This window comes from Sander lucioperca, chromosome 8, assembly GCF_008315115.2.
Source record: "Sander lucioperca isolate FBNREF2018 chromosome 8, SLUC_FBN_1.2, whole genome shotgun sequence".
Taxonomy (NCBI): domain Eukaryota; kingdom Metazoa; phylum Chordata; class Actinopteri; order Perciformes; family Percidae; genus Sander; species Sander lucioperca.
This window is the reverse complement of record NC_050180.1, coordinates 25,543,892-25,688,070: the sequence shown is the minus strand read 5'-3', so window position 1 is coordinate 25,688,070 and position 144,179 is coordinate 25,543,892. Positions and strand designations below refer to the sequence as shown.

Below are 144,179 nucleotides of genomic sequence, written 5' to 3'. Positions count from 1 at the left end.
TTCATTGTGGATTTAGTTTCACTAAAGTCATTGCAGGATAATACGATAGACCGACAATTTCACAATAAATCAATAAGTAATCGATAACAAAACAGAGATTACATACCTTACTGGTGATGGAATTTCATAATTTGAATCACTACTGTTATCCAGTTCCTCTCGATCCGGCTGGTGAAGGTCATCGTCTTCCGATGAAGAGTCAATTGGAAAAACAGTTGCCCCACTGTCGTCAAATAGCATATCCAGTACCTCTGCAGTTGTGAACATCTTCTTTTTCTGTCTGCCATTATTTCTTCGAAAAAAAAAACGAGTGTTGTGGATTTCGTAGGGGAAGAATGGATATAATATGTGCGCTCTAGTATCTATGTGTATTTTGCGTAATGCAGTTGAGACGAAAGTCAGACACCGTCAGCGACGCAGGCAGATATCTCAAGAATCCATTGGCCAATTTGGATGATTGACACCTCTATTGAACCGTCAGAGCCAATAGAATTGAATGACACTCTCAAGATCAATGTCAACAACACCAGTGGCCAACCACAACAAGGCTTATACACTGTAGGCCAAGAGATGCCTCCTATTTATTTTATGTTAGAAACCTCCTCCCCGTACTGAAAATGCCGGTAGACTGTCATGAACTGTTTCAAAGGGACACAAAAACATTGGAATAACACTTAGCAGCGTTGATATGCCTTAGAACACAAGGTTTCATCACAAAACAGCAAAGGTAAGACATAATTCATGGTTATGGCTGTATAAAGTGAGGTTACTTTTTTGCTCTTCTTTGCTATCTCGGTGTTTTTTTGTTGTAGAGTGGTAAGACATATACTGTTGGAATCAGCGGAGTTTCCCCTTTCACATGACATATTGTTTGTGCGGATAGTATAAAGAAAAAAAATCGCTAGTGTGACATAATGCTCATGTGCAACATACTTGTGTTTTTCCTGTGTGCTCGTTTAGTTGCTTGGTGTTGGATTTGTATTTTGTGTAGATACAAATGTTATCATGGGTTTAACCAAGTTTCGTCCCGTTAAGCGGATATGCTTCATGAATATGTTGCTATGTGTTTAGCATGCCCATGTATGGTGTTTGCTCTGAGTTACATCACTGCCCCCGATACCGGTTCTAGTGGTTCTAGGAGTGAAAAATTGGCATTCTGAAATTAACATCAACTCATCTTTACTTTAGAATCGATTTTAAATGACCATCCTTTTAGATTCACATATTAAAGAGCATCAATTTAGCGTTTATGTTTTTGGTCAGGGCATCAGATAATATGCACATAAGCTACTTGTTCCCTTGAATTGAATTCCCTTGAATCCTGTTAACTGAACCTACATTTCTCCTTGGTTAATCAACCATGGTCCAACAAACGCATGGCGCCAGAGCCATACCTACCTTGAAAGACCATGATTGAGATAGAAGTAAATGGGATTGCGATTTATGGATTGAGTCTTGTTCGCCTTATGCTGGTAAAATGAGGAACTGCAACCTAATTTCTAGAGTTGAGCCGGATACTCGGCTGAAACGAGTATCCGGTACAGATAAAGCACTTTTGCCAAGTACGAGTATTATACGAGTAATACGAGTCAATATCTGTGCTCGGATTGAATAAAAATCCTCATTGGGTAGCTGACTGTGTCTGTGTTCTGTGATAGGCTAGTCGTCACAGCGCCCCTCCCCTACACACATACAGATTTATTGTGTTGCTGTGTCCCGCTCTGCTCACTCACACAGAACAGCTCTCTCTGTCTCTGTCTCTCCCTCAGTCACTCAGGTTCGCGGATCTTTTCCGTTAACGTTGAGGGTTTCTTCAGCTTCAGGTTTGTTTTTTACTTTGGTTTGTAGTACTTCCTTATTAACCAGTAGAGTTCTGGTAAACATGGGGTTTGTTCAGACGTGGAGCTTGGTAGAATGTGACTCACGTTGCGTCTCTGCCTGTCGGAGATTTTTTTTCTTTTTTAAACCGTCAGCTGGCTCTAAACAGATCTGAAAAACAGCGTTGGACTATTTGATCCGTAGAACACAGTCCCCCCCGCCCCCCTCTCTCTCTTTCTCTCTTTCTCTCTCTCTCTCTCTCTCTCTCTGTCTCTCTCTTACTCACTCACACACACACACACACACACACACATACCTGGTGTGGAAATAAAAAAATCCAAAAAATCACACTGATCATAAAAAAATTAAAAGTTAAAAAAAGAAAGTTATGTTGAGTATGAAAACTCTTGTTCTTTACATTTTACTTCATAATTGCAACCGCATGTGTTGTATTCATTGTTGCAAAACTTGTTCTGTATATAGTTTGTTTGTTATCGTGATCAAAACCATTGATCTGAAGCTCAATGCTGATGCTGTCATGTAAATAGTTTTCTAATCAGCAATAAATATAACAATTTCTGATCAACCCATATCAATTGCATGCTTAAAATAACATACCGGTTAAAGCCCCACCCATTTCAAGACAACCCGACCCACTTCCGGGTTAAATCCCGCCCGCTTCCGGGTTAGGCCCCGCCCAGTCCGAGTACAGATACAGATACAGATAATTCATATGGTTAACAGATACAGATACAGATACAGATAGTGCTGTACTCGCTCATCCCTACTAATTTCAGTGGCTAAGTTCTCCATAGAAGGTTCTAGCGGTTCTCATACACATTTTTGAATGCCCCATCAAAGTGTCTTCAGATGTTGGATGCTGTGTATCATCAACATTTCAAATTGCAGACCCCTCACTCATCACTGTACACTTTACTCCACAGTGAATTTGCCCTCTCTGTCAAATCGCCGGCTCACTCACCTTTATATCTTCATATATAAGGGCATTATAGGCAGTCTCCCATGTTACATATCTGAATTTCTTTCTTACAGATATATGGTGGATGCACAATCCTACTAGCAAGGATTACACCTTCTTTTCCACAAAGTACCACACATGAGGGGATCACTACCCGTACCTTCTGACCAAGGAAGCCCCAGCACCAGCTCACGAAACTTCTATAGGCTACAAACCTGTAACGACTGAGAAAAATGAACATTGGTAGTCAACACTGTATTTATATGTACAATGACAGCGGTCAATAAATGTTTATTGTATCTGTGAAATGTTTCATGTGAATTTATGTGTAAAAATATAATCTGAAATAGTGGCATTGGCTGACTATATTTAGTATATTACGTTGTATGACCTGTGATTGTAAGTAGGTTATTACAGATAAAACTCACTGCTCTATCCCCCGTAGCTGTAAAGGACCATAGTTAGCCCTGTAAATGTTGCATGCATTCTGCAGCAAGAACACATTTAGGCAAACAGGTTGGAAACCTGGATGGTCTATCATGCATGGAGGCCTTTCATCCAGCTGCTGCAACGTCTTATATGCAACTTATTTTGCATATAATAAGGTAAGTATCTGCAGTGGCATGTTGTCTGCAATCATATATTGCAAACCTAAGTGTAGGAAAGATAATGTTACCTGTGGCACCTCCTGGGAGCATATGTTCTCGGGCTCTCTATGTTGTTGTTGTTGTTGTCCAGTGCAGCCAGGCGAAGACGCGCTTCAAAACCCTGTCAATGTTTTGGAGGAGCTGCCTGTTCAGGACAACCTTTTGGAGGCTATTAAAGCAGCCATATTATGCTCATTTTCAGGTTCATAATTGTATTTTAAGGTTGTACCAGAATAGGTTTACATGGTTTAATTTTCAAAAAACACCATATTTTTGTTGTACTGCACTGCTCTCTCTCACTGCTGCAGCTCCTCTTTTCAGCTGGTCTCTGTTTTAGCTACAGAGTGAGACCTCTTTTCTTCTTCTTCTTCTGTACTATCTTTAATTGCACTCGCACATGCCCAGTAGCTCAGATGTAGATCATGTCAGCTAGCTAGCTCCATAGACAGTAAAAGATTATGTATCAATTCATTTTGTCTCAAAATATTGCATACAATACAAAACTGTGTCTAAAATATGCATTAGATTGTATTTGCATGATGTGCATTGTAATGTACATAGTAAGTTATTAATGGACCAATAGTGGTTCATGGTGTTATAAGAGGGAAATGTGGTGGGAGATTAGAGGGCTGTAGCCTACTGTCATGCACTCTCATTTATTGTATCCAAGCACATTATGCATTTTAGGAAATAGAGACAGCTTATATATCGTGTGCATTTAGAGAAAATAGAAAAACATAGTTGAGGTTCTGTGCGTTTTAGAAAATCGAGGCAGATAAATGGAAAATCTGATTGGACGAATGCATCCAATGGGATCACTTGTTAAGTTAGCTGCATGCAAAATGTTAAAACCAAAATAAATAAAGTTGGGGAAAAAAAAGGTTAGCTGCACGTAGGTGAGTTACCCCAGGATGACCATAGATGCACGGAGGATTCACGAGTTTTGCCGTTTACTTTAGGCTAGTGCAGAGTTGGCAGATTTTGTTCCTTGTGGATGCTGATGGATACTGCATGGATGGATACTGCACAGATACCTCTTACTATGGAACTAGCAGCTATTTCTGCGAGTTGAACTCCCTCTCCATCAACAATGTGTCCTGAGACGGTGAACATCAGCTAGCTTCAGGGTGAGTAGAAAGGGACATTGGATTATGTTTACAGACCCGCTGTGGTTTAGTTAGCAGCTAGTAAAAGCATTATTATTGATCTGTGATATCATCGGAGTCATGGTTTATTTATAGGCTACAGTCTATGGTCGGAGTGCTAGCTTGTGGAGTTTGACATAAGTGCTTCCAACATGTTTAGCTGCTAGCCCTTTCCCTAGGTTGGATCATTTGGTATCTAGCTTGGTTTTGTGACTCAATTTCAATAAATGCCCAGTGTGTCAGTCTCAGTTTTGTTGAACGCTATAAAGCCTACACGTTAGGCTTTATTTGTGCGTGTAAGTGAATATGTACGTGTTTTGTGTATTTGACAACAATGTTACATCCAGCCCTTTGCCTAGTAGACTTGCTAGCATGCTGGATAACAGCTAAACATACCTCTCTGTCCTCTGCCTGACGTGAGCGTTTCAATTCAATTCAATTTTATTTATAGTATCAAATCATAACAGTTATCTTGAGACACTTTACAGATAGAGTAGGTATAGACCACACTCTTTAGTTTTCAAAGCCCCAACAATTCCAATAATTCCCCCAAGAGCAAGCATTTAGTGCGACAGCGCCCTGTCTCTGCGGCAGATACCATCGGTGGTGTTAGTACTTGCCGTTGGTCTATCAGTCTGCCCTGTACTGTAGGCTGAAAAGTTGAACATTGATGGAATGGCCTCAGGTTTCAGTCTGTTGGACTCAACCCTCACAAGCGACCCTCTTGTGTCGAAAGTACAGCTCTCTAAATAGTCTGTCCCTAAAAAATGCTTGCTACGGAATCCAGGGGCTGTCGGAGGGCTAGCCAGTTTTAAGGCAGCTAGCCATGACTTGAGGGCTGGTTTCCTTGTAAAAGGTAGCCTGTGGAAATGTATCGTAACCCCAGCTGCCTTAGCCCTATACAATTCATTACTACAGCCAGGGGCAATACAGTATGAACCCCACCAGACCTGTTGGTTTCCGTTTCCTCAGCCATGTCAGCTAGCCTCAGACTCTTTACATGCTATGGCTGCGCTGCTAGTTAGCCACGGAGTAGCTTTTCATGCCAGTGACGTAGCCGATTGTTGAAATCCATCATGGCGGCGCCCGTGTAACAACAACAACACTTTCAACGTATCATTTTATCCCTTTTAACAAATTCAGCCATTTTAATCATTGTACCAATACATTTTTTGTACATCTTGACATGCTACATATGTGTACCAAGTTTCATACTGCAGGGGCTGAATTTTTTTAACTTTGTAGGGGGCGCTAGCTAGTGAGCCATTTTTGTGCGTCTATTCCGAAAACCCTTAAAATACGTACATTTTCACCAGACTTGATTTGACCGCCAATTTTGGTGAGTTTTTGAGTATGTTAAGCCCCTCAAAAAGGCAATTCATTTGCCGCTGTCGGCGCTTGAGCCATAATAAGTTTAATAAATAATTGCATAGCTTGTAGAGATAGATGATAGCTACTGGCCTGGCCTGGCCTGGCACTAGCTAGCTAGACTATCTTTGATGGGCTACAACACTGACTAATATCTAAGTTCCAAAAAAAATAGAAAGTAATTTTTTGACTAACCATTCAGAAGCATCCTGCTGAATTCTCTGAGGGCCAGATGTACTAACTAACCGCTGTTGCGCCCACTTCAGGCGTATTTGTTTCGCAACGTGCGCGTAAAAGCATGGCGAGGTATGTATAAACAGCCCAGTAAGCACACATACGTCGCAGCGACGTATTGGCGATGTAATCAAAATGCATCGGGGATACGTAGTATTTTGGTAGTTTGCTCACTGGCACGACGTCCCCGCGACGTCGCTGCGCTACGTTTCAGCGACATATAACCGCTCTCTCCGCGACGTATACATATATACATCGTTCTAACGTATGCCATACGTCGTAGAGATGCAGGCAATATACATCGTTCTAACGTATGCCATACATCGTAGAGATGTAGGCTTACATACGTCGTTCTAACGTATGCAATACATCGTAGAGAAGTAGGCTTATATACGTCGTTCTAACGTATGCAATACATTGTAGAGATGCAGGCTTATATACATCGTTCTAACATCTGCTATACATCTTACAGATGTGGTCATCTTCCTGTTATAGTACAGATGTCAGGCTCTACATCCACCAGATATCATTTATACAGTCTGCAGATGTCAGGCGCTATATACCGTATGTGTTATCCTAACATACCTTTACTCTTTAAATGTTGATAAAATAAATTACAAATTACTTACCTTAGTACACCGAGAAGATTTTAGATAGGGGGCCTAATTAACATTTTACTGCTATAACTACTACTACTTTATAATAAACTATAGCTACAGTCCAATAATACCAGTCTAATCTGTAGAAATCATAGTCTAGATTAGAAGATGACAAACAATTATTAACCTAATTACTTGAAAACATCTTAAATCACTCTGTAGGATCGCTGGTATAAACAAGACCAGTAAACTTCTCACTTTTTGCTGAACAAATATTTATTTTGAACTATATAATTAATCAATAAACATAAAAAACATTAACAAATATTAAAACATTAAACATTAAAATAAAGAATTATCTTGGCCGTTGGTGGTGGCGATTAGGTGCCAGCCGGAGAAACTCTTTGATGGCCTTCTCGGCCTCCGCTTCCGTAGGCGCCTGGAGGACCGGGTTCCTCATTACTGCTGCTGTAATAAAATAGTTGGATTCTAATTATTATCATACTATTTATTTTGTTTTATCTAGTCTTCTCAGTTTTCTATAGAGGTAAATATAGTATAGAATGGTTTCTGCACAGCAAGTGAATAAGAGACTGGTTTAATTTAGTGGAATATATATATTTAAAAAATTTAATAATTCTGGATTCGCTTCTAGTGAATGTTAAAAATGTTAAAAACGTAACGTTTTAACCAAGGACCCTTTCAGTGTTCGGGCTGGTAAGTTGATATACCCCGAAACAAATTATCCGCTGAAATATAGACGTTTCTTTCGCCATGCAAAGTCTATGTGAAAAGTCTTTCTGGGCCATGGGGTGCTGTACCACCGTTATCCGCTAAGCCCATGGTGGCTTTTAGACTCGGCGCTCTTCCTGGGGGCTTGGCCAGACCACATCCAGATGTTGGGTCTGGGAACTCTCCGTTGACAGGGCTCAATCCGAGGGGCGGGATAAACGGTTGTCTTTCAAACTCCCTCTGCATGCAATAGGATAGCGCTACAACCAGGCTGATCCTGCAAGAGATCATAAAGTAGTATTCACTCAGTTAAATTGCATAAATCTACCACAAACATTCATAAAAAACAACTGTTCAAATATATATATATATATATATACACACACACACCCACAAAAACGTCTCTGGTAAGTAAAAACCTTAACCATCATTTAATGGCCTATCAAAAGACTACAACATTTTTTGTGAAATCAGAGATCTTTCTTACTGTGCATGCATTTTTTTTTTTCCATATTTAGCTTTGCGTTCCCCAATGTCCACACCAAGGCCCAGTATTGACAGCTAGAAACTTTGTATTATGAAATAAGACATCCAAGGGATGCATATAATTCTCCCAGTCTCTGCGTGAAGTAATGTAAACAAAAAATAAGTATACGCAAATTACACACCTCTCCAAGTATGATGAGAATGTCATTTTTCTCCCTGAACAGGATTGGCAACAGCAGGATTGCAGCTCTGAAATCAATCCCTGAAAAATAAGTAAAAAAATAAAAGAAAGTGTATTAGGTGAATGTACAGTGTATTTTGGTTGGTTAGGCCTTATCTTGTCTGAAGACAAATAGAAAAGAAATTAAGCTTAAATGGCTCCACAACACTAGGGGTGACCACGGCTGATCAGTGAGTCACTTACCAGGGACATCTTCGGTGAGGGCAGCCTCTCTTTCCTCCAAAGCCAGATCTGCAAGGGGAGATTTCCTTTGAGTCAGTCTAAGCACTGTGGGTACTAGGATCTTAAAGCCATCTTAAAATCTTCGGCAGATATTCATTCTGCAACACAGCACAAACAACAAACAGGAAACATGTCACAACATTATCATAGGATTTTAAAATTAAATTTCAAAGAGAGCCTTTAGTAATTTAATATGAACTCCAACACAAATATAAGGAAATAAAACATGTAGACAAACCCTGCATGGACTCTTACAATAAAACAATAGTCTTAAAATGTATGGCAAATTAACCATACTGTAACAATACTGTTACAGTAAAAGTCCTGCAGTGTAAATGTTACTTAAGCAAAAGTCTGTAAGTATTATCAGGATAATGTAGTTAAACATTAAAACATGTTAGAAAGTGTAAAGGATCCAACCAGTTGTGTGTTTAATGGACTAATCATCTCAGTTTACTTTAGAATCAAACATCAGATTTTATAAACTACATGTGTTCTGTGAGCAGTAATCTTAATGTGTAAAGTAACTAGTAACTAAAGCTGTAACAGATGAATGTAGTGGAGTAACTAAAGTAACTAGTAACTAAAGCTGTAACAGATGAATGTAGTGGAGTAACTAAAGTAACTAGTAACTAAAGCTGTAACAGATGAATGTAGTGGAGTAACTAAAGTAACTAGTAACTAAAGCTGTAACAGATGATTGTAGTGGTGTAACTAAAGTAACTAGTAACTAAAGCTGTAACAGATGAATGTAGCGGAGTAACTAAAGTAACTAGAAACTAAAGCTGTAACAGATGAATGTAGTGGAGTAACTAAAGTAACTAGTAACTAAAGCTGTAACAGATAAATGTAGTGGAGTAAAAAGTAGAAAGTGGAATGAAAAGAAAAGACTCAAGTAAAGTACAAGTACCTCAACATTTAGACTGAAGTACAGTACTGGAGTAAATGTACTTAGTTACATTCTACCCCTGCGTTCCGACTACAAAGACTGTGCAAGATTATGCATTACAGTGTGTACACCCTAATGCATAATGTTACACTACATAAACTACCGGAGCCAGGTGAATTCAGATCCAGATAAAAACTTCTTCAGTAGTAACCTTTACATTTTATATTATTTATATGTCTATGAGATTATAGAGTTATTTTCCATGGTTCTACTTGGACCTAATGTTATAACAATCACATAACATTACTGTTACCGGTACCTTGATTCCACTGTAGCCTTCTCTGAATGTACCGGGACAGGCTCAACGGAGTGTCACGGTTTCTTTCCACTGCTGTACAAATCGGTTGAATTTGGCTTGCTTCTTAAACGATCCTTCAAAGAGGTATAAAACCATCCTCTCAGTCAATCCATAGTCCACTGCTTCTCCGTCAACTTCATTATCTAACGTACAATACAGAAAAGAAAAACAGCAATGTTAACGACCACTGTGGTAACAGCATAATGTAACGTTACACATTTAAAAGGCACATTATGCAATCACGCTTCTCTATCATCCTCCGTTTGGTCCGGACCTAATATCCATATAAAAACACAAAGTAGGGTGCCCAGATAGCTCAGTTGGTAGAGCGGGCGCCCATATATATAGAGGTTTACTCCTCGATGCAGCGGCCGTGGGTTTGACTCCGACATGCGGCCCTTTGCTGCATGTCATTCCCTTTCATGTCTTCAGCTATCCTGTCTATTAAATGCCCAAAAAATAATCTTTAAAAAAAAAAAAAAAAAAAAAGTATTTAGGCGTACCTCATTAGAGACGCTGGAAAAGTGTCTCTCTCTCTCACACACACACACACACACACACACACACACACACACACACACTATATTAATATAACGTAACGTTAGGCCTATCTTACTTTTTTATTAATGATAATAATCGGGTTATTTTGAAAACAGCAGCTAGCTAGCTAACGTTAAATGTTAAGCTTAGCTAGCTACTCGAAAGGGAGGTTAACCGTTGGTCGGTTCTGTCAGTTAACGTTAACGTGACTGGTGTTGTAACTTGACGTTAGTCTTTGTAGGTTAATTAACGTTAACATTACATGGTTTTACGAAAATGTTCTAAGACAGTTTGACGACAAAATAAAGAATAAATCATCATTTCAAACCCCCACTGGCTACCGATAGTCACATTCCGCCCAAATGGCTTTGCTTTAGCATTAACATATATTTAAGAACAAAAGACTTTTAGGCGGCAAAGACGCTTTTTATCGTTCTCCTCTGACGCAGTCCAGCTAACGTTTTATTGCTAGCGTTAACGTAAGTCAGAAGAAAAGACTTTTCGGCGGCAAAAACGCTTTTTTCTCCTCTGAACCAGTAGTTTTATAGCTAACGTTAATGTTAGCTAGCTATCTCGATGGTCAACTGTAGCTAAGTACCGTTAGCTAGCTAAGTACCATGTCGTAACATGTAGAATGGCAATATGGGACATAATACTGCTAATGTTTTAACTAACTAACCTGTTAACGTTAATAATGGCAATCATCAATGTCGAGTGTAGCTAGCTAATGTTGACAGAGTATGAACTTGGCTAGTGCTAACGGTAAAGTTAACTTCCAACTTTGAATATTAACACCACAAACACAGATTAAAAATGCATATAATTTACCTTTGAATTTACTTCGCTCCTCTTCAGTGACCTTTATTCCAAAACGAAGTAAGCCCGTGATTAAATCCTCCGTTGCTAAATGTCCAAGCGCCATCCTCCTGACTTTGATCGACACTGACGGAGACTGACAGTTGGATCACTGTCGATTCACTCATGTATCCTTCCGCGCTGAAGTATTTATGCTTCCGCCGAGTCGAGCTCTCGTTAGCATGTAGCTAGATCCTTTCAATAGAACACAACTTAAAGCATTAACAATTATTTGTCTGTTTCATTCTAATATAAATAGGGTAAAGGGTTTGAAAATTAAATTCTTCAATAGGCTACTGTTTGTGAATATAAATATAAATTATTACATAGGCCTACTCCTCATTAACATGATTAAAAATGATTCAAAGGGACACTTCACCAAAAAAACATTCTGATTTATTTTGCCATTGTCTACTACGTGAAGACATATGGCTACTCAAAGATAATTTACACAAGTTCAGATTATTATAGAAAATAGCACACTAACACATTAAAAGTTGGTGGGCAGAATTCAGATTCACTGTCCATCACATCAACAGTGTGTGTAGTAAAGATGTCCAGACGCTCATTAAACGATGCTTCCAAATGACACGTGAACAACTGAGGAACTTTTAATACATCGTTCCGACATAGTTAATACGTTGCTGCGATGTATAGATTGCGATCATAATAAGACGTCCAGACGCTCAATAAATGACGCTTCATTATGACCCGCGAACAACTGAGGAACTTTTAATACATCTCACTGACATAGTTAATACGTCGCTGCGATGTATAGATTGCGATCATAATAAGACCTCCAGACGCTCAATAAACAATGCTTCATTATTCTTCTTTATGACCCGCGATCAATTGCAGACGAAGCGATCAATTGCATACGTCGTGCCGACGTATGTGTGCTTACTGGGTAGAGACTCTGCCTTTGTGTATCAGATCCATGTACATGTACTTGTATTCTGCAATATCATTCACTAAACTTGTTATTAACTTTAACTGGACGAATCTTGGTCTTGATTTGATTCCTGAGTTTTATTTCTCTGATCTACCAGTAAACGAACACAAAATAGTGACCAAAGAATTGGAGTCAGATTAAGCCTGGCCTTTTTAGGGCCAGACCGGTCAAATCGGTCACATTTTAGACATAAAATCCTTCATGGTGACCCCGACGTTGCTGGTGACAGATCAATTCACTCTTCCACTTGTAGCTGTCCAGATTTTTTTGGCTGTCTTCACATCTCAGACTCTCTGCTCTTCGGGTCCAATCAGCCGACACAACTTAAAAGGTAAGAGATGCCTGTTGTCTCTTAAGGCGAGACACGGCAGGCAAAAACATCGTTTTTTTTTCACTGGTCAATTTTGAGATTTTGGGCTATTTGTCTTCAATAACATGTCTTCTTTCAGACTTGTGGTGAAATAAAGTCCGAAATACACATTTAGGTCTTTATTTTACTACACTTTGTCTGTTTGCGGCGGTAGATTTCACCTAAATTCAACAAAAGTTGGCGTTCTAAATCATCGCGCTGCTCCGCGATCGCTGTCTGCACCCTGTCGTCACATATACCGTTGGAAAGCTCTCTTTCTCCTGTACAATGCTCGGATCCAAATATGGTCATTTCCTTTTTATCAGCAACCAATCGTGAAAGTAAAAGGGGGGAGTTAACTCAAAATGCGCAATCTCATTGGCTGATGCCAATTTCTGACAACATGATTCGTTCAGAATCGTCATGTGACACGCTCTGACATTTCCGCGGTAGCTCAAAATGTTGAAAGAAGTGCGTCGAAAACGGTCCAAAATCACCTCAGAGAAGACAAAAACAGTTGTTATTAGCAAGAAGACACAGGGGATCACAAACTAAGACAGCAGATGACGAAATGCCTTCACATAGTACGTCGATGTTTAAACTATCGTTCAGAAAACAGGAGTGTTCAGACAGCGGAGGTAATCAGTCTCTCTCTCTCTCTCTCTCTCTCTCTCTCTGAGAGAAAGTCATAGCCTACATGTCCTATATTAAATATTTGTCACATATATATTACACTGTACTGATCGCAATACAACACACTATATTACAAAACAATTACATTACACAACAGTTACAGTTTTGTATAATATAATTACTATATAATAGGCTACTAAACAAATCTGTAATTTTGCGATCCTAAGTGGTGTGAGTCCCTCAGGCTGTAGCAGGCAGATCCATATGTATCTGTCAGTGGAGCTGCTGTCACCTCTCCTAGGAGAACTATCAGCTTCTCTTCTGGTGTTAACTTTTTTAGGCTATTTTTTCAAAGTGTAAATCTCTTAGTGAAGATAGTTTTTCCCAGTGGAGGAGGAAGTGCATCTCTGTCTGACCCAGCTGGTGGTCACTGAGCCTGTATTTAGTCAGGATCCGTCTCTTCTTTGTATCTCTGACAGTGTGAAGATAATCTGTCAAATAATAATTTAGTCTACTTTGTTTGCTTTCTCCAATGTTCTAAATATTGGTCTTTTGAATGAGTCATAATTAGTTTTGTTCTGTTGTGTTATGAACCAGTGCTGATGGGAGCCTGGTTAGTTATCTTCACCATCAGCTGACTGAGAGGACTGGTTCTGGTTAGTTATCTTCACCATCAGCTGACTGAGGGGACTGGTTCTGGTTAGTTATCTTCACCATCAGCTGACTGAGAGGACTGGTTCTGGTTAGTTAGCTTCACCATCAGCTGACTGAGGGGACTGTTTTGTGGGAAAAGTAAGCTGGAGCAGCAGCAAGTATGGCCATGAAGGTGCCTCTGCCATGCTTTCTGTTATGGAGAAGTTGTGGCTTCAGAGCACAGTTGTGATGGTCAATTCAATGAGAGAAACTGATATGCTCAGGACCTCAAAAGCTGAGGCCGTCACAGCTGCCAGTGTAAAACATAGGCGCAAGAGTCTAAGCACAGCTAAAATATATATGGTGCTGGAATGGACAGTTAGACTTTAAAAAGCTGTTACGTCCATTGTTGGTCTTGTTCTGTGTCCATACAACTGTCCAGCGTGGGTTTTGTCTGCAACTTTGTGCATGATATGCCAATATTAATTAATTGAGTTACTGCAGTTGTAGGCCTTATATGCCTGCCATTTTATTAAATAATCAATTTCCATGAGCTTGAAATATTCTATATTATTATCACTAAGGGCCTGGGCATTTATTCTGTTTTTGAGCAATTTTTCCAATAGAAATGTATTAAATTCCACTATTTAAATCTTTAAATGCCGTTTTCTCAAAATGAGTTTTTTGTCATTCTCCAGTATAAACATCTCAGCCTATGTAGCACCTATGTACACCAAACTTTCCAGTTATACACTTAGTAGTATTCTGAAGATATTTACAGAGGGATTTGTTAATAAATCATTCCTGCCCTGATTTATGTGAAATTTTAAGCTAAAAAAGGCTATGGACAGTATATTTTGATTTCCTAGGTAATGAAAGCATCCATCCATCCATCCATCCATCCATCCATCCAACCGAAAATATATGCAAAATCGCGCATATTTAATGAGAAAATGCCTAATTTGCATAATTAAACATAAACATTTCAAAAACTTGTAATACATTTTTTTTATATACTTGTGTAAGTAATCAACTGAGGAAGTTTCATGGAGATATCTATTATTTAAAAATGTTAGCCTATTCACCTGTAGTGTCTCGCCTTAAGACCGAATTTCTCTGGGTGAGTGTGTGACATCTGAGCATTTCAATTTGGCTGTAATTTGGTGAATGATATCGCATGCCTAGGCTCCTTGACTGAGGAGTGTAGTCTAGTGATTTGAGCATTTCAAATTGGGCTTAAAAAGCGCTGTGGATGTTATTGCCATGATGATGCCTCTTTGACTGTGACTGAGTTTGAAGGGAGATGATGCCTCTTCAGCTGTGACCGTTTGTTTGAAGGGAGTGATTTTTAGATGGTCGAGTACCAGATTTACAGTGCTCGTGCAAAATCTGATGTTGAATGAATGTTTCATGCATGTTAGAATTCTTACTTCGACGTTGCATATGGGATTCCATGGCTGGATATGGAGTGTTTTCCCCTGAACACTTGACCTTTGAGCCATGAGGTCACAGCGAGATCTTTTGAGGAATTGAGGGCATTACCTCTAGTGAAAGTTTCCCTGTTTTGTTCTCTGAAAAGTGTCTCAGTGTGTAAAATCACTGACAGGTCGCTGCCGCAGGTAGCTCGGGTGAAATCCATATATCAGCTTTTTATGAGAACAAACAGAAGTCTGACAAAGGTGTCTCTGGTGTGATAACAATCATCAGACAAGGGTACGCGGCTCGAGTGCAGTCTATACACGCAACCTGGCCTTTTTCAGAAATATCAGAATGCAAAAAAAACAAAAAAAACAAACTGTGAACATGTGTGCTACATTCTGGGTGAAATAAGAGAATTGTTTTGCCGTTGTGACCATACGGCTGAGTTTGTTGTTGTGCACTGTGTGCTACATCCTGGGTGTCGTGACCGTACACTCTGGGTGAATTAAGTGAATTGTTTTGCCGTTGTGATCATATGGCTGGATCTATAATTTCCATGACCGTGTAATTATACGTAATAGCTATTACACGAACCGTGACCGAGCTTCCTGATCCAATTGGTACTGTCTTCCTTTGTATTTTTCTTGTGACTGCTGACATTGCTGTTGTGCCCGGTGGTTGAGATATTGTGCAAGGGCATTCAGTTTCCCTTTTTCTTCTCTCTGCAAAGTGCATGAAAAACATTGTGGACACGCAGTAAGGACTCAGATTGATTAGTACGAGTGTCGAATTAACTGTAAACGGAGCTCTGGGCACTCCGGTCTCTAAACCCAGGTGCTAACGTTTTTTCTGGTGGCAGTGTGTTGGTTCATAGTTGTTTGCTGTGTTTTGTGTAATATCTGGTGCTGTTTGTCAGTTTTACTTGTTCTTGTGTGTCATTTTTATAGTCTGTTTTGCTTGTGTGATATCTGATTGTTTTACATGTGCTGATTGTGGTTGAGCTGTTTTGGTTGTCTTTGTCTGTTTCTCTGTGTACGTGTGAGGTTTTGTAGTTTGGGGTTAACTGTGCATATTAAGTAGATAATATTATAGAAGATACCCCGGGGAGAAGTTGATAACTCCCCGTCTCAGATCGGTACACTATTGATCGAATCATCTAATTTTTATATATAATAGAATAATACCTATATGACTGTTAATAGAATACAATAATCTACTTACCTTAGACCGCTGCTGAGTGTCATTTCTATAACTCTTACACCTGACTCTCATTAATGATCATTGTGATACGGGTAACATTGTATAAGGTTAAAATCCTATGAAACACCATAGTGATAGTTACTCATGATATAAGGTGTCCCCCACAACTATAAGACACCGTAGACGTTGTTTAACACTGCTATAAAGGTGTCCTTTACAGCCATAAGACAGACATTAGTTAAATGTACGGTTAAATATCTTCAATAAGGTGTTTTCTATAGCCTCAATTGACGAATAAACCGATATCACTGATCAAGAGTCTTCAGTAACATGGTTCGCTGATTTTTGGGTGTTTTGTTGGTATGAATTCCTCAGTAAGCGAGGAAACACTCTGAACTATATTGTCATATACTTTGTATAAAAAATACATATATAAATAAAATAAACGACTGTTGTGAGTTAGTCAGTTAGGTTGCTTGGCGGTAGAAAGTGTATGTCGCTGTGACAGAAGGACAGTTTTTGGTGAGGTGTAAAGAGATAGGAAGACTGTGAAAAGCTTACGGGACAATCTAAGACAGTTGGCTGCCTGGAGAGAAAGACGTTTGTCAGGCGGCAGTTAGTGAGTGAGAGGATCAGATTACATGTCGCTGTAGCAGCGGGGAGGGGCCTGCCATGGTCCGTTGTTCCTGTGCTATTTCGACGCACACACACACTCTTTCTTACGCTCGGCCCCTGTTATGCTGTAATGATTTGCCTTCTCCCCGTTTTTACCACTCTTTACTATAATACTATATCTCTGGTATACTTCAGGGGACACACGTTTGTGGTAGACCTGACATATTCAGTTTATTACTGATATAGGCCTACCTATAATCTAATAGTAATAATAATAATAATAACGATACTAATTGGAATAGACTTTATTTGTAATGCATTTTGCATTTAGAACTAATCTCAAAGTGCTACGGTTCATAATAGAATATACCTGTTTGGTATATTAAAGAGGGAGGAAAACAGAGTGGAACTGTCTCAGACTCAGACAGCAGTCAGAGCGTGACTGGATCAGGTTACAGGTGGGCGTTTCCGGCGGGGAGGAGCTGTCTGTTAGTGAGCGGCTGCAGCAGTCTGAGTGTTCAGCACACGAATATAACAGCTTAAACTGTAACACACAATCACAATGTTTTTCTTGAACATAAATAACTTGAATTGGCAAAAATGACCTTTGAAAAAGATTGGAACATGTTGGCTGCATTAACTCTGAACGCCGAAGTTACGAAACGGAAAGATGAGTTAAAGCGAAAACTTAAAGCGTTAAAAATTGATTACCAGGAAAATGGCATGTTACCCGCGGATGGAAGCAATGACCCAATAACCTGGGAGATGATGGAGACACTACTCCAGTGTGAATTAAAAGTGGAAAACGACCTGAAAAAAGAACTAGAAAAAACGTCCGTGTTTAATAAATGCACGTTGAAGAAAAAAATTTCAAAACAGGATGAGAAAAGGAGATTGGCGTACAAATTGAGCACATTGATTGACACCCACAAGAACAAAAAATCAAAGAAAATCAAAAACTCTGAAAATAGCACCACAGCAATGATAAACTGGCATTCAACCTCTCCCCCTCCTTCCTGTCCTCCCGCAACCCCAGTCACGCAGTTCTCGCCTAGTGACCCATTCGTTCCGTCCTCACACTCTCCACCCCTACCCATGCCAGCCTCAGCTAATCAGTGCCTAGTTACACTCACCCACTTAGGACAGACATATGAAATAAATGGTAACATTACTGTAGGAGTAGAAGGGACAACAGCAAATGACTCAGCGATGGAAGTCTCACGTGATAGAGTGTTGGAAGTGGCCAGACAGCACTATCATCAGTATGGAATGCCTGCTGATTCCCGTGATGCGAAAGAAATGTCACCGCCTTCACCCCTTTCCTCCTGGACACATAATCCTGGAATCTCCACACCTGACTTAACGTATCAGTACATGGCTGGAGAACCATTACGGAAAGTCACCATAATGACACCACCTAGTTTGCTAGATACAGGCATAAGCAGTTTTTGTTATCCATCAGCAGTACCATCACAGTCACAGACCTCACAGTTACCACAGCAACATCAGGCACATACAATGGCTCCTCTAATGGTTAATCCTATGGACCCTACACATGCTACATATAAGCCTTGGGGACACACAGATATGGAGGCACTCCTAAGGAAGTTGCCAGATGTGCATCATGGAGCAGAGCCCTGGATTAGGGAGATGGAGAGATACACAAGAGGTGAACATTTGGCCTTAGGGGATATTAGAGCTTTAATAAGCGCATCCTCATCAATTGCCTTGCTGGCGAAAGTAGAAACAGAGGCTAAAACCTCTAATGCCCCTGATGGCATCTCTTTTACGGGATTCAGAAGAGCAGTATGGAAGGCCATGAGGGCCATATTTCCCTCTGCAGGAGGGGAGGCATTGTTAGCTAAAATAGAGCCAAAATCTGATGAAACACCTGAACAATACGCTAGACGTGCACAAACCGATTGGGTTGACGTGACTGGCACCCACCCTAACCACAATCTTGCCACTAGATTGTTATTTAAAGCTGCAATTATGGCTGGCATTTCTGACTATGTGCAACAGGCTGTAAAAGACACGCAGGGACAGTCACGCTTGCCTATTGATGAATGGATGGATCTAGTGTGTCATCACATGAATAGGGAGAGAGCGAAGGCCAAAAAAGAGGATGACTCTGTCTCTAGCATACAGTTTCGCATGCTTAAAATACTACTGAAACAGGTGGAAGATACCCTTCATAAGGCAAAGAAAGCAGAACCAGATATTCAGGCCCCACAAATGGAGCCTCAGATGCTACCTCCTTCTCAGCAACAGGCACCCCAAATGGCCCAGCCCCCACCTTACAGGTCTCTAGCTCAATATGCTTATCAGCCTCCTCGGGGTCAGTTCTATAGGCATGGTAGAGGAACAGGTTTATCACATGCTGGATATCAGAGGCAGCCACAAAACCTGTCACACCGTCTGTGTTATGCGTGTGGTAAACCAGGACATTACCGCAGATCCTGTCGATACAGTAGGCGGATGCACAAGGCTCAACGCAGCAGGGCGTGTATTTTCCTCCCCAGCCAACAGGGCCCCCGGTGCCAAAACCAACAGGCTCCACAATGGCCCCAACCCTAATGAGGCTGCCCAATAAACCCCGCGGCCCCACAAATTGGTCTTGGAGGTCCGAAGTTGACGTGTCAAATTCTTAGTGCTCCTGTAGATATGCTGGTTGGCTGCGGTTACATGTGTCGCTGGATTGTATAGACTTACATATCAATAGTTACTCTTCACTCAGAAGTCAAATTGACCATTGACCTACTCTTTGCCTTTCCTCTGAACTATATATAGATGACAGTTTTCTATTTCTATTCTTATTAATGACGGAAAATATGCCTTCCCATAATGCCATTAGCTGATGGAAATTGTGAAATTAAATTGTAATAACTCGTGAAACGCACATTTGATTAAAAGTTATAAAGGTTAACTTCCACAATCGATTTCCTACCTGAAAACAGTATTTATCCGTGTTTACTTTCGGTATGCTTTTTCTCTGTCCCTGTTGGGCCAGATGAAAAAGGGAGGGGTAGATTTTAAGTTTAGAAACATTAAGAAACATTTTGAGTTCCCCCTCCCTGACCTCTCAGTGGTTTGGTCCACTGCCTGCTGCACATTAGGATCTGCCCTCGACTCACAGCCACATCAGATAGTGACAGGAATGTAGTAAATAGGTGGTTCAAGGCTATTTTATTCATATTAGTCATTAGATGAAGATGACTCTTTTCTCAAATAGTAATTAATAAATTAGTCATAAAAAGTCAAATAAAAGTTTGTTATGTTAGTATAATATAATGTCACGTTAGTTCATATTTTAGGAGGTGTGTGGCTGTCAGGGTGAGCAGATGATCTTTACCAGCGGCTCACTAATTTACATTATGATCAGCTAACTTAACAATTGTATAAAACCATTGTATTTCTTTTATATGGGGACACTTTCAAACTAAATCATTATGTGTTAAGGTATTTTTGTCGCTTGATTGTAAACTTCAAAATAAATGCATGGCTTTAAAGAAGAATATTTTGGTAAATTTCGTCAGCTTTTTCATTGAATCGAGAGAAACACTGAAAAGAAGGATAATGGTACAGTCTGTGCTACACTAATTATAGTATTAAGATTTTCCTCTGTGCATACATGACCTCTACCAGTATAGTTGTGGCTGTATTATTTGTGTCCCCTTAAAAATTGCTCTTCGGAAATGTTATGTATTGTCCTCATTATTGATTATAAGTCTCCAACCATTTTTTTTCAAAAAATAATGTTTGCTAACCTTTCCAAATTTGAACCTCCAGCAGGCAGTCCATTTTTGCTTTGTGTCAAATGACGTCTGGCTAGCCTCATTACCAGAACAGGACTGACACTCCTAATATTCTTGTCTGCGCAAAGACATGAGGTCAGTAACAACTAAATTGCTAACTGTGGCAGACAATAATGTGTTGGGACTAAATTCTACCTCAGGAGGGTAACCACTTATATGAAATGCTATAACACAAGCACCATAACCTAGAAACTTTAAGACAACTAATGTTACTTTTGTATACATCACTAATTTAAGATTTCAAAGCCAAAAAACCAGTCAGTATCGGGATTTTGTAAATGCGTTCAGATATTCTTGTAATCTGATATATTCTACTAAAAAAGACGAATTAGGAGTTCCTCTGTATAAACAAAACATATGAACTATGGTGTTTTATTATTTGAACTGCCTAACAGTCATACCTATAAGCCATGCTGAATGGATTACTTTGTTTGAAACACTTATTTGTTTGATTTGACCGTTTTGATCTTTCTTTTTCGAAAATATGAGCACTTTTCTGCATTACTATTTTTGTTTATTTTTCCTCACCTTTGGGGCATGTTATTTTTATTACATACATTTTTTACGTAGGTTTTATTTGATTTGAATTATTGCTGGCGTCAGCCCATTGTTTGCAGTTTTACTTTAGTACTTCTTTGCACAAATGATTTGACTTCTTCCTATCTGCATTTTCTTACTCTGTTGCCTAAGGTCAACTACAGTGAAATGTTTCACTGTTGTCAGATCAGACGTAGATTGGCTGTGCGTTCACATAGCATAGTGGAACTCCTCCTTTCTTTACCAAACGCTCTGAAGACGCTATTGCCCACACAGACATGAAGCGTTTCCCCCCACAAACCTATTATTGTGGAGTTGTCAGAACTGTTCTAAGTTGATAAATGATCTACTGCATGATGGTGACTGATATAGTTGCTGTGTCTTGTACAGTCCCACAGTCCTGACAGTTTCACTCAGACTCCTCCCTGTCATGCCTCCATCTGTCTCAGCTGTGTTGAGGTTTGCTTAGTTTTGAAAACTAATATACCTGAGTCTCACAATGTCTACTTCATTTCGCACTCTCTTCTTGTTGCTTATTGCTCTGAGTTGTGCTTAGGTCTGAAAAAGAGGGTTTTAAGTTCCGAGACACAAGGGCTGTCTCGTACATGGATATTATCAGGACCTAGCTGAGGGTTTAGCTTGCTTTTATTTATTTTCTATTTTTAGGTTGGGGCACGTGTGTCAAACTCAAGGCCAGCTGGTCAAATAGATTTTTATCTGACCCGCATATCACGTTTGGTTTACAATAATTTTGGCCCACCTAAAGTTTAGTGCGTTTTCTTTGTATTTTGTTGCTTTTTTCAAACTTTTGGCCACTTTCTTCTATAATGGCTAACAGCATTTTTGCTTACTTTTTTACGTTTTGTATTTCTATCCAACTATGTATGAGAAGATTATGCGAGGCATTTCATTTTTGATTAAATAAAAGCATGTAGACAATCTACATGTCTGGCCCTTGATGTGGTTCTCCTTTCTCCTTGGTGAACTTGGGTTTGACACCCCTGGTCCACATTGTATGTTGTGTGCTGCTCGGTGTCTTCCCAGTGCAGTGGCTCAAATTTCTAGGTTGACTACAAACGGGGTGTGGTTTCTTAGTGGGCCCTCTGGGAACAGTCAGGGTGGGGCTTCCCAGATGCGCAGACACACGCACACACTCACATTTGACAGTCAAACATAAATCGTGATATTGTTGCTTACACTTAGCACCACTGTACTGTGGTACATTTTAACTTGCTTTCTATATTTGTTACTTTCTTTCTAATACAACTAGCTCTAGGGTGCATTTTAACTGATGTTTTTTATAAACACTGGACAGCACTGTTACTTTCTGTTGTGACCCAAATCATATGTGAAATACATCTGTTGTCTTCGCCATTTTTCGAGCTCCTTACCCTGAAAGGGAGATGGAACACTGCCCCCTGCTATATATTCTGAATGCATTTGCATATTAAACTGGGCCTACGTGTAGGGCGTACTAACACCTTGATATTACCTACCTAGTGTATGGAATAACAAGTTATCACCATATCCTAAAGATTGTTTTTGTGGTTCTACAAATCATGTTTTAATGCTAAACATGCATGGGCCGTGGTGAATCCTTAAGATTTACTGTATCTGTGGATGGCTACTTTAGAGGCTACTTTCCCTGGAGGCCAGTGAGCAGTGGGGATTTATATTTGCTAATAATATACTGGACTTATGTTAACACTTTAATTTAAAAAAAAAAAAAAAACAATAATAACTTTCAATTAATTCAGGACTCCCTCCTTGCATTAACTCTGAGGACCCCCGAGGGGCCACTTACCACATATTGAAGATCCCTGAAATAGACAACATGTTTTGTTTGATTCATCTCAGTTCATTGGTTGAGATTAGAATTGAAGCCATTTCAGGTAGATATGAGATTTAATTTTAAAGAGCTGTTCCATTAGACTCTGCTGGGTTTGTTAGTAACGCTACATACAGACTCTGTATTATTTGAACTTACTATATGACACATCTTTTTACACTATGTAGTGCATTTTGGTGAACATTAATTTACCTTCTGTTATTTTATATAGCGTTTGCTATTGTGACAAAGGAGCGTGTTTAAAAAAAAAAATAAAAATAATAATTTTGATTTGTTAATGAGTCATGAGTTTGCATGCCTCAAAAGAGGGATAGCATAGCATACCAAATTTAAATAAAGTGTTTTAATAAATTACGTGTTATTTTGGGTATTTAGTTTTCTGGATTTAAAAAAAAAAGAAAGTTTAAATTTGTTTTTACCAATTATTTTTGTTTGTTTTCATCGATATCGCCGAAAATTCTGTTTGTTTGTTTGTTTTATGGCTAAAAATTCTGTTTTGTTCTGTTTGACTTAACATCAGGAACCCGGTGGCTAGGTGCTCCTTCAAGTGATAAAGCGAAACATATGGTCCAGCCTTAGATGGAATCATATCAAGCCCTACTCTCTACTGCTACCACTTTGAAATCACTGAAAGGATCACCTGGATTCACCTCCATCACCAATTGGTACCATGTGTTCCAACACTCTCACACAGATTCCGAGGGTTACAAAGCCGACACCGAGCAGACGTCCAGATGGACCTTAGTTAGAAAACCGTCAAATGGCCAGTCACCTAGTTGGGATAGTATAGTGACAGTGAGGAATGTAAACAAAGCAGACCAGGGTATCTCTTGGGTGTGTTTAGATGTAGCTGGAAAAGACCCATGTGAGAGAATTGCTATCCGCGTACAAGAACCTCCAATCAATGAACCCGAAACAACCTTTATTTTGCAAGATCAAATTGTCACCTATCCAACCGACTTGACCCGCAAAGATAAAACAGCTATGGAATAATTGCATAAGCATGCTCCACAGTAAGACCCTATTCAAAATTAAAAACAACAAAAATGATGTCACAGGTTTGCAATGTATCTTTAGTCTGTTTAGCTATGCACTCTCTAAACCTCACACCTAAAAGGAAAATACAGGTCATTGAGTTTACTGTTTCCTTCAGTAAATATTGTCTCACCTGTTACTTAAACCTTTTCCAGGTAATGACACCTGCTTCTCGAGAACAGGAGGGGAAAAAGTGTGCATCTCCTAAGCTCGTCTTGGTGTTAACATCACTACTGACATAGGTAACCACTTGGCCTCATGGTTTGTTAATCAAAGTGCCAGTAGAGCTGAGGTGTAGGGCTGTGTGGAGGCAGTTCGACGATGTATCTTCCATGCTCCACAAGCTGCACCTGAACCTGTCCCGTACCGAGCAAGGAGGGGCACTCCTGGTAGCACTTTTGATGACAGATTGTACATGTGTGATAAAGCTTGATGCACCCAGAGGCATATGTACCAGACAAGTTTATTGCACGCAATCAAATTTGGCGCGGGCGTTTGAGTCATTCTTTTCTGGTGGGAAGCAGTAAACAAAATTTGAATTGTATTACAGCGTTTTGCTAAATACACATGGGATGCGGAGAAGGGCATTGCTAAACCAGCTGAGAACAACTTCTCTGATGGCTTGAAAAAATTTGTAGAAAAATTCAATATTTAACGTTGATATTAATGCTTAAGTTACGTACAATGTGAGTCTGTAGCCAATTGGATGCATGGAATGTTTAAAGGATGAAAAGACATGATAATGTCAATATTGATTTCCATAGCTGTGTTTATTGGTATCCTCATCTGCTGCAGGTGTTGAGCAATACCCTGTCTCAGAACTCTAATCAATAGATTGATAACTACGGCCCTATCAAAAGAGGGTGCTCCCCCACCCTACCAAATGGTAGCCACCCAAGAAGCCCCGCTTCCAAGTTATCTTAATTAACAATTTTTACGAGATTGATACTTCCTCAGAGGAAGAAGTCTAGTTCGCTGGGTCCAAATTCATCTCCTGTCACCACCCAGTGCCCCCTCTCTATCCAATTCCCATCCGTCCTATCTCCAACTGTTTTTCTATCCTCTTTTCCTGATCCTACTTTGTTTCACAGTTTTGCACGTGGCCTCAATAGGCCTTTTGATTTGAATTAATGAAACTGAAAAGCTAAAAACATAAGTCTAATCTTAGTAGTTTTGTTGTCAGTATAGCCTTAAGCAAGACATAGATTTGAAGAGTGGTTTTACAATTTTAATAGAAGTAGATGTTTATGTTGAAATTTTTGCTGTTCCATTATGTTTAGAGATTTCCACAAAAATAAATGTAACCACCAAGTATAGTCATAGACAGCAATGTATTCTGCAGCTTACACTAGCAGCTAAATTCTACATATAGGTTACACGCACCACACCGCACTGCCATTTTTATTACCAGTATCGTAGTCCATTTTTTTTTCTCTCTTTTTTATGTTGTTAATCATCTTATATTGTGTCTAGGTTAACAGTTAGGTAGTTAGAGATTAGGTAGTTTTTATGTTACATAGCGTTTGCTATGTAAAAAGAGGGATATGAAATTCTTCTAAAATTTTTAGTTTCACACTTATTACAGTATGCACCGCGTGAGCAGTGCATAAAGAGGGATTGTTAGAATATATTTTGTGAAAGTGTTGAGAAAAGATTTTAGAGTTCATGGGGCTGACCTCAATGTCTGTTTCCCTGGGTTAAAGGAAGGGTGAGAAAGAAACTCTCTGATCAGGGGAGGGAACAAGGCAAAACAATTGTCAGCACTATGCAAGCGCGGGATTTGTGACACTGTATGGAAATGACCTGGCTCTCATGAAAACTCCTTAAAGTTTGCTGGAGATTAAAACACAGGTGTTCAAGATCCAACAATAGCAGCTTGCTTCTTCTGAGCTGAGAATTGGAAGTCAAGGTCATGTTTTTATACAGTGTTACAAATTAGTCAGGAGCCGGCTGGAGCCAGAAGATCTGGACCGGATCCAAACTGATGAGGGCACCACCAGGGATGGGACAGAAATGGATAAATAGACAGTATTTTAACTTAGCAGCACCTGATGCCAGGGGAAACTCTGTCAGTTCGTTAGGAGATAGAGACTCTGCCTTTGTGTATCAGATCCATGTACATGTACTTGTATTCTGCAATATCATTCACTAAACTTGTTATTAACTTTAACTGGACGAATCTTGGTCTTGATTTGATTCCTGAGTTTTATTTCTCTGATCTACCAGTAAACGAACACAAAATAGTGACCAAAGAATTGGAGTCAGATTAAGCCTGGCCTTTTTAGGGCCAGACCGGTCAAATCGGTCACATTTTAGACATAAAATCCTTCAGTTAGCATCACAGGATATTATGGTACAGACTGTGTGTTTCTAGCCAGAATAAACAGCACCATCTCTTGAGCTGCAATATTTTTGAAGAATCGTGGTTCGTAGCAGCCCTGATGCCAGCACAGCAGTGGGCAGTTTGAAATGCAGTTTGCAGTGAAAGCAAGAATGGTTGCATTGATCACAGTTTGCAACTTTTCCCTCTGACAGGTAAATGTAGTCTATGTTAGTGTGGATGTTTTAGAACTCTGTTCTAAAATTTGTTAAATCTTTTGCAACTATGCACTGACTGCATGCACACAGACATAAACAGCTACTTAGAACAAGCATTTGTTGGTCCTTGTGCAGTTGGGTGTTCAGGCATTAATCACCCCCTAGGGTTGCCCAATTAACTGAAACAATATGGTCAGATGCCATAACCAAATCCTCGGAGCTGCAATTTTTTTGTTAAAGTTAAAATATTATATCCATATTAAATGATGCAATACAATGCTACACTGATGCCCTGGCAAACAAGTTGGCAAATATTCTCTGGATGTTAGGGAACATGTTTGTTTAGTATAGACCCCAACAAAAAGCATCAAATATATTATTTTTCATTGAAAATGAAATGCAACAACTAACGGTACAAAGGTAAATCAATAAACATATTTTGTAGGCATATCATACACCCCTAAAACCCACCTATATTTTTCCTGCCCATCTGGCCACTGTGATAATTATATAATTATCTGGAAGCCAACCTCTTGTTATTTGAGAATTCTGAAAACTTACCGACAACTGGGCAGCATTTAAGATCTTGCCGTTATTTTTGTTTTTTTTTAACTGATGAGGCCCAGTTGGGGTTTTTCACTTTCTCCTGTTTGTTTTTTTGCTTCTGCTTATTGGGGAGGCAGGACAGGCAGGCAAAACATGTTTTTCTGTTGAGCCGGTTGGGAGCCTGGCAGGAAGGGCATGGCTTCAGTTTTGGTTTTGTCATTTCTGCAAATGAGAATTAAACATGTAAGGATTATTTACACTGTGATATTAAAATGAGGCATTACTTGTTAACGTCAGCTCACGGTTTTACTGAACCAGCAAAGTACACAGCAGCATTAAGTAACATCTGCTCTATTCATTTATTCATAAAAACATCTAACAATTTAAATCCTTTCAGTACAGAAAGACTATAGTTGATTTGAAACACAAAAAAGATACAGTTTGAACAATTGCAAAAAGCCTAATTTAAACAAATTATCATTTATCTGTGGCTGGAATTGTAATTATTATCCTTTATTTGAGGTAAGTAATTGTAAATAATTCCATAAGCCACCATGCCACCTTAGAGAAAATTATCTTAATTGAGCTAAGTAAAACAACTTACTAAGAACTAGTAACTGATGTATTACACTAATGTTTGATTTTAAATCTACTAACAAATATAATTAGATACATTGCATTTTGTAACTGTCTAAACAACATATTTACTGTGTTTCTCTGCCACTACTTCAGCAACACATCTGGCCAATATTTTAGTAAATCTACTGTTATTACTAATTACATTAACCACATGTTGAGATGGACTAAGACAGACAAAAGCAGTAGGAAAACTTCTGAGGCTATATCAAGTTCAATTTACTGTAGAAAATTGAGGAACAGCACCACACAATAGTAAAGTCAAAATAGTTAATCTGCTGTTTGTGGCTTTTCAAAGTTAGTGCTTAGGTGATAACGTGTTGAAATTTCCCGTGATTGTACCCGTTATGATGATATACGTGACAATAAGCTAGGCATAAAGAATCACTTGATTTGCTAAAAGCAGCTAACGTTACCTTAGCCTACTGCAGGTTTCAATTGTTGGAGGAGCTAGTATTTTTATTAACGTTTTACATCATTCATCGTCCCATTAAACTGCTACCTGCACGGTGAAAGGTTTGGACAACAACTTATTGACCTATTAGATCTCTGTGGTGATAATTGTATGTTGTTATTTTACTTACCGAGTTGAAATGTGTGCAGAGGCGCCGTCGAGAAGTGCGCAGGGCAGAGAGGCAAGAGCAGCGCAGGTACGTCATCATGCTTTTTGGCTCAGTCATTGGTTGCGCCCAGGTTGCGCCTTGAAATGTCAGCGGCAACGAAGTCAAAGTTGAGATATGAACTTTGAGCGCCGCGCTCGGCGGCAATTCCGAACGGTGCGCGACCTATGCGACGCCAAGGATAGCGCTCTAGCGCTCCCTCTAGTTGGGCGGCACCGCTATCCCCATAGGAAAACAATGAAAGTCCAGCGCAGAGCGGTTTCACTGCGGCGGGTTTACACGAAATAATGGCAAATGCGTTTCTTAAACATTTAAACATTTACACCAGAGTTAAATGAAGCTATGCAATGTTACAAGTAGTTATATGATTAATTAATCAAATATTGTAGCACAGTGTATAAAGCCTATATATCATTTATTTACAAATAATATGCTATGTCTCGTCAGTGTGACGCATATTCGGCAAAACTGCTGGCGAAAATCTTATTTATAGAGTCAATGATAAAAATAAACAGTTGTGAAAAAGGAGGAGCTGTTATTTTGCCTCTCTCTATGTTTAATGTTATACACATATCATTTATTATGTTATTTTTTATTCCTATTGTGGGCCAGTCATCACCGAGAGCAGCTTGAATTGCCATGGTCCCCTGTCGTCTATATTTTACGAGGACGGGGCTCCATTAAAGTCTATCGGACTACCCTGCACGTTCGAATATTACTCCGAGGGGTGCCCATTACGTTGAATCGTTACGCCAAAGGGTCCTGAGCAAGCGTTCACATGTTACAACTTGGGAGTGAGAACGTGTTGCATCATACCATGTTAGTAAAAAGCTAACCTCCGTAGTTACGGGAAACGCACCCCTGGGCTGAAGTGCATGTTTTACCTCCCCTGCTCAAGTGTGCACCCGACAAAAGTCACTCTGTTGTCCAGTCTCTGCCTCAACATACATACATTCCAATAATGACTCATGAGCCAGATGAATATGAAACTTAAGCGTGATAGCCTAATGAAATGTATTTGTAACAAAATACAAAATACATGTGCTGAAGTGCACACCTGAATGCAACCTGTGTTGTTGCTTTATTTTAGTAAAATGCTGATTTGTTTATTTATTTAAATATATAAACTAGAGCACCTATTCATCGAAAGTGTTGGAAGTAGTTTTCAGCTAAAGAGACACTGAAAACATGTTTTAATCTGAATACTATTAACATTGCATAACAATGCAAATTGCATATCAATATAAATATATACATATATACATACATACATATACATATAGGATATAAATACCTATATAATCAACAACTACACATTATCAAAGTGGAATAAAACATGAATTTGTTAATTGGGCTATAATAAGACCACGTCGGCTATGTAATCGCTGACAACTGGGACAATTTCACAGTGACAGGGTTTGACATTAACTTTTTGAGGCACTTTTATAATTTTTTTTTGTGTTTTGCTAATGCAGAATTGGAACAAACCGTTGAAAGCATCCAAACACTATCAACATTAATAAAATTCAGTTGAAACAGTAGAAACAAACGTGTCCCAACAATAGATTTCCCCTTCAACAAGAAAAAAAGAAAGGATCTCCAGATTCCATGATACAAAGTAATACTTTGCACGCCGGTGTGCAGTGTATCACCAGAGGTGGTGACTTGAACGTATACTATATCTAAAATAATTTTTATGTCACATTTATGTTGAATTGACATCGAAGCTTGATATTGAATGATATCAAAATAGCATCAAAATGACATCATCATGACATCCTGACATCAAATAGATGTAGAATTGACATTTGTGATGGTTGGGACATTTTTGTTACCTGTTTCTGTTGCCTGTATTATTTATTTCTGTATGTTCCTTGTTGTTGTATATTTTATTCTCTATATTTCTGCCCCTATTTTGTATATGTTCTCTGGTTTTGTATATTCCTGTTATTTCTGTTCCTTATTCCCCTGTTCATTGTGTTTCTGTTTATTCCGCTTTAGCTGTGTTCTTTGTATTGTGCATTCCTGTTCTGTTTCCTGTTTTATTTTGATAGTCTGTTTTCTGTCTTGTCATGTCCAGCTTTACTTTGTGTTTTCCCGCCTTGGTTGATTGTCCTGCCCCGCCCTGATGTGTTTCACCTGTTGTCTCACCTGTTCCTGGTTTGCTCGTCTCCTAGTTTATTTAGCCTCTGTGTTTCAGTTTGTGTCTGTTTCGTGTCCGTTGCCCTGCCTGCGTAAGTTGTTTTGCCCGCTCTGTTAGTTTGTATCCTGACAGTTTGTTTCAGCCTTGTGTTTTTTTGTAGTTTTCCCAGTGAGTTTTTCCTGTGGTTTTCCAGTCCTTGTACTGCCGTTTTTTGTTAAAATAAATCCTCGTGTTCAACCCTCTGCCTGCCTGCTTACCACAGCAGGAGACGAGGACTGTTCGCAGTCCACTACATTTATTTCTGCCTTTTTTTTTTTTTTTTACTGATGCTGTGTTCTAGTCACTCTTGACAAACACAATTGATTAGAGAATGGTGGCAATGAAAGCCAGGATATTGTAGAGATATTTTCATTATATAGATGTGCTCTTTTATTACTAAAGTAGGAAGTTAAGTTTAATATATGTTCATTGCAGAGTTGCGCGCATACTATGAGAAAGATGGTTACAATTATCCAGAGGGCGCACACTTGCGTCCTTTGTACATGGGAGAATAACATTCTAGTTGCACAGAATGGGTTAGTTTAAAGCTTTGAATGCAGTTTAATATAGTTTAGAAATATGATCGTATGTTAGAACCTGTTTAGTTTCAGACAGAGAAATAGACCGAACAGGAGATAGCTGTTAGGTTGATACATGTGTGTTCAAGGTTATGAAAAGTAAGAAAGAGGAAGTTACAGTTAAACCACAAAGAGTAACAACTGGTATGTGTGAGCGTGAGATAGCTGAAGAAGACTGCCTAGAGACGAGACAGGATGACGCCATCAACGAAGAAGATAAAGTTGAGGGATAGGTCAGGAATCGGGGTCACAATTTGGGAAAGGCTTCGTGGACCAAAGCTCTGTACTTACTGTCTGGTTGCTAGGGATACGTAGTCTCATTGTGAACCCACGTGTGTTCTGTAAACTTAATTGCTGAACTTTATCGTCTCAGATTCCATCCTTGAGCTTTGGTGCCATTTTAACCCATAAACAAATGCGCTGGAATTATAAGGTAAAATTGGAGTCATAACTTTAGGCCTCCGGGCCAGAACCAGTATTTGGACGTAGATAATTCCTTCAATATCCATCAAACTACATCCAGAACAAGCCGACTAAGTGGGGATACAAGCTGTTTGTTCTGGCTGATTCCAGTTGTAGATACACGTGGAACTTTTATGTTTATGAAGGGAAGTCATCTGGCTCTGGAAAGGGATTGAGTTATGAGTCAGTGATGTCCCTCATGGATTTTGAATCTCTGGGCACAGGTTATCTGCTCTATGTGGACAACTTCTACACTAGTTCTCACCTTTTTCAGGAACTTCTAAAAAAGAAGATTGGGGGATGTGGTACAATACGGTCAAACAGAGTTGGTTTCCCTAAGACCAAGGCCAATGATTTCCCCAGGGGTACTCCTCGTGGCAGCATAAGGTGGATCAGGGACATGGAAGGGCTGTTTGTGAAGTGGATGGACACCCGAGAAGTCGTCATGTGTTCCACCATCCACAAGGCCTTTAATGGTGATACAGCCCGAAGAAGAGTGAAGACAGCTGGGACGTGGGTGGAGGTTGATGTCACTATCCCAGCCGCAGTTCAGGACTACAACCAGCACGTGGGGAGCGTTGACCTGTCAGATGCTCTTTTAGGGTATTACAGCCACAAGACCAGGAAGTGGTACCGGACTTTTTTCTTCCACTTTGTGGACATCGCTGTGGTGAACGCCCTGTACCAGCGATGCCAGAGGGATCCTTCTGTAACTAACGTAACTTAAAGCATCAGTGAGAATATCACAATAACCTGTATTAATGATATTTAAGCACTAGAAATCAGGATTAGGTTCGGCTCTTAAAGTGAATTGGCTACAACCACTGTTTGAATAGCAAAAGCAGTGTCAAAACATTTATTTTAACATTCCACAAGGATCGTGAATCATACATAGAAAAAAAACAACAACAATCAGAAATCCCCCCAAAACAGTCAGTCAGTCTAAAAGAAAAAAACAGTCCAGTTAATCAGTTCAATGTTCAACTCAGTTGAGTTTCAGTTCAGTTCCTGTGAAGTTTGTTGAATAAAAGGCCTTGTTTCCCGGGCAGTGTGTGATAACGTTGGAGATCTCATAAATCTTATCTGTATGATGTATCCAAAAGCGTGCAGTCCACCAGCTCGGCGGGTTGATGGCTACTGGTTACAGTCACTCCCCAGAATCGCAGAGTTACTGGATCACTGGCTCGCCGTAGAATCTCTCTCTCTCTCAACAGTGGCAGAATATGCAACAAAAAAAAACAATCTGCATACAGCAATGCAAAATATCTAATTAGTAGCTGTACATGGCCTTATCACTAACACATTCAAAATCACTGTAACTCAAATTCAATTCTATATCACTCAGTTTAAACATGAATATGATGCACTGTGTAACATACCACCTTAAATATGACTTAAAACACAGTCAGTAAAAATACACGTGCATAGTGCTACATTTTACAGGTTTAAACATGTTGTAGGATTTTAGCTAAAATGTGACCGATTTGGCCCTAAAAAGGCCAGACTTAATCTGACTCCAATTCTTTGGTCACTATTTTGTGTTCGTTTACTGGTAGATCAGAGAAATAAAACTCAGGAATCAAATCAAGACCAGGATTCGTCCAGTTCAAGTTAATAACAAGTTTAGTGAATGATATTGCAGAATACAAGTACATGTACATGGATCTGATACAAGGCAAAGTCTATCTCCTAACGGACCGAGAGAGTTTCCCCTAGCATCAGGCGCTGCTAAGTTAAGATACTGTCTATTTATCCATTTCTGTCCCATCCCTGGTGGTGCTCTCATCAGTTTGGATCTAGTCCAGATCTTCTGGCTCCAGCCGGCTCCTGACTAATCTGTAACACTGTATAAAAACATGACCTTGACTTCCAATTCTCAGCTCAGAAGAAGCAAGTCGCTATTGTTGGATTTTGAACACCTGTGTTTTAATCTCCAGCAAACTTTAAGGAGTTTTCATGAGAGCCAGGTCATATCCATACAGTGTCACAAATCCCGCGCTTGCAAAGTGCTTACCATTGTTGTCTCGTTCCCTCCCCCGATCAGAGAGGATCTTTCTCACACTCCCTTTATAATGTCTAATCACTGTAAAACTAGATGGCCTCTCAGGGAAACAGAGGCACTGAGGTCAGCACCATGAACTCTAAAACCTTTTCTTAACACTTTCACAAAATATATTCTAACAATGTCTAATCTAGAAAGTTACTGAACTCATTAAAATCATATAGCCACGAATAGGACGGCAAAAGACGTTGCAAACATTCTTTATGACGGCTCTAAGCCTCAAAACATTAGCCCGTTAGAGTAAACTCGTAGCTGAATAAACATACATAAATTCACGTTACGCCATCTCATCATTAACAACGCACATGTATGCAACAAAATGGCGTTCCAAATTGCAACGGTAGATTAGCAAAGATAAACATATCAATCATCTCTGACTGTTTTTTTTTTTTTTAAATGGTCAAAGGACATAACAGGAACCGCAAAGAAACATAAAATGCACATAGTATACAATTATTAGGATAGCTTATCTTTCGGGTTTTAATCAAACTAAGGTGGCATGCTAGCAAGTAGTTTCCCTCCTGTTGTACTCACCGGAGATTCTTAAACTTATCCAAAGGGAAAAAAAAAAGTGTAAACAGCAGTTCACAATACTAAGGCTTCTTGCCACTTTTACTAGTTAATATTAATACTGAAATGGATTCCTCCTGTGTGTTAAGTGGTCCGTTTCACTATATTTATCTCACTCTGTCTTCATCTAACGATTCACTTGACGAAAGGGGAAAAAGAAAAAAGGAGTCGCTCATCTTCTTTAGCTACGCAACATAGAGTGGCTCAGCCAACAAACATGAAGCAGCGCCATCTAGGGGAATGGAAAATCACAGCAATTGCAATACTTTGGCCCTGTGCATTTTAGGTGGGCTACACTTCCATGACACAGAAGGAATGGCCCTTGTTGAGGAGCTTGCAGACCTAGGCTCTGTGTCAACATCAACAAGGTCCAGATTCACTGGATGCACCCAGCAGCTTTGCACAAGCCCTTCTACTTCTCAGCGGGACTAGGGAGTAGTATGAAAAGCAGAAAATCCGCTTAGGGAGGGTGGTCGGGGTGGTGGATGGGTCAAACAACATAGGACTTTCACCCCGGAGACCGGGGATCACGTCCTGCGTGTTGCAGTTCCTTTCCGCGTTATTCTCTTCCTAACCACATTCGTCCCGTTGTGTGACGGTTCCTTTCCCAGTTCTTTTTTTATGGTTCCTTCAACCATCCCGTTGTTGTGGCGTTTCATGTCCCCGTTGTTGCGTGCCACAGAGAGCGCGGATCGTGTCCCGGCGCCCAGGGACCGCATCCCCGTGTGGCGGTCCGTCCTGTTGTTGTCGCGGGAGTGTGGCGTTTAATGTCCCCGTTGTGAAACGGTCGAAAATCGTGACCTGTACACGTATCAATAAATAAAAATAACGTGACTATTTACGAACTGGCGTGAGAGCGGGTTGATATGAGAGAGAAATTTGGTAATCATTGACCATTGTTTAGGTACATTACACCACGTTAAGCTTTTTCCTCGCCATAGGCGCCAATGAAGAAGAAAACGTTAACGTGAGAGAACTTCTATAAAGAAGAGTGTTCACGACCACGTTAAGCTTTTTCACATTAAGCGTTTTAGAATGTCCCGTTCATGGGAGTGATGGCTGGTGTCAGAAGCCTTTGCAACGCAAATAGTAGCCGTGTAACAAATAAAGCCTGCACGTAAAAACCAAAGTAGCACAAATGTTTCTTTTAACGGCACAAATCAGCACAAACGTAGCACAAACGATTGAGACTTTTTTTGGGGAGATTTGGACATTAATGGGGGGCTGGGTGACGTCACGCGTGTAACCTATAAAGCGTTATAACTTAAAAAACATAGTAGCACAAATGTTTTTTTGGGGGGGCTGGGTGATGTCACTGGCCAGAAAATGTAAAGTTTAATTACTTAAAACACTTAACAGCACAAACGCAAATTTTTACGGCACAAACCGGCACAAACGTAGCACTAACGAATAGCAGTGTTTTTAATAATTTTTGGATGACATGGGGGGCCAGCTTCACACAGGTTGTATAAGCCCATTTTGTGCATTTAACAATCTGTTATACTGACTTTTAAGTAGGTCTAGTTGACTATGTTTTCAGAGTCTTACTAAGGAGAAAACATCTACAAGGAAATAGAAGAACACACCAGAAAGAGAGACGCTATTAATTGTCATTTCGTTCTTAAGGAGCCTTCTATCTACGAAACAGTATATTATGACGATCGGGCTGAGTTTTACAGACAGGCATTATCTAGATTTATTGGAAAAACAGAAGATAGACGTTTATTTACGTTAGCTTTTTCATAGTGCACTCCGTCATTCATTGATGTTGTCAGCCTTAAAATACTTGACGTGTTTACATCAAGCCATGTCATTTAGCCTACTGGTACTTGCGTGGAGATCAAGTCACTTTCTTCTGGTTGAAAAATTTCTGCAAGCAAATTTGTCAAAACTCAAACACTGTACTACTAAATACCTGTATATTGTAAGGGGTGTCATTTTTCTCAATGACCCAAACGGCTTGGCCCTTACTACACAGCCTGCCTTGCTTGTCCTGACTGAAAAATAATATAGCCTATGAGCTAGATGACTTAATCTTGTCCAATAAAACACCTACTGATTAACACGATATGTCACAAGCTATGTTTCCATCCACACGTTTTTATCCGAATTAAGTGATATCGAATGAAAAATGCTTCACGGAAACAGTAAAATTCGGTTGAATTTCATGAATATCGACTCAAAAGAAATACGTTCGGTCTCATCGGATTTTCTCTTGATCGATATACGGCTTATGCGATAAACGCTGATGGAAACGTTATTTGCCGAATCAATACTGAATTGCAATTAAGTTTTAGGTCATTTTATGGTTGCAACCCGCCACAAAACGAAGAAGAAAAAGTTTTAGTTCATTTCCGCCCAGTATTTCCGCTCTGTTTGCACACATGGCGGATGTCAACAAAGACAGATGTAAGTGGACGAACAAGGAGACGAGATACTTTTTGAATTTAATTTACCAGAAAAATATAACGGCTATTTTAGATAGCAAAAATCTAAGAAATGCCATAATTTATCAGGAACTCGCGAAGGAAATGGCCAACAAAGGTTATGACAAGCCGTGGGACGTCCTCCGAAGTAAATGGAAGGCGCTCAAACAGCGATACATGTCTCAAAAAAGAGAGTTGTCTCGCAGCGGTGCCGGAGGGAAAATAAAAGGCAGGTTCGACCTTTTTGATGAGATGGATCAGATCCTCAGCCAAAGGCCCATCGTAGCTTCCTTGGCTTCTAATATTAACAGCTCAGGTAAGATATCATGTTATCGTTCTCATTTACTTTGAGGAACGCGTTAAGCATTGATCCGGACTGTACGTCATTTCACGTTTGTATCTTGTTCATTTTAGCCGAGACTTAAATTACTGATGAGAAACGGAGCACTGATGAGGGAGACGTTACAGACTCTACAGGTATGAAGATTATTTTCCAATTAAATTCATGTTTTAAGCATTAGTGAATAAACCCCACATGTATATCTTTAAAAAGAAATCAATACTGGGGCTTTACATTGTGTATGGTTAGGGTTGCTCAAATTGTTTTACCATATACATGAATGCATAAGCTGCACATTATGTATCCCTGAACAGGGGAAGGCAAAGCCTGACTTGAGTTAGAAACAACAGTGACTGTTAAGCTGTTTTTCAATAAAAGGCAATAAAACAGAAACTACATGAGGAAATATAGCACTGCAAATAACAAAGTGCAACCAAAACATTTTATGCAAACTTAAATAAACTTGTGTAGATATAATGTGTTGTATGACTAATACAACCAACCATATTTTCACTACCAACTTCACTCTAAGAACATTATTCTTTTTATAGAAGAGTCAGGAGATGGAACATACAGCTTGAGCGATGCCAACGTGTCTCCAACTATGGAAGCACTAGACAAATCCTTGCCCATTGAAGAATCGGCCACACCGAGTAACCCACCAAAATTATGGCAACGCCAGTCAAAGAGAGACCCAAGAAAGAATGATGCAGGGGAGATAAGAACCTTCTACATGTCCTTTCTCGATCAACAACGTGAGCAGGCAGCATAAGATCAAAAATCATTGGAGTCCATCACCACGGCCATTTCACAGGCAGTTCAGTGTCTTGAGCGGTGTGCCAATGCAGCCGAGAGGCATGCAGAAGCCACTGAAGTCATAGCTGGGATGAGCCGACAACAAAGTAGGGGCAATTACAATACATTTCAAGGCCAACACCAATTTACCTACCACCACGCTCCCCACCCACCCACTCCCCAACGACCCACATCTGATGCTGCACACTCATCTCCTCACATGGAACCTAACTTGCCATTCACTGCTCATATTAACTTACAGTAGAGTAAGTTGTTAAAGGTGGAGTCCGCGATTCTGGAGAATGCTTGTTGTCAACATCAGTAAATATCTCCTCACGATCCGCTATCTGTCCAAACTTTGTGCGCTAAAAAAACCTGGTGTTAATGCACAGCCTACGCTCTGTAAACTGGTATGTAAACAAAGGGGCCATTGTAGCTAGCAACATGCCGATTTACAGAGCCTAGGCTATGTATTAACACTGAACTTTTTTCAGCGCACACACAGTACGGACAGGTAGTGGATCGTGAGGTGATATTCACTGATTTTGACAAAAAGTGATTTTGACAACAAGCTTTCTCCAGAACGGACTCCACCTTTTTAAGAGCCAAATCATTGGGTGAGGGGAATAAAGTTCCAGAATTTGTTACTGATCGTGTTACTGATATCAAACTGATATTAACTTTGTTGCTGCACTCTTGTTTCTCTCTGACCACCATCATCAGTGCTGCATTCTGCACGTACAACAGTCTTTTCCTCATTTTGCATGACTAAGCTGTCAGTACTTTTCCACTAAACACACAATACTATTCAACTTATAATTTGTATTCTCATAAAGCACAGCCAGCTTGACTGATTATATCTATTTCTAACAAATCCCCCTTTTCACACCTCAGGTGTGAATACTACTAAGCTTAGAATTATATGGCCCTCAAACTGGTAAACAATTGGCCGCACTAGGGGAAAAAAGAAGCAAGGTTAATATAGCATAGCATTACATTGGTGATTCACTTCCTTCATTATCCGAATCGGTCTCATCATCATCCTCCATCCCCAACAGGGGCATGGAGTACGCTGGAGGAGCATCTTTCTGGGGATCTTTTTCTTTTTTTTTTTTTGGTCAGGGCCACTTCAATCCATCTGTTCACCAGAGTGCGACAACAAGGGACGCAACGGCATCCACAACACACCAATATGCCCAGAAACACTGCCACGGACTTATGTCAGCATGGAGAGCACAATTGCTTTGTATCTTACCAAAAACATCCTCCAGCCAACCGGTGATGGGGTTTTCAGCCACACCCGAGTTCTCTGCTAGCTCGTTGGCTAGGGAGGTCAACCCCTCCAAGGCTCTAGTGATGCTACCATCCGGGGCAGTATCACTGGGAATAAATGTACAACAAGCATCTCCAAACATGTGGCACACACCCCCTTTTTCTGCCAACAACATATCTAGTGCCATAGGGTTCCAAGTCCCTTACTCTGATTGTTAAACATCGGCTTTGTGACATTGGGAGCGAACGAAGATGTGTTGTAGGTGTACATACAAAACTTCTCAGGTAGGTGTCCCACATCTATGGTAGAGCTGTTGGATTGTGTGATGCAAGTATAGTTACCAGGGTAGGCGACCACTCCTGGAGGCGGTCGTGTTGCTCGCACTCTGGGACACAGGAGAGACAGGGTCCTGCAGACATCACTTTCCATGGTCACATCACTGTAAAGACTTAACATACAATTATAACCAATAGGGTCGTCCACCGGTGAGAGTGGGAATGGTACTGTCCCCAAATGAGGTCTTGCTTTAGCACAGATAACACAGTCAGACATTTTATGCGTTCTAGCAGTATAGTCTGGGTTCACTCCCTTGGCCTGATTGCCTAAGTTTGAACGGGAGTGGCATTGTTGATCAAATCAGCTCTAACTTCCCTCAAATCACGGGAAGGTGTAGATGCTGGGGCACAATGTGTCAGGTGGTGCCAAGCAGCTCCTGCCTTGCCTTTTACTTGGACAGAGTGTGAGGTAACCTCCCTCACTTCGTACGGTCCAAGCCACCTGGGCTCGGTCCACTTTCTCTTGTGGACTTTCACTCGCACCCAGTCACCTACCTTGACACTGCTCCGGGGCTCCTCTTCTCCCCGGGTCTGTGCTCTGGCGACCTGTTCAGATAAAACTGAAACAAGACTGGTCAATGCCTTCATATAGTCATCATATTCTTGTTTACACACATCCAGGGATGGCATATGACCTCCATCCCTGGGTGGGCCTGGCATTTTTCTTCCAGTCAATACCTCATGAGGAGACAAGTGTTTGTCGGATCCTGGGGAACTGCGCATGGACATAAGAGCTAACGGCAGTGCTTCTACCCATGTTAGTTTTGTACCTTCACACGCTTTAGCGATTTTTCTTTTCAGTGTCTGGTTGACCCTCTCCACTAATTCCTGTGTAATTAGCAAAACGCTTTAATACAATTCAAATTTTGTTTACTGCTTCCCACCAGAAAAGAATGACTCAAACGCCCGCGCCAAATTTTATTGCGTGCAATAAACTCGTCTGGTAGATACGCCTCTGGGTGCATCAAGTTTTATCACACATGCACACTCTGTCATCAAAAGTGCTACCAGGAGTGCCCCTCCTTTCTCGGTACGGGACAGGTTCAGGTGCAGCTTGTGGAGCATGGAAGATACATCGTCGAACTGCCTCCACACAGCCCTACACCTCAGCTCTACTGGCACTTTGATTAACAAACCATGAGGCCAAGTGGTTACCTATGTCAGTAGTGATGTTAACACCAAGACGAGCTTAGGAGATGCACACTTTTTCCCCTCCTGTTCTCGAGAAGCAGGTGTCATTACCTGGAAAAGGTTTAAGTAACAGGTGAGACAATATTTACTGAAGGAAACAGTAAACTCAATGACTTGTATTTTCCTTTTTAGGTGTGAGGTTTAGAGAGTGCATAGCTAAACAGACTAAAGATACATTGCAAACCTGTGATATCATTTTGTTGTTTAATTTTGAATAGGGTCTTACTGTGGAACATGCTTATGCAATTGTTCCATAGCTGTTTTATCTTTGCGGGTCAAGTCGGTTGGATAGGTGACAATTTGATCTTGCAAAATAAAGGTTGTTTCGGGTTCATTGACTGGAGGTTCTTGTACGCGGATAGCAATTCTCTCACATGGGTCTTTTCCAGCTACATCTAAACACACCCAATAGATAACCTGGTCTGCCTTGTTTACATTCCTCACTGTCACTATACTATCCCAACTAGGTGACTGGCCATTTGACGGTTTTCTAACTAAGGTCCATCTGGACGTCTGCTCGGGGTCGGCTTTGTAACCCTCGGAATCTGTGTGAGAGTGTTGGAACACGTGGTCCCAATTGGTACAGTACTCTGTGCAGATATAGGCTTGATCGGTAGCCCTTCCTCTCGCTTTGCACACAAATTGTTGGCCTGAACATGGGTCCACAGTAAATGACTGCATTCTGCCCCTGGTTAATGTAATCGAGTGGGTTGCATGTTGACTTTGTTTTATTCGTTGATGGTCATGGGTAGGCATGGTTGGTATGCTCGGTTCTGTATCAGTGGTCAGATTCAGCGTCAGATTCGTAGTATTGATTTTGGTTATTTTCCTGTTTTTTAGCAGCTGCAGGGCGTGCCATATTATTGGTGGCAGTATAATTAGTGCAGCTAAGAAGAGGAAACACATCGTTCCCCTGAGACCGCACAGTCCTGGAAGTCTAAAAGGATGCCACGGGCGTCTGCGGTCCATTTTTGTTCTGGGCTTCTGGTTAGAGACTCCTTACTGATGAGTCTAGTTCACTTTCTCCTCTAATATGGTTGAGGGATGCAATCTATATATATAGATATACGTATATATGTATACATATATATTTTCTTCACTGGGTTTGAGACGATCCACTAATAACACTTTTCTAGTCTAAAAGACCCCCTTTGTAGCCCAGACTCCCCTCTCCCACTTCGGATCACTGAGACTAGACTCCTCAGCCCGCTCTGTCTCCCCCAGACAACCCAAATACCTTATTACAGTGTGATGAAGGTGAATCCAGGTGATCCTTTCAGTGATTTCAAAGTGGTAGCAGTAGAGAGTAGGGCTTGATATGATTCCACCTAGGGCTGGACCATATGCTTCGCTTTATCACTTCAAGGAGCACCTAGCCACCGGGTTCCTGATGTTAGGTCAAACAGAACAAAACAGAATGTTTAGCCATAAAACAAACAAGCAAACAGAATTTTCAGCGATATCGATGAAAACAAACAAAAAGAATTGGTAAAAACAAATTTAAACATTTAAATCCAGAAAACAAAATAAAAATCCAAAATATCCAAAATAACACGTTATTTATTAAAACACAATATCCAAAATAACACGTTATTTATTAAAACACTATTTAAATTTAGTAATTTAGTATGCTATGCTATCCCCCTTTTGAGGCATGCAAACTCATGACTCAATAATAAATAAAAATTAGTGTTTTTCTTTTTCTTTCTTTTTTAAACACCCTCCTCTGTCACAATAGCAAAAGCTGTATAAAATAACAGAAGGTAAATAAATGTTCACCAAAATGCACTACATAGTGTAAAAAGATGTGTCATATAGTAAGTTCAAATAATACAGAGTCTGTATGTAGCGTTACTAACAAACCCAGCAGAGTCTAATGGAACAGCTCTTTAAAATTAAATCTCATATCTACCTGAAATGGCTTCAATTCTAATCTCAACCAATGAACTGAGATGAATCAAACAACAACAAAAAAATTATCTATTTCTGAGATCTTCAATATGGGGTCAGGGGCCCCTCGGGGGTCCTCAGAGTCAAGGTTGACAGTTTTTTTTTTTTTTTTTTAAATGTTATCATGAGCCCCGTATATTATTAGCAAATATAGATCCCCACTGCTCACTGGCCTCCAGGGAAGGTAGTCTCTAAAGTAGCCATTCACAGATACAGTAAATCTTAAGGATTCACCACGGCCCATGCATGTTTAGCATTAAAACATGATTTGTAGAACCACAAAAACAATCTTTAGGATATGGTGATAACATGTTATTCCATGCACTAGATAGGTAAATATCAAGGTGTTAGTACGCCCCACACATAGGCCCAGTTTAATATGCAAATGCATTCATAATTTATAGCAGGGGGCAGTGTTCCATCTCCCTTTCAGGGTAAGGAGCTTGAAAAATGGCAAAGACAACAGATGTATTTCATATATGATTTGGGTCGCAACAGAAAGTAATAGTGCTATCTGGTGTTTATGAAATCATCATGAATTAAAAATGTTCCCTAGAGCTAGTAGTAGGAAGAATAAAGTAACAAAATCAAATCAAAAATGTACCTCAGTGTATTAACAGCATTGCTAAGTATGAGCAACAGGAGCACAATTTATGTTTGACTGTCAAATGTGAGTGTGTGCGTGTGTCTGCGCATCTGGGAAGCCCCACCCTGACTGTTCCCAGAGGGCTCACTAAGAAACCACACCCCGTTTGTAGTCAACCCTGAAATTTGAGCCACTGCACTGGGAAGACACCGAGCAGCACACAACACACAAATGTGGACCAGGGGTGTCAAACCCAAGTTCACCAAGGGCCACACCGGAAAAGGAGAACCACATCAAGGGCCAGACATGTAGATTGTCTACATGCTTTTATTCAGTCAAATATTAAATGCCTTGCATAATCTTCTCATACATAGTTGGATAGAAAAACAAGACGTAAAAAAGTAAGCAAAAATGCTGCTAGCCATTATAGAAGAAAATGGCCAAAAGTTTGGAAAAAGCAACAAAATACAAAGAAAACGCACTAAACTTAGGTGGGCCAAAATTTATTGTAAACCAAACGTGATATACAGGTCGGATAAAAATCTATTTGGCCAGCTGGCCTTGAGTTTGACACACGTGCCCCAACCTAAAAATAAAAAATAAATAAAAGCAAGCTAAACCCTCAGCTAGGTCCTGATAATATCCATGTACGAGACAGCCCTTGTGTCTCGGATCTTAAAACCCTCTTTTCCAGACCTAAGCACGACTCAGAGCAATAAGCAACAAGGAAAGAGTACGAAATGAAATAGACATTGTGAGGCGCAGGTATATAGCCTATGAGATATAATTTTCCAAAAGTGTCAACGCAGGTGAGACAGATGGAGGTACGACAGATATGAGTGAAACTGTCAGGACTGTGAGACTGCACAATACACAACAGCTGTATTAGTCACCGTCATGCAGTAGATCATTTATCAACTTGGAACAGTTCTGACAACTCCACAATAATAGGTTTGTGGGGGGGGAAACGCTTCGTGTCTGTGTGGGCAATAGCGTCTTCAGAGCGTTTGGTAAAGAAAGGAGGAGTTCCTCCATGTTATGTGAACGCACAGCCAATCTACGTCTGATCTGACAACAGTGAAGAAAACATTTCACTGTAGTCGATCTTAGCCAACAGAATAAGAAAATGCTGCTGGAGGTTCAAATTTGGAAAGGTTAGCAAACATTATTTTTTGAAGAAAAATGGTTGGAGACTTATAATCAATAATGACGACAATACATAACATTTCCGAAGAGTAATTTTTAAGGGGACACAAATAATACAGCCACAACTATACTGGTAGAGGACATGTATACACAGAGGAAAATCTTAATACTATAATTAGTGTAGCATAGACTGTACCATTATCCTTCTTTTCAGTGTTTCTCTCGATTCAATGAAAAGCTGACGAAATTTACCAAAATATTCTTCTTTGAAGCCATGTATTTATTTTTAAGTTTACAATCAAGCCACAAAAATCCCTTAAAACATAATGACTTATTTTGAAAGAGTGTCCCCTTGTGACATCTTTCTCTACATCCTTTTTTCCATTCTGTGTCGCCACTCGTGCCTGACTCTCTGCTCTGACATTCAAAGTTCTCAATACACTCATCTTACTGAGTACCTTTTTTCCTGTCTCAACCCATTTTTTCTGCTGTTCCCCCGGTGCTTTCTTCCCCAGTTTCACCAACAGAAAAGCTTTCAGTTCTTCCATTTCAGCACTGTATGCACAATCTCTCACTTCTTTATGCTATGATACAGTCCCCAACAGCACCCGAAACACACTATATATAAGAAACCGTATATTATTTTTCAACGAACAATTGTCTCTGCGCAAAGCTTGTATTTCTCTTTTCAAAGTGTCAATTTGACTCTGTAACGTCGATGTCTGTCTCTTGTCCTGCTGTATGTTGCTCCCAAAATCTTAGTCTAGCTCTAAACTCACTTCACACAATGAACCTTCACTAGTAATTGTTTCCACTTCAAACTGTGCCTTATTAATTTTATCCTCTTCACAGTATACCTCAAAATCAAACAGCGCTCTGGTAATTTTATTCTCTTCACAATATACTTCAAAATCTGCCTCTGTATCGAAATGTAAAACGTTTTCATGTCATTGCATTGAATTCACAATCATTGGCTTTTTACGTGTAGGCCTATCTACCAACCAACCGACTGCGATTCCTCTAATTAATCCAAATTAAACCAACTCTCAGATTTTTCTAACCAAGAGCTTTTTACAGTGTCATTTCATCCAATGTACTCAACTTTCCGATCAATTGTGGATCAAAAGCCTTTTAAGAGTCTCTGATTTTATCCAATGTACTCAACTTTCCGATCAATTTGGACCAAAAGCTTTTTACGAGTCTCTTGTTAGCCAATTTATAGGTCTCGTCAGACCATTGAACCTTCGAAGGTTTACCTCTTTGATTTTAGTTTTGCCCAACTCTCCGGTCTCAACAAACCAAGAGCTTTTTTACAGGTCTAATTTAGAATTAATTTATTTTTCCCAACTCCCCGGTCATGGCGGACCAGGAGCTTTTTTACAGGCTAATTTAGTTGGGCCTTGCACTGAAAGGGCGAAGGAACCTATTGTTTTTCATAAGATTATTAGGGCCCGAGCACGAAAGTGCAAGGCCCCAATGGAGCCTTGCACTGAAAGTGCGAAGGAACCTATTGTTTTTCATAAGATTATTATTAGGGCCCGAGCACGAAAGTGCAAGGCCCCAACGGTGCCTTGCACTGAAAGTGCGAAGGAACCTATTGTTTTTCATAAGATTATTAGGGCCCGAGCGCCGACAGCGGCGAAGGCCCTATTGGAACTGAAGGAATTATTATTATTCTTTTCCCGGCAAATGAATTGCCTTTTTGAGGGGCTTAACATATTCAAAAACTCACCAAATTTGGCGGTCGCATAAAGTCTGGTGAAAATTTACGTATTTTAAGGGTTTCAGGAATAGGCGCGCAAAAATGGCTCGCTAGCGCCCCCTACAATGTTAAAAAAATTGAGCCCCTGCAGTGCATTTAACGTAGACTCACGAAACTTGGTACACATATGTATCATGTCAAGATGTACAGAAAACGTCATTGAAGTCATACCCTAAGTCCAACAAGAAGTCCGCCATTTTGATTTCAAAGTTCGAAATTAGTGCGATTTTGGCCGTTTCCACATGTCGTACTTTAACGAACTCCTCCTAGAGATTTCATCCGATCAACTTCAAATTTGGTCTGTGCCATCTTAAGACATTAAAGATGAAAAGTTGTTAAAAGAAAAACTTTTCGTCATAGGGCATGGCCGTGGCGGGGCGGCCATTTTGTGCGTTTCGCCGCCGACACAGGAAGTGGGTGTAACTCGAGTGTACATTGTCCGATTGGCTCGAAACTTTTCAGGATTCATAAGAGTCCAACCCTGAGGACAAATAAAGGCCGATATTTACTTAAAGTCATAGCGCCCCCTAGTGGCAACAGGAAGTAGGCCCAAAAGACAAGGTGCTATACTTTAACGAACTCCTCCTAGAGATTTCATCCGATGGACTTCAAACTTGGTCTGTATCATCCCAACACCTTAAAGATGAAAAGTTATTAAAAGAAAAAGTTTTCGTCAGACGGTGTGGGCGTGGCGGCCATTTCGAGTGTTTAGCGATGAACAAAGAAGTTGTTGTAACTTGAGTGTACGTTGTCGTATCTGCCCGAAAATTCTCACGATTGACAAGGGTCCAGGCCTGAGGACACCTACAGGCCATATTTGACTTTTGGTCATAGCGCCCCCCGCTGGCAACAGGAAATGCGCCTTATATGACAAACATCATCCGATTTACATGAAACTTAGAATGTGTGGTCTACTTGTGATAATGAGCCGGCCCTTATAATATAACCACGCCCACTTACCCAGGCCACGCCCCCTTTCATAATATTTGAACCGTTTAAGGTAGAGTCTTGTGTGAGGTGTCATTGAACTCAGCAGAGAGTTGCTTCTTCATTGGTGATGGTTTGGCCCGCCCCCTATGCTTAAGCCACGCCCCCTTTCATGAATGCTGATCCATCTAAGGTAGAGTCTTGTGTGAGGTGTCATTGAACTCAGCAGAGAGTTCCTTCTTCATTGGTGATCGTTTGGCCCGCCCCCTATGCTTAAGCCACGCCCCCTTTCACAGCTAATGAACTGTGGCGTAGAGTCTTGTGTGAGGTGTCATTGAACTCAGCAGAGAGTTGCTTCTTCATTGGTGATGGTTTGGCCCGCCCCCTATGCTTAAGCCACGCCCCCTTTCATAACATTTGAACGATTTAAAGTTGACCATTGTGTGAGGTCTCAGTGAACTCAGCAGAGAGTTCCTTCTTCATTGGTGATGTTTTGGCCCGCCCCCTATGCTTAAGCCACGCCCCCTTTCATAACATTTGAACCGATTAAGGTAGACCCTTGTGTGAGGTATCATTGAACTCAGCAGAGACTTCCTTTTTAATTGGTGATGGGTTGACCCGGCCCCTATAATTTAGCCACGCCCCTTTTATAACTGGTGACCCATTTAAGGAAGAGTCTTGTGTGAGGTGTCATTGAACTCAGCAGAGAGTTGTGTCTTCATTGGTGATGGTTTGGCCCGCCCCCTATGCTTAAGCCACGCCCCCTTTCATAACATTTGAACCATTTAAAGTAGGGTCTTGTGTGAGGTGTCATTGAACTCAGCAGAGAGTTGCTTCTTCATTGTTGATGGTTTGGCCCGCCCCCTATGTTCAAGCCACGCCCCCTTTCATAAATGCTGACCTATCTAAGGTAGAGTCTTGTGTGAGGTATCATTGAACGCAGCGGGGAGTTCCCTTTTCATTGGTGACGATTTGCGGTGTCTGAGTGCCTCGCAAATGCACGGTCGCAAGGAGCGGCGATCGCCGCTAACCCCGACGCGCGCAGAGGAGCGAGGGCCCGTCCATCGCTGTTTGCAGCTTTAATTATTATTATTATTCTTTTTCCCGGCAAATGAATTGGCTTTTTTATAGGCTTAACATATTCAAAAACTCACCAAATGTGGCAGTCGCATCAAGTCTGGTGAAAATGTACGTATTTTAAGGGTTTCGGGAATAGGTGCGCAAAAATGCCTCACTAGCGCCCCCTACAATGTTAAAAAAATTGAGCCCCTGCAGTGCGTTTAACGTAGACTCACGAAACTTGGTACACATATGTATCATATCGTCATTGAAGCCATACCCTAAGCCCAACAGGAAGTCCGCCATTTTGATTTCAAAGTTCGAAATTAGTGCGATTTTGGCCATTTCCACATGTCGTACTTTAACGAACTCCTCCTAGAGATTTCATCCGATCAACTTCAAATTCAGTCTGTGCCATCTTAAGACATTAAAGATGAAAAGTTGTCAAACGAAAAACTTTTCGTCATAGGGCATGGCCGTGGCGGGGCGGCCATTTTGTGCGTTTCGCCGCCGACACAGGAAGTGGGTGTAACTTGAGTGTACATTGTCCGATTGGCTCGAAACTATTCAGGATTCATAAGAGTCCAACCCTGAGGACAAATAAAGGCCAATATTTACTTAAAGTCATAGCGCCCCCTAGTGGCAACAGGAAGTAGGCCTAAAAGTCAAGGTGCTATACTTTAACGAACTCCTCCTAGAGATTTCATCCAATGTACTTCAAACTTGGTCTCTATCATCCCAACACCTTAAAGATGAAAAGTTATTAACGCTTGTGTTGTCCTTGGGGGTCACCCAAGCAGCTGGGACGGGCGCTCGTCGCGCCGCTCATGGAGAGGAGGAGACGCCTCCCTCGCACGGAGGCGTCCGCCGCTCTCGTCAGAGCCGCGACGAGAGGGCCCGCCGAGGGCCCGCGACGACCGGAGGGCGAGCGGGAACCGCCCGCGCCGAGAGCGGCCGGCGAGAGGAAGAGGTGTTAGCTCTGTCCCAGGAGCAATGACCGCAAAACGAACGCCGTCTGCGCCGGCTGCCGGAGGTACGTCTGCGGGAGCTGTGCACGGGCCTATTGTGCGGAATGTGTGAGCCTGTAGCCTTCTCTGCTGCTCGTCTGAGGGCGGACTTCCGGGGTGCGCCGGTCGTAAAAACAAACAAACAAACAAATAAAACATTAAGCATGACTCTGCATTACTCTGCATTTTACCCATGCCTCGATCCTTCGGGTCTCTGGGACCCTCCCTTCATTTCATTTCATTTCATTGCATTTCATTTCACATGGACCGCCTCGCCTCGTCCTAGGGGTCGCAGAGACCCCTGTGTATGTCATTGTGTCGCATGCACGCACCTAACTCGCACAAGGCCGAAGGACCACACAAAGGTTAACACAACTCGGACTACCTTACTAATTTCTTATTTCCCTTATGCAAAAGTTAATAAACACTCAACAAAATAATCAGTTCACACTTTTTAGTGTTCATCAGGTTCATCACAAACAGCAAAGGAAACTCTGCCGCAATGTGCATGTTTTCTGTGCTACTAGTTTCAAGTATATATTTAGAACAAGTGACCAAGGAGAGAGACATAGTTTCACTAAGATTTTTTATTTATTTTGCAATCTTTTTTATAAAAAAATCTCGACATCTTCACACTAAACTGAAAAAGGCTGTTGCTGCAATTTTGTTAATTTTACAGGAAAAAACACTTATTATTGTTGGATGTAATACTGTACAATACCATAGCCTACCTGTAAACAAACCTAATGATACAGTATTTTTATTTTTGCAGATTGTTTTATGGATGAGGGTAAGGCAGAGGAGGACACATGTTGTTTGGGCATACCACCGCTCACACTACTGGTGGGACACAGTTGTGCCAGATTTCACCCCAACACAGTTTGTTCAAAACTTTCGAATGTCCCGGGAGTCTTTGGAATACATATGCGATCAGGTCAGGCATCTCATGGGCAGAAGGAACACAAACTACCGTATGTCTGTTCCAGTGAAAAAACGCGTTGCAATTGCTCTCTGGAAGCTGGCTACCAGCATTGAGTATAGGACCATTAGCCACCTTTTTGGGGTAGGTCTAAGCACAGTGTTCAACTGTGTTCAAGATTTCTGTGACTCTGTCATAAGGGTCTTGCTCCCTATACACATCACCACTCCAGATGCTGCTAAGCTGGTTGAAATTGCCACCTTCTTCCTTAACCGCTGGAGAATCCCACAGTGTGTTGGTGCAATAGATGGAAGCCACATCCCGATCATTGCACCCGAGGAGTATCCCCGTGACTATTTCAACAGGAAAGGGTGGCACTCGATTATATTGCAAGGAGTTGTGGATGGCAGAGGCCTGTTTTGGGATGTGTGTGTGGGCTATGCAGGGAGTGTGCATGACGCAAGAGTGCTAAGACAATCACATTTATGGGAGCAACTAAGTGATGGGGAATTATTTGGACAAAACAAAAGGATCATCTCTGGCATTAATGTTGGACACTACCTTATCGGTGACCCCGCCTACCCAATGCAGAATTGGCTTATGAAGCCCTTCTCCGACACTGGAAGACTGTCACCTGAACAACACACCTATAATTACTGTTTGAGCAGTGCGCGTTCGGTTGTAGAGATGGCTTTTGGAAGGTTAAAGGGCCGTTGGAGATGTCTCCTCAAGAGAAATGACTGCAAGCTGGAGCTCAGCAAGAAAATGACATTGACCTGCTGTGTGCTTCATAATATTTGTGAAGAGCATGGTGACAATTTCATTGTGGAGCACGTGGACAGGGAGTCAAACCTTCAACCTCCAGGTCAGGCATTACCTGAGCATGGTGAGCCAGAAGGGGCAGATAATAGAGCAGCCTTAATAAACTATTTCAGTAGAGAGGAGTAATTGTTTTTACAGTAATTGTTGTACATCATTACTGCCAGTTTCTACCTACCTGTTTCTACCCGTTTCCTTCAACATTATCTCTAAAATGCATCTGACAGAAAAAAGGCATTCAAAATACATATTTCATGGTGTTAATTTGATTACACTTTGTCTATTTGCGCCTGTATATTTCTTCTAAATGCACCAAAAGTTGGCAGTAGTAAATGCCTTATTTGCATATTTAGACATGAGAAATTTCAGAAAACTTGTAATACAAAAAAAGAATTGTCTTAATGTCATTAATCAACTGGGGAGGTTTCATGTGTTCAATGTTTTTACCTGTTATGTGTAACGTGTATCTGTTGATTATCCCTGTCATTTTGGATAGGTAGTTAATGTGGAATACATTCATCAAATTGTATCTTTTAACTGGTTGTACCTGGGTGTGTTGTGCCAAATGAGGTGTGTTTGCACGGCACGTTAACATATTTAAAACTGTTGTTTTTCTACATATTTTCTATTAATATCCAGTCTGGTATAGTATTATCCGACTTGTTGGAATAGAGAAGGTTGAGAATGTTGTTAAATATAAAAACATTTGTTTATTGGCATAAACAATCAAATAATAAATAAATAACATGTTAATTAAATTAAAACATAGTCTATATTTTTGCTTGCGCCTCCATCACTGCCACCATGCGCCCCATGAGCCCAAGCAGAGCACTTGTGTCTGCCTCCATCTTTGCTGTCATGTCCTTGTTGAGCTGCAAGAACTTATCCTCAGCCTTCTCCATGTACTCCAACAGCCCCTCATTTTCACGCTGTCTTTTTCCTGTGCAGAAAACAAACAAAACCGAAATGTGTGATTAGATGACAATGTAAAACTATCTATATACCTGTGTACTACTAGTTCAAGTCCACAAATTACTGCAGATAAGCTTCAGTTTGTTTTATACTGGCTGCCATCATTTAAACTAACAATTTATCTGCTAACAAAGCGCCTGCATGTTGACCTTAGTTGACCTACCTATGGTTTCAATAGGACATACTAACCCTCCATTTTGGGACTAAGTTAAATTCTTGTTGGACAAAATGTAAGCTATGAGGCTATGTAGAACATGTAAACATTAAGGAAACGCTTAATACATAGCACAAAATAGCTTACCTCGTCTGGCTTGCCGTGATGACACGGAGGCAGATGGTACCGGCGAGCTGCAGGCCTGTGGTGATGGTGCTGGTAGCTCTGTGTCATCGTCAACATCCCCTTCCTCACCAGTGACTGACAACTCTATAAACAACCAAAACAGGGAGGAGGTTTAGTTTATAAAGCTCTTTCATGACATACTTTTCACAATAAGACCTGAGTCACCGTTATGAAACATCCCTCTTTTTCTTTTGCCTAAAAAAATATTAGGTGATTTAGCTGTTAAGTGTCATAAATAAAAAATCTTCAAATTCAATTCTCATAACAGTAAATAAAACCGGTTGTGTGTTTGCTCCTCCTAATCATCCCCTGATGTAAGCTGCAGACTGCATACAGAGCATGTATTATTTTTATCAGTGAGCAAACCTCCCTGCTGAATGTTGGTTTGGCTTTTAAAAGTGTTGCACAAACGGGACATTTTGTTGGCGAATAACCGTCAAATCAAAATCTGATGCATGGACTAAATAGTTGAGGAGTACAAAAGTCAAAAAGTAACGTTACCTGAAAACAGCGTGTAGTTTGTTTTTAGCATCACACATCACACTTCCAGTCACTATATCAGACCACTACTACGGTCACAAACATTGTGCCAAAACATGAACAATAACGTTGCTGTCAATGGGCTTATGTTAGCTAGCTAGCTACCGACCGTTAAACGGTTTTAAAATAGTAACTTTAGTACAGCGTAAACGTTTAGCTACTGTAACCAGCTAGCTACGTTTGCTAACGGTAGCTTGCTACACTTTGCTTGTCGTCACCTAACTAATGTTAACAATGCGAATATAACATTGAAACAAGACATAGCTGGCTACACAGTTAAAAAAAATACATGATTGCCATTGACACATATGAAATATAAGACCCACCTGAAGCTTTGTAATTTTCGGCTTCTCCTCCTTTCACCATAGCCTCTAACAAGGCTGTAGCGGAGTTAAGTGCCCCGGTGGTTTGGCATGCCAGTCGGTCACCAGGTATGGAGTCCAGGACGTCGAAGTATGGGGATCTTCTTTGCCGACCTCCGCTACCACTTCACCCAAGCTCCTTTTTTTGGTCCCGATAATCTTTTTTTAATTTTTTAATTTTGTTTATCAGTTGTTCTACACTCCTCTGGTAACCCGCTATAAACATCTCATTCTGTAGCCTTTCAAACACGGGTTTTGTCCGCACAGCTCCATCCAATTTATCTTGAATTTCTGTGGAGGACCACAAAGCCAGCAGACAGTTGGTTTCCTCCACAGACCACGGTTGTTTGGGTTTTCCGTCCATGTCCAAAGTTAACGTCAACAGCTGTCTATGGTTAACAGCTGACCGGTGTTTTAAAAATGGCGTCCCGAAGTTTTTGTTTTCGAACGTCACGGCACCTGACGTAACCGGTTCTTATCTCTAGACCAGCGCAAAGTTGGTGTTGAGTTGGAACCTGTTTTCTTGGCCCAGAGCCAGATTTTTTGTGTGTGGAAAAGCAAAGAACCGGTTTGATTTTGGCACTGACTCCGAAACAGCACCAGAACTGCCTTGGTGGAAAAGACATATCAGAGGTCGATTTGCGTTTCAGGGTATGGCTCTCGTTTGTCGCCAAATCCCTAATTTAAAGTCCACCTTACAGTTAAGGTGGTGGAAACAAGGCATATTTGTTCATGCAAAAAGTAGAAGAATGGGTAATAGGCAATGAAGCCATTTATCTTCTTTGATTTTCTCCAAAAAATGAAGACTTTGCTCTTGGCAGTCGATTTGCGTTTCAACCTATCTGACTTCTGAATGCCCTGAGATCCCCTAACAAGTTTAGGAGGAAGCAAAAGTGTAGTATAGGATTTTGGCCCCTTTGCAGAACCTGCTTCAACTGCAATCAACAGAAAAATATGAGGAACAAACAAGCAGGACATGCCTCTCGTGGCTCGCTGGTCTAGGGGTATGATTATCACTTAGGGTGCGAGAGGTCCCAGATGAGACCACTTTGCTTAGAAGAGGATGCATGGATTGAATGATGTTGCTTATTTATCAAGTGGGATGCAAAAGAGAGTGTCATCGGTGTGGCAAGTTCATCACGATTTTACTATCACAGAATCGAGTCTGAGTTTTGGTACAACGTTCTGTGTCAAATGTTTCCTGTTGTCCAATGTTATCGGAAAGCTAAATCTGTCAGTGAAGCCATGGAAAGAGCCCGTGCAAAACAAACAACTTGGCCGTTGCCTTGCATGTCATTGACAGACCGGAGCAGCATTTCCTTGATGGAAAATTGTTAAAACTCTATTTTATGTGGCTCGTTGGTCTAGGGGTATGATTTTTGCTAGAAAGTTTATATGAGTTGATCAAGTCACAGTTACACACTAAGCTTTTTCATTACGATTCTGCTGTCACTTTTGACTGAAATATTCAAATTCGAATTTTGGTTAAATGTTTTGCGTCAAAGTATGGTGTCGTCCAATGTAATCTGAAAGCTGAATCTGGCAGTGGAGCCATGGAAAGAGCCCATGCCAAACAATGTAATCAGAAAGCTGAATCTGGCAATGGAGCCATGGAAAGAGCCCATGCCAAACAAACTACTTGACCATTGCCTTTCAAATCTGTGACAGATCGGAGCCGCATTTCCTTGATAGAAATTTGCTAAAAAGCTGTTTTACGTGGCTCGTTGGTCTAGGGGTATGATTTTCGCTTCGGGTGCGAGAGGTCCCAGATGAGACCACTTTGCTTAGAAGAGGATGCATGGATTGAATGATGTTGCTTATTTATCAAGTGGGATGCAAAAGAGAGTGTCATCGGTGTGGCAAGTTCATCACGATTTTACTATCACAGAATCGAGTCTGAGTTTTGGTACAACGTTCTGTGTCAAATGTTTCCTGTTGTCCAATGTTATCGGAAAGCTAAATCTGTCAGTGAAGCCATGGAAAGAGCCCGTGCAAAACAAACAACTTGGCCGTTGCCTTGCATGTCATTGACAGACCGGAGCAGCATTTCCTTGATGGAAAATTGTTAAAACTCTATTTTATGTGGCTCGTTGGTCTAGGGGTATGATTTTTGCTAGAAAGTTTATATGAGTTGATCAAGTCACAGTTACACACTAAGCTTTTTCATTACGATTCTGCTGTCACTTTTGACTGAAATATTCAAATTCGAATTTTGGTTAAATGTTTTGCGTCAAAGTATGGTGTCGTCCAATGTAATCTGAAAGCTGAATCTGGCAGTGGAGCCATGGAAAGAGCCCATGCCAAACAATGTAATCAGAAAGCTGAATCTGGCAATGGAGCCATGGAAAGAGCCCATGCCAAACAAACTACTTGACCATTGCCTTTCAAATCTGTGACAGATCGGAGCCGCATTTCCTTGATAGAAATTTGCTAAAAAGCTGTTTTACGTGGCTCGTTGGTCTAGGGGTATGATTTTCGCTTCGGGTGCGAGAGGTCCCGGGTTCAAATCCCGGATGACCCCTAAGGTCAACGTCTTGTAAATGCCAAATCCCTAATTTAAAGTCCACCTTACAGTTAAGGTGGTGGAAACAAGGCATATTTGTTCATGCATAAAGTAGAAGAATGGGTAATAGGCAATGAAGCCATTTATCTTCTCCCCGTTACGACTCGCAGGACAAACGGGATCACTTTATCCGAAAGTAAGGATTCTTTCGGCCTCCCAACTGTCCCGGGACGCCGCGCCGCCGGGGGGGGGGTCCTAAAAATAGCGGATCGAGGGCCGGGCCGGCGCGGAGGGCCGGGCGCCGGTCCGGCCCTCGATCCGGGACCGTGTCTGCGGTCCCAGGCCCGTCTCCGGCCGGGCGGCGCCAAACCTATCGTTTTTTCAAAACGTTCCCGTTTGTCCCGTTTCGGGACCTGTTCCGACTTCGGCCACCAGGTGGCGCATTTTTTATCTCCCCGCGGGACAATCGGGAACACTTATGACAAAAGGGAACACGGGCTCATCCGAAATGTCCCGAAATGTTCCCAATTGTCCCTCGGACAAACGGGAACACTTTCGGGACAAACGGGAACACTTTTAGAAGTGCCGAAGGACAAACGGGAACACTTATGACATTTGGGAAGGACGATCGGGAACACTTTCGGCCATTCGGGAAGGACAATCGCCGGGACCGTCGCCCCATTGAGTCGCGTGCCAAATGTCCGAGGGAGGCCAACAACGTCCCAAACGGCAAAAGTGTTCCCAAAATCGCGCCGCCCGCCAGGGAGGAGACACAGGGCAAGGCTGCCGAGGTCTCCTTTCCCGGCGACTTCGCCCCTGCCCCCTGGATTGCCGGCGAAGCATCGGGAGGTCTTTCCGCCGCTCGGGAACACGCGTAGAACCACGTCGGTTTGGACGCGGCGGCACTTGGCGCGTCTGCTGAGGAAGCTAGGCCATTGACTGTTCCCAAGTGTGTCCCCTCCCCGAATGGCAATAGTGTTCCCAAATGTCCTCTGACCTTTGGGTCTTTTTAAATTTGGGACACTTGGGAACAAATCTTCCATTTGGGAAGGACAACTGGGAACACTTTGTCCATTTGGGAAGGACACTTGGGAACAGTCAACCCACTATTAAAAACATGCCAAATGTCCTGGGTAGGGCTTGCTCCTACATTACTTAAACATTGGGACATTTGGCCTGTTTTCAACAGGGGACTTGACTGTTCCCAAGTGTCCCCCCCAAATGGCAAAAGTGTTCCCAAATGTCCTCTGACCTTTGGGTATTTCTAATTTGGGACACGTGGGAACAATTCTTCCATTTGGGACGGACAACTGGGAACACTTTTTCCATTTGGGAAGGACAATTGGGAACACTTTTGCCATTTGGGAATGGCAATTGCAATCACTCAACCACCCTATTAAAAACAGGCCAAATGTCCTGCTTTGGGCTTTCAACACTTTATTTATAGAAAATAAGTCATTATTTAGGGTAACTAACTCATCATTTACAGAAACTAAGTCATTATTTAGAGAAACTAAGTCAGTTGTTGTAGATACTATGTCAGTTTTTGTAGATACTAAGTCAATTTTTAGACAAACTGTCGTTGGACATTTGGGAACACTTTTGCAACTTGGCAAGGACAATTGGGAACAATTTTGCCATTTGGGAAGGACAATTGGGAAAACTTTTGCCATTTGGGAAGGACATTTGGGAACACTTCTTCCATTTGGGAAGGACACTTGGGAACACTCAACCGCCCTATTAAAAACAGGCCAAATGTCCCGGGTCGGGCTTTGAACACTTGTATCACTTTGGGTTTTTTTTTGTGCCCCTGGTATACTAACTGACTTCCAGGGACAGTAGGGGAGGCCAGACCGGAGCTGAGCCCACTCGCAGGCTTCACAGTCGGCCAGCGCTTAGCATGGCTTCTCAGGAGGATAGGACATTTGGGAACACTTCTTCCATTTGGGCAGGACACAAATTTACATAAACCGGTAATTTCAGCACATGTGCTGAAGTTACCGGAATATGTAAACCCTTTGGTTTTTTTGGGAACACTTTTGCCATTTGGGAAGGACAATTGGGACAATTGGGAACACTTCTTTCATTTGGGCAGGACACAAATTTACATAAACCGGTAATTTCAGCACATGTGCTGAAGTTACCGGAATATGTAAACCCTTTGGTTTTTTTGGGAACACTTTTGCCATTTGGGAAGGACAATTGGGAACACTTTTGCCATTTGGGAAGGACAATTGGGAACACTTTTGCCATTTGGGAAGGACAATAGGGAACACTTTTGCCATTTGGGAAGGACAATTGCAATCACTCAACCACCCTATTAAAAACAGGCCAAATGTCCTGATTTGGGCTTTCAACACTTTATTCAGAGAAACTAAGTCATTATTTAGGGAAACTAACTCATTATTTAGGGTAACTAAGTCATTATTTAGGGTAACTAAGTCATTATTTAGAGAAACTAAGTCATTATTTGTAGATACTAAGTCAATTTTTAGACAAACTGTCGTTAATTGGTAAACGTAAGGGAATCAATTAATTAATTAGGGAAACTGATAGGAATTTAGGACATTTGGGAACATTTTTGCAACTTGGGAAGGACAAAAGGGAACACTTTTGCCATTTGGGAAGGACAATTTTGCCATTTGGGAAAAAGGGAACACTTTTGCCATTTGGGAAGGACAATTGCAATCACTCAACCACCCTATTAAAAACAGGCCAAATGTCCTGATTTGGGCTTTCAACACTTTATTCAGAGAAACTAAGTCATTATTTAGGGAAACTAACTCATTATTTAGGGTAACTAAGTCATTATTTAGGGTAACTAAGTCATTATTTAGAGAAACTAAGTCATTATTTGTAGATACTAAGTCCATTTTTAGACAAACTGTCGTTAATTGGTAAACGTAAGGGAATCAATTAATTAATTAGGGAAACTGATAGGAATTTAGGACATTTGGGAACATTTTTGCAACTTGGGAAGGACAAAAGGGAACACTTTTGCCATTTGGGAAGGACAATTGCAATCACTCAACCACCCTATTAAAAACAGGCCAAATGTCCTGATTTGGGCTTTCAACACTTTATTCAGAGAAACTAAGTCATTATTTAGGGAAACTAACTCATTATTTAGGGTAACTAAGTCATTATTTAGGGTAACTAAGTCATTATTTAGAGAAACTAAGTCATTATTTGTAGATACTAAGTCCATTTATAGACAAACTGTCGTTAATTGGTAAACGTAAGGGAATCAATTAATTAATTAGGGAAACTGATAGGAATTTAGGACATTTGGGAACATTTTTGCAACTTGGGAAGGACAAAAGGGAACACTTTTGCCATTTGGGAAGGACAAAAGGGAACACTTTTGCCATTTGGGAAGGACAATTGGGAACACTTTTGCCATTTGAGAACCACCCTATTAAAAACAGGCCAAATGTCCTGATTTGGGCTTTCAACACTTTATTCAGAGAAACTAAGTCATTATTTAGGGAAACTAACTCATTATTTAGGGTAACTAAGTCATTATTTAGGGTAACTAAGTCATCATTTAGAGAAACTAAGTCATTATTTGTAGATACTAAGTCAATTTTTAGACAAACTGTCGTTAATTGGTAAACGTAAGGGAATCAATTAATTAATTAGGGAAACTGATAGGAATTTAGGACATTTGGGAACATTTTTGCAACTTGGGAAGGACAAAAGGGAACACTTTTGCCATTTGGGAAGGACAATTGGGAACACTTTTGCCACTTGAGAACCACCCTATTAAAAACAGGCCAAATGTCCTGATTTGGGCTTTCAACACTTTATTCAGAGAAACTAAGTCATTATTTAGGGAAACTAACTCATTATTTAGGGTAACTAAGTCATTATTTAGGGTAACTAAGTCATTATTTAGAGAAACTAAGTCATTATTTGTAGATACTAAGTCCATTTTTAGACAAACTGTCGTTAATTGGTAAACGTAAGGGAATCAATTAATTAATTAGGGAAACTGATAGGAATTTAGGACATTTGGGAACATTTTTGCAACTTGGGAAGGACAAAAGGGAACACTTTTGCCATTTGGGAAGGACAATTGGGAACACTTTTGCCATTTGAGAACCACCCTATTAAAAACAGGCCAAATGTCCTGATTTGGGCTTTCAACACTTTATTCAGAGAAACTAAGTCATTATTTAGGGAAACTAACTCATTATTTAGGGTAACTAAGTCATTATTTAGGGTAACTAAGTCATTATTTAGAGAAACTAAGTCATTATTTGTAGATACTAAGTCAATTTTTAGACAAACTGTCGTTAATTGGTAAACGTAAGGGAATCAATTAATTAATTAGGGAAACTGATAGGAATTTAGGACATTTGGGAACATTTTTGCAACTTGGGAAGGACAAAAGGGAACACTTTTGCCATTTGGGAAGGACAATTGGGAACACTTTTGCCATTTGGGAAGGACAATTGCATTCACTCAACCAGCCTATTAAAAACAGGCCAAATGTCCTGATTTGGGCTTTCAACACTTTATTCAGAGAAACTAAGTCATTATTTAGGGAAACTAACTCATTATTTAGGGTAACTAACTCATTATTTAGGGTAACTAAGTCATTATTTAGAGAAACTAAGTCATTATTTGTAGATACTAAGTCCATTTTTAGACAAACTGTCGTTAATTGGTAAACGTAAGGGAATCAATTAATTAATTAGGGAAACTGATAGGAATTTAGGACATTTGGGAACATGTTTGCAACTTGGGAAGGACAAAAGGGAACACTTTTGCCATTTGGGAAGGACAATTGGGAACACTTTTGCCATGAAACCACCCTATTAAAAACAGGCCAAATGTCCTGATTTGGGCTTTCAACACTTTATTCAGAGAAACTAAGTCATTATTTAGGGAAACTAACTCATTATTTAGGGTAACTAAGTCATTATTTAGGGTAACTAAGTCATTATTTAGAGAAACTAAGTCATTATTTGTAGATACTAAGTCCATTTTTAGACAAACTGTCGTTAATTGGTAAACGTAAGGGAATCAATTAATTAATTAGGGAAACTGATAGGAATTTAGGACATTTGGGAACATTTTTGCAACTTGGGAAGGACAAAAGGGAACACTTTTGCCATTTGGGAAGGACAATTGGGAACACTTTTGCCATTTGAGAACCACCCTATTAAAAACAGGCCAAATGTCCTGATTTGGGCTTTCAACACTTTATTCAGAGAAACTAAGTCATTATTTAGGGAAACTAACTCATTATTTAGGGTAACTAAGTCATTATTTAGGGTAACTAAGTCATTATTTAGAGAAACTAAGTCATTATTTGTAGATACTAAGTCCATTTTTAGACAAACTGTCGTTAATTGGTAAACGTAAGGGAATCAATTAATTAATTAGGGAAACTGATAGGAATTTAGGACATTTGGGAACATTTTTGCAACTTGGGAAGGACAAAAGGGAACACTTTTGCCATTTGGGAAGGACAATTGGGAACACTTTTGCCATTTGGGAAGGACAATAGGGAACACTTTTGCCATTTGGGAAGGACAATTGCAATCACTCAACCAGCCTATTAAAAACAGGCCAAATGTCCTGATTTGGGCTTTCAACACTTTATTCAGAGAAACTAAGTCATTATTTAGGGAAACTAACTCATTATTTAGGGTAACTAAGTCATTATTTAGGGTAACTAAGTCATTATTTAGAGAAACTAAGTCATTATTTGTAGATACTAAGTCCATTTTTAGACAAACTGTCGTTAATTGGTAAACGTAAGGGAATCAATTAATTAATTAGGGAAACTGATAGGAATTTAGGACATTTGGGAACATGTTTGCAACTTGGGAAGGACAAAAGGGAACACTTTTGCCATTTGGGAAGGACAATTGCAATCACTCAACCACCCTATTAAAAACAGGCCAAATGTCCTGATTTGGGCTTTCAACACTTTATTCAGAGAAACTAAGTCATTATTTAGGGAAACTAACTCATTATTTAGGGTAACTAAGTCATTATTTAGGGTAACTAAGTCATTATTTAGAGAAACTAAGTCATTATTTGTAGATACTAAGTCCATTTTTAGACAAACTGTCGTTAATTGGTAAACGTAAGGGAATCAATTAATTAATTAGGGAAACTGATAGGAATTTAGGACATTTGGGAACATTTTTGCAACTTGGGAAGGACAAAAGGGAACACTTTTGCCATTTGGGAAGGACAATTGGGAACACTTTTGCCATTTGAGAACCACCCTATTAAAAACAGGCCAAATGTCCTGATTTGGGCTTTCAACACTTTATTCAGAGAAACTAAGTCATTATTTAGGGAAACTAACTCATTATTTAGGGTAACTAAGTCATTATTTAGGGTAACTAAGTCATTATTTAGAGAAACTAAGTCATTATTTGTAGATACTAAGTCCATTTTTAGACAAACTGTCGTTAATTGGTAACGTAAGGGAATCAATTAATTAATTAGGGAAACTGATAGGAATTTAGGACATTTGGGAACATTTTTGCAACTTGGGAAGGACAAAAGGGAACACTTTTGCCATTTGGGAAGGACAATTGGGAACACTTTTGCCATCTGACAACCACCCTATTAAAAACAGGCCAAATGTCCTGATTTGGGCTTTCAACACTTTATTCAGAGAAACTAAGTCATTATTTAGGGAAACTAACTCATTATTTAGGGTAACTAAGTCATTATTTAGGGTAACTAAGTCATTATTTAGAGAAACTAAGTCATTATTTGTAGATACTAAGTCCATTTTTAGACAAACTGTCGTTAATTGGTAAACGTAAGGGAATCAATTAATTAATTAGGGAAACTGATAGGAATTTAGGACATTTGGGAACATTTTTGCAACTTGGGAAGGACAAAAGGGAACACTTTTGCCATTTGGGAAGGACAATTGCAATCACTCAACCAGCCTATTAAAAACAGGCCAAATGTCCTGATTTGGGCTTTCAACACTTTATTCAGAGAAACTAAGTCATTATTTAGGGAAACTAACTCATTATTTAGGGTAACTAAGTCATTATTTAGGGTAACTAAGTCATTATTTAGAGAAACTAAGTCATTATTTGTAGATACTAAGTCCATTTTTAGACAAACTGTCGTTAATTGGTAAACGTAAGGGAATCAATTAATTAATTAGGGAAACTGATAGGAATTTAGGACATTTGGGAACATTTTTGCAACTTGGGAAGGACAAAAGGGAACACTTTTGCCATTTGGGAAGGACAATTGGGAACACTTTTGCCATTTGAGAACCACCCTATTAAAAACAGGCCAAATGTCCTGATTTGGGCTTTCAACACTTTATTCAGAGAAACTAAGTCATTATTTAGGGAAACTAACTCATTATTTAGGGTAACTAAGTCATTATTTAGGGTAACTAAGTCATTATTTAGAGAAACTAAGTCATTATTTGTAGATACTAAGTCCATTTTTAGACAAACTGTCGTTAATTGGTAAACGTAAGGGAATCAATTAATTAATTAGGGAAACTGATAGGAATTTAGGACATTTGGGAACATTTTTGCAACTTGGGAAGGACAAAAGGGAACACTTTTGCCATTTGGGAAGGACAATTGGGAGCACTTTTGCCATTTGGGAAGGACAATAGGGAACACTTTTGCCATTTGGGAAGGACAATTGCAATCACTCAACCACCCTATTAAAAACAGGCCAAATGTCCTGATTTGGGCTTTCAACACTTTATTCAGAGAAACTAAGTCATTATTTAGGGAAACTAACTCATTATTTAGGGTAACTAAGTCATTATTTAGGGTAACTAAGTCATTATTTAGAGAAACTAAGTCATTATTTGTAGATACTAAGTCCATTTTTAGACAAACTGTCGTTAATTGGTAAACGTAAGGGAATCAATTAATTAATTAGGGAAACTGATAGGAATTTAGGACATTTGGGAACATGTTTGCAACTTGGGAAGGACAAAAGGGAACACTTTTGCCATTTGGGAAGGACAATTGCAATCACTCAACCACCCTATTAAAAACAGGCCAAATGTCCTGATTTGGGCTTTCAACACTTTATTCAGAGAAACTAAGTCATTATTTAGGGAAACTAACTCATTATTTAGGGTAACTAAGTCATTATTTAGGGTAACTAAGTCATTATTTAGAGAAACTAAGTCATTATTTGTAGATACTAAGTCCATTTTTAGACAAACTGTCGTTAATTGGTAAACGTAAGGGAATCAATTAATTAATTAGGGAAACTGATAGGAATTTAGGACATTTGGGAACATTTTTGCAACTTGGGAAGGAAAAAAGGGAACACTTTTGCCATTTGGGAAGGACAAAAGGGAACACTTTTGCCATTTGGGAAGGACAATAGGGAACACTTTTGCCATTTGGGAAGGACAATTGCAATCACTCAACCACCCTATTAAAAACAGGCCAAATGTCCTGATTTGGGCTTTCAACACTTTATTCAGAGAAACTAAGTCATTATTTAGGGAAACTAACTCATTATTTAGGGTAACTAAGTCATTATTTAGGGTAACTAAGTCATTATTTAGAGAAACTAAGTCATTATTTGTAGATACTAAGTCAATTTTTAGACAAACTGTCGTTAATTGGTAAACGTAAGGGAATCAATTAATTAATTAGGGAAACTGATAGGAATTTAGGACATTTGGGAACATTTTTGCAACTTGGGAAGGACAAAAGGGAACACTTTTGCCATTTGGGAAGGACAATTGGGAACACTTTTGCCATTTGAGAACCACCCTATTAAAAACAGGCCAAATGTCCTGATTTGGGCTTTCAACACTTTATTCAGAGAAACTAAGTCATTATTTAGGGAAACTAACTCATTATTTAGGGTAACTAAGTCATTATTTAGGGTAACTAAGTCATTATTTAGAGAAACTAAGTCATTATTTGTAGATACTAAGTCCATTTTTAGACAAACTGTCGTTAATTGGTAAACGTAAGGGAATCAATTAATTAATTAGGGAAACTGATAGGAATTTAGGACATTTGGGAACATTTTTGCAACTTGGGAAGGACAAAAGGGAACACTTTTGCCATTTGGGAAGGACAATTGGGAACACTTTTGCCATTTGAGAACCACCCTATTAAAAACAGGCCAAATGTCCTGATTTGGGCTTTCAACACTTTATTCAGAGAAACTAAGTCATTATTTAGGGAAACTAACTCATTATTTAGGGTAACTAAGTCATTATTTAGAGAAACTAAGTCATTATTTGTAGATACTAAGTCCATTTTTAGACAAACTGTCGTTAATTGGTAAACGTAAGGGAATCAATTAATTAATTAGGGAAACTGATAGGAATTTAGGACATTTGGGAACATGTTTGCAACTTGGGAAGGACAAAAGGGAACACTTTTGCCATTTGGGAAGGACAATTGGAGACACTCACCCACCCTATTAAAAACAGGCCAAATGTCCTGGGTTGGTCTTCCCTAACACTGTACTTCCCTTATTTCAAAAATGGGACATTTGGCCTGTTTTTGATAGGGGGACTGACTGTTGCCAAGTGTCCTTCCCAAATGGCAAAAGTGTTCCCAAATGTCATTTCCCACCTGGAGGACTTTTGGATGCATTTCTGGCCTCAAACCTGAACCAGAAAAATGGCAATTTTTCAACTTTCTGCTACAGCCCTGGTTTTTGAGTATGTTGTTGCCAGCTCTGTATGGAGTAAAATGAAGGTGGTTTGGACATGCTAGCACTTAGCATGGCTGCACAGGAAGGTCGGCCATTTGGGAACACTTTTGCCATTAGGGAAGGACAATTGGAAACACTCACCCACCCTATTAAAAACAGGCCAAATGTCCTGGGTTGGTCTTCCCTAACACTGTACTTCCCTTATTTCAAAAATGGGACATTTGGCCTGTTTTTGATAGGGGGACTGACTGTTCCCAAGTGTCCTTCCCAAATGGCAAAAGTGTTCACAAATGTCATTTCCCACCTGGAGGACTTTTGGATGCATTTCTGGCCTCAAACCTGAACCAGAAAAATGGCAATTTTTCAACTATCTTCTACAGCCCTGGTTTTTGAGTATGTTGTTGCCAGCTCTGTATGGAGTAAAATGAAGTTGGTTTGGACATGCTAGCACTTAGCATGGCTGCACAGGAAGGTCGGCCATTTGGGAACACTTTTGCCATTTGGGAAGGACAATTGGAAACACTCACCCACCCTATTAAAAACAGGCCAAATGTCCTGGGTTGGTGTTTCCTAACACTGTACTTCCCTTATTTCAAAAACGGGACATTTGGCCTGTTTTTAATAGGGTGGTTGAGTGTTCCCAATTGTCCTTCCCAAATGGCAAAAGTGTTCCCAAAAAAACCAAAGGGTTTACATATTCCGGTAACTTCAGCACATGTGCTGAAATTACCGGTTTATGTAAATTTGTGTCCTGCCCAAATGGAAGAAGTGTTCCCAAATGTCCTATCCTCCTGAGCAGCCATGCTAAGCGCTGCCCGACTGTGAGGCCTGAATGTGGGCTCAGCCCCAGTCTGGCCTCCCTTCCCGTCCCTGGAAGTCAGTTAGTATACCAGGGGCACGAACATTTTTTCAAACACCCACATCCATCAGGAGGTGTGTGGGCCGGGGAGGGTGCCCGACTGTGAGGCCTGAATGTGGGCTCAGCCCCAGTCTGGCCTCCCCTCCTCTCCCTGGAAGTGTCCATTTGGCAAGTGTCCTTCCCAAATGGAAGAAGTGTTCCCAAATGTCCTTCCCAAATGGAAGAAGTGTTCCCAAGTGTCCCAAAATATAAGGGGCCAAAGGTCAAAAGGCCATTTCCAATGCTAATAATTTTTTTTTCACATTTAACATTGAAATAATGGCCTGGAACCTGTTCCATGTTGAAGAGGGCGTCCTGAATAATGGATGACTAATTTTTGGTGGACCTGGACCCATGGGAAGGGCCCCTACTGGCTCCTCAAAAAGGTTTCTGGACATTTGGGAACATTTCTTCCATTTCCCATGGCATTTTCAAAAAATATAAATATTCATAATTAATAAAGGAAAGCCCCCAGAGACCCTAGATTTCGCACAGTAGCGGGCTGCGGGCCCCTCTATAAAAGCGCACAATTATTTTTGCTCCAAAGCGTCTAGAAAAAGAAAAGTCCCGTTCAAAATTCAAAAGGCCTGTTTTTAATAGGCTGCTTGAGTGTTCCCAAGTGTCCTTCCCAAATGGAAGAAGTGTTCCCAAATGTCCTATCCTCCTGAGCAGCCATGCTAAGCGCTGCCCGACTGTGAGGCCTGAATGTGGGCTCTGCCCCAGTCTGGCCTCCCCTCCTATCCCTGGAAGTCAGTTAGTATACCAGGGGCATGAAAAAAAAACCCAAAGTGATACAAGTGTTCAAAGCCCGACCCGGGACATTTGGCCTGTTTTTAATAGGGCGGTTGAGTGTTCCCAAGTGTCCTTCCCAAATGGAAGAAGTGTTCCCAAATGTCCTTCCCAAATGGAAGAAGTGTTCCCAAGTGTCCCAAAATATAAGGGGCCAAAGGTCAAAAGGCCATTTCCAATGCTAATAATTTTCTTTTCACATTTAACATTGAAATAATGGCCTGGAACCTGTTCCATGTTGAAGAGGGCGTCCTGAATAATGGATGACTAATTTTTGGTGGACCTGGACCCATGGGAAGGGCCCCTACTGGCTCCTCAAAAAGGTTTCTGGACATTTGGGAACATTTCTTCCATTTCCCATGGCATTTTCAAAAAATATAAATATTCATAATTAATAAAGGAAAGCCCCCAGAGACCCCAGATTTCGCACAGTAGCGGGCTGCGGGCCCCTCTATAAAAGCGCACAATTATTTTTGCTCCAAAGCGTCTAGAAAAAGAAAAGTCTAGTTCAAAATTCCCCCAAAACATGGCCTTGAGGATCGGTACGTCCAACACAATGTTTAAATATAGTTTTGAACGGAGAAACTTTTGTTCTGAGCATGCCAGCGCTCCGAAACTTTAATATGTTGTTGCCGGGCCCAAATGGGGCGGGGCCACGTTGGTTTGGAGTTGCTAGCACCTAGCGTGCTCGCGTGGGAGGCGGGACAAATGCAATTACAAATGAATGGGAGGATTTTATAAGGGAAAATGAATGGGAAATGTTCCCAAATGTCCGACCTTTAAACAGCCGTATTTCTTCCAAAAACGGCGCTACGTGCATGAAACCTGCACGCGAGCGGCCGTCACAAACCATAGATTAAACGTGTAGGGCGTGGTAACCGTAGACCATCAGGAATCCTATATGCTCAAGGCAAAGGTCCTGGGGGCTGGAACCAAGCCAATATTGTAGCCACGCCCCTCTTATGCAACATACTTGAAATTTGTTTCAATATTTCAATGACAAGTATCATTTTTTCACTTGTACTTGTTGGGTTTATAAGGGTTTTTTTTCCATTTGGGAACACTTTTGACATTTGGGAACACAAGGGGGTGTGCGAGCCGGGCAGGGTGTCCGACCGTGAGGCCTGATTGCAGGCTAAGCCCCGGTCTGGGCTCCCTTCCTCTCCCTGGAAGTCAGTTAGTATACCAGGGGCACAAAAAAAAAAATAAGGATTCAACGCCCGACCCAGGACATTTGGCCTGTTTTTAATAGGCTGCTTGAGTGTTCCCAAATGTCCTTCCCAAATGGCAAAAGTGTTCCCAAATGTCCTACCTAAAAAGAAGGGGTCAGGACATTTGGGAACACTTCTTCCATTTGGGAAGGACATTTGGGGGGAGGCAACTCCCCTATTAAAAACAGGCCAAATGTCCCATTTTGCACTAAGGGAAAGGCCTAAAAAATGTTTCATGAAATGGAAAAAGTGTTCCCAAATGTCCAGACCCCTTCTGGGGGAGCCAGTAGGGGCCCTTCCCATGGGTCCAGGTCCACCAAAAATTAGTCATCCGTTATTCAGGACGCCCTCTTCAACATGGAACAGGTTCCAGGCCATTATTTCAATGTTAAATGTGAAAAATAAATTATTAGCATTGGAAATGGCCTTTTGACCTTTGGCCCCTTATATTTTCGGGACACTTGGGAACACTTCTTCCATTTGGGAAGGACATTTGAGAACACTTCTTCCATTTGGGAAGGACATTTGGGGGGAGCCAACCCCCTATTAAAAACAGGCCAAATGTCCTGGATCGGTGGGGCTTTCAATACTTTGTTAAATTTTTTTGGACTTTTTTTCGTGCCCCTGGTATACTAACTGACTTCCAGTCAGAGGAAGGGAGGCCAGAACGGGGCTTAGCCTGCAATCGGGCCTCGCGGTCGGACACCCTGCCCGGCTCGCACACCCCCTGATGGATGTGTGGACTCTGGCATTTTTAGGTAGGACATTTGGGAACACTTTTGCCATTTGGGAAGGACATTTGGGAACACTCAAGCAGCCTATTAAAAACAGGCCAAATGTCCTGGGTCGGGCGTTGAATCCTTTTTTTTTTTTTTTGTGCCCCTGGTATACTAACTGACTTCCAGGGAGAGGAAGGGAGCCCAGACCGGGGCTTAGCCTGCAATCAGGCCTCACGGTCGGACACCCTGCCCGGCTCGCACACCCCCTTGAGTTCCCAAATGTCAAAAGTGTTCCCAAATGGAAAAAAAAACCCTTATAAACCCAACAAGTACAAGTGAAAAAATGATACTTGTCATTGAAATATTGAAACAAATTTCAAGTATGTTGCATAAGAGGGGCGTGGCTACAATATTGGCTTGGTTCCAGCCCCCAGGACCTTTGCCTTGAGCATATAGGATTCCTGATGGTCTACGGTTACCACGCCCTACACGTTTAATCTATGGTTTGTGACGGCCGCTCGCGTGCAGGTTTCATGCGCGTAGCGCCGTTTTTGGAAGAAATACGGCTGTTTAAAGGTCGGACATTTGGGAACATTTCCCATTCATTTTCCCTTATAAAATCCTCCCATTCATTTGTAATTGCATTTGTCCCGCCTCCCACGCGAGCACGCTAGGTGCTAGCAACTCCAAACCAACTTGGCCCCGCCCCATTTGGGCCCGGCAACAACATATTAAAGTTTCGGAGCGCTGGCATGCTCAGAACAAAAGTTTCTCCGTTCAAAACTATATTTAAACATTGTGTTGGACGTACCGATCCTCAAGGCCATGTTTTGGGGGAATTTTGAACTAGACTTTTCTTTTTCTAGACGCTTTGGAGCAAAAATAATTGTGCGCTTTTATAGAGGGGCCCGCAGCCCGCTACTGTGCGAAATCTGGGGTCTCTGGGGGCTTTCCTTTATTAATTATGAATATTTATATTTTTTGAAAATGCCATGGGAAATGGAAGAAATGTTCCCAAATGTCCAGAAACCTTTTTGAGGAGCCAGTAGGGGCCCTTCCCATGGGTCCAGGTCCACCAAAAATTAGTCATCCATTATTCAGGACGCCCTCTTCAACATGGAACAGGTTCCAGGCCATTATTTCAATGTTAAATGTGAAAAGAAAATTATTAGCATTGGAAATGGCCTTTTGACCTTTGGCCCCTTATATTTTGGGACACTTGGGAACACTTCTTCCATTTGGGAAGGACATTTGGGAACACTTCTTCCATTTGGGAAGGACACTTGGGAACACTCAACCGCCCTATTAAAAACAGGCCAAATGTCCCGGGTCGGGCTTTGAACACTTGTATCACTTTGGGTTTTTTTTTCGTGCCCCTGGTATACTAACTGACTTCCAGGGAGAGGAGGGGAGGCCAGACTGGGGCTGAGCCCACATTCAGGCCTCACAGTCGGGCAGCGCTTAGCATGGCTGCTCAGGAGGATAGGACATTTGGGAACACTTCTTCCATTTGGGAAGGACACTTGGGAACACTCAAGCAGCAAATGGAAGAAGTGTTCCCAAATGTCCTTCCCAAATGGAAGAAATGTTCCCAAGTGTCCCAAAATATAAGGGGCCAAAGGTCAAAAGGGCATTTTCAATGCTAAAAATTTTTTTTTCACATTTAACATTGAAATAATGGCCTGGTACCTGTTCAGTGTTGAAGAGCGCGTCCTGAATAACGGATGACTAATTTTTGGTGGACCTGGACCCATGGGAAGGGCCCCTACTGGCTCCTCAAAAAGGTTTTTGGACATTTGGGAACATTTCTTCCATTTCCCATTGCATTTTCAAAAAATATAAATATTCATAATTAATAAAGGAAAGCCCCCAGAGACCCCAGATTTCGCACAGTAGTGGGCTGCGGGCCCCTCTAGAAAAGCGCACAATTATTTTTGCTCCAAAGCGTCTAGAACAAAAAAAGTCCCGTTCAAAGTTACCCCAAAAAATGGACTTGAGGATCGATACGTCCAACACAATGTTTAAATATAGTTTTGAACGGAGAAACTTTTGTTCTGAGCGTGCCAGCGCTCCGAAACTTTAATATGTTGTTGCCGGGCCCGAATGGGGCGGGGCCAAGTTGGTTTGGAGTCGCTAGCACCTAGCGTGCTCGCATGGGATGCGGGACAAATGCATTTAGAAATGAATGGGAGGATTTTATAAGGGAAAATGAATGGGAAATGTTCCCAAATGTCCGACCTTCAAACAGCCGTATTTCTTCAAAAAATGGAGCTACGCGCGTAAAACCTGCACGCGAGCGGCCATCACAAACCATAGATTAAACGTATAGGGCGTGGTAACCGTAGACCATCAGGAATCCTATATGCTCAAGGCAAAGTTCCTGGGGGCTGGAACCAAGCCAATGTTGTAGCCACGCCCCTTTTATGCAACATACTTGAAATTTGTTTCAATATTTCAATGACAAGTATAATTTTTTCACTTGTACTTGTTAGGTTTATAAGGGTTTTTTTCCATCTGGGAACACTTTTGACATTTGGGAACATCAGGGGGTGTGCGAGCCGGGCAGGGTGTCCGACCGCGAGGCCTGATTGCAGGCTATGCCCCGGTCTGGCCTCCCTTCCTCTCCCTGGAAGTAAGTTAGTATACCAAAAAAAAAAGGATTCAACGCCCGACCCAGGACATTTGGCCTGTTTTTAATAGGGTGGTTGAGTGTTCCCAATTGTCCTTCCCAAATGGAAGAAGTGTTCCCAAATGTCCTTCCCAAATGGAAGAAGTGTTCCCAAGTGTCCCACAATGTCAAACGTAAAGGTCAAAGAAGCCATTGTCAAAGGTCACGAAGCAATTTTCAATGCTAATATGCTGTTTCCCACACTTAACAGTAAAATAACGGCCTGGAACCTGTTCGATGTTACCGAGGGCGCTGTGGAGAATAAATGACCAAATTTTGGTGGTCCTAGACCCGTGGGAAGGGTCCCTACTGGCTCCCCCAGAAGGGGTCAGAAAACACTTTTGAAAGCCCGGGACACTTGGCCTGTTTTTCATAGGGAGGTTTTAGTGTTATCAATTGTCCTTCCCAAATGGCATAAGTGTTCCCAATTGTCCTATGCACCCCCCCCCCCTTAAAAATGGCAAAAGTGTTCCCGATTGGCAAAAGTGTTCCCGATTGTCCTATGCACCCCCCCTCTTCAACCACCACCAGACCCCCCCCAAGACCCCCAAGACCCCCACCCAGGCCACTGTAACCCCCCCCTTTCAAATGACAAAAGTGTTCCCGATTGGCAAAAGTGTTCCCGAATGTCCTATGCACCCCCCTCTCCCACTACCCCCCAAGACCCCCCCCCCCAGGCCATTGCAGCCCCCACTCAGTTATTGCCACCAATTTTATACCAATTTTATACCCAAGTGTCAAAAGTGTACCCAATTGTCCCAAGCACATCTGCCCCCTACTGGCCATCACTCCTGCACCCCCTTACCACGTATTCCCAATCATCAATATCGTTCCGAATCGTCAGATTCAAAAACAGCGCCTCCAACGGCCCAAACGGTGGTCGGTGCATGCGTTCCCAAATTGCATAAGTGTGCCCAAATCGGCAACCCAAATGGCCAGAATGTGCCCAAAAAATCAACGCGTGTATGGCAAATGTCCCAAAACGCCGACCACATTTCCATTGGGGTACGTTTCGGCCAATGGCAATACCTTGCAATGCAAAATCAGGGACAATTGGGAATATATTCCTTATTTGATTTTATCCAAAAAATGAAGACTTTGCTCTTGGCAGTCGATTTGCGTTTCAACCTATCTGACTTCTGAATGCCCTGAGATCCCCTAACAAGTTTAGGAGGAAGCAAAAGTGTAGTATAGGATTTTGGCCCCTTTGCAGAACCTGCTTCAACTGCAATCAACAGAAAAATATGAGGAACAAACAAGCAGGACATGCCTCTCGTGGCTCGCTTGTCTAGGGGTATGATTATTACTTAGGGTGCGAGACGTCCCAGATGAGACCACTTTGCTTAGAAGAGGATGCATGGATTGAATGATGTGGCTTATTTATCAAGTTGGATGCAAAAGAGAGTGTCATCGGTGTGGCAAGTTCATCACGATTTTACTATCACAGAATCGAGTCTGAGTTTTGGTACAACGTTTTGTGTCAAATGTTTCCTGTTGTCCAATGTTATCGGAAAGCTAAATCTGTCAGTGAAGCCATGGAAAGAGCCCGTGCAAAACAAACAACTTGGCCGTTGCCTTGCAAGTCAATGTCAAGTCAGCCTTCAAGTGACAGATCGGAGCCGCATTTCCTTAAAAGAAATTTGCTAGAACGCTGTTTCACGGGGCTCGTTAGTCTAGGGGTATGATTCTCCCTAGAAAGCTTATATGAGTTGATTAAGTCACAGTTACACACTAAGCTTTTTCATTACGATTCTGCTGTCACTTTTGACTGAAATATTCAAGTTCGAATTTTGCTAAAGTGTTTTGCGTCAAAGTATGGTGTCGTCCAATGTAATCTGAAAGCTGAATCTGGCAGTGGAGCCATGGAAATAGCCCATGCCAAACAAACTACTTGACCATTGCCTTTCAAGTCAGTGACAGATCGGAGCCACATTTCCTTGATAGAAAATTGCTAACTAAAACTCCATTTTACGTGGCTCGTTGGTCTAGGGGTATGATTCTCGCTTTGGGTGCGAGAGGTCCCGGGTTCAAATCCCGGACGAGCCCTAAAATCTGGTAAATACCAAATTCCTCATTTAAAGTTGGCATTAGAAACAAGTCGGCACATGGTGGAATCTAGGTGTATTTGCTCACGCACAAAGTAAAAGAATTGGCAATGAAACACATAATCTCTTTCTAATTTAATTCAAAAACTGAAGACTTTGGTCTCAGCAGTCGATTTGCATTTGAACCTATCTAGCATTGGAAGGCCCTGGGATCTCCTAACCCTTCTTGTAAGTAAGATGAAATGCCAGGTAAGTAACGTGCAGCTGAGAATGGTGTAGGGAAATGGTCATTGTGCTGGAATCCATTATTTTTACATCTTTTCTAAAGTCGAAGAAAGAGTAATGGGCAATATAGCCATTAAACCTTTCTGATTTAATCCGAAAACTGAAGACTTCGCTCTCAGAGGTCGATTTGCATTTCAGGGTATGGCTCTCGTTTGTCGCCAAATCCCTAATTTAAAGTCCACCTTACAGTTAAGGTGGTGGAAACAAGGCATATTTGTTAATGCAAAAAGTAGAAGAACGGGTAATAGGCAATGAAGCCATTTATCTTCTTTTCTTTTATCCAAAAAATGAAGACTTTGCTCTTGGCAGTCGATTTGCATTTCAACCTATCTGACTTCTGAATGCCCTGGGATCCCCTAACAAGTTTAGGAGGAAGCAAAAGTGTAGTATAGGATTTTGGCCCCTTTGCAGAACCTGCTTCAACTGCAATCAACAGAAAAATATGAGGAACAAACAAGCAGGACATGCCTCTCGTGTCTTGCTGGTCTAGGGGTATGATTATCACTTAGGGTGCGAGAGGTCCCAGATGAGACCACTTTGCTTAGAAGAGGATGCATGGATTGAATGATGTTGCTTATTTATCAAGTGGGATGCAAAAGAGAGTGTCATCGGTGTGGCAAGTTCATCACGATTTTACCATTACAGAATCGAGTCTGAGTTTTGGTACAACGTTTTGTGTCAAATGTTTCCTGTCGTCCAATGTTATCGGAAAGCTAAATCTGTCAGTGAAGCCATGGAAAGAGCCCGTGCAAAAGAAACAACTTGGCCATTGCCTTGCATGTCATTGACAGACCGGAGCAGCATTTCCTTGATGGAAAATTGTTAAAACTCTATTTTACGTGGCTCGTTGGTCTAGGGGTATGATTCTTGCTAGAAAGCTTATATGAGTTGATCAAGTCACAGTTACACACTAAGCTTTTTCATTACGATTCTGCTGTCACTTTTGACTGAAATATTCAAATTCGAATTTTGGTTAAATGTTTTGCGTCAAAGTATGGTGTCGTCCAATGTAATCTGAAAGCTGAATCTGGCAGTGGAGCCATGGAAAGAGCCCATGCCAAACAATGTAATCAGAAAGCTGAATCTGGCAATGGAGCCATGGAAAGAGCCCATGACAAACAAACTACTTGACCATTGCTTTTCAAGTCAATGTCAAGTCAGCCTTCAATTGACAGATCGGAGCCGCATTTCCTTAAAAGAAATTTGCTAAAACGCTGTTTCACGGGGCTCGTTAGTCTAGGGGTATGATTCTCCCTAGAAAGCTTATATGAGTTGATTAAGTCACAGTTACACACTAAGCTTTTTCATTACGATTCTGCTGTCACTTTTGACTGAAATATTCAAGTTCGAATTTTGGTAAAGTGTTTTGCGTCAAAGTATGGTGTCGTCCAATGTAATCTGAAAGCTGAATCTGGAAGTGGAGCCATGGAAATAGCCCATGCCAAACAAACTACTTGACCATTGCCTTTCAAGTCAGTGACAGATCGGAGCCACATTTCCTTGATAGAAAATTGCTAAAACTCTATTTTACGTGGCTCGTTGGTCTAGGGGTATGATTCTTGCTAGAAAGCTTATATGAGTTGATTAAGTCACAGTTACACACTCAGCTTTTTCATTACGATTCTGCTGTCACTTTTGACTGAAATATTCAAATTCGAATTTTGGTTAAATGTTTTGCGTCAAAGTATGGTGTCGTCCAATGTAATCTGAAAGCTGAATCTGGCAGTAGAGCCATGGAAATAGCCCATGCCAAACAATGTAATCAGAAAGCTGAATCTGGCAATGGAGCCATGGAAAGAGCCCATGCCAAACAAACTACTTGACCATTGCCTTTCAAATCTGTGACAGATCGGAGCCGCATTTCCTTGATAGAAATTTGCTAAAACGCTGTTTTACGTGGCTCGTTGGTCTAGGGGTATGATTCTCGCTTAGGATGTCCCGGATTTAGTCCCAGACGAGCCTTTAGGCTAAATTCTGGTTAATACCAAATCCTGCATTTAAAATCCACATTAGAACTAAGTTCACCCAGGTGGTGGAAACTAGGCAATATAACCATTAACCTTTTCAGATTTAATCCGAAAACTGAAGACTTGGCCCTCAGCAGTTGATTTGCATTTCAACCTATCTGGCCTTGGAATGCCCTGGGTTCCCCTAACAAGATTGGGAGGAAGCAAAAGTAGAGTGAAGCATCTGGGTGACAATGCAGAGCATGCTTCCACTGCAACCAACAGAAATAACTGGGAAACATATAAAGAACAAACGAGCAGGATATGGCACTCGTGCATTCGGTGCCATGGAAAGAGCCCATGACAAACAAACTACTTGACCATTGCTTTTCAAGTCAATGTCAAGTCAGCCTTCAAGTGACAGATCGGAGCCGCATTTCCTTAAAAGAAATTTGCTAGAACGCTGTTTCACGGGGCTCGTTAGTCTAGGGGTATGATTCTCCCTAGAAAGCTTATATGAGTTGATTAAGTCACAGTTACACACTAAGCTTTTTCATTACGATTCTGCTGTCACTTTTGACTGAAATATTCAAGTTCGAATTTTGGTAAAGTGTTTTGCGTCAAAGTATGGTGTCGTCCAATGTAATCTGAAAGCTGAATCTGGCAGTGGAGCCATGGAAATAGCCCATGCCAAACAAACTACTTGACCATTGCCTTTCAAGTCAGTGACAGATCGGAGCCACATTTCCTTGATAGAAAATTGCTAAAACTCCATTTTACGTGGCTCGTTGGTCTAGGGGTATGATTCTCGCTTTGGGTGCGAGAGGTCCCGGGTTCAAATCCCGGACGAGCCCTAAAATCTGGTAAATACCAAATTCCTCATTTAAAGTTGGCATTAGAAACAAGTCGGCACGTGGTGGAATCTAGGTGTATTTGCTCACGCACAAAGTAAAAGAATTGGCAATGAAACACATAATCTCTTTCTAATTTAATTCAAAAACTGAAGACTTTGGTCTCAGCAGTCGATTTGCATTTGAACCTATCTGGCATTGGAAGGCCCTGGGATCTCCTAACCCTTCTTGTAAGTAAGATGAAATGCCAGGTAAGTAACGTGCAGCTGAGAATGGTGTAGGGAAATGGTCATTGTGCTGGAATCCATTATTTTTACATCTTTTCTAAAGTCGAAGAATGAGTAATGGGCAATATAGCCATTAAACCTTTCTGATTTAATCCGAAAACTGAAGACTTCGCTCTCAGAGGTCGATTTGCGTTTCAGGGTATGGCTCTCGTTTGTCGCCAAATCCCTAATTTAAAGTCCACCTTACAGTTAAGGTGGTGGAAACAAGGCATATTTGTTAATGCAAAAAGTAGAAGAACGGGTAATAGGCAATGAAGCCATTCATCTTCTTTGCTTTTATCCAAAAATGAAGACTTTGCTCTTGGCAGTCGATTTGCATTTCAACCTATCTGACTTCTGAATGCCCTGGGATCCCCTAACAAGTTTAGGAGGAAGCAAAAGTGTAGTATAGGATTTTGGCCCCTTTGCAGAACCTGCTTCAACTGCAATCAACAGAAAAATATGAGGAACAAACAAGCAGGACATGCCTCTCGTGGCTTGCTGGTCTAGGGGTATGATTATCACTTAGGGTGCGAGAGGTCCCAGATGAGACCACTTTGCTTAGAAGAGGATGCATGGATTGAATGATGTTGCTTATTTATCAAGTGGGATGCAAAAGAGAGTGTCATCAGTGTGGCAAGTTCATCACGATTTTACCATTACAGAATCGAGTCTGAGTTTTGGTACAACGTTTTGTGTCAAATGTTTCCTGTCGTCCAATGTTATCGGAAAGCTAAATCTGTCAGTGAAGCCATGGAAAGAGCCCGTGCAAAACAAACAACTTGGCCGTTGCCTTGCATGTCATTGACAGACCGGAGCAGCATTTCCTTGATGGAAAATTGTTAAAACTCTATTTTACGTGGCTCGTTGGTCTAGGGGTATGATTCTTGCTAGAAAGCTCATATGAGTTGATCAAGTCACAGTTACACACTAAGCTTTTTCATTACGATTCTGCTGTCACTTTTGACTGAAATATTCAAATTCGAATTTTGGTTAAATGTTTTGCGTCAAAGTATGGTGTCGTCCAATGTAATCTGAAAGCTGAATCTGGCAGTGGAGCCATGGAAAGAGCCCATGCCAAACAAACTACTTGACCATTGCCTTTCAAGTCAGTGACAGATCGGAGCCACATTTCCTTGATAGAAAATTGCTAAAACTCCATTTTACGTGGCTCGTTGGTCTAGGGGTATGATTCTCGCTTTGGGTGCGAGAGGTCCCGGGTTCAAATCCCGGACGAGCCCTAAAATCTGGTAAATACCAAATTCCTCATTTAAAGTTGGCATTAGAAACAAGTCGGCACGTGGTGGAATCTAGGTGTATTTGCTCACGCACAAAGTAAAAGAATTGGCAATGAAACACATAATCTCTTTCTAATTTAATTCAAAAACTGAAGACTTTGGTCTCAGCAGTCGATTTGCATTTGAACCTATCTGGCATTGGAAGGCCCTGGGATCTCCTAACCCTTCTTGTAAGTAAGATGAAATGCCAGGTAAGTAACGTGCAGCTGAGAATGGTGTAGGGAAATGGTCATTGTGCTGGAATCCATTATTTTTACATCTTTTCTAAAGTCGAAGAATGAGTAATGGGCAATATAGCCATTAAACCTTTCTGATTTAATCCGAAAACTGAAGACTTCGCTCTCAGAGGTCAATTTGCGTTTCAGGGTATGGCTCTCGTTTGTCGCCAAATCCCTAATTTAAAGTCCACCTTACAGTTAAGGTGGTGGAAACAAGGCATATTTGTTAATGCAAAAAGTAGAAGAACGGGTAATAGGCAATGAAGCCATTTATCTTCTTTGCTTTTATCCAAAAAATGAAGACTTTGCTCTTGGCAGTCGATTTGCATTTCAACCTATCTGACTTCTGAATGCCCTGGGATCCCCTAACAAGTTTAGGAGGAAGCAAAAGTGTAGTATAGGATTTTGGCCCCTTTGCAGAACCTGCTTCAACTGCAATCAACAGAAAAATATGAGGAACAAACAAGCAGGACATGCCTCTCGTGGCTTGCTGGTCTAGGGGTATGATTATCACTTAGGGTGCGAGAGGTCCCAGATGAGACCACTTTGCTTAGAAGAGGATGCATGGATTTAATGATGTTGCTTACTTATCAAGTGGGATGCAAAAGAAAGTGTCATCGGTGTGGCAAGTTCATCACGATTTTACTATCACAGAATCGAGTCTGAGTTTTGGTACAACGTTTTGTGTCAAATGTTTCCTGTTGTCCAATGTAATCTGAAAGCTAAATCTGTCAGTGAAGCCATGGAAAGAGCCCGTGCAAAACAAACAACTTGGCCGTTGCCTTGCATGTCATTGACAGACCGGAGCCACATTTCCTTGATAGAAAATTGCTAAAACTCTATTTTACGTGGCTAATTGGTCTAGGGTTATGATTCTTGCTAGAAAGCTCATATGAGTTGATTAAGTCACAGTTACACACTAAGTTTTTTCATTACGATTCTGCTGTCACTTTTGACTGAAATATTCAAATTCGAATTTTGGTTAAATGTTTTGCGTCAAAGTATGGTGTCGTCCAATGTAATCTGAAAGCTGAATCTGGCAGTGGAGCCATGGAAAGAGCCCATGCCAAACAAACTACTTGACCATTGCCTTTCAAGTCAGTGACAGATCGGAGCCACATTTCCTTGATAGAAAATTGCTAAAACTCCATTTTACGTGGCTCGTTGGTCTAGGGGTATGATTCTCGCTTTGGGTGCGAGAGGTCCCGGGTTCAAATCCCGGACGAGCCCTAAAATCTGGTAAATACCAAATTCCTCATTTAAAGTTGGCATTAGAAACAAGTCGGCACGTGGTGGAATCTAGGTGTATTTGCTCACGCACAAAGTAAAAGAATTGGCAATGAAACACATAATCTCTTTCTAATTTAATTCAAAAACTGAAGACTTTGGTCTCAGCAGTCGATTTGCATTTGAACCTATCTGGCATTGGAAGGCCCTGGGATCTCCTAACCCTTCTTGTAAGTAAGATGAAATGCCAGGTAAGTAACGTGCAGCTGAGAATGGTGTAGGGAAATGGTCATTGTGCTGGAATCCATTATTTTTACATCTTTTCTAAAGTCGAAGAATGAGTAATGGGCAATATAGCCATTAAACCTTTCTGATTTAATCCGAAAACTGAAGACTTCGCTCTCAGAGGTCAATTTGCGTTTCAGGGTATGGCTCTCGTTTGTCGCCAAATCCCTAATTTAAAGTCCACCTTACAGTTAAGGTGGTGGAAACAAGGCATATTTGTTAATGCAAAAAGTAGAAGAACGGGTAATAGGCAATGAAGCCATTTATCTTCTTTGCTTTTATCCAAAAAATGAAGACTTTGCTCTTGGCAGTCGATTTGCATTTCAACCTATCTGACTTCTGAATGCCCTGGGATCCCCTAACAAGTTTAGGAGGAAGCAAAAGTGTAGTATAGGATTTTGGCCCCTTTGCAGAACCTGCTTCAACTGCAATCAACAGAAAAATATGAGGAACAAACAAGCAGGACATGCCTCTCGTGGCTTGCTGGTCTAGGGGTATGATTATCACTTAGGGTGCGAGAGGTCCCAGATGAGACCACTTTGCTTAGAAGAGGATGCATGGATTTAATGATGTTGCTTACTTATCAAGTGGGATGCAAAAGAAAGTGTCATCGGTGTGGCAAGTTCATCACGATTTTACTATCACAGAATCGAGTCTGAGTTTTGGTACAACGTTTTGTGTCAAATGTTTCCTGTTGTCCAATGTAATCTGAAAGCTAAATCTGTCAGTGAAGCCATGGAAAGAGCCCGTGCAAAACAAACAACTTGGCCGTTGCCTTGCATGTCATTGACAGACCGGAGCCAGCATTTCCTTGATAGAAAATTGCTAAAACTCTATTTTACGTGGCTCATTGGTCTAGGGTTATGATTCTTGCTAGAAAGCTTATATGAGTTGATTAAGTCACAGTTACACACTAAGTTTTTTCATTACGATTCTGCTGTCACTTTTGACTGAAATATTCAAATTCGAATTTTGGTTAAATGTTTTGCGTCAAAGTATGGTGTCGTCCAATGTAATCTGAAAGCTGAATCTGGCAGTGGAGCCATGGAAAGAGCCCATGCCAAACAAACTACTTGACCATTGCCTTTCAAGTCAGTGACAGATCGGAGCCACATTTCCTTGATAGAAAATTGCTAAAACTCCATTTTACGTGGCTCGTTGGTCTAGGGGTATGATTCTCGCTTTGGGTGCGAGAGGTCCCGGGTTCAAATCCCGGACGAGCCCTAAAATCTGGTAAATACCAAATTCCTCATTTAAAGTTGGCATTAGAAACAAGTCGGCACGTGGTGGAATCTAGGTGTATTTGCTCACGCACAAAGTAAAAGAATTGGCAATGAAACACATAATCTCTTTCTAATTTAATTCAAAAACTGAAGACTTTGGTCTCAGCAGTCGATTTGCATTTGAACCTATCTGGCATTGGAAGGCCCTGGGATCTCCTAACCCTTCTTGTAAGTAAGATGAAATGCCAGGTAAGTAACGTGCAGCTGAGAATGGTGTAGGGAAATGGTCATTGTGCTGGAATCCATTATTTTTACATCTTTTCTAAAGTCGAAGAATGAGTAATGGGCAATATAGCCATTAAACCTTTCTGATTTAATCCGAAAACTGAAGACTTCGCTCTCAGAGGTCAATTTGCGTTTCAGGGTATGGCTCTCGTTTGTCGCCAAATCCCTAATTTAAAGTCCACCTTACAGTTAAGGTGGTGGAAACAAGGCATATTTGTTAATGCAAAAAGTAGAAGAACGGGTAATAGGCAATGAAGCCATTTATCTTCTTTGCTTTTATCCAAAAAATGAAGACTTTGCTCTTGGCAGTCGATTTGCATTTCAACCTATCTGACTTCTGAATGCCCTGGGATCCCCTAACAAGTTTAGGAGGAAGCAAAAGTGTAGTATAGGATTTTGGCCCCTTTGCAGAACCTGCTTCAACTGCAATCAACAGAAAAATATGAGGAACAAACAAGCAGGACATGCCTCTCGTGGCTTGCTGGTCTAGGGGTATGATTATCACTTAGGGTGCGAGAGGTCCCAGATGAGACCACTTTGCTTAGAAGAGGATGCATGGATTTAATGATGTTGCTTACTTATCAAGTGGGATGCAAAAGAAAGTGTCATCGGTGTGGCAAGTTCATCACGATTTTACCATCACAGAATCGAGTCTGAGTTTTGGTACAACGTTTTGTGTCAAATGTTTCCTGTCGTCCAATGTAATCTGAAAGCTAAATCTGTCAGTGAAGCCATGGAAAGAGCCCGTGCAAAACAAACAACTTGGCCGTTGCCTTGCATGTCATTGACAGACCGGAGCCACATTTCCTTGATAGAAAATTGCTAAAACTCTATTTTACGTGGCTAATTGGTCTAGGGTTATGATTCTTGCTAGAAAGCTCATATGAGTTGATTAAGTCACAGTTACACACTAAGTTTTTTCATTACGATTCTGCTGTCACTTTTGACTGAAATATTCAAATTCGAATTTTGGTTAAATGTTTTGCGTCAAAGTATGGTGTCGTCCAATGTAATCTGAAAGCTGAATCTGGCAGTGGAGCCATGGAAAGAGCCCATGCCAAACAAACTACTTGACCATTGCCTTTCAAGTCAGTGACAGATCGGAGCCACATTTCCTTGATAGAAAATTGCTAAAACTCCATTTTACGTGGCTCGTTGGTCTAGGGGTATGATTCTCGCTTTGGGTGCGAGAGGTCCCGGGTTCAAATCCCGGACGAGCCCTAAAATCTGGTAAATACCAAATTCCTCATTTAAAGTTGGCATTAGAAACAAGTCGGCACGTGGTGGAATCTAGGTGTATTTGCTCACGCACAAAGTAAAAGAATTGGCAATGAAACACATAATCTCTTTCTAATTTAATTCAAAAACTGAAGACTTTGGTCTCAGCAGTCGATTTGCATTTGAACCTATCTGGCATTGGAAGGCCCTGGGATCTCCTAACCCTTCTTGTAAGTAAGATGAAATGCCAGGTAAGTAACGTGCAGCTGAGAATGGTGTAGGGAAATGGTCATTGTGCTGGAATCCATTATTTTTACATCTTTTCTAAAGTCGAAGAATGAGTAATGGGCAATATAGCCATTAAACCTTTCTGATTTAATCCGAAAACTGAAGACTTCGCTCTCAGAGGTCAATTTGCGTTTCAGGGTATGGCTCTCGTTTGTCGCCAAATCCCTAATTTAAAGTCCACCTTACAGTTAAGGTGGTGGAAACAAGGCATATTTGTTAATGCAAAAAGTAGAAGAACGGGTAATAGGCAATGAAGCCATTTATCTTCTTTGCTTTTATCCAAAAAATGAAGACTTTGCTCTTGGCAGTCGATTTGCATTTCAACCTATCTGACTTCTGAATGCCCTGGGATCCCCTAACAAGTTTAGGAGGAAGCAAAAGTGTAGTATAGGATTTTGGCCCCTTTGCAGAACCTGCTTCAACTGCAATCAACAGAAAAATATGAGGAACAAACAAGCAGGACATGCCTCTCGTGGCTTGCTGGTCTAGGGGTATGATTATCACTTAGGGTGCGAGAGGTCCCAGATGAGACCACTTTGCTTAGAAGAGGATGCATGGATTTAATGATGTTGCTTACTTATCAAGTGGGATGCAAAAGAAAGTGTCATCGGTGTGGCAAGTTCATCACGATTTTACTATCACAGAATCGAGTCTGAGTTTTGGTACAACGTTTTGTGTCAAATGTTTCCTGTTGTCCAATGTAATCTGAAAGCTAAATCTGTCAGTGAAGCCATGGAAAGAGCCCGTGCAAAACAAACAACTTGGCCGTTGCCTTGCATGTCATTGACAGACCGGAGCCACATTTCCTTGATAGAAAATTGCTAAAACTCTATTTTACGTGGCTAATTGGTCTAGGGTTATGATTCTTGCTAGAAAGCTCATATGAGTTGATTAAGTCACAGTTACACACTAAGTTTTTTCATTACGATTCTGCTGTCACTTTTGACTGAAATATTCAAATTCGAATTTTGGTTAAATGTTTTGCGTCAAAGTATGGTGTCGTCCAATGTAATCTGAAAGCTGAATCTGGCAGTGGAGCCATGGAAAGAGCCCATGCCAAACAAACTACTTGACCATTGCCTTTCAAGTCAGTGACAGATCGGAGCCACATTTCCTTGATAGAAAATTGCTAAAACTCCATTTTACGTGGCTCGTTGGTCTAGGGGTATGATTCTCGCTTTGGGTGCGAGAGGTCCCGGGTTCAAATCCCGGACGAGCCCTAAAATCTGGTAAATACCAAATTCCTCATTTAAAGTTGGCATTAGAAACAAGTCGGCACGTGGTGGAATCTAGGTGTATTTGCTCACGCACAAAGTAAAAGAATTGGCAATGAAACACATAATCTCTTTCTAATTTAATTCAAAAACTGAAGACTTTGGTCTCAGCAGTCGATTTGCATTTGAACCTATCTGGCATTGGAAGGCCCTGGGATCTCCTAACCCTTCTTGTAAGTAAGATGAAATGCCAGGTAAGTAACGTGCAGCTGAGAATGGTGTAGGGAAATGGTCATTGTGCTGGAATCCATTATTTTTACATCTTTTCTAAAGTCGAAGAATGAGTAATGGGCAATATAGCCATTAAACCTTTCTGATTTAATCCGAAAACTGAAGACTTCGCTCTCAGAGGTCAATTTGCGTTTCAGGGTATGGCTCTCGTTTGTCGCCAAATCCCTAATTTAAAGTCCACCTTACAGTTAAGGTGGTGGAAACAAGGCATATTTGTTAATGCAAAAAGTAGAAGAACGGGTAATAGGCAATGAAGCCATTTATCTTCTTTGCTTTTATCCAAAAAATGAAGACTTTGCTCTTGGCAGTCGATTTGCATTTCAACCTATCTGACTTCTGAATGCCCTGGGATCCCCTAACAAGTTTAGGAGGAAGCAAAAGTGTAGTATAGGATTTTGGCCCCTTTGCAGAACCTGCTTCAACTGCAATCAACAGAAAAATATGAGGAACAAACAAGCAGGACATGCCTCTCGTGGCTTGCTGGTCTAGGGGTATGATTATCACTTAGGGTGCGAGAGGTCCCAGATGAGACCACTTTGCTTAGAAGAGGATGCATGGATTGAATGATGTTGCTTACTTATCAAGTGGGATGCAAAAGAAAGTGTCATCGGTGTGGCAAGTTCATCACGATTTTACCATCACAGAATCGAGTCTGAGTTTTGGTACAACGTTTTGTGTCAAATGTTTCCTGTCGTCCAATGTTATCGGAAAGCTAAATCTGTCAGTGAAGCCATGGAAAGAGCCCGTGCAAAACAAACAACTTGGCCGTTGCCTTGCATGTCATTGACAGACCGGAGCAGCATTTCCTTGATGGAAAATTGTTAAAACTCTATTTTACGTGGCTCGTTGGTCTAGGGGTATGATTCTTGCTAGAAAGCTTATATGAGTTGATCAAGTCACAGTTACACACTAAGCTTTTTCATTACGATTCTGCTGTCACTTTTGACTGAAATATTCAAATTCGAATTTTGGTTAAATGTTTTGCGTCAAAGTATGGTGTCGTCCAATGTAATCTGAAAGCTGAATCTGGCAGTGGAGCCATGGAAAGAGCCCATGCCAAACAAACTACTTGACCATTGCCTTTCAAGTCAGTGACAGATCGGAGCCACATTTCCTTGATAGAAAATTGCTAAAACTCCATTTTACGTGGCTCGTTGGTCTAGGGGTATGATTCTCGCTTTGGGTGCGAGAGGTCCCGGGTTCAAATCCCGGACGAGCCCTAAAATCTGGTAAATACCAAATTCCTCATTTAAAGTTGGCATTAGAAACAAGTCGGCACGTGGTGGAATCTAGGTGTATTTGCTCACGCACAAAGTAAAAGAATTGGCAATGAAACACATAATCTCTTTCTAATTTAATTCAAAAACTGAAGACTTTGGTCTCAGCAGTCGATTTGCATTTGAACCTATCTGGCATTGGAAGGCCCTGGGATCTCCTAACCCTTCTTGTAAGTAAGATGAAATGCCAGGTAAGTAACGTGCAGCTGAGAATGGTGTAGGGAAATGGTCATTGTGCTGGAATCCATTATTTTTACATCTTTTCTAAAGTCGAAGAATGAGTAATGGGCAATATAGCCATTAAACCTTTCTGATTTAATCCGAAAACTGAAGACTTCGCTCTCAGAGGTCAATTTGCGTTTCAGGGTATGGCTCTCGTTTGTCGCCAAATCCCTAATTTAAAGTCCACCTTACAGTTAAGGTGGTGGAAACAAGGCATATTTGTTAATGCAAAAAGTAGAAGAACGGGTAATAGGCAATGAAGCCATTTATCTTCTTTGCTTTTATCCAAAAAATGAAGACTTTGCTCTTGGCAGTCGATTTGCATTTCAACCTATCTGACTTCTGAATGCCCTGGGATCCCCTAACAAGTTTAGGAGGAAGCAAAAGTGTAGTATAGGATTTTGGCCCCTTTGCAGAACCTGCTTCAACTGCAATCAACAGAAAAATATGAGGAACAAACAAGCAGGACATGCCTCTCGTGGCTTGCTGGTCTAGGGGTATGATTATCACTTAGGGTGCGAGAGGTCCCAGATGAGACCACTTTGCTTAGAAGAGGATGCATGGATTTAATGATGTTGCTTACTTATCAAGTGGGATGCAAAAGAAAGTGTCATCGGTGTGGCAAGTTCATCACGATTTTACCATCACAGAATCGAGTCTGAGTTTTGGTACAACGTTTTGTGTCAAATGTTTCCTGTCGTCCAATGTAATCTGAAAGCTAAATCTGTCAGTGAAGCCATGGAAAGAGCCCGTGCAAAACAAACAACTTGGCCGTTGCCTTGCATGTCATTGACAGACCGGAGCCACATTTCCTTGATAGAAAATTGCTAAAACTCTATTTTACGTGGCTAATTGGTCTAGGGTTATGATTCTTGCTAGAAAGCTCATATGAGTTGATTAAGTCACAGTTACACACTAAGTTTTTTCATTACGATTCTGCTGTCACTTTTGACTGAAATATTCAAATTCGAATTTTGGTTAAATGTTTTGCGTCAAAGTATGGTGTCGTCCAATGTAATCTGAAAGCTGAATCTGGCAGTGGAGCCATGGAAAGAGCCCATGCCAAACAAACTACTTGACCATTGCCTTTCAAGTCAGTGACAGATCGGAGCCACATTTCCTTGATAGAAAATTGCTAAAACTCCATTTTACGTGGCTCGTTGGTCTAGGGGTATGATTCTCGCTTTGGGTGCGAGAGGTCCCGGGTTCAAATCCCGGACGAGCCCTAAAATCTGGTAAATACCAAATTCCTCATTTAAAGTTGGCATTAGAAACAAGTCGGCACGTGGTGGAATCTAGGTGTATTTGCTCACGCACAAAGTAAAAGAATTGGCAATGAAACACATAATCTCTTTCTAATTTAATTCAAAAACTGAAGACTTTGGTCTCAGCAGTCGATTTGCATTTGAACCTATCTGGCATTGGAAGGCCCTGGGATCTCCTAACCCTTCTTGTAAGTAAGATGAAATGCCAGGTAAGTAACGTGCAGCTGAGAATGGTGTAGGGAAATGGTCATTGTGCTGGAATCCATTATTTTTACATCTTTTCTAAAGTCGAAGAATGAGTAATGGGCAATATAGCCATTAAACCTTTCTGATTTAATCCGAAAACTGAAGACTTCGCTCTCAGAGGTCAATTTGCGTTTCAGGGTATGGCTCTCGTTTGTCGCCAAATCCCTAATTTAAAGTCCACCTTACAGTTAAGGTGGTGGAAACAAGGCATATTTGTTAATGCAAAAAGTAGAAGAACGGGTAATAGGCAATGAAGCCATTTATCTTCTTTGCTTTTATCCAAAAAATGAAGACTTTGCTCTTGGCAGTCGATTTGCATTTCAACCTATCTGACTTCTGAATGCCCTGGGATCCCCTAACAAGTTTAGGAGGAAGCAAAAGTGTAGTATAGGATTTTGGCCCCTTTGCAGAACCTGCTTCAACTGCAATCAACAGAAAAATATGAGGAACAAACAAGCAGGACATGCCTCTCGTGGCTTGCTGGTCTAGGGGTATGATTATCACTTAGGGTGCGAGAGGTCCCAGATGAGACCACTTTGCTTAGAAGAGGATGCATGGATTTAATGATGTTGCTTACTTATCAAGTGGGATGCAAAAGAAAGTGTCATCGGTGTGGCAAGTTCATCACGATTTTACTATCACAGAATCGAGTCTGAGTTTTGGTACAACGTTTTGTGTCAAATGTTTCCTGTTGTCCAATGTAATCTGAAAGCTAAATCTGTCAGTGAAGCCATGGAAAGAGCCCGTGCAAAACAAACAACTTGGCCGTTGCCTTGCATGTCATTGACAGACCGGAGCAGCATTTCCTTGATGGAAAATTGTTAAAACTCTATTTTACGTGGCTCGTTGGTCTAGGGGTTATGATTCTTGCTAGAAAGCTCATATGAGTTGATCAAGTCACAGTTACACACTAAGCTTTTTCATTACGATTCTGCTGTCACTTTTGACTGAAATATTCAAATTCGAATTTTGGTTAAATGTTTTGCGTCAAAGTATGGTGTCGTCCAATGTAATCTGAAAGCTGAATCTGGCAGTGGAGCCATGGAAAGAGCCCATGCCAAACAAACTACTTGACCATTGCCTTTCAAGTCAGTGACAGATCGGAGCCACATTTCCTTGATAGAAAATTGCTAAAACTCCATTTTACGTGGCTCGTTGGTCTAGGGGTATGATTCTCGCTTTGGGTGCGAGAGGTCCCGGGTTCAAATCCCGGACGAGCCCTAAAATCTGGTAAATACCAAATTCCTCATTTAAAGTTGGCATTAGAAACAAGTCGGCACGTGGTGGAATCTAGGTGTATTTGCTCACGCACAAAGTAAAAGAATTGGCAATGAAACACATAATCTCTTTCTAATTTAATTCAAAAACTGAAGACTTTGGTCTCAGCAGTCGATTTGCATTTGAACCTATCTGGCATTGGAAGGCCCTGGGATCTCCTAACCCTTCTTGTAAGTAAGATGAAATGCCAGGTAAGTAACGTGCAGCTGAGAATGGTGTAGGGAAATGGTCATTGTGCTGGAATCCATTATTTTTACATCTTTTCTAAAGTCGAAGAATGAGTAATGGGCAATATAGCCATTAAACCTTTCTGATTTAATCCGAAAACTGAAGACTTCGCTCTCAGAGGTCAATTTGCGTTTCAGGGTATGGCTCTCGTTTGTCGCCAAATCCCTAATTTAAAGTCCACCTTACAGTTAAGGTGGTGGAAACAAGGCATATTTGTTAATGCAAAAAGTAGAAGAACGGGTAATAGGCAATGAAGCCATTTATCTTCTTTGCTTTTATCCAAAAAATGAAGACTTTGCTCTTGGCAGTCGATTTGCATTTCAACCTATCTGACTTCTGAATGCCCTGGGATCCCCTAACAAGTTTAGGAGGAAGCAAAAGTGTAGTATAGGATTTTGGCCCCTTTGCAGAACCTGCTTCAACTGCAATCAACAGAAAAATATGAGGAACAAACAAGCAGGACATGCCTCTCGTGGCTTGCTGGTCTAGGGGTATGATTATCACTTAGGGTGCGAGAGGTCCCAGATGAGACCACTTTGCTTAGAAGAGGATGCATGGATTTAATGATGTTGCTTACTTATCAAGTGGGATGCAAAAGAAAGTGTCATCGGTGTGGCAAGTTCATCACGATTTTACCATCACAGAATCGAGTCTGAGTTTTGGTACAACGTTTTGTGTCAAATGTTTCCTGTCGTCCAATGTAATCTGAAAGCTAAATCTGTCAGTGAAGCCATGGAAAGAGCCCGTGCAAAACAAACAACTTGGCCGTTGCCTTGCATGTCATTGACAGACCGGAGCCACATTTCCTTGATAGAAAATTGCTAAAACTCTATTTTACGTGGCTAATTGGTCTAGGGTTATGATTCTTGCTAGAAAGCTCATATGAGTTGATTAAGTCACAGTTACACACTAAGTTTTTTCATTACGATTCTGCTGTCACTTTTGACTGAAATATTCAAATTCGAATTTTGGTTAAATGTTTTGCGTCAAAGTATGGTGTCGTCCAATGTAATCTGAAAGCTGAATCTGGCAGTGGAGCCATGGAAAGAGCCCATGCCAAACAAACTACTTGACCATTGCCTTTCAAGTCAGTGACAGATCGGAGCCACATTTCCTTGATAGAAAATTGCTAAAACTCCATTTTACGTGGCTCGTTGGTCTAGGGGTATGATTCTCGCTTTGGGTGCGAGAGGTCCCGGGTTCAAATCCCGGACGAGCCCTAAAATCTGGTAAATACCAAATTCCTCATTTAAAGTTGGCATTAGAAACAAGTCGGCACGTGGTGGAATCTAGGTGTATTTGCTCACGCACAAAGTAAAAGAATTGGCAATGAAACACATAATCTCTTTCTAATTTAATTCAAAAACTGAAGACTTTGGTCTCAGCAGTCGATTTGCATTTGAACCTATCTGGCATTGGAAGGCCCTGGGATCTCCTAACCCTTCTTGTAAGTAAGATGAAATGCCAGGTAAGTAACGTGCAGCTGAGAATGGTGTAGGGAAATGGTCATTGTGCTGGAATCCATTATTTTTACATCTTTTCTAAAGTCGAAGAATGAGTAATGGGCAATATAGCCATTAAACCTTTCTGATTTAATCCGAAAACTGAAGACTTCGCTCTCAGAGGTCAATTTGCGTTTCAGGGTATGGCTCTCGTTTGTCGCCAAATCCCTAATTTAAAGTCCACCTTACAGTTAAGGTGGTGGAAACAAGGCATATTTGTTAATGCAAAAAGTAGAAGAACGGGTAATAGGCAATGAAGCCATTTATCTTCTTTGCTTTTATCCAAAAAATGAAGACTTTGCTCTTGGCAGTCGATTTGCATTTCAACCTATCTGACTTCTGAATGCCCTGGGATCCCCTAACAAGTTTAGGAGGAAGCAAAAGTGTAGTATAGGATTTTGGCCCCTTTGCAGAACCTGCTTCAACTGCAATCAACAGAAAAATATGAGGAACAAACAAGCAGGACATGCCTCTCGTGGCTTGCTGGTCTAGGGGTATGATTATCACTTAGGGTGCGAGAGGTCCCAGATGAGACCACTTTGCTTAGAAGAGGATGCATGGATTTAATGATGTTGCTTACTTATCAAGTGGGATGCAAAAGAAAGTGTCATCGGTGTGGCAAGTTCATCACGATTTTACTATCACAGAATCGAGTCTGAGTTTTGGTACAACGTTTTGTGTCAAATGTTTCCTGTTGTCCAATGTAATCTGAAAGCTAAATCTGTCAGTGAAGCCATGGAAAGAGCCCGTGCAAAACAAACAACTTGGCCGTTGCCTTGCATGTCATTGACAGACCGGAGCCACATTTCCTTGATAGAAAATTGCTAAAACTCTATTTTACGTGGCTAATTGGTCTAGGGTTATGATTCTTGCTAGAAAGCTCATATGAGTTGATTAAGTCACAGTTACACACTAAGTTTTTTCATTACGATTCTGCTGTCACTTTTGACTGAAATATTCAAATTCGAATTTTGGTTAAATGTTTTGCGTCAAAGTATGGTGTCGTCCAATGTAATCTGAAAGCTGAATCTGGCAGTGGAGCCATGGAAAGAGCCCATGCCAAACAAACTACTTGACCATTGCCTTTCAAGTCAGTGACAGATCGGAGCCACATTTCCTTGATAGAAAATTGCTAAAACTCCATTTTACGTGGCTCGTTGGTCTAGGGGTATGATTCTCGCTTTGGGTGCGAGAGGTCCCGGGTTCAAATCCCGGACGAGCCCTAAAATCTGGTAAATACCAAATTCCTCATTTAAAGTTGGCATTAGAAACAAGTCGGCACGTGGTGGAATCTAGGTGTATTTGCTCACGCACAAAGTAAAAGAATTGGCAATGAAACACATAATCTCTTTCTAATTTAATTCAAAAACTGAAGACTTTGGTCTCAGCAGTCGATTTGCATTTGAACCTATCTGGCATTGGAAGGCCCTGGGATCTCCTAACCCTTCTTGTAAGTAAGATGAAATGCCAGGTAAGTAACGTGCAGCTGAGAATGGTGTAGGGAAATGGTCATTGTGCTGGAATCCATTATTTTTACATCTTTTCTAAAGTCGAAGAATGAGTAATGGGCAATATAGCCATTAAACCTTTCTGATTTAATCCGAAAACTGAAGACTTCGCTCTCAGAGGTCAATTTGCGTTTCAGGGTATGGCTCTCGTTTGTCGCCAAATCCCTAATTTAAAGTCCACCTTACAGTTAAGGTGGTGGAAACAAGGCATATTTGTTAATGCAAAAAGTAGAAGAACGGGTAATAGGCAATGAAGCCATTTATCTTCTTTGCTTTTATCCAAAAAATGAAGACTTTGCTCTTGGCAGTCGATTTGCATTTCAACCTATCTGACTTCTGAATGCCCTGGGATCCCCTAACAAGTTTAGGAGGAAGCAAAAGTGTAGTATAGGATTTTGGCCCCTTTGCAGAACCTGCTTCAACTGCAATCAACAGAAAAATATGAGGAACAAACAAGCAGGACATGCCTCTCGTGGCTTGCTGGTCTAGGGGTATGATTATCACTTAGGGTGCGAGAGGTCCCAGATGAGACCACTTTGCTTAGAAGAGGATGCATGGATTTAATGATGTTGCTTACTTATCAAGTGGGATGCAAAAGAAAGTGTCATCGGTGTGGCAAGTTCATCACGATTTTACTATCACAGAATCGAGTCTGAGTTTTGGTACAACGTTTTGTGTCAAATGTTTCCTGTTGTCCAATGTAATCTGAAAGCTAAATCTGTCAGTGAAGCCATGGAAAGAGCCCGTGCAAAACAAACAACTTGGCCGTTGCCTTGCATGTCATTGACAGACCGGAGCCACATTTCCTTGATAGAAAATTGCTAAAACTCTATTTTACGTGGCTAATTGGTCTAGGGTTATGATTCTTGCTAGAAAGCTCATATGAGTTGATTAAGTCACAGTTACACACTAAGTTTTTTCATTACGATTCTGCTGTCACTTTTGACTGAAATATTCAAATTCGAATTTTGGTTAAATGTTTTGCGTCAAAGTATGGTGTCGTCCAATGTAATCTGAAAGCTGAATCTGGCAGTGGAGCCATGGAAAGAGCCCATGCCAAACAAACTACTTGACCATTGCCTTTCAAGTCAGTGACAGATCGGAGCCACATTTCCTTGATAGAAAATTGCTAAAACTCCATTTTACGTGGCTCGTTGGTCTAGGGGTATGATTCTCGCTTTGGGTGCGAGAGGTCCCGGGTTCAAATCCCGGACGAGCCCTAAAATCTGGTAAATACCAAATTCCTCATTTAAAGTTGGCATTAGAAACAAGTCGGCACGTGGTGGAATCTAGGTGTATTTGCTCACGCACAAAGTAAAAGAATTGGCAATGAAACACATAATCTCTTTCTAATTTAATTCAAAAACTGAAGACTTTGGTCTCAGCAGTCGATTTGCATTTGAACCTATCTGGCATTGGAAGGCCCTGGGATCTCCTAACCCTTCTTGTAAGTAAGATGAAATGCCAGGTAAGTAACGTGCAGCTGAGAATGGTGTAGGGAAATGGTCATTGTGCTGGAATCCATTATTTTTACATCTTTTCTAAAGTCGAAGAATGAGTAATGGGCAATATAGCCATTAAACCTTTCTGATTTAATCCGAAAACTGAAGACTTCGCTCTCAGAGGTCAATTTGCGTTTCAGGGTATGGCTCTCGTTTGTCGCCAAATCCCTAATTTAAAGTCCACCTTACAGTTAAGGTGGTGGAAACAAGGCATATTTGTTAATGCAAAAAGTAGAAGAACGGGTAATAGGCAATGAAGCCATTTATCTTCTTTGCTTTTATCCAAAAAATGAAGACTTTGCTCTTGGCAGTCGATTTGCATTTCAACCTATCTGACTTCTGAATGCCCTGGGATCCCCTAACAAGTTTAGGAGGAAGCAAAAGTGTAGTATAGGATTTTGGCCCCTTTGCAGAACCTGCTTCAACTGCAATCAACAGAAAAATATGAGGAACAAACAAGCAGGACATGCCTCTCGTGGCTTGCTGGTCTAGGGGTATGATTATCACTTAGGGTGCGAGAGGTCCCAGATGAGACCACTTTGCTTAGAAGAGGATGCATGGATTTAATGATGTTGCTTACTTATCAAGTGGGATGCAAAAGAAAGTGTCATCGGTGTGGCAAGTTCATCACGATTTTACTATCACAGAATCGAGTCTGAGTTTTGGTACAACGTTTTGTGTCAAATGTTTCCTGTCGTCCAATGTAATCTGAAAGCTGAATCTGGCAGTGGAGCCATGGAAAGAGCCCGTGCAAAACAAACAACTTGGCCGTTGCCTTGCATGTCATTGACAGACCGGAGCAGCATTTCCTTGATGGAAAATTGTTAAAACTCTATTTTACGTGGCTCGTTGGTCTAGGGGTATGATTCTTGCTAGAAAGCTTATATGAGTTGATCAAGTCACAGTTACACACTAAGCTTTTTCATTACGATTCTGCTGTCACTTTTGACTGAAATATTCAAATTCGAATTTTGGTTAAATGTTTTGCGTCAAAGTATGGTGTCGTCCAATGTAATCTGAAAGCTGAATCTGGCAGTGGAGCCATGGAAAGAGCCCATGCCAAACAAACTACTTGACCATTGCCTTTCAAGTCAGTGACAGATCGGAGCCACATTTCCTTGATAGAAAATTGCTAAAACTCCATTTTACGTGGCTCGTTGGTCTAGGGGTATGATTCTCGCTTTGGGTGCGAGAGGTCCCGGGTTCAAATCCCGGACGAGCCCTAAAATCTGGTAAATACCAAATTCCTCATTTAAAGTTGGCATTAGAAACAAGTCGGCACGTGGTGGAATCTAGGTGTATTTGCTCACGCACAAAGTAAAAGAATTGGCAATGAAACACATAATCTCTTTCTAATTTAATTCAAAAACTGAAGACTTTGGTCTCAGCAGTCGATTTGCATTTGAACCTATCTGGCATTGGAAGGCCCTGGGATCTCCTAACCCTTCTTGTAAGTAAGATGAAATGCCAGGTAAGTAACGTGCAGCTGAGAATGGTGTAGGGAAATGGTCATTGTGCTGGAATCCATTATTTTTACATCTTTTCTAAAGTCGAAGAATGAGTAATGGGCAATATAGCCATTAAACCTTTCTGATTTAATCCGAAAACTGAAGACTTCGCTCTCAGAGGTCAATTTGCGTTTCAGGGTATGGCTCTCGTTTGTCGCCAAATCCCTAATTTAAAGTCCACCTTACAGTTAAGGTGGTGGAAACAAGGCATATTTGTTAATGCAAAAAGTAGAAGAACGGGTAATAGGCAATGAAGCCATTTATCTTCTTTGCTTTTATCCAAAAAATGAAGACTTTGCTCTTGGCAGTCGATTTGCATTTCAACCTATCTGACTTCTGAATGCCCTGGGATCCCCTAACAAGTTTAGGAGGAAGCAAAAGTGTAGTATAGGATTTTGGCCCCTTTGCAGAACCTGCTTCAACTGCAATCAACAGAAAAATATGAGGAACAAACAAGCAGGACATGCCTCTCGTGGCTTGCTGGTCTAGGGGTATGATTATCACTTAGGGTGCGAGAGGTCCCAGATGAGACCACTTTGCTTAGAAGAGGATGCATGGATTTAATGATGTTGCTTACTTATCAAGTGGGATGCAAAAGAAAGTGTCATCGGTGTGGCAAGTTCATCACGATTTTACTATCACAGAATCGAGTCTGAGTTTTGGTACAACGTTTTGTGTCAAATGTTTCCTGTCGTCCAATGTTATCGGAAAGCTAAATCTGTCAGTGAAGCCATGGAAAGAGCCCGTGCAAAACAAACAACTTGGCCGTTGCCTTGCATGTCATTGACAGACCGGAGCCACATTTCCTTGATAGAAAATTGCTAAAACTCTATTTTACGTGGCTAATTGGTCTAGGGTTATGATTCTTGCTAGAAAGCTCATATGAGTTGATTAAGTCACAGTTACACACTAAGTTTTTTCATTACGATTCTGCTGTCACTTTTGACTGAAATATTCAAATTCGAATTTTGGTTAAATGTTTTGCGTCAAAGTATGGTGTCGTCCAATGTAATCTGAAAGCTGAATCTGGCAGTGGAGCCATGGAAAGAGCCCATGCCAAACAAACTACTTGACCATTGCCTTTCAAGTCAGTGACAGATCGGAGCCACATTTCCTTGATAGAAAATTGCTAAAACTCCATTTTACGTGGCTCGTTGGTCTAGGGGTATGATTCTCGCTTTGGGTGCGAGAGGTCCCGGGTTCAAATCCCGGACGAGCCCTAAAATCTGGTAAATACCAAATTCCTCATTTAAAGTTGGCATTAGAAACAAGTCGGCACGTGGTGGAATCTAGGTGTATTTGCTCACGCACAAAGTAAAAGAATTGGCAATGAAACACATAATCTCTTTCTAATTTAATTCAAAAACTGAAGACTTTGGTCTCAGCAGTCGATTTGCATTTGAACCTATCTGGCATTGGAAGGCCCTGGGATCTCCTAACCCTTCTTGTAAGTAAGATGAAATGCCAGGTAAGTAACGTGCAGCTGAGAATGGTGTAGGGAAATGGTCATTGTGCTGGAATCCATTATTTTTACATCTTTTCTAAAGTCGAAGAATGAGTAATGGGCAATATAGCCATTAAACCTTTCTGATTTAATCCGAAAACTGAAGACTTCGCTCTCAGAGGTCAATTTGCGTTTCAGGGTATGGCTCTCGTTTGTCGCCAAATCCCTAATTTAAAGTCCACCTTACAGTTAAGGTGGTGGAAACAAGGCATATTTGTTAATGCAAAAAGTAGAAGAACGGGTAATAGGCAATGAAGCCATTTATCTTCTTTGCTTTTATCCAAAAAATGAAGACTTTGCTCTTGGCAGTCGATTTGCATTTCAACCTATCTGACTTCTGAATGCCCTGGGATCCCCTAACAAGTTTAGGAGGAAGCAAAAGTGTAGTATAGGGAATCCATTATTTTTACATCTTTTCTACTTCTCACTTTGCTTAGAAGAGGATGCATGGATTGAATGATGTGGCTTATTTATCAAGTGGGATGCAAAAGAGAGTGTCATCGGTGTGGCAAGTCATCACGATTTTACTATCACAGAATCAGTCTGAGTTTTGGTACAACGTTTTGTGTCAAATGTTTCCTGTTGTCCAATGTATCCATCCATCCATCTTCTTCCGCTTATCCGGTAACGGGTCGTGGGGGTAGCAGCTCCAGCAGGGGACCCCAAACTTCCCTTTCCCGAGCCACATTAACCAGCTCCGACTGGGGGATCCCGAGGCGTTCCCAGGCCAGGTTGGAGATATAATCTCTCCACCTAGTCCTGGGTCTTCCCCGAGGCCTCCTCCCAGCTGGACGTGCCTGGAACACCTCCCTAGGGAGGCGCCCAGGGGGCGTCCTTACCAGATGCCCGAACCACCTCAACTGGCTCCTTTCGACGCGAAGGAGCAGCGGCTCTACTCCGAGCTCCTCACGGATGACTGAGCTTCTCACCCTATCTCTAAGGGAGACGCCAGCCACCCTCCTGAGGAAACCCATTTCGGCCGCTTGTACCCTGGATCTCGTTCTTTCGGTCATGACCCAGCCTTCATGACCATAGGTGAGGGTGGGAACGAAAACTGACCGGTAGATTGAGAGCTTTGCCTTCTGGCTCAGCTCTCTTTTCGTCACAACGGTGCGATACATTGAGTGTAATACCGCACCCGCTGCGCCGATTCTCCGACCAATCTCCCGCTCCATTGTCCCCTCACTCGCGAACAATACCCCAAGGTACTTGAACTCCTTCACTTGGGGTAAAGACTCATTCCCTACCTGGAGAAGGCACCCCATCGGTTTCCTGCTGAGAACCATGGCCTCAGATTTAGAGGTGCTGATCCTCATCCCAGCCGCTTCACACTCGGCTGCGAACCGATCCAGTGAGTGCTGAAGGTCACAGGCCGACGATGCCATCAGGACCACATCATCCGCAAAAAGCAGCGATGAGATCCCCAGCTCATCAAACTGCAACCCCTCTCCACCCCGACTACGCCTCGATATCCAGAGGCCAACTCTCACCTGAAACGAGTCCGACTTACTGCCGAGAACCCGGACACAGCTCTCGCTTTGGTCGTACAGAGATTGGATGGCCCTGAGAAGGGACCCCCTCACCCCATACTCCCGCAGCACCTCCCACAGTATCTCCCAGGGGACCCGGTCATACGCCTTCTCCAGATCCACAAAGCACATGTAGACCGGTTGGGCATACTCCCAGGCTCCCTCCAGGATCCTTGCGAGAGTAAAGATCTGGTCCGTTGTTCCACGACCAGGACGGAATCCGCATTGTTCCTCTTCAACCTGAGGTTCGACTATCGACCGAACCCTCCTTTCCAGCACCTTGGAGTAGACTTTACCGGGGAGGCTGAGAAGTGTGATACCCCTGTAATTGGCACACACCCTCTGGTCCCCCTTTTTGAAAAGGGGAACCACCACCCCGGTCTGCCACTCCTTAGGCACCGTCCCCGACTTCCACGCAATGTTGAAGAGGCGTGTCAGCCAAGACAACCCCTCCACACCCAGAGCTTTAAGCATTTCTGGACGGATCTCATCAATCCCTGGGGCTTTGCCACTGTGGAGTTATTTAACTACCTCAGCAACTTCCACCAGGGAAATTGACGACAATCCCCCATCATCCTCCAGCTCTGCCTCTACCATAGAGGGCGTATTAGTCGGATTTAGGAGTTCCTCAAAGTGCTCCTTCCACCGCCCTATTACCTCCTCAGTTGAGGTCAACAGCGTCCCATCCTTACTGTACACAGCTTGGATGGTTCCCCGCTTTCCCCTCCTGAGGTGGCGAACGGTTTTCCAGAAGCACCTTGGTGCCGACCGAAAGTCCTTCTCCATGTCTTCTCCGAACTACTCCCACACCCGCTGCTTTGTCTCTTTCACGGCAGAGGCTGCAGCCCTTCGGGCCCTTCGGTACCTTGCAACTGCCTCCGGAGTCCTCTGGGATAACATATCCCGGAAAGACTCCTTCTTCAGTCGGACGGCTTCCCTGACCACCGGTGTCCACCACGGTGTTCGTGGGTTACCGCCCCTTGAGGCACCTAAGACCCTAAGACCACAGCTCCCCGCCGCATTGTCCACTCGGGTTCAATGCCCCCAGCCTCCACAGGGATGCACGAAAAGCTCCGCCGGAGGTGTGAGTTGAAAGTCTGTCGGACAGGGGCCTCCTCCAGACGTTCCCAATTTACCCGCACTACCCGTTTGGGCTTACCAGGTCTGTCCAGAGTCTTCCCCCACCCTCTGACCCAACTCACCACCAGATGGTGATCAGTTGAAAGCTCTGCCCCTCTCTTCACCCGAGTGTCCAAAACATACGGCCTCAGATCAGATGAAACGATTATAAAATCGATCATTGACCTTTGGCCTAGGGTGCTCTGGTACCAAGTAAACTTATGAGCATCCCTATGTTCGAACATGGTGTTCGTTATAGACAATCCATGACTAGCACAGAAGTCCAACAACAAACAACCACTCTGGTTTAGATCAGGGAGGCTGTTCCTCCCAATCACGCCTCTCCATGTGTCTCCATCATTTCCCACGTGCGCGTTGAAGTCCCCCAGCAGAACTATGGAGTCCCCTACTGGAGCCCCATACAGGACTCCATTCAAGGTCTCCAAGAAGGCCGAATACTCCGAGCTCTTGTTTGGTGCATACGCACAAACAACAGTCAGAGTTTTCCCCCCCACAACCCGCAGGCGTAGGGAGGCGACCCTCTCGTCCACCGGGGTAAACTCCAACGTAGCGGCGCTCAGCCGGGGGCTTGTGAGTATCCCCACACCCGCCCGGCGCCTCACACCCTGGGCAACTCTGGAGAAGAAAAGAGTCCAACCCCTATCCAGGAGTATGGTTCCAGAACCGAGACTGTGCGTAGAGGTAAGCCCCACCAGATCCAACTGGTAGCGCTCCACCTCCCGCACAAGTTCCGGCTCCTTCCCCCACAGAGAGGTGACGTTCCACGTCCCCAGAGCCAGCGTCTGCCGCCCGGGTCTGGTCCGTCGAGGCCCCTGACCTTCACTGCCACCCATGTGGCAGCGCACCCGACCCCTGCGGTTCCTCCCACAGGTGGTGGGCCCATGGGTTGGAGAGATAGGTGCCACGTAGCTATTTCGGGCTGTGCCCGGCCGGGCTCCGTGGCAAACCCGGCCACCAGGGGCTCGCTGACGGGCCCTCCATCTGGGCCTGGCTCCAGACGGGGGCCCCGGGCTTCCTCCGGGCAGGGTCACTCCATCTCTACCTCGTTTTTTCATAGGGTTTTTGAACCATTCTTTGTCTGGCCCCTCCCCTGAGACCACTTTGCCTTGGGAGAACCTACCAGGAGCACAAAGCTCCAGACAACACAGCCCTCAGGTTCATAGGGACACACAAACCTCTCCACCACGATAAGGTGATGGTTCCAGGAGAGGTGTCCAATGTTATCGGAAAGCTAAATCTGGCAGTGAAGCCATGGAAAGAGCCCGTGCAAAACAAACAACTTGGCCGTTGCCTTTCATGTCATTGACAGACCGGAGCAGCATTTCCTTGATGGAAAATTGTTAAAACTCTATTTTACGTGGCTCGTTGGTCTAGGGGTATGATTCTTGCTAGAAAGCTTATATGAGTTGATCAAGTCACAGTTACACACTAAGCTTTTTCATTACGATTCTGCCGTCACTTTTGACTGAAATATTCAAATTCGAATTTTGGTTAAATGTTTTGCGTCAAAGTATGGTGTCGTCCAATGTAATCTGAAAGCTGAATCTGGCAGTGGAGCCATGGAAAGAGCCCATGCCAAACAATGTAATCAGAAAGCTGAATCTGGCAATGGAGCCATGGAAAGAGCCCATGCCAAACAAACTACTTGACCATTGCCTTTCAAATCTGTGACAGATCGGAGCCGCATTTCCTTCATAGAAATTTGCTAAAACGCTGTTTTACGTGGCTCGTTGGTCTAGGGGTATGATTCTCGCTTTGGGTGTGAGAGGTACCAAATTCCTCATTTAAAGTTGGCATTAGAAACAAGTCGGCACATGGTGGAATCTAGGTGTATTTGCTCATGCACAAAGTAAAAGAATTGGCAATGAAACACATAATCTCTTTCTAATTTAATTCAAAAACTGAAGACTTTGGTCTCAGCAGTCGATTTGCATTTGAACCTATCTGGCATTGGAAGGCCCTGGGATCTCCTAACCCTTCTTGTAAGTAAGATGAAATGCCAGGTAAGTAACGTGCAGCTGAGAATGGTGTAGGGAAATGGTCATTGTGCTGGAATCCATTATTTTTACATCTTTTCTAAAGTTGAAGAATGAGTAAAGGGCAATATAGCCATTAAACCTTTCTGATTTAATCCGAAAACTGAAGACTTCGCTCTCAGAGGTCGATTTGCGTTTCAGGGTATGGCTCTCGTTTGTCGCCAAATCCCTAATTTAAAGTCCACCTTACAGTTAAGGTGGTGGAAACAAGGCATATTTGTTAATGCAAAAAGTAGAAGAACGGGTAATAGGCAATGAAGCCATTTATCTTCTTTGCTTTTATCCAAAAAATGAAGACTTTGCTCTTGGCAGTCGATTTGCATTTCAACCTATCTGACTTCTGAATGCCCTGGGATCCCCTAACAAGTTTAGGAGGAAGCAAAAGTGTAGTATAGGATTTGGGCCCCTTTGCAGAACCTGCTTCAACTGCAATCAACAGAAAAATATGAGGAACAAACAAGCAGGACATGCCTCTCGTGGCTTGCTGGTCTAGGGGTATGATTATCACTTAGGGTGCGAGAGGTCCCAGATGAGACCACTTTGCTTAGAAGAGGATGCATGGATTGAATGATGTTGCTTATTTATCAAGTGGGATGCAAAAGAGAGTGTCATCGGTGTGGCAAGTTCATCACGATTTTACTATCACAGAATCGAGTCTGAGTTTTGGTACAACGTTTTGTGTCAAATGTTTCCTGTTGTCCAATGTTATCGGAAAGCTAAATCTGTCAGTGAAGCCATGGAAAGAGCCCGTGCAAAACAAACTACTTGACCATTGCCTTTCAAATCTGTGACAGATCGGAGCCGCATTTCCTTGATAGAAATTTGCTAAAACGCTGTTTTACGTGGCTCGTTGGTCTAGGGGTATGATTCTCGCTTAGGATGTCCCGGATTTAGTCCCAGACGAGCCTTAAGGGTAAATTCTGGTTAATACCAAATCCTTCATTTAAAATCCACATTAGAACTAAGTTCACCCAGGTGGTGGAAACTAGGCAATATAACCATTAACCTTTTCAGATTTAATCCGAAAACTGAAGACTTGGCCCTCAGCAGTCGATTTGCATTTCAACCAATCTGGCCTTGGAATGCCCTGGGTTCCCCTAACAAGATTGGGAGGAAGCAAAAGTAGAGTGAAGCATCTGGGTGACAATGCAGAGCCTGCTTCCACTGCAACCAACAGAAAGAACTGGGAAACATATAAAGAACAAACGAGCAGAATATGGCACTCGTGGATTTGGTGCCATGGAGAGAGCCCATGACAAACAATGTAATCAGAAAGCTGAATCTGGCAGTGGAGACATGGAAAGAGCCCATGCAACCAAACTACTTGACCATTGCCTTTCAAGTCAGTGACAGATCGGAGACAGGTTCATTACGATTCTGCTGTCACTTTTCACTGAAATATTCAATTTGAATTTTAGTTAAATGTTTTGCGTCAAAGTATGGTGTCGTTCAATGTAATCTGAAGGCTGAATCTGGCAGTGGAGCCATGGAAAGAGCCCATGCCAAACAAACTACTTGACCATTGCCTTTCAAGTCAGTGACAGATCGGAGCCACATTTCCTTGATAGAAAATTGCTAAAACTCTATTTTACGTGGCTCGTTGGTCTAGGGTTATGATTCTTGCTTTGGGTGCGAGAGGTCTGGGTTTCAAATCCCTTACGAGTCCCAATGGTGAAATCTATTTAATACCAAATTCCTAATTTAGAGTTGGTATTAGAATCAAGTCTGCCCACATGGTGGTAACAAGACATATTTGTTCATGCAAAAAGTAGAAGAATGGGTAATACACAATAAAGAAGACTTTGCTCTCGACAGTCCATTTGCGTTTCAACCTATCTGACCTCTGAATGCACTGGGATCCCCTAACAGGTTTAGGATGAAGCAAAAGTGTAGTATAGGATTTTGGCCCCTTTGCAGAACCTGCTTCAACTGCAATCAACAGAAAAATTTGAGGAACAAACAAGCAGGACATGCCTCTCGTGGCTCGCTGGTCTAGGGGTATGATTATTACTTAGGGTGCGAGAGGTCCCAGATGAGACCACTTTGCTTAGAAGAGGATGCATGGATTGAATGATGTGGCTTATTTATCAAGTGAAGGCTGAACCTGGCAGTGGAGCCATGGAAAGAGCCCATGCCAAACAATGTAATCAGAAAGCTGAATCTGGCAGTGGAGACATGGAAAGAGCCCATGTAACCAAACTACTTTACCATTGCCTTTCAAGTCAGTGAGAGATCGGAGCCAGGTTCATTACGATTCTGCTGTCCCTTTTGACTGAAATATTCAAATTCAAATTTTGGTTAAATGTTTTGCGTCAAAGTATGGTGTTGTCCAATGTAATCTGAAAGCTGAATCTGGCAGTGGAGCCATGGAAATAGCCCATGCCAAACAAACTGCTTGACCATTGCCTTTCAAGTCAGTGACAAATCGGAGCCACATTTCCTTGATAGAAAATTGCTAAAACTCTATTTTACGTGGCTCGTTGGTCTAGGGGTATGATTCTTGCTAGAAAGCTTATATGAGTTGATCAAGTCACAGTTACGCACTAAGCTTTTTCATTACGATTCTGCTGTCAGTTTTGACTGAAACATTCAAATTCGAATTCTGGTTAAATGTTTTGCGTCAAAGTATGGTGTCGTCCAATGTAATCTGAAAGCTGAATCTGGCAGTGGAGCCATGGAAAGAGCCCATGCCAAACAATGTAATCAGAAAGCTGAATCTGGCAATGGAGCCATGGAAAGAGCCCATGCCAAACAAACTACTTGACCATTGCCTTTCAAATCTGTGACAGATCGGAGCCGCATTTCCTTGATAGAAATTTGCTAAAACGCTGTTTTACGTGGCTCGTTGGTCTAGGGGTATGATTCTCGCTTAGGATGTCCCGGATTTAGTCCCAGACGAGCCTTAAGGGTAAATTCTGGTTAATACCAAATCCTTCATTTAAAATCCACATTAGAACTAAGTTCACCCAGGTGGTGGAAACTAGGCAATATAACCATTAACCTTTTCAGATTTAATCCGAAAACTGAAGACTTGGCCCTCAGCAGTCGATTTGCATTTCAACCTATCTGGCCTTGGAATGCCCTGGGTTCCCCTAACAAGATTGGGAGGAAGCAAAAGAAGAGTGAAGCATCTGGGTGACAATGCAGAGCATGCTTCCACTGCAACCAACAGAAAGAACTGGGAAACATATAAAGAACAAACGCCATTTTAAGTGGCTCGTTGGTCTAGGGGTATGATTCTCGCTTCGGGTGCGAGAGGTCCCGGGTTCAAATCCCGGACGAGCCCTAAGGGCAACGTCTTGTAAATGCCAAATCCCTAATTTAATGTCCACCTTACAGTTAAGGTGGTGGAAACAAGGCATATTTGTTCATGCAAAAAGTAGAAGAATGGGTAATAGGCAATGAAGCCATTTACCTTCTTTGATTTTATCCAAAAAATGAAGACTTTGCTCTTGGCAGTCGATTTGCGTTTCAACCTATCTGACTTCTGAAGGCCCTGAGATCCCCTAACAAGTTTAGCAGGAAGCAAAAGTGTAGTATAGGATTTTGGCCCCTTTGCAGAACCTGCTTCAACTGCAATCAACAGAAAAATATGAGGAACAAACAAGCAGGACATGCCTCTCGTGGCTCGCTTGTCTAGGGGTATGATTATTACTTAGGGTGCGAGACGTCCCAGATGAGACCACTTTGCTAAGAAGAGGATGCATGGATTGAATGATGTGGCTTATTTATCAAGTGGGATGCAAAAGAGAGTGTCATCGGTGTGGCAAGTTCATCACGATTTTACTATCACAGAATCGAGTCTGAGTTTTTGTATAATGTTTTGTGTCAAATGTTTCCTGTTGTCCAATGTTATCGGAAAGCTAAATCTGTCAGTGAAGCCATGGAAAGAGCCCGTGCAAAACAAACAACTTGGCCGTTGACTTTCATGTCATTGACAGATCGGAGCAGCATTTCCTTGATGTAAAATTGTTAAAACATTGTTGTACGTGGCTTATTGGACTAGGGGTATGATTCTCGCTTAGGATGTCCCGGATTTAGTCCCAGACGAGCCTTAAGGGTAAATTCTGGTTAATACCAAATCCTTCATTTAAAATCCACATTAGAACTAAGTTCACCCAGGTGGTGGAAACTAGGCAATATAACCATTAACCTTTTCAGATTTAATCCGAAAACTGAAGACTTGGCCCTCAGAGGGTCGATTTGCATTTCAACTAATCTGGCCTTGGAATGCCCTGGGTTCCCCTAACAAGATTGGGAGGAAGCAAAAGTGGAATGAAGCATGTGGGTGACAATGCAGAGCCTGCTTCCACTGCAACCAACAGAAAGAACTGTGAAACATATAAAGAACAAACGAGCAGGATATGGCACTCGTGCATTCGGTGCCATGGAAAGAGCCCATGACAAACAAACTACTTGACCATTGCTTTTCAAGTCAATGTCAAGTCAGTCTTCAAGTGACAGATCGGAGCCGCATTTCCTTGAAAGAAATTTGCTAGAACGCTGTTTCACGGGGCTCGTTGGTCTAGGGGTATGATTCTCCCTAGAAAGCTTATATGAGTTGATTAAGTCACAGTTACACACAAAGGTTTTTCATTACGATTCTGCTGTCACTTTTGACTGAAATATTCAAATTTGAATTTTGGTTAAATGTTTAGCGTCAAAGTATTGTGTCGTCCAATGTAATCTAAAAGCTGAATCTGGCAGTGGAGCCATGGAAAGAGCCCATGGCAAACGCTCTACTTGACCATTGCCTTTCAAGTCAGTGACAGATCGGAGACACATTTCCTTGATAGAAAATTGCTAAAACTCTATTTTACATGGCTCGTTGGTCTAGGGGTATGATTCTTGCTAGAAAGCTTATATGAGTTGATTAAGTCACAGTTACACACTAAGCTTTTTCATTACGATTCTGCTGTCACTTTTGACTGAAATATTCAAGTTCGAATTTTGGTAAAGTGTTTTGCGTCAAAGTATGGTGTCGTCCAATGTAATCTGAAAGCTGAATCTGGCAGTGGAGCCATGGAAATAGCCCATGCCAAACAAACTACTTTACCATAGCCTTTCAAGTCAGTGACAGATCGGAGCCACATTTCCTTGATAGAAAATTGCTAAAACTCTATTTCACGGGGCTCGTTAGTCTAGGGGTATGATTCTCCCTAGAAAGCTTATATGAGTTGATTAAGTCACAGTTACACACTAAGCTTTTTCATTACGATTCTGCTGTCACTTTTGACTGAAATATTCAAATTCGAATTTTGGTTAAATGTTTTGCGTCAAAGTATGGTGTCGTCCAATGTAATCTGAAAGCTGAATCTGGCAGTGGAGCCATGGAAATAGCCCATGCCAAACAAACTACTTGACCATTGCCTTTCAAGTCAGTGACAGATCGGAGCCACATTTCCTTGATAGAAAATTGCTAAAACTCCATTTTAAGTGGCTCGTTGGTCTAGGGGTATGATTCTCGCTTCGGGTGCGAGAGGTCCCGGGTTCAAATCCCGGACGAGCCCTAAGGGCAACGTCTTGTAAATGCCAAATCCCTAATTTAATGTCCACCTTACAGTTAAGGTGGTGGAAACAAGGCATATTTGTTCATGCAAAAAGTAGAAGAATGGGTAATAGGCAATGAAGCCATTTACCTTCTTTGATTTTATCCAAAAAATGAAGACTTTGCTCTTGGCAGTCGATTTGCGTTTCAACCTATCTGACTTCTGAAGGCCCTGAGATCCCCTAACAAGTTTAGCAGGAAGCAAAAGTGTAGTATAGGATTTTGGCCCCTTTGCAGAACCTGCTTCAACTGCAATCAACAGAAAAATATGAGGAACAAACAAGCAGGACATGCCTCTCGTGGCTCGCTTGTCTAGGGGTATGATTATTACTTAGGGTGCGAGACGTCCCAGATGAGACCACTTTGCTAAGAAGAGGATGCATGGATTGAATGATGTGGCTTATTTATCAAGTGGGATGCAAAAGAGAGTGTCATCGGTGTGGCAAGTTCATCACGATTTTACTATCACAGAATCGAGTCTGAGTTTTTGTATAATGTTTTGTGTCAAATGTTTCCTGTTGTCCAATGTTATCGGAAAGCTAAATCTGTCAGTGAAGCCATGGAAAGAGCCCGTGCAAAACAAACAACTTGGCCGTTGACTTTCATGTCATTGACAGATCGGAGCAGCATTTCCTTGATGTAAAATTGTTAAAACATTGTTGTACGTGGCTTATTGGACTAGGGGTATGATTCTCGCTTAGGATGTCCCGGATTTAGTCCCAGACGAGCCTTAAGGGTAATTCTGGTTAATACCAAATCCTTCATTTAAAATCCACATTAGAACTAAGTTCACCCAGGTGGTGGAAACTAGGCAATATAACCATTAACCTTTTCAGATTTAATCCGAAAACTGAAGACTTGGCCCTCAGCAGTCGATTTGCATTTCAACCAATCTGGCCTTGGAATGCCCTGGGTTCCCCTAACAAGATTGGGAGGAAGCAAAAGTAGAGTGAAGCATCTGGGTGACAATGCAGAGCCTGCTTCCACTGCAACCAACAGAAAGAACTGGGAAACATATAAAGAACAAACGAGCAGAATATGGCACTCGTGGATTTGGTGCCATGGAGAGAGCCCATGACAAACAATGTAATCAGAAAGCTGAATCTGGCAGTGGAGACATGGAAAGAGCCCATGCAACCAAACTACTTGACCATTGCCTTTCAAGTCAGTGACAGATCGGAGACAGGTTCATTACGATTCTGCTGTCACTTTTCACTGAAATATTCAAATTTGAATTTTGGTTAAATGTTTTGCGTCAAAGTATGGTGTCGTTCAATGTAATCTGAAGGCTGAATCTGGCAGTGGAGCCATGGAAAGAGCCCATGCCAAACAAACTACTTGACCATTGCCTTTCAAGTCAGTGACAGATCGGAGCCACATTTCCTTGATAGAAAATTGCTAAAACTCTATTTTACGTGGCTCGTTGGTCTAGGGTTATGATTCTTGCTTTGGGTGCGAGAGGTCTGGGTTTCAAATCCCTTACGAGTCCCAATGGTGAAATCTATTTAATACCAAATTCCTAATTTAGAGTTGGTATTAGAATCAAGTCTGCCCACATGGTGGTAACAAGACATATTTGTTCATGCAAAAAGTAGAAGAATGGGTAATACACAATAAAGAAGACTTTGCTCTCGACAGTCCATTTGCGTTTCAACCTATCTGACTTCTGAAGGCCCTGAGATCCCCTAACAAGTTTAGCAGGAAGCAAAAGTGTAGTATAGGATTTTGGCCCCTTTGCAGAACCTGCTTCAACTGCAATCAACAGAAAAATATGAGGAACAAACAAGCAGGACATGCCTCTCGTGGCTCGCTTGTCTAGGGGTATGATTATTACTTAGGGTGCGAGACGTCCCAGATGAGACCACTTTGCTTAGAAGAGGATGCATGGATTGAATGATGTGGCTTATTTATCAAGTGGGATGCAAAAGAGAGTGTCATCGGTGTGGCAAGTTCATCACGATTTTACTATCACAGAATCGAGTCTGAGTTTTTGTATAATGTTTTGTGTCAAATGTTTCCTGTTGTCCAATGTTATCGGAAAGCTAAATCTGTCAGTGAAGCCATGGAAAGAGCCCGTGCAAAACAAACAACTTGGCCGTTGACTTTCATGTCATTGACAGATCGGAGCAGCATTTCCTTGATGTAAAATTGTTAAAACATTGTTGTACGTGGCTTATTGGACTAGGGGTATGATTCTCGCTTAGGATGTCCCGGATTTAGTCCCAGACGAGCCTTAAGGGTAAATTCTGGTTAATACCAAATCCTTCATTTAAAATCCACATTAGAACTAAGTTCACCCAGGTGGTGGAAACTAGGCAATATAACCATTAACCTTTTCAGATTTAATCCGAAAACTGAAGACTTGGCCCTCAGCAGTCGATTTGCATTTCAACCAATCTGGCCTTGGAATGCCCTGGGTTCCCCTAACAAGATTGGGAGGAAGCAAAAGTAGAGTGAAGCATCTGGGTGACAATGCAGAGCCTGCTTCCACTGCAACCAACAGAAAGAACTGGGAAACATATAAAGAACAAACGAGCAGAATATGGCACTCGTGGATTTGGTGCCATGGAGAGAGCCCATGACAAACAATGTAATCAGAAAGCTGAATCTGGCAGTGGAGACATGGAAAGAGCCCATGCAACCAAACTACTTGACCATTGCCTTTCAAGTCAGTGACAGATCGGAGACAGGTTCATTACGATTCTGCTGTCACTTTTCACTGAAATATTCAAATTTGAATTTTGGTTAAATGTTTTGCGTCAAAGTATGGTGTCGTTCAATGTAATCTGAAGGCTGAATCTGGCAGTGGAGCCATGGAAAGAGCCCATGCCAAACAAACTACTTGACCATTGCCTTTCAAGTCAGTGACAGATCGGAGCCACATTTCCTTGATAGAAAATTGCTAAAACTCTATTTTACGTGGCTCGTTGGTCTAGGGTTATGATTCTTGCTTTGGGTGCGAGAGGTCTGGGTTTCAAATCCCTTACGAGTCCCAATGGTGAAATCTATTTAATACCAAATTCCTAATTTAGAGTTGGCATTAGAATCAAGTCTGCCCACATGGTGGTAACAAGACATATTTGTTCATGCAAAAAGTAGAAGAATGGGTAATACGCAATAAAGAAGACTTTGCTCTCGACAGTCCATTTGCGTTTCAACCTATCTGACCTCTGAATGCCCTGGGATCCCCTAATAGGTTTAGGAGGAAGCAAAAGTGTAGTATAGGATTTTGGCCCCTTTGCAGAACCTGCTTCAACTGCAATCAACAGAAAAATTTGAGGAACAAACAAGCAGGACATGCCTCTCGTGGCTCGCTGGTCTAGGGGTATGATTATTACTTAGGGTGCGAGAGGTCCCAGATGAGACCACTTTGCTTAGAAGAGGATGCATGGATTGAATGATGTGGCTTATTTATCAAGTGAAGGCTGAACCTGGCAGTGGAGCCATGGAAAGAGCCCATGCCAAACAATGTAATCAGAAAGCTGAATCTGGCAGTGGAGACATGGAAAGAGCCCATGCAACCAACTACTTGACCATTGCCTTTCAAGTCAGTGAGAGATCGGAGCCAGGTTCATTACGATTCTGCTGTCCCTTTTGACTGAAATATTCAAATTCAAATTTTGGTTAAATGTTTTGCGTCAAAGTATGGTGTTGTCCAATGTAATCTGAAAGCTGAATCTGGCAGTGGAGCCATGGAAATAGCCCATGCCAAACAAACTGCTTGACCATTGCCTTTCAAGTCAGTGACAAATCGGAGCCACATTTCCTTGATAGAAAATTGCTAAAACTCTATTTTACGTGGCTCGTTGGTCTAGGGGTATGATTCTGCTAGAAAGCTTATATGAGTTGATCAAGTCACAGTTACGCACTAAGCTTTTTCATTACGATTCTGCTGTCAGTTTTGACTGAAACATTCAAATTCGAATTCTGGTTAAATGTTTTGCGTCAAAGTATGGTGTCGTCCAATGTAATCTGAAAGCTGAATCTGGCAGTGGAGCCATGGAAAGAGCCCATGCCAAACAATGTAATCAGAAAGCTGAATCTGGCAATGGAGCCATGGAAAGAGCCCATGCCAAACAAACTACTTGACCATTGCCTTTCAAATCTGTGACAGATCGGAGCCGCATTTCCTTGATAGAAATTTGCTAAAACGCTGTTTTACGTGGCTCGTTGGTCTAGGGGTATGATTCTCGCTTAGGATGTCCCGGATTTAGTCCCAGACGAGCCTTAAGGGTAAATTCTGGTTAATACCAAATCCTTCATTTAAAATCCACATTAGAACTAAGTTCACCCAGGTGGTGGAAACTAGGCAATATAACCATTAACCTTTTCAGATTTAATCCGAAAACTGAAGACTTGGCCCTCAGCAGTCGATTTGCATTTCAACCAATCTGGCCTTGGAATGCCCTGGGTTCCCCTAACAAGATTGGGAGGAAGCAAAAGTAGAGTGAAGCATCTGGGTGACAATGCAGAGCATGCTTCCACTGCAACCAACAGAAAGAACTGGGAAACATATAAAGAACAAACGAGCAGAATATGGCACTCGTGGATTTGGTGCCATGGAGAGAGCCCATGACAAACAATGTAATCAGAAAGCTGAATCTGGCAGTGGAGACATGGAAAGAGCCCATGCAACCAAACTACTTGACCATTGCCTTTCAAGTCAGTGACAGATCGGAGACAGGTTCATTACGATTCTGCTGTCACTTTTCACTGAAATATTCAAATTTGAATTTTGGTTAATGTTTTGCGTCAAAGTATGGTGTCGTTCAATGTAATCTGAAGGCTGAATCTGGCAGTGGAGCCATGGAAAGAGCCCATGCCAAACAAACTACTTGACCATTGCCTTTCAAGTCAGTGACAGATCGGAGCCACATTTCCTTGATAGAAATTGCTAAAACTCTATTTTACGTGGCTCGTTGGTCTAGGGTTATGATTCTTGCTTTGGGTGCGAGAGGTCTGGGTTTCAAATCCCTTACGAGTCCCAATGGTGAAATCTATTTAATACCAAATTCCTAATTTAGAGTTGGTATTAGAATCAAGTCTGCCCACATGGTGGTAACAAGACATATTTGTTCATGCAAAAAGTAGAAGAATGGGTAATACACAATAAAGAAGACTTTGCTCTCGACAGTCCATTTGCGTTTCAACCTATCTGACCTCTGAATGCACTGGGATCCCCTAACAGGTTTAGGATGAAGCAAAAGTGTAGTATAGGATTTTGGCCCCTTTGCAGAACCTGCTTCAACTGCAATCAACAGAAAAATTTGAGGAACAAACAAGCAGGACATGCCTCTCGTGGCTCGCTGGTCTAGGGGTATGATTATTACTTAGGGTGCGAGAGGTCCCAGATGAGACCACTTTGCTTAGAAGAGGATGCATGGATTGAATGATGTGGCTTATTTATCAAGTGAAGGCTGAACCTGGCAGTGGAGCCATGGAAAGAGCCCATGCCAAACAATGTAATCAGAAAGCTGAATCTGGCAGTGGAGACATGGAAGAGCCCATGCAACCAAACTACTTGACCATTGCCTTTCAAGTCAGTGAGAGATCGGAGCCAGGTTCATTACGATTCTGCTGTCCCTTTTGACTGAAATATTCAAATTCAAATTTTGGTTAAATGTTTTGCGTCAAAGTATGGTGTTGTCCAATGTAATCTGAAAGCTGAATCTGGCAGTGGAGCCATGGAAATAGCCCATGCCAAACAAACTGCTTGACCATTGCCTTTCAAGTCAGTGACAAATCGGAGCCACATTTCCTTGATAGAAAATTGCTAAAACTCTATTTTACGTGGCTCGTTGGTCTAGGGGTATGATTCTTGCTAGAAAGCTTATATGAGTTGATCAAGTCACAGTTACGCACTAAGCTTTTTCATTACGATTCTGCTGTCAGTTTTGACTGAAACATTCAATTCGAATTCTGGTTAAATGTTTTGCGTCAAAGTATGGTGTCGTCCAATGTAATCTGAAAGCTGAATCTGGCAGTGGAGCCATGGAAAGAGCCCATGCCAAACAATGTAATCAGAAAGCTGAATCTGGCAATGGAGCCATGGAAAGAGCCCATGCCAAACAAACTACTTGACCATTGCCTTTCAAATCTGTGACAGATCGGAGCCGCATTTCCTTGATAGAAATTTGCTAAAACGCTGTTTTACGTGGCTCGTTGGTCTAGGGGTATGATTCTCGCTTAGGATGTCCCGGATTTAGTCCCAGACGAGCCTTAAGGGTAAATTCTGGTTAATACCAAATCCTTCATTTAAAATCCACATTAGAACTAAGTTCACCCAGGTGGTGGAAACTAGGCAATATAACCATTAACCTTTTCAGATTTAATCCGAAAACTGAAGACTTGGCCCTCAGCAGTCGATTTGCATTTCAACCAATCTGGCCTTGGAATGCCCTGGGTTCCCCTAACAAGATTGGGAGGAAGCAAAAGTAGAGTGAAGCATCTGGGTGACAATGCAGAGCATGCTTCCACTGCAACCAACAGAAAGAACTGGGAAACATATAAAGAACAAACGAGCAGAATATGGCACTCGTGGATTTGGTGCCATGGAGAGAGCCCATGACAAACAATGTAATCAGAAAGCTGAATCTGGCAGTGGAGACATGGAAAGAGCCCATGCAACCAAACTACTTGACCATTGCCTTTCAAGTCAGTGACAGATCGGAGACAGGTTCATTACGATTCTGCTGTCACTTTTCACTGAAATATTCAAATTTGAATTTTGGTTAAATGTTTTGCGTCAAAGTATGGTGTCGTTCAATGTAATCTGAAGGCTGAATCTGGCAGTGGAGCCATGGAAAGAGCCCATGCCAAACAAACTACTTGACCATTGCCTTTCAAGTCAGTGACAGATCGGAGCCACATTTCCTTGATAGAAAATTGCTAAAACTCTATTTTACGTGGCTCGTTGGTCTAGGGTTATGATTCTTGCTTTGGGTGCGAGAGGTCTGGGTTTCAAATCCCTTACGAGTCCCAATGGTGAAATCTATTTAATACCAAATTCCTAATTTAGAGTTGGTATTAGAATCAAGTCTGCCCACATGGTGGTAACAAGACATATTTGTTCATGCAAAAAGTAGAAGAATGGGTAATACACAATAAAGAAGACTTTGCTCTCGACAGTCCATTTGCGTTTCAACCTATCTGACCTCTGAATGCACTGGGATCCCCTAACAGGTTTAGGATGAAGCAAAAGTGTAGTATAGGATTTTGGCCCCTTTGCAGAACCTGCTTCAACTGCAATCAACAGAAAAATTTGAGGAACAAACAAGCAGGACATGCCTCTCGTGGCTCGCTGGTCTAGGGGTATGATTATTACTTAGGGTGCGAGAGGTCCCAGATGAGACCACTTTGCTTAGAAGAGGATGCATGGATTGAATGATGTGGCTTATTTATCAAGTGAAGGCTGAACCTGGCAGTGGAGCCATGGAAAGAGCCCATGCCAAACAATGTAATCAGAAAGCTGAATCTGGCAGTGGAGACATGGAAAGAGCCCATGCAACCAAACTACTTGACCATTGCCTTTCAAGTCAGTGAGAGATCGGAGCCAGGTTCATTACGATTCTGCTGTCCCTTTTGACTGAAATATTCAAATTCAAATTTTGGTTAAATGTTTTGCGTCAAAGTATGGTGTTGTCCAATGTAATCTGAAAGCTGAATCTGGCAGTGGAGCCATGGAAATAGCCCATGCCAAACAAACTGCTTGACCATTGCCTTTCAAGTCAGTGACAAATCGGAGCCACATTTCCTTGATAGAAAATTGCTAAAACTCTATTTTACGTGGCTCGTTGGTCTAGGGGTATGATTCTTGCTAGAAAGCTTATATGAGTTGATCAAGTCACAGTTACGCACTAAGCTTTTTCATTACGATTCTGCTGTCAGTTTTGACTGAAACATTCAAATTCGAATTCTGGTTAAATGTTTTGCGTCAAAGTATGGTGTCGTCCAATGTAATCTGAAAGCTGAATCTGGCAGTGGAGCCATGGAAAGAGCCCATGCCAAACAATGTAATCAGAAAGCTGAATCTGGCAATGGAGCCATGGAAAGAGCCCATGCCAAACAAACTACTTGACCATTGCCTTTCAAATCTGTGACAGATCGGAGCCGCATTTCCTTGATAGAAATTTGCTAAACGCTGTTTTACGTGGCTCGTTGGTCTAGGGGTATGATTCTCGCTTAGGATGTCCCGGATTTAGTCCCAGACGAGCCTTAAGGGTAAATTCTGGTTAATACCAAATCCTTCATTTAAAATCCACATTAGAACTAAGTTCACCCAGGTGGTGGAAACTAGGCAATATAACCATTAACCTTTTCAGATTTAATCCGAAAACTGAAGACTTGGCCCTCAGCAGTCGATTTGCATTTCAACCAATCTGGCCTTGGAATGCCCTGGGTTCCCCTAACAAGATTGGGAGGAAGCAAAAGTAGAGTGAAGCATCTGGGTGACAATGCAGAGCCTGCTTCCACTGCAACCAACAGAAAGAACTGGGAAACATATAAAGAACAAACGAGCAGAATATGGCACTCGTGGATTTGGTGCCATGGAGAGAGCCCATGACAAACAATGTAATCAGAAAGCTGAATCTGGCAGTGGAGACATGGAAAGAGCCCATGCAACCAAACTACTTGACCATTGCCTTTCAAGTCAGTGACAGATCGGAGACAGGTTCATTACGATTCTGCTGTCACTTTTCACTGAAATATTCAAATTTGAATTTTGGTTAAATGTTTTGCGTCAAAGTATGGTGTCGTTCAATGTAATCTGAAGGCTGAATCTGGCAGTGGAGCCATGGAAAGAGCCCATGCCAAACAAACTACTTGACCATTGCCTTTCAAGTCAGTGACAGATCGGAGCCACATTTCCTTGATAGAAAATTGCTAAAACTCTATTTTACGTGGCTCGTTGGTCTAGGGTTATGATTCTTGCTTTGGGTGCGAGAGGTCTGGGTTTCAAATCCCTTACGAGTCCCAATGGTGAAATCTATTTAATACCAAATTCCTATTTAGAGTTGGTATTAGAATCAAGTCTGCCCACATGGTGGTAACAAGACATATTTGTTCATGCAAAAAGTAGAAGAATGGGTAATACACAATAAAGAAGACTTTGCTCTCGACAGTCCATTTGCGTTTCAACCTATCTGACCTCTGAATGCACTGGGATCCCCTAACAGGTTTAGGATGAAGCAAAAGTGTAGTATAGGATTTTGGCCCCTTTGCAGAACCTGCTTCAACTGCAATCAACAGAAAAATTTGAGGAACAAACAAGCAGGACATGCCTCTCGTGGCTCGCTGGTCTAGGGGTATGATTATTACTTAGGGTGCGAGAGGTCCCAGATGAGACCACTTTGCTTAGAAGAGGATGCATGGATTGAATGATGTGGCTTATTTATCAAGTGAAAGCTGAACCTGGCAGTGGAGCCATGGAAAGAGCCCATGCCAAACAATGTAATCAGAAAGCTGAATCTGGCAGTGGAGACATGGAAAGAGCCCATGCAACCAACTACTTGACCATTGCCTTTCAAGTCAGTGAGAGATCGGAGCCAGGTTCATTACGATTCTGCTGTCCCTTTTGACTGAAATATTCAAATTCAAATTTTGGTTAAATGTTTTGCGTCAAAGTATGGTGTTGTCCAATGTAATCTGAAAGCTGAATCTGGCAGTGGAGCCATGGAAATAGCCCATGCCAAACAAACTGCTTGACCATTGCCTTTCAAGTCAGTGACAAATCGGAGCCACATTTCCTTGATAGAAAATTGCTAAAACTCTATTTTACGTGGCTCGTTGGTCTAGGGGTATGATTCTTGCTAGAAAGCTTATATGAGTTGATCAAGTCACAGTTACGCACTAAGCTTTTTCATTACGATTCTGCTGTCAGTTTTGACTGAAACATTCAAGTTCGAATTTTGGTAAAGTGTTTTGTGTCAAAGTATTGTGTCGTCCAATGTAATCTGAAAGCTGAATCTGGCAGTGGAGCCATGGAAAGAGCCCATGCCAAACAATGTAATCAGAAAGCTGAATCTGGCAATGGAGCCATGGAAAGAGCCCATGCCAAACAAACTACTTGACCATTGCCTTTCAAGTCTGTGACAGATCGGAGCCGCATTTCCTTGATAGAAATTTGCTAAATCTCTCTTTTACGTGGCTCGTTGGTCTAGGGGTATGATTCTCGCTTAGGATGTCCCGGATTTAGTCCCAGACGAGCCTTAAGGGTAAATTCTGGTTAATACCAAATCCTTCATTTAAAATCCACATTAGAACTAAGTTCACCCAGGTGGTGGAAACTAGGCAATATAACCATTAACCTTTTCAGATTTAATCCGAAAACTGAAGACTTGGCCCTCAGCAGTCGATTTGCATTTCAACCTATCTGGCCTTGGAATGCCCTGGGTTCCCCTAACAAGATTGGGAGGAAGCAAAAGAAGAGTGAAGCATCTGGGTGACAATGCAGAGCATGCTTCCACTGCAACCAACAGAAAGAACTGGGAAACATATAAAGAACAAACGCCATTTTAAATGGCTCGTTGGTCTAGGGGTATGATTCTCGCTTCGGGTGCGAGAGGTCCCGGGTTCAAATCCCGGACGAGCCCTAAGGTCAACGTCTTGTAAATGCCAAATCCCTAATTTAATGTCCACCTTACAGTTAAGGTGGTGGAAACAAGGCATATTTGTTCATGCAAAAAGTAGAAGAATGGGTAATAGGCAATGAAGCCATTTACCTTCTTTGATTTTATCCAAAAAATGAAGACTTTGCTCTTGGCAGTCGATTTGCGTTTCAACCTATCTGACTTCTGAAGGCCCTGAGATCCCCTAACAAGTTTAGCAGGAAGCAAAAGTGTAGTATAGGATTTTGGCCCCTTTGCAGAACCTGCTTCAACTGCAATCAACAGAAAAATATGAGGAACAAACAAGCAGGACATGCCTCTCGTGGCTCGCTTGTCTAGGGGTATGATTATTACTTAGGGTGCGAGACGTCCCAGATGAGACCACTTTGCTTAGAAGAGGATGCATGGATTGAATGATGTGGCTTATTTATCAAGTGGGATGCAAAAGAGAGTGTCATCGGTGTGGCAAGTTCATCACGATTTTACTATCACAGAATCGAGTCTGAGTTTTTGTATAATGTTTTGTGTCAAATGTTTCCTGCTGTCCAATGTTATCGGAAAGCTAAATCTGTCAGTGAAGCCATGGAAAGAGCCCGTGCAAAACAAACAACTTGGCCGTTGACTTTCATGTCATTGACAGATCGGAGCAGCATTTCCTTGATGTAAAATTGTTAAAACATTGTTGTACGTGGCTTATTGGACTAGGGGTATGATTCTCGCTTAGGATGTCCCGGATTTAGTCCCAGACGAGCCTTAAGGGTAAATTCTGGTTAATACCAAATCCTTCATTTAAAATCCACATTAGAACTAAGTTCACCCAGGTGGTGGAAACTAGGCAATATAACCATTAACCTTTTCAGATTTAATCCGAAAACTGAAGACTTGGCCCTCAGAGGGTCGATTTGCATTTCAACTAATCTGGCCTTGGAATGCCCTGGGTTCCCCTAACAAGATTGGGAGGAAGCAAAAGTGGGATGAAGCATGTGGGTGACAATGCAGAGCCTGCTTCCACTGCAACCAACAGAAAGAACTGTGAAACATATAAAGAACAAACGAGCAGGATATGGCACTCGTGCATTCGGTGCCATGGAAAGAGCCCATGACAAACAAACTACTTGACCATTGCTTTTCAAGTCAATGTCAAGTCAGTCTTCAAGTGACAGATCGGAGCCGCATTTCCTTGAAAGAAATTTGCTAGAACGCTGTTTCACGGGGCTCGTTGGTCTAGGGGTATGATTCTCCCTAGAAAGCTTATATGAGTTGATTAAGTCACAGTTACACACAAAGCTTTTTCATTACGATTCTGCTGTCACTTTTGACTGAAATATTCAAATTTGAATTTTGGTTAAATGTTTTGCGTCAAAGTATTGTGTCGTCCAATGTAATCTAAAAGCTGAATCTGGCAGTGGAGCCATGGAAAGAGCCCATGGCAAACGCTCTACTTGACCATTGCCTTTCAAGTCAGTGACAGATCGGAGACACATTTCCTTGATAGAAAATTGCTAAAACTCTATTTTACATGGCTCGTTGGTCTAGGGGTATGATTCTTGCTAGAAAGCTTATATGAGTTGATTAAGTCACAGTTACACACTAAGCTTTTTCATTACGATTCTGCTGTCACTTTTGACTGAAATATTCAAGTTCGAATTTTGGTAAAGTGTTTTGCGTCAAAGTATGGTGTCGTCCAATGTAATCTGAAAGCTGAATCTGGCAGTGGAGCCATGGAAATAGCCCATGCCAAACAAACTACTTTACCATAGCCTTTCAAGTCAGTGACAGATCGGAGCCACATTTCCTTGATAGAAAATTGCTAAAACTCTATTTCACGGGGCTCGTTAGTCTAGGGGTATGATTCTCCCTAGAAAGCTTATATGAGTTGATTAAGTCACAGTTACACACTAAGCTTTTTCATTACGATTCTGCTGTCACTTTTGACTGAAATATTCAAATTCGAATTTTGGTTAAATGTTTTGCGTCAAAGTATGGTGTCGTCCAATGTAATCTGAAAGCTGAATCTGGCAGTGGAGCCATGGAAATAGCCCATGCCAAACAAACTACTTGACCATTGCCTTTCAAGTCAGTGACAGATCGGAGCCGCATTTCCTTGATAGAAATTTGCTAAATCTCTGTTTTACGTGGCTCGTTGGTCTAGGGGTATGATTCTTGCTTCGGGTGCGAGAGGTCCCGGGTTCAAATCCCGGACGAGCCCTAAAGGCAAGGTCTTGTAAATGCCAAATCCCTAATTTAATGTCCACCTTACAGTTAAGGTGGTGGAAACAAGGCATATTTGTTCATGCAAAAAGTAGAAGAATGGGTAATAGGCAATGAAGCCATTTACCTTCTTTGATTTTATCCAAAAAATGAAGACTTTGCTCTTGGCAGTCGATTTGCGTTTCAACCTATCTGACTTCTGAAGGCCCTGAGATCCCCTAACAAGTTTAGCAGGAAGCAAAAGTGTAGTATAGGATTTTGGCCCCTTTGCAGAACCTGCTTCAACTGCAATCAACAGAAAAATATGAGGAACAAACAAGCAGGACATGCCTCTCGTGGCTCGCTTGTCTAGGGGTATGATTATTACTTAGGGTGCGAGACGTCCCAGATGAGACCACTTTGCTTAGAAGAGGATGCATGGATTGAATGATGTGGCTTATTTATCAAGTGGGATGCAAAAGAGAGTGTCATCGGTGTGGCAAGTTCATCACGATTTTACTATCACAGAATCGAGTCTGAGTTTTTGTATAATGTTTTGTGTCAAATGTTTCCTGTTGTCCAATGTTATCGGAAAGCTAAATCTGTCAGTGAAGCCATGGAAAGAGCCCGTGCAAAACAAACAACTTGGCCGTTGACTTTCATGTCATTGACAGATCGGAGCAGCATTTCCTTGATGTAAAATTGTTAAAACATTGTTGTACGTGGCTTATTGGACTAGGGGTATGATTCTCGCTTAGGATGTCCCGGATTTAGTCCCAGACGAGCCTTAAGGGTAAATTCTGGTTAATACCAAATCCTTCATTTAAAATCCACATTAGAACTAAGTTCACCCAGGTGGTGGAAACTAGGCAATATAACCATTAACCTTTTCAGATTTAATCCGAAAACTGAAGACTTGGCCCTCAGAGGGTCGATTTGCATTTCAACTAATCTGGCCTTGGAATGCCCTGGGTTCCCCTAACAAGATTGGGAGGAAGCAAAAGTGGGATGAAGCATGTGGGTGACAATGCAGAGCCTGCTTCCACTGCAACCAACAGAAAGAACTGTGAAACATATAAAGAACAAACGAGCAGGATATGGCACTCGTGCATTCGGTGCCATGGAAAGAGCCCATGACAAACAAACTACTTGACCATTGCTTTTCAAGTCAATGTCAAGTCAGTCTTCAAGTGACAGATCGGAGCCGCATTTCCTTGAAAGAAATTTGCTAGAACGCTGTTTCACGGGGCTCGTTGGTCTAGGGGTATGATTCTCCCTAGAAAGCTTATATGAGTTGATTAAGTCACAGTTACACACAAAGCTTTTTCATTACGATTCTGCTGTCACTTTTGACTGAAATATTCAAATTTGAATTTTGGTTAAATGTTTTGCGTCAAAGTATTGTGTCGTCCAATGTAATCTAAAAGCTGAATCTGGCAGTGGAGCCATGGAAAGAGCCCATGGCAAACGCTCTACTTGACCATTGCCTTTCAAGTCAGTGACAGATCGGAGACACATTTCCTTGATAGAAAATTGCTAAAACTCTATTTTACATGGCTCGTTGGTCTAGGGGTATGATTCTTGCTAGAAAGCTTATATGAGTTGATCAAGTCACAGTTACACACTAAGCTTTTTCATTACGATTCTGCTGTCGCTTTTGACTGAAATATTCAAGTTTGGAATTTTGGTTAAATGTTTTGCGTCAAAGTATGGTGTCGTCCAATGTAATCTGAAAGCTGAATCTGGCATTGGAGCCATGGAAATAGCCCATGCCAAACAAACTACTTTACCATAGCCTTTCAAGTCAGTGACAGATCGGAGCCACATTTCCTTGATAGAAAATTGCTAAAACTCTATTTCACGGGGCTCGTTAGTCTAGGGGTATGATTCTCCCTAGAAAGCTTATATGAGTTGATTAAGTCACAGTTACACACTAAGCTTTTTCATTACGATTCTGCTGTCACTTTTGACTGAAATATTCAAATTCGAATTTTCGTTAAATGTTTTGCGTCAAAGTATGGTGTCGTCCAATGTAATCTGAAAGCTGAATCTGGCAGTGGAGCCATGGAAATAGCCCATGCCAAACAAACTACTTGACCATTGCCTTTCAAGTCAGTGACAGATCGGAGCCACATTTCCTTGATAGAAAATTGCTAAAACTCCATTTTAAGTGGCTCGTTGGTCTAGGGGTATGATTCTCGCTTCGGGTGCGAGAGGTCCCGGGTTCAAATCCCGGACGAGCCCTAAGGGCAACGTCTTGTAAATGCCAAATCCCTAATTTAATGTCCACCTTACAGTTAAGGTGGTGGAAACAAGGCATATTTGTTCATGCAAAAAGTAGAAGAATGGGTAATAGGCAATGAAGCCATTTACCTTCTTTGATTTTATCCAAAAAATGAAGACTTTGCTCTTGGCAGTCGATTTGCGTTTCAACCTATCTGACTTCTGAAGGCCCTGAGATCCCCTAACAAGTTTAGCAGGAAGCAAAAGTGTAGTATAGGATTTTGGCCCCTTTGCAGAACCTGCTTCAACTGCAATCAACAGAAAAATATGAGGAACAAACAAGCAAGACATGCCTCTCGTGGCTCGCTTGTCTAGGGGTATGATTATTACTTAGGGTGCGAGACGTCCCAGATGAGACCACTTTGCTTAGAAGAGGATGCATGGATTGAATGATGTGGCTTATTTATCAAGTGGGATGCAAAAGAGAGTGTCATCGGTGTGGCAAGTTCATCACGATTTTACTATCACAGAATCGAGTCTGAGTTTTTGTATAATGTTTTGTGTCAAATGTTTCCTGTTGTCCAATGTTATCGGAAAGCTAAATCTGTCAGTGAAGCCATGGAAAGAGCCCGTGCAAAACAAACAACTTGGCCGTTGACTTTCATGTCATTGACAGATCGGAGCAGCATTTCCTTGATGTAAAATTGTTAAAACGCTGTTTGTACGTGGCTCGTTGGACTAGGGGTATGATTCTCGCTTAGGATGTCCCGGATTTAGTCCCAGACGAGCCTTAAGGGTAAATTCTGGTTAATACCAAATCCTTCATTTAAAATCCACATTAGAACTAAGTTCACCCAGGTGGTGGAAACTAGGCAATATAACCATTAACCTTTTCAGATTTAATCCGAAAACTGAAGACTTGGCCCTCAGCAGTCGATTTGCATTTCAACTATCTGGCCTTGGAATGCCCTGGGTTCCCCTAACAAGATTGGGAGGAAGCAAAAGTGGGATGAAGCATGTGGGTGACAATGCAGAGCCTGCTTCCACTGCAACCAACAGAAAGAACTGGGAAACATATAAAGAACAAACGAGCAGGATATGGCACTCGTGCATTCGGTGCCATGGAAAGAGCCCATGACAAACAAACTACTTGACCATTGCTTTTCAAGTCAATGTCAAGTCAGTCTTCAAGTGACAGATCGGAGCCGCATTTCCTTGAAAGTAATTTGCTAGAACGCTGTTTGACGGGGCTCGTTGGTCTAGGGGTATGATTCTCCCTAGAAAGCTTATATGAGTTGATTAAGTCACAATTACACACAAAGCTTTTTCATTACGATTCTGCTGTCACTTTTGACTGAAATATTCAAGTTCGAATTTTGGTAAAGTGTTTTGTGTCAAAGTATTGTGTCGTCCAATGTAATCTAAAAGCTGAATCTGGCAGTGGAGCCATGGAAAGAGCCCATGCCAAACGCTCTACTTGACCATTGCCTTTCAAGTCAGTGACAGATCGGAGCCACATTTCCTTGATAGAAAATTGCTAAAACTCTATTTTACATGGCTCGTTGGTCTAGGGGTATGATTCTTGCTAGAAAGCTTATATGAGTTGATCAAGTCACAGTTACACACTAAGCTTTTTCATTACGATTCTGCTGTCGCTTTTGACTGAAATATTCAAATTTGGAATTTTGGTTAAATGTTTTGCGTCAAAGTATGGTGTCGTCCAATGTAATCTGAAAGCTGAATCTGGCATTGGAGCCATGGAAATAGCCCATGCCAAACAAACTACTTTACCATAGCCTTTCAAGTCAGTGACAGATCGGAGCCACATTTCCTTGATAGAAAATTGCTAAAACTCTATTTCACGGGGCTCGTTAGTCTAGGGGTATGATTCTCCCTAGAAAGCTTATATGAGTTGATTAAGTCACAGTTACACACTAAGCTTTTTCATTACGATTCTGCTGTCACTTTTGACTGAAATATTCAAATTCGAATTTTCGTTAAATGTTTTGCGTCAAAGTATGGTGTCGTCCAATGTAATCTGAAAGCTGAATCTGGCAGTGGAGCCATGGAAATAGCCCATGCCAAACAAACTACTTGACCATTGCCTTTCAAGTCTGTGACAGATCGGAGCCGCATTTCCTTGATAGAAATTTGCTAAATCTCTCTTTTACGTGGCTCGTTGGTCTAGGGGTATGATTCTCGCTTCGGGTGCGAGAGGTCCCGGGTTCAAATCCCGGACGAGCCCTAAGGGCAACGTCTTGTAAATGCCAAATCCCTAATTTAATGTCCACCTTACAGTTAAGGTGGTGGAAACAAGGCATATTTGTTCATGCAAAAAGTAGAAGAATGGGTAATAGGCAATGAAGCCATTTACCTTCTTTGATTTTATCCAAAAAATGAAGACTTTGCTCTTGGCAGTCGATTTGCGTTTCAACCTATCTGACTTCTGAATGCCCTGAGATCCCCTAACAAGTTTAGCAGGAAGCAAAAGTGTAGTATAGGATTTTGGCCCCTTTGCAGAACCTGCTTCAACTGCAATCAACAGAAAAATATGAGGAACAAACAAGCAAGACATGCCTCTCGTGGCTCGCTTGTCTAGGGGTATGATTATTACTTAGGGTGCGAGACGTCCCAGATGAGACCACTTTGCTTAGAAGAGGATGCATGGATTGAATGATGTGGCTTATTTATCAAGTGGGATGCAAAAGAGAGTGTCATCGGTGTGACAAGTTCATCACGATTTTACTATCACAGAATCGAGTCTGAGTTTTTGTATAATGTTTTGTGTCAAATGTTTCCTGCTGTCCAATGTTATCGGAAAGCTAAATCTGTCAGTGAAGCCATGGAAAGAGCCCGTGCAAAACAAACAACTTGGCCGTTGACTTTCATGTCATTGACAGATCGGAGCAGCATTTCCTTGATGTAAAATTGTTAAAACATTGTTGTACGTGGCTTATTGGACTAGGGGTATGATTCTCGCTTAGGATGTCCCGGATTTAGTCCCAGACGAGCCTTAAGGGTAAATTCTGGTTAATACCAAATCCTTCATTTAAAATCCACATTAGAACTAAGTTCACCCAGGTGGTGGAAACTAGGCAATATAACCATTAACCTTTTCAGATTTAATCCGAAAACTGAAGACTTGGCCCTCAGAGGGTCGATTTGCATTTCAACTAATCTGGCCTTGGAATGCCCTGGGTTCCCCTAACAAGATTGGGAGGAAGCAAAAGTGGAATGAAGCATGTGGGTGACAATGCAGAGCCTGCTTCCACTGCAACCAACAGAAAGAACTGTGAAACATATAAAGAACAAACGAGCAGGATATGGCACTCGTGCATTCGGTGCCATGGAAAGAGCCCATGACAAACAAACTACTTGACCATTGCTTTTCAAGTCAATGTCAAGTCAGTCTTCAAGTGACAGATCGGAGCCGCATTTCCTTGAAAGAAATTTGCTAGAACGCTGTTTCACGGGGCTCGTTGGTCTAGGGGTATGATTCTCCCTAGAAAGCTTATATGAGTTGATTAAGTCACAGTTACACACAAAGCTTTTTCATTACGATTCTGCTGTCACTTTTGACTGAAATATTCAAATTTGAATTTTGGTTAAATGTTTTGCGTCAAAGTATTGTGTCGTCCAATGTAATCTAAAAGCTGAATCTGGCAGTGGAGCCATGGAAAGAGCCCATGGCAAACGCTCTACTTGACCATTGCCTTTCAAGTCAGTGACAGATCGGAGCCACATTTTTCAAAATCCCGGACGAGCCCTAAAATCTGGTAAATACCAAATTCCTCATTTAAAGTTGGCATTAGAAACAAGTCGGCGCGTGGTGGAATTTAAGTGTGTTTAATCACGCACAAAGTAAAAGAATTGGCAATGAAACACATAATCTCTTTCTAATTTAATTCAAAAACTGAAGACTTTGGTCTCAGCAGTCGATTTGCATTTGAACCTATCTGGCATTGGAAGGCCCTGGGATCTCCTAACCCTTCTTGTAAGTAAGATGAAATGCCAGGTAAGTAACGTGCAGCTGAGAATGGTGTAGGGAAATGGTCATTGTGCTGGAATCCATTATTTTTACATCTTTTCTACTTCTCACTTTGCTTAGAAGAGGATGCATGGATTGAATGATGTGGCTTATTTATCAAGTGGGATGCAAAAGAGAGTGTCATCGGTGTGGCAAGTTCATCACGATTTTACTATCACAGAATCAAGTCTGAGTTTTGGTACAACGTTTTGTGTCAAATGTTTCCTGTTGTCCAATGTTATCCATCCATCCATCTTCTTCCGCTTATCCGGTAACGGGTCGTGGGGGTAGCAGCTCCAGCAGGGGACCCCAAACTTCCCTTTCCTGAGCCACATTAACCAGCTCCGACTGGGGGATCCCGAGGCGTTCCCAGGCCAGGTTGGAGATATAATCTCTCCACCTAGTCCTGGGTCTTCCCCGAGGCCTCCTCCCAGCTGGACGTGCCTGGAACATCTCCCTAGGGAGGCGCCCAGGGGGCATCCTTACCAGATGCCCGAACCACCTCAACTGGCTCCTTTCGACGCGAAGGAGCAGCGGCTCACGGATGACTGAGCTTCTCACCCTATCTCTAAGGGAGACGCCAGCCACCCTCCTGAGGAAACCCATTTCGGCCGCTTGTACCCTGGATCTCGTTCTTTCGGTCATGACCCAGCCTTCATGAACATAGGTGAGGGTAGGAACGAAAACTGACCGGTAGATTGAGAGCTTTGCCTTCTGGCTCAGCTCTCTTTTCGTCACAACGGTGCGATACATTGAGTGTAATACCGCACCCGCTGCGCCGATTCTCCGACCAATCTCCCGCTCCATTGTCCCCTCACTCGCGAACAATACCCCAAGGTACTTGAACTCCTTCACTTGGGGTAAAGACTCATTCCCTACCTGGAGAAGGCACCCCATCGGTTTCCTGCTGAGAACCATGGCCTCAGATTTAAAGGTGCTGATCCTCATCCCAGCCGCTTCACACTCGGCTGCTAACCGATCCAGTGAGTGCTGAAGGTCACAGGCCGACGATGCCATCAGGACCACATCATCCGCAAAAAGCAGCGATGAGATCCCCAGCTCATCAAACTGCAACCCCTCTCCACCCCGACTACGCCTCGATATCCTGTCCATAAATACTACAAACAGGATTGGTGACAAAGCGCAGCCCTGGCGGAGGCCAACTCTCACCTGAAACGAGTCCGACTTACTGCCGAGAACCCGGACACAGCTCTCGCTTTGGTCGTACAGAGATTGGATGGCCCTGAGAAGGGACCCCCTCACCCCATACTCCCGCAGCACCTCCCACAGTATCTCCCGGGGGACCCGGTCATACGCCTTCTCCAGATCCACAAAGCACATGTAGACCGGTTGGGCATACTCCCAGGCTCCCTCCAGGATCCTTGCGAGAGTAAAGATCTGGTCCGTTGTTCCACGACCAGGACGGAATCCGCATTGTTCCTCTTCAACCTGAGGTTCGACTATCGACCGAACCCTCCTTTCCAGCACCTTGGAGTAGACTTTACCGGGGAGGCTGAGAAGTGTGATACCCCTGTAATTGGCACACACCCTCTGGTCCCCCTTTTTGAAAAGGGGAACCACCACCCCGGTCTGCCACTCCTTAGGCACCGTCCCCGACTTCCACGCAATGTTGAAGAGGCGTGTCAACCAAGACAACCCCTCCACACCCAGAGCTTTAAGCATTTCTGGACGGATCTCATCAATCCCTGGGGCTTTGCCACTGTGGAGTTATTTAACTACCTCAGCAACTTCCACCAGGGAAATTGACGACAATCCCCCATCATCCTCCAGCTCTGCCTCTACCATAGAGGGCGTATTAGTCGGATTTAGGAGTTCCTCAAAGTGCTCCTTCCACCGCCCTATTACCTCCTCAGTTGAGGTCAACAGCGTCCCATCCTTACTGTACACAGCTTGGATGGTTCCCCGCTTTCCCCTCCTGAGGTGGCGAACGGTTTTCCAGAAGCACCTTGGTGCCGACCGAAAGTCCTTCTCCATGTCTTCTCCGAACTTCTCCCACACCCGCTGCTTTGCCTCTTTCACGGCAGAGGCTGCAGCCCTTCGGGCCCTTCGGTACCTTGCAACTGCCTCCGGAGTCCTCTGGGATAACATATCCCGGAAAGACTCCTTCTTCAGTCGGACGGCTTCCCTGACCACCGGTGTCCACCACGGTGTTCGTGGGTTACCGCCCCTTGAGGCACCTAAGACCCTAAGACCACAGCTCCCCGCCGCATTGTCCACTCGGGTTCAATGCCCCCAGCCTCCACAGGGATGCACGAAAAGCTCCGCCGGAGGTGTGAGTTGAAAGTCTGTCGGACAGGGGCCTCCTCCAGACGTTCCCAATTTACCCGCACTACCCGTTTGGGCTTACCAGGTCTGTCCAGAGTCTTCCCCCACCCTCTGACCCAACTCACCACCAGATGGTGATCAGTTGACAGCTCTGCCCCTCTCTTCACCCGAGTGTCCAAAACATACGGCCTCAGATCAGATGAAACGATTATAAAATCGATCATTGACCTTTGGCCTAGGGTGCTCTGGTACCAAGTAAACTTATGAGCATCCCTATGTTCGAACATGGTGTTCGTTATAGACAATCCATGACTAGCACAGAAGTCCAACAACAAACAACCACTCTGGTTTAGATCAGGGAGGCTGTTCCTCCCAATCACGCCTCTCCATGTGTCTCCATCATTTCCCACGTGCGCGTTGAAGTCCCCCAGCAGAACTATGGAGTCCCCTACTGGAGCCCCATACAGGACTCCATTCAAGGTCTCCAAGAAGGCCGAATACTCCGAGCTCTTGTTTGGTGCATACGCACAAACAACAGTCAGAGTTTTCCCCCCCCACAACCCGCAGGCGTAGGGAGGCGACCCTCTCGTCCACCGGGGTAAACTCCAACGTAGCGGCGCTCAGCCGGGGGCTTGTGAGTATCCCCACACCCGCCCGGCGCCTCACACCCTGGGCAACTCTGGAGAAGAAAAGAGTCCAACCCCTATCCAGGAGTATGGTTCCAGAACCGAGACTGTGCGTAGAGGTAAGCCCCACCAGATCCAACTGGTAGCGCTCCACCTCCCGCACAAGTTCCGGCTCCTTCCCCCACAGAGAGGTGACGTTCCACGTCCCCAGAGCCAGCGTCTGCCGCCCGGGTCTGGTCCGTCGAGGCCCCTGACCTTCACTGCCACCCATGTGGCAGCGCACCCGACCCCTGCGGTTCCTCCCACAGGTGGTGGGCCCATGGGTTGGAGAGATAGGTGCCACGTAGCTATTTCGGGCTGTGCCCAGCCGGGCTCCGTGGCAAACCCGGCCACCAGGCGCTCGCTGACCGGCCCTCCATCTGGGCCTGGCTCCAGACGGGGGCCCCGGGCTTCCTCCGGGCAGGGTCACTCCATCTCTACCTCGTTTTTTCATAGGGTTTTTGAACCATTCTTTGTCTGGCCCCTCCCCTGAGACCACTTTGCCTTGGGAGAACCTACCAGGAGCACAAAGCTCCAGACAACACAGCCCTCAGGTTCATAGGGACACACAAACCTCTCCACCACGATAAGGTGATGGTTCCAGGAGAGGTGTCCAATGTTATCGGAAAGCTAAATCTGGCAGTGAAGCCATGGAAAGAGCCCGTGCAAAACAAACAACTTGGCCGTTGCCTTTCATGTCATTGACAGACCGGAGCAGCATTTCCTTGATGGAAAATTGTTAAAACTCTATTTTACGTGGCTCGTTGGTCTAGGGGTATGATTCTTGCTAGAAAGCTTATATGAGTTGATCAAGTCACAGTTACACACTAAGCTTTTTCATTACGATTCTGCTGTCACTTTTGACTGGAATATTCAAATTCGAATTTTGGTTAAATGTTTTGCGTCAAAGTATGGTGTCGTCCAATGTAATCTGAAAGCTGAATCTGGCAGTGGAGCCATGGAAAGAGCCCATGCCAAACAATGTAATCAGAAAGCTGAATCTGGCAATGGAGCCATGGAAAGAGCCGATGAAAAACAAACTACTTGACCATTGCTTTTCAAGTCAATGTCAAGTCAGCCTTCAAGTGACAGATCGGAGCCGCATTTCCTTAAAAGAAATTTGCTAGAACGCTGTTTCACGGGGCTCGTTAGTCTAGGGGTATGATTCTCCCTAGAAAGCTTATATGAGTTGATTAAGTCACAGTTACACACTAAGCTTTTTCATTACGATTCTGCTGTCACTTTTGACTGAAATATTCAAGTTCGAATTTTGGTAAAGTGTTTTGCGTCAAAGTATGGTGTCGTCCAATGTAATCTGAAAGCTGAATCTGGCAGTGGAGCCATGGAAATATCCCATGCCAAACAAACTACTTGACCATTGCCTTTCAAGTCAGTGACAGATCGGAGGCACATTTCCTTGATAGAAAATTGCTAAAACTCTATTTTACGTGGCTCGTTGGTCTAGGGGTATGATTCTCGCTTAGGATGTCCCGGATTTAGTCCCAGACGAGCCTTAAGGGTAAATTCTGGTTAATACCAAATCCTTCATTTAAAATCCACATTAGAACTAAGTTCACCCAGGTGGTGGAAACTAGGCAATATAACCATTAACCTTTTCAGATTTAATCCGAAAACTGAAGACTTGGCCCTCAGCAGTCGATTTGCATTTCAACCTATCTGGCCTTGGAATGCCCTGGGTTCCCCTAACAAGATTGGGAGGAAGCAAAAGTAGAGTGAAGCATCTGGGTGACAATGCAGAGCACGCTTCCACTGCAACCAACAGAAAGAACTGGGAAACATATAAAGAACAAACGAGCAGGATATGGCACTCGTGCATTTGGTGCCATGGAAAGAGCCCATGACAAACAAACTACTTAACCATTGCTTTTCAAGTCAATGTCAAGTCAGTCTTCAAGTGACAGATCGGAGCCACATTTCCTTGAAAGTAATTTGCTAGAACGCTGTTTGACGGGGCTCGTTGGTCTAGGGGTATGATTCTCCCTAGAAAGCTTATATGAGTTGATTAAGTCACAGTTACACACAAAGCTTTTTCATTACGATTCTGCTGTCACTTTTGACTGAAATATTCAAATTTGAATTTTGGTTAAATGTTTTGCGTCAAAGTATTGTGTCGTCCAATGTAATCTAAAAGCTGAATCTGGCAGTGGAGCCATGGAAAGAGCCCATGGCAAACGCTCTACTTGACCATTGCCTTTCAAGTCAGTGACAGATCGGAGCCACATTTTTCAAAATCCCGGACGAGCCCTAAAATCTGGTAAATACCAAATTCCTCATTTAAAGTTGGCATTAGAAACAAGTCGGCGCGTGGTGGAATTTAAGTGTGTTTAATCACGCACAAAGTAAAAGAATTGGCAATGAAACACATAATCTCTTTCTAATTTAATTCAAAAACTGAAGACTTTGGTCTCAGCAGTCGATTTGCATTTGAACCTATCTGGCATTGGAAGGCCCTGGGATCTCCTAACCCTTCTTGTAAGTAAGATGAAATGCCAGGTAAGTAACGTGCAGCTGAGAATGGTGTAGGGAAATGGTCATTGTGCTGGAATCCATTATTTTTACATCTTTTCTACTTCTCACTTTGCTTAGAAGAGGATGCATGGATTGAATGATGTGGCTTATTTATCAAGTGGGATGCAAAAGAGAGTGTCATCGGTGTGGCAAGTTCATCACGATTTTACTATCACAGAATCAAGTCTGAGTTTTGGTACAACGTTTTGTGTCAAATGTTTCCTGTTGTCCAATGTTATCCATCCATCCATCTTCTTCCGCTTATCCGGTAACGGGTCGTGGGGGTAGCAGCTCCAGCAGGGGACCCCAAACTTCCCTTTCCTGAGCCACATTAACCAGCTCCGACTGGGGGATCCCAAGGCGTTCCCAGGCCAGGTTGGAGATATAATCTCTCCACCTAGTCCTGGGTCTTCCCCGAGGCCTCCTCCCAGCTGGACGTGCCTGGAACATCTCCCTAGGGAGGCGCCCAGGGGGCATCCTTACCAGATGCCCGAACCACCTCAACTGGCTCCTTTCGACGCGAAGGAGCAGCGGCTCACGGATGACTGAGCTTCTCACCCTATCTCTAAGGGAGACGCCAGCCACCCTCCTGAGGAAACCCATTTCGGCCGCTTGTACCCTGGATCTCGTTCTTTCGGTCATGACCCAGCCTTCATGAACATAGGTGAGGGTAGGAACGAAAACTGACCGGTAGATTGAGAGCTTTGCCTTCTGGCTCAGCTCTCTTTTCGTCACAACGGTGCGATACATTGAGTGTAATACCGCACCCGCTGCGCCGATTCTCCGACCAATCTCCCGCTCCATTGTCCCCTCACTCGCGAACAATACCCCAAGGTACTTGAACTCCTTCACTTGGGGTAAAGACTCATTCCCTACCTGGAGAAGGCACCCCATCGGTTTCCTGCTGAGAACCATGGCCTCAGATTTAAAGGTGCTGATCCTCATCCCAGCCGCTTCACACTCGGCTGCTAACCGATCCAGTGAGTGCTGAAGGTCACAGGCCGACGATGCCATCAGGACCACATCATCCGCAAAAAGCAGCGATGAGATCCCCAGCTCATCAAACTGCAACCCCTCTCCACCCCGACTACGCCTCGATATCCTGTCCATAAATACTACAAACAGGATTGGTGACAAAGCGCAGCCCTGGCGGAGGCCAACTCTCACCTGAAACGAGTCCGACTTACTGCCGAGAACCCGGACACAGCTCTCGCTTTGGTCGTACAGAGATTGGATGGCCCTGAGAAGGGACCCCCTCACCCCATACTCCCGCAGCACCTCCCACAGTATCTCCCGGGGGACCCGGTCATACGCCTTCTCCAGATCCACAAAGCACATGTAGACCGGTTGGGCATACTCCCAGGCTCCCTCCAGGATCCTTGCGAGAGTAAAGATCTGGTCCGTTGTTCCACGACCAGGACGGAATCCGCATTGTTCCTCTTCAACCTGAGGTTCGACTATCGACCGAACCCTCCTTTCCAGCACCTTGGAGTAGACTTTACCGGGGAGGCTGAGAAGTGTGATACCCCTGTAATTGGCACACACCCTCTGGTCCCCCTTTTTGAAAAGGGGAACCACCACCCCGGTCTGCCACTCCTTAGGCACCGTCCCCGACTTCCACGCAATGTTGAAGAGGCGTGTCAACCAAGACAACCCCTCCACACCCAGAGCTTTAAGCATTTCTGGACGGATCTCATCAATCCCTGGGGCTTTGCCACTGTGGAGTTATTTAACTACCTCAGCAACTTCCACCAGGGAAATTGACGACAATCCCCCATCATCCTCCAGCTCTGCCTCTACCATAGAGGGCGTATTAGTCGGATTTAGGAGTTCCTCAAAGTGCTCCTTCCACCGCCCTATTACCTCCTCAGTTGAGGTCAACAGCGTCCCATCCTTACTGTACACAGCTTGGATGGTTCCCCGCTTTCCCCTCCTGAGGTGGCGAACGGTTTTCCAGAAGCACCTTGGTGCCGACCGAAAGTCCTTCTCCATGTCTTCTCCGAACTTCTCCCACACCCGCTGCTTTGCCTCTTTCACGGCAGAGGCTGCAGCCCTTCGGGCCCTTCGGTACCTTGCAACTGCCTCCGGAGTCCTCTGGGATAACATATCCCGGAAAGACTCCTTCTTCAGTCGGACGGCTTCCCTGACCACCGGTGTCCACCACGGTGTTCGTGGGTTACCGCCCCTTGAGGCACCTAAGACCCTAAGACCACAGCTCCCCGCCGCATTGTCCACTCGGGTTCAATGCCCCCAGCCTCCACAGGGATGCACGAAAAGCTCCGCCGGAGGTGTGAGTTGAAAGTCTGTCGGACAGGGGCCTCCTCCAGACGTTCCCAATTTACCCGCACTACCCGTTTGGGCTTACCAGGTCTGTCCAGAGTCTTCCCCCACCCTCTGACCCAACTCACCACCAGATGGTGATCAGTTGACAGCTCTGCCCCTCTCTTCACCCGAGTGTCCAAAACATACGGCCTCAGATCAGATGAAACGATTATAAAATCGATCATTGACCTTTGGCCTAGGGTGCTCTGGTACCAAGTAAACTTATGAGCATCCCTATGTTCGAACATGGTGTTCGTTATAGACAATCCATGACTAGCACAGAAGTCCAACAACAAACAACCACTCTGGTTTAGATCAGGGAGGCTGTTCCTCCCAATCACGCCTCTCCATGTGTCTCCATCATTTCCCACGTGCGCGTTGAAGTCCCCCAGCAGAACTATGGAGTCCCCTACTGGAGCCCCATACAGGACTCCATTCAAGGTCTCCAAGAAGGCCGAATACTCCGAGCTCTTGTTTGGTGCATACGCACAAACAACAGTCAGAGTTTTCCCCCCCACAACCCGCAGGCGTAGGGAGGCGACCCTCTCGTCCACCGGGGTAAACTCCAACGTAGCGGCGCTCAGCCGGGGGCTTGTGAGTATCCCCACACCCGCCCGGCGCCTCACACCCTGGGCAACTCTGGAGAAGAAAAGAGTCCAACCCCTATCCAGGAGTATGGTTCCAGAACCGAGACTGTGCGTAGAGGTAAGCCCCACCAGATCCAACTGGTAGCGCTCCACCTCCCGCACAAGTTCCGGCTCCTTCCCCCACAGAGAGGTGACGTTCCACGTCCCCAGAGCCAGCGTCTGCCGCCCGGGTCTGGTCCGTCGAGGCCCCTGACCTTCACTGCCACCCATGTGGCAGCGCACCCGACCCCTGCGGTTCCTCCCACAGGTGGTGGGCCCATGGGTTGGAGAGATAGGTGCCACGTAGCTATTTCGGGCTGTGCCCAGCCGGGCTCCGTGGCAAACCCGGCCACCAGGCGCTCGCTGACCGGCCCTCCATCTGGGCCTGGCTCCAGACGGGGGCCCCGGGCTTCCTCCGGGCAGGGTCACTCCATCTCTACCTCGTTTTTTCATAGGGTTTTTGAACCATTCTTTGTCTGGCCCCTCCCCTGAGACCACTTTGCCTTGGGAGAACCTACCAGGAGCACAAAGCTCCAGACAACACAGCCCTCAGGTTCATAGGGACACACAAACCTCTCCACCACGATAAGGTGATGGTTCCAGGAGAGGTGTCCAATGTTATCGGAAAGCTAAATCTGGCNGGCAGTGGAGCCATGGAAATAGCCCATGCCAAACAAACTACTTGACCATAGCCTTTCAAGTCAGTGACAGATCGGAGCCACATTTCCTTGATAGAAAATTGCTAAAACACTATTTTACGTGGCTCGTTGGTCTAGGGGTATGATTCTTGCTAGAAAGCTTATATGAGTTGATTAAGTCACAGTTACACACTAAGCTTTTTCATTACGATTCTGCTGTCACTTTTGACTGAAATATTCAAATTCGAATTTTGGTTAAATGTTTTGCGTCAAAGTATGGTGTCGTCCAATGTAATCAGAAAGCTGAATCTGGCAGTGGAGCCATGGAAAGAGCCCATGCCAAACAATGTAATCAGAAAGCTGAATCTGGCAGTGGAGACATGGAAAGAGCCCATGCAACCAAACTACTTGACCATTGCCTTTCAAGTCAGTGACAGATCGGAGCCAGGTTCATTACGATTCTGCTGTCACTTTTGACTGAAATATTCAAATTCGAATTTTGGTTAAATGTTTTGCGTCAAAGTATGGTGTCGTCCAATGTAATCTGAAGGCTGAATCTGGCAGTGGAGCCATGGAAAGAGCCCATGCCAAACAAACTACTTGACCATTGCCTTTCAAGTCAGTGACAGACCGGAGCAGCATTTCCTTGATGGAAAATTGTTAAAACATTGTTTTACGTGGCTTGTTGGACTAGGGGTATGATTCTCGCTTAGGATGTCCTGGATTTAGTCCCAGACGAGCCTTAAGGGTAAATTCTGTTTAACACCAAATCCTTAATTTAAAATCCACATTAGAACTAAGTTCACCCAGGTGGTGGAAACTAGGCAATATAACTATTAACCTCTTCAGATTTAATCCGAAAACTGAAGACTTGGCCCTCAGCAGTCGATTTGCATTTCAACCTATCTGGCCTTGGAATGCCCTGGGTTCCCCTAACAAGATTGGGAGGAAGCAAAAGTGGAGTGAAGCATCTGGGTGACAATGCAGAGCCTGCTTCCACTGCAACCAACAGAAAGAACTGGGAAACATATAAGGAACAAACGAGCAGGATATGGCACTCGTGGATTTGGTGCCATGGAAAGAGCCCATGACAACCAAATTACTTGACCATTGCCTTTCAAGCCAGTGACAGATCGGAGCCACATTTCCTTGATAGAAAATTGCTAAAACACTATTTTATGTGGCTCGTTGGTCTAGGGGTATGATTCTCGGTTAGGGGGAGAGAGGTCCCGGGTTCAAATCCAGGACGAGCCCCAATGGTGAAATCTGTTTAATTTAAAATTGGCATTAGAATCAAGTCCGCCCACATGGTGGTAACAAGGCATATTTGTTCATGCAAAAAGTAGAAGAACGGCACATTTCCTTGATGGAAAATTGTTAAAACATTGTTTTACGTGGCTTGTTGGACTAGGGGTATGATTCTCGCTTAGGATGTCCTGGATTTAGTCCCAGACGAGCCTTAAGGTTAAATTCAGTTTAAACGCACCAGTGTCCCCTGTGGTGTCACCACCAGAGCCGGGCTGGCTCTGGTGGTCTTAAACTTAAACCCGACAATATTTACCAATTTAAACACTTCTCCACGCTCCGACGTTTGTTGGACCACATGACCACAGTTGAAAAGGTGACATTTGTGAGAAGACCGCCTCCTACACTGCAACAAATCTGCAGGAGGGCGATCAAGAATGATCGTGAGACAATCCAGGTCCTTCCACGACATCTTGAAGACTTCATGGCGGTCGGTCGATAAGCCCGAAAATAATGTCCGTGAACATGAAACCCTGAACATGTCTATTTCACGCCCCAATTGTGTGCATCGGTATTGCTTTATTATACACGGTGTAAGTACCATTCATTTCTGTTGTCTATATTCACATTGCAATGTACTGAGCTTGCACACTTCACCCATTAAAGACTGTGAATGCACATTTGTTTATTTCTATTGTTTTAATTTATGTGTACTCAGCTTGCACATTTCACCCATAGTAGAAGTCAAGAAGAGTTTATTGTACATGGCGAGGTGAGTTGATCCGTAGAGTTTGGTTAGGGACACAGAGCCGGTGACTTCACCTATGTTTTCCGAAGGGCTCTCGATCAAGACTTTGATGTACACACATAGCCGTTTACACACCATGGGAAAGAGAATGACTGAAGTTCACAAGGACGTCGAAAGCACCTTATGCTTTATCCAAGGCCCAGAGGCTTTCTAACATCATGAAGGCCAAATACATACATTGACGAGAGCCCGAGCACAGGCTGAGAGCCCGAGCACAGGCTGTGGATCCGAGCGCAGGCTGACTGTCCGAGCACAGGCTGTCTGTATCACATGCAAGAATTGTGCAACACCAGCAATAACAAGGGTAGTAATTCTAGTGTCCCATGTACGCATAAGGGTTAGGGAGCACACTACTCAATGTTTGTCAGACCGGAGAATACCACACCAAGTAGTCATGGCAGCTAAGAGAGACACGACTGGGGTCATGGAGTGCACCGTATTGCCTCACAGAGAGGCAAATACAGCTGTGGTAGAGAAGATCAAGGTGCCTTGCAACAGGAAAGCATTGTTCCTAGCGGTTGGGACCGACATATTGGATGAGAAGACATATCACGAATTGTCCTTTGGTGCGTTGTCTCCGAATGACAGAGCAACCTTTCAATTTCTGCTGTATCTGACATATTGCTGCAAAGGGGAGTTCCTACAAGTAACTCTAGAGAATACAGATTTTGGCAGCATGTCACCTCCCATTAGAGAGGACTTTGCTCATGGGCACCTATTCTGTTTTGTATTAGACATGAGCGAAGAGAGCTTGTGTGACAAACAATCCAATCTGGGCAGAGTGGACATGGACGATGACATGGGCGAGCATGTATCCAGTACCCAGCTATACAGTCTCATGAACACGATTAACATGGACGTGTTCAGAGGAGAGGAGGAGCCCGAAGATAACACGGGCTCGCAAGCAGCCTCAGCTGACGAAACCCTCGAGGAAGCATTCAAGGCGTTCATGCGTCTACAGTTGGTTAGGAAAAAGGCATCTTCGCTAAACAACGCTATGTTATCCATGAGAGACGACAAGGGCGAGTTGGGCTCCATGTTCGAGTGGATCGATATCTGCAGTGACACACTGAACGCCAACAAGGTGGACAAGAAGAAAGTCAAGGACCTACAGGGTTCCATGTACACACCAGCGTGTAGCCGACAGGCTGTCGTCCTGCCAGAGCCTATTACCGCCCTGAATCTCAAATCTCTGGAGAACTCGATAGGTAGGATCACAGACTGCATGAGCAAAGGGGAGGGCAAGGCGTTGTTCCTGTCGGTCATGTCTAAACTCACGGGCATGCAATGGTTGAAACAGAAAGTTGTGCAAACGGGCTATAACAAGAACATGCCAGAGGACAGGAAATTCATGAAACGACTGAGATGTTTCACGAGTGAACTCGACGGTTCCTCGAGACGCGGCGAGGTCGACATTGAAGGACTGTTGGTATTCAGGTACTCTCTGGAGAAACTCATCGAGCGGGAGAACCCGGATCTGTTTGTCAAATCTCTGATTCACAGGCACGTTCCCGTCTCACAGACACGCATTGACACTGTGTTATGTGAAATAAAGAGCAAACGCAGAACGAAAGCTCTGGCCTCTTTGCTGAACCACATAGACAACGCGCACATAACCCACGAGAAGAACATCAAGGCCACAGACAGGGAGTCCAACGTGATCCCCAATACATTCAAAAACCTCCTGGACACCAGTGTGTTGGAGAGTGATGTGGTGACCAGAGATATGAGCAGCGGTAGGGTGACCACGGTAAAGTACGAGGTTACACACAACTGCGGCTTCGTGTGGAACACCAACACAATGGGGTTTGTGAGTGAGGCCTGGGCCGATCGGAGCTTGATCATGGAATCCGAGTTTCCCGAGCAAGTGACCCGTACACGTAGCACCAAGCAAATACAGGACACAGTGGAGAAATGCAAAATGGACCGAATAGCTGCAGTGTGCCTCTACAGGCAGAATCTGATCCAGTCCGCTACGATGATCGCCATGTCCGACATTGTACAGTTTGGAGAGAGGTTCGACGTGGCCAGAGAAGCCTGCATGGCCGCCCTACGCACGAGCCACATCGTGTGCATGCGGTCCGTCAGTCGCAGGGTTTCGTCGTGTATCAACCATTTAGTGTTTGCCGAGGCTATGAAGTTGGCGTGTCACTTTGTGTTTGACATATGGATACCTCCGTGGACTGAGATCCCGAAAGTCAAGGCTACATGAAACATATGAACGAGAACAGGCTCAAAGCGCTGAACAAGTTGTCCTTCGGACAGGTCTGCCTTGAGACCAATGCAGTCTACAAGCTGTGCGCTATCGCTTGTCTTCCTGACATTTGTCCCCGTGCGCTCGACACCCAGGGTCGCTTTGCCTGCAAGGTGCTAGGCTACATCTTAACCCAGATCCACAAGCAGCACCTGAAGACTAGTGTGAAGGATGGACACCTGTGCATTTCAGGTATAGATTCGATGTTTTTCTCAGAGACCGAGATCAAGGGCGGCAATGAGGTTGCACACGAGATGCTCCTGCTGTGCTCGACATGCGAGGTCCCAGCTCGTCAGGGTGCGAACCCCGAGGTGAAGAACTACAAGCTGTGCACCTACAAATTTGCAGTGAACCAGACCGCTCAGCAAAGCAGGAGGGGTCACTCGACTCCCAAGAAAATAGGTTCTGTCACAGTCCCACTCGAAGCAGTGTACGACTTGCTGGCCCTTTACGCGCCGAGTTCACACTCGGGCTTTTGGGATCAGTTGTCATCGGCCATGGTTGAAGCTTATGAAAACAAAGAATACGGTGAAGTCAACGCTTTTGGGCTGTGTTCGAACGACAACGGGGACGAACAACCGCCTACGCCAAGATTGGCATTCACGGTGTGCGCTCTGATACTGGAGGCGAGTGCAGACATAAAACCCCTGAACGAACTTACGTTTGTGAAGTGTCACTTGTCAGGGGAAAAGTTCCAGTGCGCCGCACCCGTATCATACGGGAGAGTTATCATGAAGGAGATGTCTCGGGATGCACCTGAGGAAGCTTACGACGAAATGCATGTGAGAGAGTCTACACTAGGTCCGAGAGGCACCTTCCATGGGCCCAGACTTAGCGTGTACTCAACCGACTACTCAGGTGTACCAGTGAAAAACGTCAGCTCGTTTTGCACTACACGGACCGTTTATCACCAGGACAAGATACTTTTGAGAGTCAACTGTGATAATCGCGGCCACTTATCCGAACTGGAAGAGGATTGGGAGTGGAAGGACGCGTGTGAGGTGCTTAACAGCGATCACTGTGTTGACGTGTTCTCTGTGGAAATGCTTAAACGGGACTATGCTGCAACCATGATGGTGGTAAAGGGAGAGGTGACGAATGCGAAGCCTCAAGAGTCTCCGAGGCTCGGTGCAATGATAAGGGCGCTGCGTGAGACGAACGGGTGCACAGCGCTCGCAATGAGAATGACTAGGTCTGCGGTGCATGACTCGCAAGAGCCTAGGCGTCGAAGGCAAGCTCAGGAAGGCTCACCTACTGCAAGTAGTCGGGGTCGTAAAAGGACTAATTCAAGAGACTCTGTGGACACTCTGAGAGGGGACAGGAGTAAATGCGCAAGGCGAGCTCAGGAAGTGTCACCTACTACAAGTAGCCAGGCTCGTAAAAGGACTAATTCAAGAGACTCTGTGGACACTCTGAGAGTGGAAAGGCGGGAACGTGCAAGGCGAGCTCAGGAAGTCTCACCTACTGCAAGTAGCCAGGCTCGTAAAAGGACTAATTCAAGAGGCTCTGTGGACACTCTTGAGAGTGGACAGGCGTGAACGGCAGCGTGGTAACCAGTTATCATTGTATCTCGTGACATGCAATATGTTGACTATCTATTCTGTGACATGTATGTAAGTGTGTGTGTGAAACTTTTTGTGCAATTAACATTTCATCAAAGCAACATGTTTATTCAAACAGACTATCTTGTGTGTGCGAAATGTTTTTAGGACATAGGCAATACATCTTGAACATGGAGTTGCATTATTTCTTGTACACAACAATGATTTAAACAGGCAGAGTTCCGTTCGTTTTTGTGGGATATCTCATTCCGATAGACATCTGTGGACGGACTGTCAGCCACAGCTGTGATACTCAGCCACAGCTCGGATACTAAGCCACAGCTATGATACTTAGCCACAGCTCGGATGCTAAGCCACAGCTGGGACACACAGCCGCGCTCGGATGGTCAACCGTGGACAGAATATCAGCTGTGGCTGGACAGCTGTGGAAGGTGTGTCAACCGTGAAAGGATTGTCAACTGAGCATTGAGAAAGAAAGAGAAACACTCAGCCGTTTAGAGTAGATGGAGACCAGAAGTAAGAGTGCCAAAGGGAAGGATAGCTCCTCTAAAGCTGACCCGCGGTGCATCAAGAAAGAAAGAGACGTCCACAACCATGCCGAGGACACAGCAGAGCCTCCCCGCAAGATTGCCATTGTCAGGCCCATGGGGTTACAGTGTAAAACGGATCCCTGGTACAAACTGAGGTTCAAAGTGCTGATGTCAAGCTACAGTAGATTCAAGACCTTGATCGAGACTGAGGGTGATCCAAGAGTTAAACGCGCTCGGGACGAGCTATTCCAGCATATGTTTATGCACCCTACTATACATGCGCACTATATGTATATGGTACACCACAGGTGCATAATGTTTTTGAATGCTGTGCAGGATGCCTCAAAGGATTATCGAAGCCCGTGCGATAATGTTGATGTCAGAGGCCTAGCCGACATCGACTTTGATGTATGGCTCACCATCGAGATGGATCAAAGTCTACAGACTGAGACTAGGGTTGAGGCTAGCCCTCAGTGCTCCCAGAATAAGAAACGCGTTTTGACGGAGGGGACTGTTGAGTATGACATGGAAAAGGTCTGGGAACCAATGAAGCATCTGCTGTACTATACACTCTGCTTTGCCTCAAGTCACTGAGCTCATTTCTGCTCAGAGCTGCGTGTGACATGCTGAGCACACACGGCAGAAAAAGCAAACAGGTTTCTATTCATTGTAGTCACTTGTATTTTTGTATTAACACTACATTGTATAGCAAACTGAATAAAAAGAAACCCTTTTGAAATGTACCATTGTGTCTGTGTGATCTCTGTAGAAAGAACAATGTTTAGTGTATAGACGTCATGAGGGTCCTAGTTGAGCTCACAGAAGAGTTTTGCTCACGTGTTGTGTCACATGTGTATGTATGGGCACGATGACTTACAAACTGCATAATATAACATCCGACTTGATGTCTTTCCTACATGCACAGCATCGCCAAGGAGTGGCATCAGTGGTCGGATAGTCAGCCTTCATCGGCAGAATATAACATCCGACTTGATGTCTTTCCTACATGCACAGCATGGCCAAGAAGTGGCATCCGTGGTCGGATAGTCAGCCTTCATCGGATAGTCAGCCAAGATATTTTGAGTATAAGTGGAGTCCTCCAAAGAGACTCCTGTCTAAACAACCTCCTTGGTCCTGCCTCACCCGAGTCATGAATACTCTGAGCAAACTTACTAAACAGGTGCTAGAGCTGATGAAAACCACCGATGCGTTCACTTTCGCTTCTGCAGCCCGCAGCCTGAAGTTAGCCAAGACGGATTATAGCAGGGTGTACGAAATACTTTCCACACTGCAAGGCCTTAGCCTTCTGACTAAGTTTGTGGGACAATATACATGCAATACACAATATCGTGAACCATTTGGATTGAGAGAGCGCTCCCGGGGACATCAGATGCACGTTTTTTACCAGTATGTGCGAAACAACCCAGGCGTGTTCTTCATAAATGACTTGATTAAAAAGCTTCATATTCCACGTCGCAATGTGGGGGACATGTTAGTCATACTTAAAGTAATCGGTTGCGTGACAAAAGAAAGAACTCGTGGATATTATAAAACACAGTCGGATTTGGGCCTCTACTGGGCGCAGAGGTTGGACAACATCTGGGCTAGCTCCAATAATCCACAGGTTGTCCAGAGTAGCTCGCCAGAGATCATGTCACATGACAGTGATGTGCCAAGATCGGATTCTCAAATCATCCAGAGTGACTCGCACGATTTCCAGTTTGTGCATATCAACCCCTTATTGGAGTCGCTAACACAGGATGATTACGGATCCCAGTCGGTGGGGAGCTTACCGGTGCCTGATGATACTATAACGTGCGACTTTGACCAAAGCGAGGAAGCACTGTGTGACTTTCAGCTTGACGAGATCGTGCAGCTTCTAGAGCTCGCGACAGACAACTTGCCTGTGGAAAATCAAGGATCCCTGTCCGCGGGGGGCTTACCAGTGTCCGATGATACTACAACGTGCGACTTTGACCAAAGCAAAGATGCACTTATTCTGCTTGACGAGGTCGTGCAGCTTCTCGAGCTCACGACAGACAACTTCCCTGTGGCTAATCAGGGATCCCAGTCCGCGTGGGGCTTACCGATGCCCGATGATACTACAACGTGTGACTTTGACCAAAGCGAAAAAAATGCACTGTTTCTGCTTGACGAGATCATGCAGCTTGACGAGATTGTGACGACCCACTTTCCTGTGGATAATCAAGGATGCCAGCCCGTGTGGGGCTTACCGGTGCACGATAACACTACAATGTGCAACTTTGACCAAAGCGAAAAAAATGCACTGTTTCTGCTTGACGAGATCATGCAGCTTGACGAGATTGTGACAATGATGAACAACTTTCCTGCAGACAAGCTAGAATGGTACCGAGACCTGGAGCTTTGTATGAACCACAGAGAGCTTGTTAGAGACCGCACTATGATGTGACAGGTCACATGAATGTTTCGGTCATTGGGGCGATGCGTGCCCTAGAACCGAGGATTGATCTTGGGATTTAAAAGTGTGTGTAGAGTGACGTTGTAAACACTGTGACATGACTGTGTAAGAGATAAGTCTTTTGTCTGTTTTGACCATGCATGCTGTAGTGTGTAACATTGATAAATAAATGAGAAACAATTAAATTAGAGAACAAACACATTTGTTCAATTGTTTATTATTCCAATCCGATACACACACACACACACACACACACACACACACACACACACACACACACAATAACTAGTCAACGTTTTCATCGCGGAGCATAAGCATGGTGTTCAATTGATCAACAAGGTCAGAGCAGCCCCAATGCCAGCAAATCCAGCAGCCGTGAGGAGTATGTTTGTCAAAGTAGACTCCTGGTCTGGGACCCGAAAGAACTCCACAAAGCCGTTCTGGAAAGAAAAAAAA

At 42.7% G+C, this 144,179-nt stretch overlaps 4 long non-coding RNA genes and 22 other non-coding genes across 26 annotated transcripts; 23 read left to right on the top strand and 3 right to left on the bottom strand.

Moving 5' to 3' along the window:
• Window positions 1-8,064: 8,064 nt before the first annotated feature.
• LOC116062665 lies at window positions 8,065-11,179 on the bottom strand. The gene is made up of 4 exons (XR_004108073.1): window positions 11,087-11,179; window positions 9,680-9,861; window positions 8,433-8,569; window positions 8,065-8,270 (listed from the first exon to the last, which is right to left on the bottom strand). It is a non-coding gene; the product is annotated as an uncharacterized LOC116062665 (long non-coding RNA).
• A 25,452-nt stretch (window positions 11,180-36,631) lies between these two features.
• Window positions 36,632-52,131, top strand: LOC118495647. The gene is made up of 3 exons (XR_004898138.1): window positions 36,632-36,908; window positions 42,541-42,545; window positions 52,120-52,131. It is a non-coding gene; the product is annotated as an uncharacterized LOC118495647 (long non-coding RNA).
• Window positions 38,767-40,340, bottom strand: LOC116062664. Its single transcript, XR_004108072.2, has 2 exons — window positions 40,009-40,340; window positions 38,767-39,626 (listed from the first exon to the last, which is right to left on the bottom strand). It is a non-coding gene; the product is annotated as an uncharacterized LOC116062664 (long non-coding RNA).
• LOC116062663 lies at window positions 51,572-52,789 on the bottom strand. The gene is made up of 2 exons (XR_004108071.2): window positions 52,153-52,789; window positions 51,572-51,819 (listed from the first exon to the last, which is right to left on the bottom strand). It is a non-coding gene; the product is annotated as an uncharacterized LOC116062663 (long non-coding RNA).
• Window positions 52,790-55,542: 2,753 nt separating this feature from the next.
• trnap-cgg lies at window positions 55,543-55,614 on the top strand. The gene has a single exon. It is a non-coding gene; the product is annotated as a tRNA-Pro (tRNA).
• A 17,898-nt stretch (window positions 55,615-73,512) lies between these two features.
• trnap-ugg lies at window positions 73,513-73,584 on the top strand. Its single transcript has one exon. It is a non-coding gene; the product is annotated as a tRNA-Pro (tRNA).
• Window positions 73,585-76,596: 3,012 nt separating this feature from the next.
• On the top strand, window positions 76,597-76,668 carry trnap-ugg. The gene has a single exon. It is a non-coding gene; the product is annotated as a tRNA-Pro (tRNA).
• A 1,432-nt stretch (window positions 76,669-78,100) lies between these two features.
• Window positions 78,101-78,172, top strand: trnap-ugg. Its single transcript has one exon. It is a non-coding gene; the product is annotated as a tRNA-Pro (tRNA).
• A 1,433-nt stretch (window positions 78,173-79,605) lies between these two features.
• trnap-ugg lies at window positions 79,606-79,677 on the top strand. Its single transcript has one exon. It is a non-coding gene; the product is annotated as a tRNA-Pro (tRNA).
• A 1,434-nt stretch (window positions 79,678-81,111) lies between these two features.
• trnap-ugg lies at window positions 81,112-81,183 on the top strand. Its single transcript has one exon. It is a non-coding gene; the product is annotated as a tRNA-Pro (tRNA).
• Window positions 81,184-82,616: 1,433 nt separating this feature from the next.
• Window positions 82,617-82,688, top strand: trnap-ugg. Its single transcript has one exon. It is a non-coding gene; the product is annotated as a tRNA-Pro (tRNA).
• Window positions 82,689-84,121: 1,433 nt separating this feature from the next.
• trnap-ugg lies at window positions 84,122-84,193 on the top strand. The gene has a single exon. It is a non-coding gene; the product is annotated as a tRNA-Pro (tRNA).
• A 1,433-nt stretch (window positions 84,194-85,626) lies between these two features.
• trnap-ugg lies at window positions 85,627-85,698 on the top strand. Its single transcript has one exon. It is a non-coding gene; the product is annotated as a tRNA-Pro (tRNA).
• Window positions 85,699-87,131: 1,433 nt separating this feature from the next.
• trnap-ugg lies at window positions 87,132-87,203 on the top strand. Its single transcript has one exon. It is a non-coding gene; the product is annotated as a tRNA-Pro (tRNA).
• Window positions 87,204-88,637: 1,434 nt separating this feature from the next.
• Window positions 88,638-88,709, top strand: trnap-ugg. The gene has a single exon. It is a non-coding gene; the product is annotated as a tRNA-Pro (tRNA).
• Window positions 88,710-90,142: 1,433 nt separating this feature from the next.
• trnap-ugg lies at window positions 90,143-90,214 on the top strand. The gene has a single exon. It is a non-coding gene; the product is annotated as a tRNA-Pro (tRNA).
• Window positions 90,215-91,647: 1,433 nt separating this feature from the next.
• Window positions 91,648-91,719, top strand: trnap-ugg. The gene has a single exon. It is a non-coding gene; the product is annotated as a tRNA-Pro (tRNA).
• Window positions 91,720-93,152: 1,433 nt separating this feature from the next.
• Window positions 93,153-93,224, top strand: trnap-ugg. Its single transcript has one exon. It is a non-coding gene; the product is annotated as a tRNA-Pro (tRNA).
• A 1,433-nt stretch (window positions 93,225-94,657) lies between these two features.
• On the top strand, window positions 94,658-94,729 carry trnap-ugg. Its single transcript has one exon. It is a non-coding gene; the product is annotated as a tRNA-Pro (tRNA).
• A 1,433-nt stretch (window positions 94,730-96,162) lies between these two features.
• On the top strand, window positions 96,163-96,234 carry trnap-ugg. Its single transcript has one exon. It is a non-coding gene; the product is annotated as a tRNA-Pro (tRNA).
• An 8,203-nt stretch (window positions 96,235-104,437) lies between these two features.
• Window positions 104,438-104,509, top strand: trnap-cgg. Its single transcript has one exon. It is a non-coding gene; the product is annotated as a tRNA-Pro (tRNA).
• Window positions 104,510-106,661: 2,152 nt separating this feature from the next.
• On the top strand, window positions 106,662-106,733 carry trnap-cgg. The gene has a single exon. It is a non-coding gene; the product is annotated as a tRNA-Pro (tRNA).
• A 10,558-nt stretch (window positions 106,734-117,291) lies between these two features.
• trnap-cgg lies at window positions 117,292-117,363 on the top strand. The gene has a single exon. It is a non-coding gene; the product is annotated as a tRNA-Pro (tRNA).
• A 2,152-nt stretch (window positions 117,364-119,515) lies between these two features.
• On the top strand, window positions 119,516-119,587 carry trnap-cgg. Its single transcript has one exon. It is a non-coding gene; the product is annotated as a tRNA-Pro (tRNA).
• Window positions 119,588-121,740: 2,153 nt separating this feature from the next.
• trnap-cgg lies at window positions 121,741-121,812 on the top strand. Its single transcript has one exon. It is a non-coding gene; the product is annotated as a tRNA-Pro (tRNA).
• Window positions 121,813-123,964: 2,152 nt separating this feature from the next.
• On the top strand, window positions 123,965-124,036 carry trnap-cgg. The gene has a single exon. It is a non-coding gene; the product is annotated as a tRNA-Pro (tRNA).
• The last annotated feature ends 20,143 nt before the right edge of the window (window positions 124,037-144,179 follow it).